The sequence below is a fragment of the Diabrotica undecimpunctata genome, chromosome 2 (assembly GCF_040954645.1).
Source record: "Diabrotica undecimpunctata isolate CICGRU chromosome 2, icDiaUnde3, whole genome shotgun sequence".
NCBI lineage: Eukaryota > Metazoa > Arthropoda > Insecta > Coleoptera > Chrysomelidae > Diabrotica > Diabrotica undecimpunctata.
The window spans coordinates 119,472,765-119,578,610 of NC_092804.1; the positions used below are offsets into that span (position 1 = coordinate 119,472,765).

General features: G+C 32.4%; 2 protein-coding genes across 4 annotated transcripts; one reads left to right on the plus strand and one right to left on the minus strand.

Annotated features, from left to right (window-relative positions):
* Positions 1 to 20,182: 20,182 nt before the first annotated feature.
* LOC140433884 (uncharacterized) lies at positions 20,183 to 20,542 on the minus strand. The gene has a single exon (XM_072521858.1). The coding sequence runs from the start codon at positions 20,540 to 20,542 to the stop codon at positions 20,183 to 20,185; it is 360 nt and encodes a 119-aa protein (XP_072377959.1).
* Positions 20,543 to 34,557: 14,015 nt separating this feature from the next.
* LOC140434824 (antichymotrypsin-2-like) lies at positions 34,558 to 96,918 on the plus strand. Of its 3 annotated transcripts, XM_072523387.1 has the most exons (5): positions 34,559 to 34,753; positions 48,570 to 49,364; positions 55,804 to 55,942; positions 85,246 to 85,400; positions 96,709 to 96,918. In XM_072523387.1, exons 1-4 carry the CDS (start codon positions 34,643 to 34,645, stop codon positions 85,371 to 85,373), a joined length of 1,173 nt encoding a protein of 390 aa, XP_072379488.1. In that variant the 5' UTR covers positions 34,559 to 34,642; the 3' UTR covers positions 85,374 to 85,400; positions 96,709 to 96,918. The 3 variants fall into 3 exon arrangements, with proteins under 3 accessions (XP_072379486.1, XP_072379487.1, XP_072379488.1); XM_072523385.1 differs by lacking the exon at positions 85,246 to 85,400 and having other exon boundaries at positions 34,558 to 34,753; XM_072523386.1 differs by lacking the exons at positions 85,246 to 85,400; positions 96,709 to 96,918 and adding an exon at positions 76,431 to 76,610 and having other exon boundaries at positions 34,558 to 34,753.
* The last annotated feature ends 8,928 nt before the right edge of the window (positions 96,919 to 105,846 follow it).

Here is a 105,846-nt window from a genome sequence, read left to right on the forward strand (position 1 = left end):
TTGAGAACGATAAAAGTACGCAAGACTGCATACCTTGGACACATACTAAGAAATAATAAATATAGTCTTCTGCAGGTAATCATTTAGGGTAGAGTCGATGGCAAAAAGGGAATAGGTAGAAAGAGGAAGTCATGGCTGCGAAATATTCGAGACTGGACAAACATGACTGTAGACGAATTATTCCACGTTGCAAAAGACAGAGAAGCTTTTAAAAATGTGGTCTCCAACCTAAGTTAATGGGGACGGCATAGGAAGAAGAAGAATATGGAGAAGAAGAACAAGAGAACAGAGAAAGAATTATTTGATATTGGTACTCACGATAGAGTACCAATATCAAAAGAAGAGCTACAAGAATGAATAAAAAAATTAAAAACAGAAAAGCACCTGGTCCTGATATGATAAACAATGAACTGCTAAAATATGGAGGAACAACACTCCGCAAATGGCTTCTAAAATTATTCACCGATATAATAAATATCGGAGTAGTACCAGCGGGATGGAAGGAAAGTCTCTACTACCGATACTAAAAAGAAAGACTCGAGAAATCCTGAAAATTATAGAGGCATTAGTCTGATGAATAGTACATTAACATTGTTAACGGCAGCCATAAAAGATAAAATCGAGGAAAAAGCAAACATGGCAGATGAACAACAAGGCTCCCAAAAGAACCGCAGCACAATAAACGCAATTTTTATTATAAGACAAATAATAAAGAAGACTAGAAGATATGAAAAACCAGCATATATGTGCATTGTAGATTTAAAAAGTGCTTTTGACAGGGTGAAGAGAAATGACATCTTAAATTTATTACAAGCTAAACAAATAGACCATCAGATAATAAAGACAATAACCGAAATTAACAAGAATAACAAGACCAGAGTTGTAATGCCAACAGAGGAAACATAATATATAGAACTAAAAGGAGGAATCCGTCAAGGAAACTCGCTCAGCCCATTGTTATCCAATATGGTGACGAATCAAATAATTTACGAAGTAAGAAAATGACACGGATACTACATGAGAGCGCATAAAATCACAATACTATGCTATGCCGATGATGCAGTACTAATTGCTGGTAACGAAGATGGCCTACAATGGTAGCTTCACACCTTCAATATCCCAGCAAACAAACTTAATAAAAATATCAGTAGAAAAAACTAAATGTATAGTGATCAGTAAAGAGCCACGTAGATGCAAACTAGAAATAGACGGCAAAATTGTAGAACAATAAATGAAATTCAACTACCTATGAGTAGAGACTACTAGTGAGAAGGATATAAGAGCAGAGACCATAAGGCAAGCATCAAAACCGGCAAGACTAAGTGGTTGCCTCCGAAAAACCATATGGAGAAACAAATATCTAACCTCGGACTCTAGAGGCAAGGACCGATACAAGAAAGACGAAACCAACAGAAGTATACGCGAACAATGCAAAATTCAAAATATTAACAGGTAGATAAAAACAAGAAATAAACTGGAACGAACATGTAAACCGAATGGAACCAGATAGATTAGCAAACATCTGTAAAAACAACAATCCGTATAGCAGAAGACCCGTTGGAAGGCCGCCAAAAGAAAAGATCATGTACAGTCAACAACGACTGAAACAGAATAAGAGGCAGGTAAACAGTTTCTAAGAAGAAGAAGAAGAATTTTACAATACCATTATCAACATCGTTCAAACATCGAGTTAGAATCTATGGGGGAGAATCTAAGGGAATATATGAGCATATTAACATATGAGTATATTGAAAATGGCATCAGAAGGTGTGGTTAACGATCATACCAATATGGTAGCGGGATCGAGGCCGGATCCAATACATACGGAACATAATCTAAGACAGTGAAATACACTTTTAATAATTTAATAAGCAATGATTTATTCAATTAAAATTAGTTGTCATTGGGTAGCTATAAAAAAATCTTGTAATCTACATAAAAAATGTAGAAAATAAATTGATTAAAATGTAGGAATATAAGATGCACATTTATCAAAATTATAGCATATTAAATGCCAATGTTAGGTTGTGGAGAAGTGTGGTTAATCGAAGATGGAAAATCCTCTGATCATTGGCAGCACGGTTACACAAATAAGGGTACTACGGTATGGGCTTTATTCTGGTAGAGGTGTCTTGGTCGGTGAGTAGAGAAGAGTAATTATATCCCACTGTAAACACTAAAAATACGACATACATACATAGTATATAAAGAATAATTATTAAGACAATCAAATAACAATTTGTACCTGAAAAAGATAATAATATAAATAATATTTTATAGGGTAAACTAAATATACGGTCACGACTAAGAATTACGAAATTAACATCGTATTAGGAGACTTTAATGCAAAAATTGGGGAAGGAGCCGTAGATCACGTAATTGGAAAATATGGTTTTGGTCAGAGAAATGACAAAAGGGACCGATTGATACAGTACTGCCCAGACAAAGATCTAGTCATAACGAATACTTGGTATAAGTTACCACCCAGGAGGCTTTACACATGGAAGTCGCCTTTAGATGGACATCAGGACATTATAAGGAACCAAATAGATTATATGACAATAAATAGAAGGTACAGGAATGATATTACTAAGGTATCTGCATTATCTGGAGCAGACATAGGATCGGACCACAATCCCTTAGTAGCAAATATTAAACTGAGGCTCGCTATAGCTAAAAGAAAACACCAGAAGGCATCAGTAAACATTAGAAAACTCAAAAACAATGAAACAAGTGAAGCGTACACGGAGGAAGTAAACAATAGGTTCTCTAATATGGCAAATGAGGATGATGTTGAAAAGTCATGGATCACCATAAAAGAATCATTTGGTGAGGTGAACAACACTTTTCTACTCGAGAGTAAAACAACTACCAAGAATGAGTGGATGACAGAAGAAATATTAGAGATGATGGAACAACGCAGACAGTGTAAGATTAGGAGGACCAAGTAGGCTACCGAAATATACACAGTCAAATTCGTAAAAAAATTATCGCGGCGAAGGAGATCTGGATGACTACACTTTGCACCGAGGCTGAAAACCTATATAAACTCGGCGACAGCTTCAATCTTCACAAGAAAATTAAGGAAATTGCTAGTGTCTTTAAGAAAAAACAAGTCACTGGTATACATAATGACCAAAATAAAATAATAACGGACTCTAGCGACATACTTAATACTTGGAAATTGTACACAGCTAATTTGTTCAATGAGGACAGAACACAAAAACCACCACAACTGGGAGACCAGTTGTATAGCCCAAGTATTTTGAAAGCTGAAATTGTACATGCTATTTAACTATTAAAAAGTAACAAAACCCCAGGATCAGATGATATGTACGCAGAAAGAATCAAGTTACTTAATGAAGAAAACCTAGATATTATTTTCAAGCTCTTTAACGATATTTACGATACGGGCCAGATTCCAAAAGATTTATCGCTCTACCAAAAACACCACGTGCGAACTTCTGCAAGGACCATCGACTAATAAGCCTAATGAGTCACTTTTTAAAATTTTTCTGAGAATACTGCAAACTAGATTGTTTAAGAAATGTGAAAAGGTCAGTGGATAGAGTCAGTTTGGTTTTAAAAATTGACTTGGCACGAGAGAAGCGATCTTTAGTATGCAAACATAAATACAGAATTGTTTAGATTAAAGAAAGGATGTTTTTGTCTGTTTCATCCATTATGAAAAAGCGTTCGATAATGTAAAACACGAATTGATGATAAAATACCTACAAGAGTTGGGATTGAACGACAAGGATATACAAATTATCGCCAATCTGCAGCAACAGTACGTCTTAAAAATTTCAACGAAACAGAAGATTTCTCCATTTATAAATGAGTAATGCAAGGTTGTATACTGTCTCCAATGCTGTTCAATTTATACGTAGAAAAAGCCTCCGCAGAAGCAGTGGCAGACTCTAATAAGGGTATTAAAGTTAACGGCATATTTATTAACCTTTCAGTGCTAACGCATGGTCTCACAGACGGAGCTAACCTATTCATACCGATAATTAACGATCCGTTCCGATATTCGCGCTAGGTCATTCAATAGCTTCATATTTTGCCTAACCGTTTGTAAGTATTAAAATATTGTTGAATGTAGATACACGGTTCGTTCGTTACACACGATTTCGGTCTCAGAGACGGATGTTAGCTTTTGCGGCTGTACTAAAGGTAAGGATTGTAACTTTTAGCGTTGTATTTTTAGTGAATAAGATATTATTTTTTTACTTTTTAGAAATAGAAATGAACTACGAGGAGGAGCAAAAATATTTGCAGAGACTTCTAGAGGACGTTGATAGTAATGATGAATTGGAATGCAACGATTCTTCGGATAGTTCTGAAGAAGACGAAGTTGAAATACAAAATCTCGATACAGAGAGTGAACAGGATATATCAGAAGCAGAAAATGATATATTTCATGAGGCAGAAGCAGAAAATATTTGCCGGCGAATTCCTATTTTTTTTGGTAAGGATAAAAAAACTAAATGGCGAAAGCATGTTGGTAATAAGCGAGTGCGTACAAGAGCAGACAATTTACTGAGACATTTACCAGGAGTAAAGGGGGATGCTAAGGAGAAATTAATCTTTAGTGATATTTGGGGATCTTTTATAACAGACCAGATGTTGGAACTTATTGTAATAAATACAAATATAAATATTGAACTACATGCTGATCCTTTGAATAGAACCTACAGAAAGACGGATATACTAGAAATAAAAGCACTTATAGGCCTGTTGTACATAGCAGGAAAGTTCAAGAATAACCATCTCAATGCTCGCGACTTGTTTAGAAAAAACGGTACTTCCTTAGAAATATTTCGCCTTACAATGTCATACGAGCGATTCAAATTTTTATTGGCATTTATTCGCTTTGATAATAAACAAACTCGTGCAGAGAGACAAAAAATAGATAAATTAGCTCCTATTCGAAACTTTTTTGAAGACTTCAACACCAATTTGCCAAAACACTACACCATGTCACACTATTGTACAGTTGATGAAAAATTAGAAGCTTTTAGAGGACGCTGTGGGTTCAAAGTTTATATGCCAAAAAAACCAAATAGGTACGGTATAAAAATATACGCCTTGACTGATGCTAAATTAGCTTATACCTCAAATTTAGAAATTTATGTTGGTCAGCAACCACAGGGACCCTACCAGCAAACCACAAGGACTTTGGATTTAGTAGTACGTTTGTGCAGACCTATCTGGGGTACAAATAGAAATGTTACACTTGATAATTTTTTTACCAGTAAGCAGCTAGCTGATACATTATTGGCCAATCATCAGCTCACTATAATTGGAACTCTTCAAAGAAATAGACCAGAACTGCCTTTGGAATTTACGGCGCCTATAAATAGGCCTACTTCTACAAGTATGTTTGCATTTCAAGATAAATGCACTATTGTTTCGGATATTCCAAAACCGAAAAAAGTTGTGCTCCTGATGTCAACAATGCATTATGAAGATGATACGTTGGATACCCAGACTGGTAAGCCTAACATAATAATTGATTACAACGCAACCAAGGGAGGAGTGGACACTATTGACAAGATGTGTGAAAGCTACAATTGTGCAAGATCGACTAATCGCTGGCCCATGGTGATATTTTATGCACTACTGAATATCGCCGGCATAAATTCATATACAATATACAAGTGTAATTCTGCTCGGAGAGCCCAACGCATACCACTTAGAAGAACATTTTTAGAGACAATGGGTATTCAATTGCTTGAACCACATGCCAGACGTAGAGCAATTGCACCAAATATGCCAAGGATGATAAGTATGCGACTCAGAGAAATGTTTGATATTACGTTGAATGTGCAAAATATTGCAAAATCTCATGGTCGTTGTTTTTACTGTGGAAGCCAGAAAAGTCGAAAAACAAAGTACAGTTGTTACTCGTGTAATAAATTTATGTGCTTAGAACACATAAAGGGTATATGTGTGGAATGTTCAGAAAAAGATTGACTTTTTTTAAGTTTAAAGTTACCTCGTATTATTAGAATTTTTTAAGTGTGGTTATTATAAGTGGATAATGTAAGCTTTATTTTAGAAGCAACTAAGCAAATTTTTTGTTTGTAGTAAGATTTTAGGGTTTTTTTTCCCACATTTTAGAATAGTAGCTTGTTTTTGTTAAGTAATTATTTTTGTCAAAATAAATGTTTATAAACATAATTTTTAAATAAAACTGTATCTATTTTAAATAAAAAAGTATTTAATAAGACCCTTAAAGTAATTAAATTTTAAAAATTGGTAAAATTTACAGTACTAGGGCATGTATAAATATACGGTCCCAGAGACGGACGTTAGCACTTACGTCAAAATATTTCACGTTAGCACTGAAAGGTTAATAACATCAGATATACCGATGATACAGCCATCTAAATACAGGCAATTTAAATACTTGGGTTGTTTGCTAAACGAGGGTTGGGACGCCGAGAATAAAATAAAGAGCAGAGTTGAACAAGCCAGAAATGATTTTTTTGAGGCTTCGTAAGTTTCTGACTGATCGCAAATTGGACCCCAACAACCGATACAAGATGCTTAAGTGTTACGTGTGGCCTGTTCTCTTGTACGGAATGGAAGCATGGACGTTAAAGGCCAGTTCCATTAACAAACTTGAAGTGTTTAAAATGTGGTGCCTGCGTCGAATGCTTAGAATATCATGGATGGATAGGGTCAGAAATAAAGAAGTACTCAGAATAGCGGGCTTACAGGATAGGGAAGTTTTTAGTTATGTAAAAAGTAAGAAGACTGCTTACTTGGGACACATATTACGAGGAGAAAGATATACTTTTCAGCACCTGATACTCGAAGGGAAGATAAAGGGTAGGAGGGGTCTGACTGTAACGAAATATTTTGCCTACCACACGGGGCATTAATACAAGAAGTAGAAAATTGGGGGAAGAAACTACAAAAATACGAAACACACGGTCACGAATCTCTTGGGACAAAATAAAAAGAAACAGGAAACATCTCTAGTAATTTATAAAGAGCGCTACTTCAAGGTGCCTAATTATAACTATTACAACAACTAGTTGCAACTTGAGATTTAATTATTAAACATAAAAAACATATCTTTTTCAAATGGAAACTCAAAAAAAGGGTTAGTTAAAAAAAGAATAAACAAAATGTTAAGAAACAAAATTTAACATTTATTTTTGTGTCACCACAAACAGTTACATAATAGACAGTGAAAAAATAATACAACAATAGTCGCAAAATACAAAAATACAAAAAAGACTTACATGTTTCATCTGTTTACAAATTCCAGGAGTTGGAGATACTATTACAAACTTACAAAATTTACCGCACAGAGATTAACCTTTTTTTAAAAATAAAACAAACTAAAATCAAAAGTAATAAAACGAGCTGTCGTGAGTTAACATTAAATAAAAAAAAACTGAACAAATAAATTGACAGCTAAAGTCAAACCCTAAAATTTTACAATTTATTAATTATTACAACGGGTAGCGGGTAGGAACTCCTTTGGACAGTCCTACCAGGGAAAATGAATCAATCCCTGCCCTCCGCAGATTCCAGGAGTTTCCTGACCCGGGAAACTAGTACCTGATTAGGGTCCCTTATCCAGGGTCACGGATGAAGACCACAACGGTATCCACGGCGGAGAAGAACATCTTCAGTACGGTGTGTATGGCAGAAGTGGCGACCCCCGATTTCAGGGTTCGTATAAAATTAAAAAGGGTGGACGAAACCCGTTAGCGGTAGTTCCCGCAATTCGTCTAGGAGAGGGAGACTCTGAACCCAAACCCCCGGTCCTCCAGGTTGGGGGTTAAGGCATTGGGCTAACTCCCCAGTACTTGTAAAAAAACATAAAAATGTTAAAAAACCCAATCACATGCCTCGGAATAGGACGGCACAACAAAGACGACATAAGCTTCGAAAAAGGACACGATTTTTTGGTACATGGAACGTTCAAGGTATATCAAAAAAACTCAATGAAGTCTTACATGAACTAACAGAACTAAAAATAGACATAGCAGTCATTACTGAAACAAAAAAGAAGGGAACCGGCTCTGAAAATCTAGGAAAATATGACCATTTCTATAGTGGAGTACCAAAAGAATGTAGAGCTCAACAGGGAATTTCTTTAATGATTTACAGAAGACTAAGAAAGTTCATAACAACCTGGGAAGCCATAAGTGAAAGATTGATTAAAGTAAATATGTGTCTTCACGGATATAAACTAACAATTATGGGCGTATACGCAATAAATAACGACGCACTAGCCAACGTAAAAGACGCATTTTTTGAACAGCTTCACGAAGAAATATCGAAAATAAGTCAATCGCGGGAAATAATATTAATGGGGGATATTAACAGTAGAGTAGGAAGAAAAGATGCGGATGAAATAGTAGGAAAATACGGAGAAGACACCATGAACAACAATGGTGAAAGATTCATAGATTTATGCAACCAGAATCAACTCAGAATATTAAATGGGTACTTTCCACATAAACTGATACACAGCTATACATGGACTCAGGAAACACGAAACATAAAATCAATAATCGATTATATTGTAACAAAACAAAAAACCCGACTAAGAGTACAAGATGTAAGAGTTCAGAGAAGCTCAACATGCGGTAGCGATCACTATTTATTACGTTCAAAAATACACTTCCCAATCCGAAGACCACAGAGAGAAACACGCATAGACATAAACACAACAGAAAAGATACAGGAACGAAGATACAACATCAGAAGCCTAGATGAAGAAAGTACCCAAGACTTATTTAAAAATAGATTGGATAAGAAGCTACAAATTCCCGTCCCCAAGAATATCGACCAGCTATATAAACATATAAAAAACTGTTTACACGAAGCAGCATTTGAAGCAATGGGATACTACATAAAACCCAAGGTAAACAAACCATACTGGTGGGATAACGAAATAGAGGAAGAAATAAAATGTAAAAGACAACTATACCAACAATATTTAAGTTCTAAATCATTACAAGACAAAATAAAATATAAGGAAAAACAAGCAGAAGTACCAAGGAAAATCTCTAAGAAGAAGAACGAGTCTTGGGAAAGAAACTGCCAACGAATAAATACTTATCTAGGAGGAACCAGAAGCACAGAAAGCTGGAAACTGATAAAAAAATTGAGAAAAGAAAAGAATAAAGAAGTAATACAGAGCATAAAACCTGAAGACTGGGAAGAGTATTTCAAAGGACTTTTGGTAGAGAATAGAGTCGAATTTCAGGAACGTAGAAATCAAAACCAAGATAGAATTTCAATAGTTGGCTCGCCAATAAGATTAACAACAGAGGAAATTAAAAATGTATGTAAACAGCTGAAGAGGAACAAAGCACCCGGACCAGGAGATATACCCGGAGAATTGTTTAAGTACGGAACGAACAAATTGTACGAATGTCTTCGACAACTTTTTCAAGAATGCATAAACACAAGCGAAATCCCTACGGAATGGAAGATATCACACCTTAGCACTATACATAAAAAGGGTGATAAAAATAATTGTGAAAATTACCGAGGAATAGCTGTAACCGGATCTATGAGTCGAATATATGGAAAGGTGTTAAAGAACCGAATCGAGAGAGAATACTTGTATTATGAAGCAGAAGAACAAGCAGGATTTCGTACGGGTCGATCCACTATTGACCACATTTTCTCCTTAACCCAGATAATAGAAAAAAAGATGGCAAGGAATCAAGAGATTAATATGTTGTTCGTCGACCTACGGAAAGCCTACGACAGCGTTCCACTGAAGAAGCTGTGGCAATCAATGGAAAGCACGAATATTAATATAGAATTAATAAAAGCCGTCAAAGTGCTATACAACCAACCAATAATAAAGATAAAAGCGGGGACACAAATAACAACAGGATTTATAACATCAAAAGGATTAAAGCAAGGATGTTGCTTGTCTCCCACTTTATTTAAAATATACCTCGAAAGTGCTTTAAAAAGATGGAAACAAAAATGCAGGACAATGGGGATACCGCTCACCAATACTATGGTATATACGCTTAACTTTGCAGACGATCAAGTAATAATGGCTCAAGATTATGACGATTTAAACTATATGGCACGAAAATTAATTGAAGAGTATGATATATGGGGTCTAGAAGTAAATAAAAAGAAAACCGAATACCTGTGCATTGGAGCAGAACAAAAAGATCTCATATTAGACGAAAACACTACGATAAAGCACTGCTGTGACTACAAATACCTAGGTATCACTATTTCACAAGATGGAACATTAGACAAAGCCATAAGAGAGAGAAATACGTCAGGGAGAAAAGCCATCACAATGTTAAACACCATTTTATGGGACCAATCCATCAGCAAAGAAAATAAAAAGAGGATATATGAGACTATAGTAAAAAGTATCACTTTATACAGCTGTGAGGTATGGCCACTGAAAGAAAGAACACTGTCAACGCTGAAAGCGACGGAAATGGATTTTTGGAGAAGAGCCGCAGGAAGATCTAGAAGAGAAAGGATTACCAACGAACGCATTAGAGAAATAATGGGAATCAAACGAACAATCACAGATGACCTAACAACAAAACAACTTATCTGGTTCGGACACTTACAAAGAATGGACGAACAACGAATGCCAAAAGAAATACTAAAGTGGCAACCAGAAGGAAAGAGAAAACGAGGTAGACCGAGAAAAAGTTGGAGCGAAGGAATAAATAAAGAACTGAGAGAGAGGGCCATAGAAGAAGATCTATGGAACAACCGGTCTAAGTGGCGATTGGAAGTCGGAAAACGGCGGAGAACGTTATAAACCGACAAGTAGTAGTAGTATTAATTATTACAAATCTTTTTTGTTATGAAAGCAAATTCTTATTAAAAAAATGTCTATCTTTACTTTAAAATTTGAAAGTTACGTGGATTTTACAAAAATTACACTTGCGCTGTAAACTGGACTTCTTAAAAACTCAACAATGGCTGGGAATCTCTGACACACGAACAAAAAGGAAAATGGGTCACTGGAACACAAACCTTGAAAACTAAACTGGACTTGGCTTCTTAAAAACAGGAAAAGGTACAACTGGATACAATGGCAACATTTCAAAACTCACTTAAAACTGTAACTGAACCATTAAACTGCTAATATATTTTACATATTTTTCATAAAAAAAGACGAACAACGAGGAACATTTCAAATTTAACGTAAAATTTGGACATAACGCTGAAGATCACCGCTCTTCACCGCGGCTCCAACGAAAGTGACGAAATTATATTAAAAAATTGATTGCATAAGTTGGAATAAACAAAACACTTTGGGTTTAAGACACATAAACAAGACACAACGGAAATTAAGACGAAAATTCTTAATTTGAAAACGCAATATCGGACGGCTTAAACAAAGAAATATCAAAGAAATTTGCGCCTGTGACATAAACAAACAATAAAATGATTTATTATCGATGGCGGCGACCTAAAAAGAACGAAAGAATATTTGGGTTTTAAATTGAAGGATACGAACTAAGAAATATTAAAAAAATTCTTCATTATTATAATGCATATATAAGGGGATTTCAATTAACACATATACGAGGGGGTTCCAATAAATTTCAAATGCTACAATATCCCCACGTAAGAGCGAAAACTGGACAAACAGGAAAAGTTTTCGTTTAGGGCAAACAACAATCAGGTTAGAACAACAGTAGCATTTTCCAACTATTGCAACAATACATTATGACTTCAGGGAATCAAACAAAACAAAAAAACAAAAATCATAACCAAAAACTATTCATCATAACTGTCTATGGTACTAACATAATAACACTGAAAATAAAACTGGATGCTCGATTTGATGAATCGGCACCAGGTACAGTTCGTTGGCTCTTAAGCACAACGACCAATGGCAGATTTCTACAAACATGGCTCTAGCCTAACCAAAAAAGTGGAACAGACCAGTGCTGAAGTTTCTGGGAGCGAAAAGAGCGGTGCTTCCAGCTCAGCAAAGGTGGGTGGCCAACAACACAGCTTAAGCAAGCTTCGCTATGGTTATCCACTAGGTAGATAACCAAAATAGCATTAAAGAATAATAACAATGTTGACTCTGACAGTCAACCACTGATTTTTCAACACCTTGGTGAAAATCAAACTACAGAAACAAAAGAAAACAGGATGGCCAATAGTTCCATAGGATATCCTCTGGGATCAACACAGCGAAAAATTTCCGAGTCAGGAAACTCCCAAAAGGACAAAAGAAGAAATTAAATCCAAAACGCTAATACACAATCTTGGAAAAGAAGAAGAAAAGGGGCACATGGCATACAAACCATAATCGATACACAAATAGTTCAGTCTCAAACTAATATTTCCAAAAGAACAAAAAAATCGTAATAGTTTTCCAAAGAAAACAAAAAAAGTTACGACAACACTTCAAAAGAACTGAATCATCACTAACATCTCCAAGGGGACCGAAAAATCACTTTAATCTTCCAAAGGGGCAAACTAATATGGTCAAAGACATAGTTTGGGAAGGGAATAAAGGGGCAACATCAAGAAATAAACGTCATCATTTCACGGATAATAATTAAATACAAATCATCATACAAATCACGAAGAAATGTTCATCATTCTTTAACAAAATTCAAACAGGGTCATAACATAAGACTGGGGAATTCTTAGTGGCTCATTCGATGGTAGTACTAGAAATACTTCAGATCTTTCACGAACATGGTCTCACAATCGACATGCAAAATACTTTCACCATAAGCGGCCAGGTACTTTCACCTTAACAATCAAAACGTCTCAATGGACAATGCAAGTATTTGTACCTCCGCTTCTGCCAAATCATCTCACTCATCCCAAACTCTACAACAAGAAGGAATGCTATTGGGACTAGGCCAATAGTCTTACTTAAACACATAGAAAGGCTCCTTTCTAATAATTCACGGAAAGGCGATGCTGCTACGCAGTCTTACACAACAACAGAAATATCCAAGGATACACAAATCGAGGTCACGCCTGTACGTCCTATATGCCATTTCAAAAACATAAAACTTAAATCACAAACTAATACATTTCTGACCACTAACATACCTCCACTACAACATCTGACCACACAAAGACACGGAAAGACACAAATCTAACTGACAGAAGAAAACATAACAATACTTTCGCTATATATTCTCAACAAATCGGCCTTAGTCAGGAATACACGAAGTCGTATCATTACTTCCTCCTACTTATAAGACAGAAAAGAAACAGGGAAAAACACGGGACTAACAGACAGAAGGAAAATAAAAATACTCCGCTTTGTCACTAACAAATCGGCCTTAGCCATGGACAAAACGAAGTCGTATCATCATTTTCTCCTACTTATACACAAAAAAGAACCAGAGAAAAACACGTGGACAGCACCCGTGCTATGAAATCTTTCTCGAAAATATTTGACCTTTTTCTTTCGTACGGAATTGGTTCATCAAAGTATCTCAGTTGATTTTAAAAACGCAGGAAAATATCTACACACTTAAAAGAAGGACGAAATAAATGACTAATGACTTATAATCACTTCAAAGAAAGCCAGCGTTTAGATAACAAATCAATTATTTCATGAACGTAAACAAAATTTCTCTAACGAATGTTAGAGAATGTTTATTTTAGACGAATTGGAAATAAACAAACTAATATCTCTCACATTTAGAATACCGACAAAAAGAAATTCGCATGTAAGCAGTGAATGATTATATCATTCCAAATACGTATTAAGTATTTGATTCAGAAAACATAGACGAGAATATTACTACGCAATTTTTCAAAGACAACATAAAAAATCGAATATTTATAATAGCAGTGGACTTGATTTAACTAAAATTGAATAAAAGCAAATACACAGTTTAACTAGAAAAATGGTTCAAAACAAACCGACTCAATCAATTACACATACAGGGGGATACAAAAATACTAAAACAATGTTTGGATGAAAGCAAATACACAATGTAACTAAAAGAATGGTTTAAAACAAACAAACTCAATTAACTACATATACAGGGGGGTGCAAAACAACAAACTCGATAAACTACACATACAGGGGGGACAAAACAACTAATAATATTGAAAACTTGACTTTTGAGTGAGCTACACAAAATAACACAAAATAAAACAGCTTGCTCTTGTTCCGAAAACTAAATGAGACTGCTCCTAGGCGAAACTAAACAGCATTTTCGATCACGAGTATTACACTTGTAATTATTCCGATACAAGACAGGAAACACAAAAGGGGGCACAGGGGACCACAATCTCCTATTAACCCGTGGCATCCAAAAACGCCGTCAAAAATGGTTAATTAGGAAAACAACAGGGGACTCAGGAGACTACTTCTCGTTCACAATCTCCTTTTAGCCCGTGGCATAACACAAACACCGTCAGAGAGGGCCTAGAAGGAAACAATGAAAAACAAGGGGCAAAGGGCATAACTCAACTATACACAGCTCAAACAAAAGTCACTCGAACAATACATACATTTACTCAAAATGACCGAACAAACGAAATTACAAAAAACAATTATTCTGTAAAGAATGTCAAATCAATTTAAAAATAAATGCAACAATAACGGTATTATTTGTTACTGTTAATAAACTTTTAAAAATCAAATCAATATCAATACTTCATTTGAAATTCATATATAAATATTCAATCTCAAAATATTTGCTTTCATTTACCAATACACATAAAATACATATAGAAACATTTCCAGTACATTACATAGAAAAAACAACAATACATATGTCGATACAAAATACATATCTTAATACAAATACATGAACAAACTGTTTGTGGGACATACGGGGGCACTATCTGAAAGACGGGGTTTCATATACATGGCAGAAAAACTCGGGAAGAATTGAAAAAGATATCTGGCTTCGGGAAAAGGAACTCAAATCTAAAAAATGCCACACCTTGGGGGCGCCATTTTTGTAACGAAATATTTTGCCTACCACACGGGGCATTAATACAAGGGGTAGAAAATTGGGGGAAGAAAATACTGGGGGTGGAGACGGCCAAGCAAAATAATCGAAACATATGCGAACGGCACTCAGGTTTTGGTAGGAGAGCTGGGGTCGTGGATAAGTAAAAGGCAAGGGGGTTTGGATTGGGGCAACTACAAAAATATGAAACAAACGGTCATGAATCTCTTGGGACAAAATAAAAAGAAACAGGAAACACCTCTAGTAATTTATAAAGAGCGCCACTTCAAAGTGCCTAATTATAACTATTACAACAACTAGTTGTATCTTGAGATATAATTATTAAACATAAAAAACATATCTTTGCCAAATGGAAACTCAAAAAAAGGGTTAGTTAAAAAAAGAATAAACAAAATGTTAAGAAACAAAATTTAACATTTATTTTTGTGTCACCACAAACAGTTACATAATAGACAGTGAAAAAATAATAAAACAATGGTCGCAAAATACAAAAATACAAAAAAGATTTACATGTTTCATCTGTTTACAAATTCCAGGAGTTGGAGATACTATTATTCGCTCCGTGCGTGACTGACTCGACACCTACCGCCTTCATCTGACTGTTTTGGACCTACCAGTTTGCAGGTTAAACATATGACATATGTTTGACATTCTTAAATACAGGCGAAATTGACAATTATTAATAATTAACTTTTTAATTATATTTTTTCAGTTTATGTACAAAATAAATATAGTATTAAAAACTGGGTTTCTCAAAATTCATCATAATATATCTTTTTAACCCCAAACGGAAAAGAAAAGGAAAAATCTAGTACTGGCAAATCAAGTTTTTCACGTGAAAGAGCATATAATTAAAAACAGTAATAGTAAAAGGTATGATATAAAAGCTAAAGTCATCAGGCACTCTGCAGTTAGATTGAAGCCTTATAAAATATCATTTAAGGTAAATTATTTAAATATTTCGTATTTCAATTGTATAAAAATGCGGTTATGTGATATTTACTTTTTCATATTAATAGCACGGATCCATCTTTTTCTTTTCTCTAATTTATATGTAATCTTTGGGAACCTATAAAAACTACACTTACTATTTTTGCTATTATTAGCACAATTAAATACACAACATGTATTTGCACACATTTTTGATAAAATTTATGCGTAAAAAGATTCCAATTTTGTCATATTTCGCCGCTACGCACGCTGGCATCGTTTCAAGGTACCCCTACCATGGTCACGCACGGAGCGAATAAACTTACAAAATTTACCGCACAGAGATTAACCTTTTTTTTAAAATAAAACAAAATAAAATCAAAAATATTAAAACGAGCTGTAGTGAGTTAACATTAAATAAAAAAAAACTGAACAAATAAATTGACAGCTAAAGTCAAACCCTAAAATTTTACAATTTATTAATTATTACAAATCTTTTTTGTTATGAAAGCAAATTCTTATTATTAAAAAAATGTCTGTCTTTACTTTAAAATTTGAAAGTTACGTGGATTTTACAAAAATTACACTTGCGCTGTAAACTGGACTTCTTAAAAACTCAACAATGGCTGGGAATCTCTGACACACGAACAAACAGGAAAATGGGTCACTGGAACACAAACCTTGAAAACTAAACTGGACTTGGCTTCTTAAAAACAGGAAAAGGTACAACTGGATACAATGGCAACATTTCAAAACTCACTTAAAACTGTAACTGAACCATTAAACTGCTAATATATTTTACATGTTTTTCATAAAAAAAGACGAACAACGAGGAACATTTCAAATTTGACGTAAAATTTGGACATAACGCTGGAGACCACCGCTCTTCACCGCGGCTCCAACGAAAGTGACGAAATTATCTTACAAAATTTATCGCATAAGTTGTAATAAACAAAACACTTTGGGTTTAAGATACATAAACAAGACACAACGGAAATTAAGACGTAAATTCTTAATTTGAAAACGCAATATCGGGCGGTTTGAACAAAGAGATATCGAAGAAATTTGCGCCTGTGACATAAACAAACAATAAAATGATTTATTATCGACGGCGGCGACCTAAAAAGAACGAAAGATTATTTGGGTTTTAAATTGAAGGATACGAACTAAGAAACATTGAAAAATTCTTAGTTATTATAATGCATATATAAGGGGATTTCATTTAACACATATAAGAGGGGATTCCAATAAATTTCAAATGCTACATGGCTAGGGTGGGGGGGAGGGTAGGAGGGAATCCTGGCTATTCAACATCTCACCTGACAAGACGATGTACGCCTACGCAGAAATGCATGGCACCTTAAGAAGAAGAAATATACGGTATGAAATAAAAGAAATACCTTAGCTTTACAACTTATGCATTTCATAACTTTAAATTAACTGAACGCCGTGCAAAGTTCGTTACGAACTTGACCAAAAATTAGTTCAATTAACAAAGTTATTATTAAACAAACAACAATGAGTATCTGTCAAATATCACAATTGAAATACTGTGTAGAAATAAAAAAATTATGTTACTGTATTTATTATTAAAATTTTATGATATTTAGATTTAAGATAATATTTGAGTACTCTCAAGAATAGCACGCAAAAAATATCTCGAAATTTGATTCTGTTAAGGTTTAATTATACACAATTACTAATAAATAGGACAAAAATACATATTATATATACGAGTATATGCTAGTTCCCCCATCATAATTTGCAGTTCCTCGAATGTGCTCGCTATAATCACTATGTCGTCAGCGAATCTGAGGTGGTTTAACTTGTTGCCATTAACGTTAATGCCATCATTTAAAGTAATTAGTTCAAAAAATCTAAAGCTTCTGTTAAAACCATTTAAAAAATGGTGTACAAAAATTTCACGAGAGATCAAACTGTTTCAATAATTTTAACCAATCTTTTTTTGTGGCTGCTATGTCTGAAGGATCGTATACTGAAACAAAAATCGTTTAAAATTAGGGATTTGAATATCATCTGCGCACAAAATATTGTAGAAAATCTTATAAGTAATATTTTGTTCGATAGAAGTATGAGTAAATATAATTATGAAATGCCACAATCAACTAACACATACGAGTCAATTTTATCAATGTAACCTTTAACGAGACCACAATCACATTCATCGTATTGCAGCACACCAGCTACATCAACAGCGGAGACATACATATAAAACTCTTTAGACTCCTTTACTGCTTTTGGTTCTTCAAACATTATCGCAGAGGCATTTCAATTAAGTAACATGTAAAACTTCTAAATTTATCAATAAAATAAGAACAATAAACTTTACTTACCTTAACTATGGTCTTTAATTACGTTTACTAGAGCAGCACATACTTCTGGTACTATCTTTGAGATAGCTTGTTTCGAAATCTTAAATAAATACATCAAGCTGCTGTAGGAATCTCCAGTTGCCAGACAGTGCCATGTTACAGCTAATCGTTCTTGTGAAGGTATAGCCTTTCTATAGTTAGTATCTGCTTTTCTTATTACTGGTGCATTTTTTTGCAGCAAAAACTCCATATCTGAACTATTCACGTGCAAAAATTTTATAAAGCACCCATCGGTTCGAAGTTCTAATAAAACGTCATCTTTCTTTAAATACGATAATAATTTTTTTTCACCATATTTTTTCTTTATCTACAAATTTGAACGAACCCGACATTTACGTTTCACAAAATTAGAAAGCACTCGGTAGTAGTTAATAAGTCTTCCTCTATCATGTTTCAAAACTACAGAAGTGTGGGCAGAATGTTGTACTCAACTGAATTTGTAATTAGACAAGTTCAAACATTTATTAACATTGTTGCACCAATGAGGACAGTTTGTTTTATGTCAAAAGTTTAATGAATTAAACATTTAGCAACTTGTTGCAAGATAAAATTGCTATAATTTGCCAAACGTTGCTCCAGTGTGGACGCGCCTTAAATAACCCTGTTCTTTTTTTGTTGCAATCCTAACAACTTACTTTTTTTACCATCCTTATTTTCAATATATATATCAAAAATATTTGTACGTTTGGAAAATATCTTAATAGTCTCAGTACAATGGAGTTTTTATCGTACCTTGTCGATCGGATAGCCAAGCGGGCTGGGCGGCTGGCTTCTCCTTCGCTTCACTGCGAGAGATGTCAGTTCAATCCCCAGCTCGGTGTACAGAAAGCAAAAAGGCTAACGCAGCAGTTTAAAATTCTAAATGAATCTGCGGCTTAGTCTAGAATATGCTGGTATCTGATCGGCCTATGGTGGAGCAGTACGGCAAGAGATAAGGGCTTGCGGCTCGGTGATACTCCTCCATAGATCCCTACCGGAAGGGCGTGTGCCGCCTAAATACCGGGATATATATATAAAATCGAAAGCTTTTAAACAATTAACTACTTAATTAAAAATTACAACTAAAACCTCTTTGTTTATTATGATTTTAATTATTAACGGTAACAGCTGTTAGTATATGCGTTTTTAGTTTTCCCAACCAATCACAACTACTGTTTTAATTGCTTTTTACTAGATTAACTGCATTTATATGTATTCTACTCATATATAAAGTATAACAAGTTTTGACAATCAGTTTTAAATAGTTTTTACACTGCATCGTAAATGTTATTACAGCTTTTTATTCTTCAAATTCCGCTCCTATTGGAGATTGGAAATCATTCTAGCAATTATAATTTTGTTGGTTACGCGCACGAATAGTTCAATTGAAATGCATTCAAACCATTCACGGAGATTGCGTAGCCACGAAATTTTACGTTTTTCTACGCTTCTTGTGCCTTTGATTTTGCCCTGCATTATATTCCTTCATATTTCATATTTTTCACCTCTCATAAGGTGCCCGAAGTATTTCAACTTCCTGATTTTTATGGAATTTAAAACTTTGAATTGTTTTTCTAATTGTTATTAGATGATATTTTTACAATACTCCGGTAACACTACATTGCGAATTCTTCTAGGTTTTTAATCTTCGATTGTTTTAGTATCCAGGCCTCAACCCTATACAAAAGGGTGGAGAAAATATAACATCGAAGCATTTTTATCCGTAGCGTTATTTATACTTATTCATATTGCGATTAAATCTTTTATGATCCATACTCCAAGTTATCTGTATGAATATATTTGTTCAATGTTTGTGTTGTCTATTACTAGCCTAACTTTGATGTATTGTGCTTTTTTAAATACTATGAACTTAGTTTTCTTCAAATTTATTTTTAGTCTATAGTCGTTGTAATATATATTTAGTTGTTAAGCAAGGTGTTGCAGTTTTTCTAGTGTACCCTTCAGAAGGACGGTATCGGCAGCATATCTCATAATATTAAGTGACTCAGCCTTTATTATTAGACCCCTATTGACTTCGGCCAAAGCTATTGCTAAGATGGCTTCACTGTATAAATTAAACAACGATGGTGATATAATACATACTTGGCGCACACCACGGCGAATCTGGATATCCTCAGTCAGTTCATTTTGTCTTGACATCATGTCATTCATAACGTCTTTACTGTCCATGTTGTTATTTAACCAAATTTCTTTAAGCCAACTATGCTGCATTCTGTCAAATGCCTTCTCAAAATCAATTAAACAGGCATATTTTTCCTGATTCATATTAAACCATCTCTGCGAAAGAACACTCACTGCTAACAATGCATCCCGTGTTTCCAGACCTTTCCTAAATTCCATTTGTATATTACTTATATCTTCATCTAATTTTTTAAGTATTCTATTGTGAATTACTTATAAGAACAGTTTCAAGACATGACTCAATAAGACTTTTTTGGGAAGCGGTATAAATGTTGAATGTTGATTCTTTCCACTTATCGTCGGCGATCTGACAATTCCTGCTAACTGACATTTTTTTTTAAAACTACGTTTGTTATATCTAGAGCTTCGTACACATTGTATGAATCTTTTATTGTAACAAAATCTGCTGTCTTTTAAATACAAGCCAGGTGACTTATTACGGTCTAGCAATACCTACTCCTAACAAACTATCAATTGAGTGGCGGCAATACCTGCTATCTGTCAGTTTGTCTATTGTCTTCAATTTACACAGACACATACTTAGGTTAACATTATATTCGTTAGAAAATCCTCGCGTATTCTATTAGTTAACTACTGGAAATTATACATACTAACTTAGTATACATTTAAAAACACTGTGTGGTAAGTAGGTTTGATTAACTATAAATATAATTTTAACTAAAATGTTTTATCTAGTGCGATGTAGATAGCAGATATTGCAAATAAAATTTTACTATTTTAATTGCATTTAGCAGCTTCTGCCTTTATTATATTAAGTTAGGCTTAGGAAATTAATTTTTTTAAACAGTTTAGATACATAATTAGAGTAGGAATTACAGTGTTATTTATTTTAGGATAATACCTACCAGGATGTCAAGAGCACAAAAAATATACAACGCTGATATCAAAGGCTAATTATTAGAGTGTTGTGAGGAACCACAAAATATTACCCCGACTAACTGCAACGTGTTATCAAAACCTATCTGCAGTCAAACCACGGTACAAGTCAATAAAAAAATTATTTCTTGGCACCGTAATAATGAAATAGTTGAAAATGGGAATACTCAAAACTTAACACAACTTACCAATGTAGACAGAAAATATTCTATTATCTATATTCTATTCTAATATAGATAGAATAGAAAATATTCTATTCTAATATAATATTAACGAAGTGATAAACTATGTAGTTCCAATAAGGACGGTGATTTGATAATTCAACAGGATAATTCTGTTTTAAAAACAAAAAAAAAATCGCAGATCCTGGTACTAGTTTAGAGAGTAGAAATCTAGTTGAAACATCAGTTTCTAATTTAAAAAAACCCGAGTGGGGCGATATGACTAAAGGTCAAAAAAGAAAATATAAAGGCGACCCAGATGAGTGGAAAAGAGTAAAAACCACAAACGATCCCTGTCCAGCTCGAGTTAAAGGAGAAAGGTGTGCATCAAAAATGTTCTTAAAATCCACGAAGAGATTTTGTAATACTTTTAGTGAAGACATTAGAAACAAAATATTTACCGGGTTTTGGAAGAATATGACGTGGGACCAAGGGAAAGTGTTTGTCAGGACAAGATGACAAAGGCAGAAGAAAGCAAATGCGGAAACACAATAATATATAGGCTACATATTGTTAATAGTTTAGTGCAAGTTTGTAGAAATATGTTTTTAAGGACCACTGGTTTAGGACTTTCACAGTAGAGTATTAGTTGAAAAATAGTGTAGTCGGAACTACTGAATTACAATCTCAAAGGAATACAAACAGAAAACACAAACACTACAGAGTAAATACTTTTGAAGAGAGTAACAGAAACTTAAAAATATTTTTCGAGAATCTACGAAAACAACCTTCACACTATGTTAGAAAAGATGCAAACAAACTATATTTGGAACAAGAATTTACAACAATAAAAGAGTTGCATAATCTTCATGTTACGGTTTGCAAAGAAAAACATGTATAATTCGTGGTTATCAAAAAATTTAAACAAGTATTTACGGATATAAATCTTGCGTTATTTTTCCCCAAAAAAGATCGTTGCGACTTATGCATTGAACACGAAAACAATAATATCGACGTAGCGGTATGGAATAAACATGTTGAACAGAAAACAGTGCTCAAAATGAACAACGTGAATATAACGATTAATCATCATGATCATCAATGGCGCTACAACTCTTCCTGAGTCTTTGCCGCGTTTACTATTGCCTTCGGTGTTTGTCGGTCCCTTGCCAGTTATTCCCATTGTCGCACTCCCATTTTCTCTAGATCTTGTTTGACTGCATCTTTCCACCTTTTTCTAGGCCGCCCTAGAGACCTTCTTCCCTCTGGTCTTTCCCAGAACACATTATTTATACGGCGTTTGTCGTTACTGCATATCACATGCCCTCCCCATCTGAGTCTATTGGCCTTTATATATCTGACTTGATTTTCTTTTCCGAATAGAGACTCCAACTCGTTATTGTATCTGCCCCTCCATTCGTTTGTCACGTTGTCTCTGCAAGGGCCATATATCATTCGAAGAATTTTACGTTCCCACACCGTTTACGTATAAATATAAGGATAAAGCTCATAAGAAAGAATGTATTATGCTCTGTATGGACTTGCAAGCTGAAAAAGTAGCTTCTTCACTAAATGCCACTAAAATATAATTCAAAACAAAGTTGGGATGCCACAACTTTACCATATATAATACTATGACCCATTAAGCTACTTGTTACTGGTTTACAGAAGTAAAATGCGGTTTGCAGGCTTTCCCTTTTTTTCTTGTTTAATGGATTATTTAGAGAGGCACTGCTTGAGAAAAAATCTACCTATCGTAATTTACTCCGACGACGGTTGCACATTTCAAAACCGAAACAATGTTATTGCAAACGCACTTCTTAATTTTGCCGTTAAGTATAGAGTCTCAGTTACGCAAAAATATCTTACCAAAGGTCACACACAAATGAAATGTGACTCTGTACATAGCTGTATTGAAATAAACCTAAAAAATAGGGCTATTGAGTTACGTGATTATGTTAAACCGTCGAAAGAGGCTAGAATATACCCTAATCCACATGAAGTTATTCAACTTTTTTAAAGATTATGCCAGATCAGAACTGGAGCAGTACTCCACTATCAAACCTAGTAGAATAATTCAATTTAAACTTAATTTTAACGAAGAATTTCAGCATCTTTCTGTTAGACCCAAAAACATTGAAACCAATATAGATTACCCAAAGCTATACAACAATCGTTTGGCAATCACTCAAAAAAAAAATGGCGTCGCTTACCAAGATTTGAAGAGTGTCATATCAAAAGAATGTCATATGTTTTACGATCGTCTCCCATATACAAAGGAAAATTCTCCAAAAAGTCAAAAGGAAGAAATACAAACCCCACATCGAGCTTCTAAAAAAAAACAGTTCAAGATAGAAATAGTACATAAACGCTATTTAAATTTTATTTTTGTAACTAGATAGTTAACTTTGACAAATCATTCAATAAACATTTGTAAACACCATTTAACAGTTAATAATAAAAAATATAAGCACCATGCAGTATCTCCTACCTCTAACAAAATCTGTGACAAAACCTGCTATCTGACATTATTTTTAATATTTTAAAAAAATTAAACTAAACATATGTAGAATATCTGTATAATAATAAAATCCTTAAACTGTGTTAATTATAAGGTCAGGTGAAAACGATTTTAAAATTGGCAACGTTTTTTTTACTTCCTGTAAAAACTAACTTTTCACATATAGCAGGTATTTTCAGATCGCCGACGATATGGTATTAAATAGATCCAGATGAAGGTCAAGCGTAAGGAAACAATGGATATAGAAAAGATAGGGATAGCAGCACCAGCAGTACTAGGTGTGGAAAAATCAAGAAAGAAAAGTGCTAGAGTGGGCAGCAAGAAGAAAGAAGGTAACGGCAAAGATATACGGCAAAACGTTTAAGGAAAGGCATTAGTAGCGACAGAAAAGAAAAGGATGGTATTCATCACAAAACTGAAGGACAAACCCTATGCTGAACTTGTAAAAGAGTTAAGGAAAAAACTAGGAGAAAGAGAAGATGTCGTCATAAATAAGGTTTGACAAACCAGACAAAAAATTGTGGTCCTGGAATTAGATGGAGGTAGGAAAATGGCGAAGCAAGTCAAGAATTTGGTAGCATTAAGATAAGGATGTGCAACAAGAGTAGAGGCAAAAGGTGGAAGAGTGAAGAGAGGTTTGATATTGGCGGACATGGATGACCTAATCACAGAAAAAGACATCGTCGAATCGGTGGAGAAATTTGCTTGTATGGAGGAAGCATGTGAAGTAGTTGGAAAAATAAGGACAAACAGGGGGAAAAGTAGAATTTGTTAGGTGGAGGTAGATGAGGACATAGCCAGAAGACTTTTAGTGGCAGAAAAAATAAAGATCAGGATGGTACACGTCACAGTAAAGGAGATGGTGAAGTTGACACGATGTTATAGATGTCAAGCACACAGCAAGAGACTGTGAGGGAGAAGCGAAAGATTGGTGTCGGAAGTGCGGAATGGAGGGCCATGTGCAATCCCAGTGTCAAAGTGACGCAGTAAAGTGCTTCAATTGTAACGAGTAAGGTCAGGAAGAATATCTACGTCAACTTGGTGTCCCAAATTCAGGGTAATTGTCAGAAGAGCGAGAGGTGAAGGTGGAAGAGGAGTATGAGGTTACTCACTGAGAGACAAAATGGTGAATAAGCGTAAAAGATAACGTGTGTTAAGAGTGCTGCAAACAAATGTAGGAACGGCTAGGCTAGCTGATGACCTCGCTGTGGTCTCCGCAACCAAAAAAGAAATTGACATCCTGATAGAGGCGGAGCCAAACCCCAAGTTAGTCCGCAGTAGGGAATGGTTCGTGGATACGCCGGGCATGGTAGGAGTGCAAATACTTAATAGAAGACTTAGGGTATATGTAATTGATACACATGAGGGATTTGTGACGGTACGTGTGAAGGGTGTAAATGTGGTATGCTGCTATATTTCACCGAATTATATAGCGGAGAATTATGAAAGTGGACTGGATGAGATTATGAATGAGGTAAGATTATTAGGAAGAGCCGAAGAGAGTGTGTAGTGCTGGAGAACTTCAACGCCGAAGCAGCGGAGTGAGATTCTCCCAGAACGGACGCTCGTGGACAAATGCTTATTTAATGGATACGAACTCTGAACTGAGTTGTCTTAAATAATGGTCAGGAACCAACGTTCGTTAGGAGAAATTCTCGTTCATATATCGTTGTTACATGTGCCACACAAAATGCGGCGAGAGAAATTGGAGACTGGACCGTGCTGCCGGATGACGCTGCTAGAGAACACACCCTTTTCGATGGTCTACCAACGTGGAGTCATCAGTGAACCAAACATTAAGCAGATGTGGAGATAGAATGGACTAGCTAGCGTTTGATGAGTATCCTAGATGGATAATAGAGAAAAGAAGATGCCAATGGCCATTGGCAGAAGGACTTGAACCAATGATAAGAGAGACTATGAGAAATTGCATAAACGGGGCAGATGAAAAAAGAAAGATACATTATTAGTGGTGCGAAGAGATCGCCAATAAGAGGAAGGAATGCATTGTAATTAAAAGACAGCCTGTCTTCTAATGATAATGCATCTACAGGCCAATAGGTAGAGGAGAAGTAACCGAAGCTATCAGAATGGATATAGTATACAACGCGCGAAAGAGGCAACTCAACAGGAAGATCCGAACCGAGAAGAAGAGGCACTAAAGAAAACTGTGTGACAAGTTAGATGAAGACGTTTGCGGTCAGGGGATCAAGTCGTAATGAACCAGTTCAAGCTGAACTGGAACAAGCATCTTTGTATACGATGCCACCGAACAGGAAGTTTGATGTTACCCGAGAGCTGTTTCAATCCCGCCATTGGCATGGAGTGCAGTGTGACGCCGAAGCTGAGCAAGCTGTATCTTTTATCGTAAACGAACCTAATGAAACGTTAAGTGCCTAAGGATACGAAAGGCTCCGAGACTCGATTGAATACCACCAGAAGCAGGGAAACGCATTGGCAGTATGGAACCGACGTGGCTTTTGGAACACATGAACGCACTGCTTAAAACTCAGCGATTTACGGCAAATTAAAAGATCTCGAGGCTCGTGCTAGTCCCAAAGGGGAAAGACAAGTATCGAATTGACCTTTGCTCTTTGCTCTTTTTCATGCATAGGTAAATTATACGAGAGGCTTTTAAGAGGGCAAATATACACAGTGATTGAAGAGTTTGGCGGACCGTCACCCATGCACTATGATTTCAGAAAGAACAGGAGCACGGTGGATGCGCTGATGGAAGCCTTCCGAGAGTTGCACGGGGTGGAGGTTAATCAGAGGTGGGCAATCTACTAAGTCCGGAGTGCTCTCAACACACTTAAATGGAAAGAGGTAATTAAGGCTTCACGAGAGAGAAGTGTCCTCCCTTCTAGGAGCGAGGTATGTTTCGAACATTTGGACCACCCCCCTCATAAAAGACGAAAAAAAATAAAGGTCAATAAAAGATATATCCACAATTTTGACTAATTCGACGGGAACTTCAGCACTTGCTTCATTCTATATTCGATTTCTTTTCGTATAATGTCAGGTCCGATATCATCTTTAAATTGTTATGGTGCTTCTGTTCTTCCTTTGTCTAAAAAACTGTGCTATATATTGTGTCCATCTTTGCATTTTTTGTTTTAAATCTGTTATAACTGCACCACTTTCATTTCTTAGTTGTCGAGTTTGAAGTGTTTTTCTCATTCTTGTTAGTTTTTTAGTTCTTTTATGCATGTAAAAAAGTTATATTTCTTCTTAGTTCCTTCCAGTTCTTGACATTGCTCATGTAACATGAGCATTTTTTATTTAGCTTTATTTAGCTTCTATTATTTTATTGACGTGACAACGTCTTAAATTAGGTTGTGGCTCGGAGTCATTTAAGAAAAAGTGTAACGCCCGCTCACGTCTGTTACAGTGAGTCGCCGAACGAGAGAGAGGCCCGCCGGACCGGCGAATGCCTTGCGTCTCTCTCCCACTCAAACATGATCGGTCCGCTGCGCGCGGCACTAGAGAATTAGGCGCGTTGAATCGCTAAAGTTGAAAATCGTTGAAAGTATCGTCAGCTGTGTCTGTAGTGAAAATGTGGAGTGCTTAGATTCGTCATTTACAACAACTACAACAATAAAGGTAAATAATTGTACACTAATATTTCATTATCGTAAACTATGATTGATTGATTAATTGTTAGATTGACACAAAAGTTGAGAAACTGAGTTTATAGGTTATGTCATACTATTGACTTTAAATCACTCTGCAATCAATCGTAATTCAGTCGATTGAGAAGAAATAGCGCGTATTGCTAGTCAAACATTTAAAATAACAAATTATAACTTCTAACCTGTCAAAACAGGGCGACCAAACAAACGAACTAAACCGACCAATCACCACGCGCGGAGTTAGAATTTAACTGTGTTTAGCAAGAATTTCAAGTTCCAATTTTAGTAAATGTTTTAATTTTCAACTTTACCATTTACATTTACAAATTTTAATTAATTTCAAATTTATTTAGCAAAAATTTGAACCTTCTATCTGAATAAGTGTTTTGATTTTCAAATTGATTCTTTAAAATTAAAAATATTAAAATATATATAATCAGAAGTGAACGTCACATAACATTATCTGTACTTATTATTATTTAATATGTAGGCAAATACATGTGACCATACTTGGTAGACACAATTGGAAATAGTAATTTTTTATAACTGAAAAAAATAAATATATAAAATACTGGTAGCAAACAATAACTTCAATGATCGATATCTCCGCAACTAATTGATATATCGAAAAAATTTTCAAATAAATTTTGTAGAAAATAATAAGATCAATAATATAATATAAAATAAATAATATATAAAATAATATATAAAAATATAAAATATAAAATATAAATAATATATAAAATAATAATATAATAATATATAATATATAAAATAATATATAAAAAAGACGTTGTCACGTAAAATCTTCGCCCGTAAAACCGACTTTACAGGCAACCGATTTTTTTTTTAATTAATTGATTGGTTTGATTATATTTAATTGTATTTTTTATTCCAAATGATTTTTAATCTGATCTTTAAAATATTATAATAATATATATAATAATTTAATAATTATTAAAAATGGAGCGAATTGAGATTAAAGCAAATTTGTTCTTTATGAAAACACAATACATTATTTTTAATTATTGGAGTTAATAAGTTTGATTCAATAAAAAAGCCTGGATAATTGGTTTCACCAAGGTCAACTACCAATAAAGATAATAAATTTTTATTTTGAAACAGATATTTTATTTAATAACGGATTAATAAATTATAATAAATTATAATATATGGAATAAATCTTCCATATAAAACACACCCACTTTTACACTAAATTATGATTAAACTTATAATGTGCCATTGTTATTATTAAAAATGAAAAGTGCCATAAAAAATAAACATTAATCAGACTTAATCAAAAATGATATGATATTAAATAAATCTCATTTATAAATTTTTATTTTCCTTCAAGTAGAAGTAATTGTGTAATAAAGTACGTCTTAGTCTATTTCAGGATCACTTTCGGTTCTATCTTATTATTTGTTTTGATTTTCCAGTTTCTCACTTTGTGTTCTCACGTTTTCAAAATTTTTTCTGATTTTACCATCCACTCTTTTAACATCTGGGCTAACATCTTTTGATCTATATTTATTGACACTTTAGACAAAAATCTACTTAGAACCTTGTAGCACTTTACATAGATCCATCTGGTTCTGTATGAATAAAGTAGTTAAAAAATTTAATCATAAAAAGATATTTTAACAACACTAGTTGGCTTAAAACTTTATTAATAAAAAAACCAAACAAACGTCAATCTACTTGTCTATAAGAACTTAAAATTATTAATAAGATGCACATGCAACCTTCTGGTTCTCAACATTTACAAATACTTTCAAAAATTTAACAAAAAAGAAAATTAAACCTTAATCTTATAACTTTAAGAAGAAACGATAACACACTTTGATTCACTTTTCCTTGTTAAACTCTGAAATCAATGCTGTCATATATTTTCGGTCTTCAAGAGCAATATAGGAAAAAGAAAAATGAATACTTTTAATTTTCTTATCTGTGAAGGAGTTATTTTGATTTTTATTACAAGGACGTATTGTAGGTACCTCTTAAAATTTCGTTCTCTTTTCTTCATAATTTTGTCTTTTACCGGTGATTGAAATAATATAGGGAATATATAGAAAAATTATATATATATATATATATATATATATATATATATATATATATATATATATATATATATATATATATATATATATCATCATCATCATCATGTGCAGCTTTATCAACCGTTTCCAATTACGGTGCAGCCTCCCTTATTTCAATGTTATTTTATGTTCTTATTATTATTCGACGATGTCTTAGTTATACGTTGTTCTAATAATTTGCGCTCATTTGCGCCCATATTTTTCTATCTTGTGCTATTCGAGACCACGTTGTTCCTGTTAATTTTCTAATATCATAATCCCATCTGAGATTTGGGCGCCCCTTTGGTCTCTTAGCGTTCCTGGGGTACCACATAGTTGTTCTAGTGGTCCATCTGTTATCTGTTCTTCTTGCCATATGTCCTGCCCATTGCCATTTCAGGGATTTTATTCTTTGGATTACATCAGTCACCTGGGTTTGCCTCCGTATCCATTCAATTCTTTTACGATCCCTCTTTGTTATTATATATATATATATATATATATATATATATATATATATATATATATATATATATATATATATATATATATATATATATATATATATATATATATATATATATATATATATATATATATTGAATTTGAAATTTCCGCGGGAGCTATATGTGGTTTCAGTTGTTTTCCGGGTTTGACTCCGCGATAAATATTTTTGGTTTTTAGAAAAATCATTGTTTTGGCGACGTTTCGGCAAGGTCACACTTGCCATTGTCAAGTCAGGTTAGTTCTGCTTCGTCTTGATGTTCCAGGCGACTGATCAGTTCGCCTGGAACATCAAGACGAAGCAGAACTAAGAACTAATCTGACTTGACAATGACAAAGTGTGACCTTGCCGAAACGTCGCCAAAACAATGGTTTTTCTAAAAACCAAAAATATTTAACGCGGAGTCAAACCCGGAAAACAACTGAAACCATTATTATATATATATATATATATATATATATATATATATATATATATATATATATATATATATATATATATATATATATATATATATATATATATATATATATGAAATATTAAATATTTCAATCAACGCTTTTACAAACTCGGAATTGTGTGCATTTATTTTATATTCCACCAGTAGTGGTTCAACCTGGGTGAATCTTAGCTGACAAAGTTTTGAATATGGAACTTTACTGTAGTGGTACAGCTCTGCGATTTTTTAAAGATGCTTAAAATATTTTGACCACATATTTATAAGAATAAATGGATGCCTCCTATCTACTTTTTTTAATAACCACAATAAGGAAATGGGCGACCATACGACAAAGTTTACAAAAGTCAGAAAATAACAATAATAATTACAATTGGATAAAATTACATAAATCCTCAATATCACAAAATAAAAGATAATAAAATAAATAATGGGCCCTGCGTAGCGCAAGCGATAGGATGCTTGCCTCGCACGCCGGTGGTCCGGAGTTGGAATCCTACCGCCGGCAAGAAAAACTAGACATTTTTTAAAATGTCTATAGGCCCCAGGTCTACTCAGGCTGAATAAAATGATTACCTTGGGTAAAACCAGGGGTAATAATAGGCGGTTGAAGCGTAGCACTGGCCATGTTACCTTCCTTGTATACCGTAGGCCCTAGATATAGCAGACTACCCTGCTATACTCCCAAAGCCGTGAGGCGGTATAAAACGGGAGACTATTATTATTATAAAATAAATAATACAGAAAAATTTAATTAAATTGCAATTTGATTATTACAATCTTACGAACTATAAGTTGAAGTTGCTGCATATGATACTCAAATATAGATAAAAATACTTTAGATACTTGTACATAAAGGTACTGTAATTTCTTAGATATTCATTAATAAACTTTTCTACTAAATAATATCTTCTTTTAGATAGATAGGCTTTTGTCATTGTACGGAACTTGAGAAAAGGTGATGCAGAGTTAAGTTGTAAAGGTAGATGGTTGAATATATTTTTTGGAGAATATAATATCGATTTATTTACTAACTCAGTAGACGGTATCGATAAATAAACATCAAAGTTAAATTTCTGATGGAGTAGTCATGATTAGGTCTTCCTGAAAAAACATGTAGGTGTTTACGAATTAAGCAAACAGCTTCTAAAATATATAAGAGAAAAGCGTTAAAATCCCCTGAGGCCAAACAGACACCGTAGTTCTTTTTTTGTAAATTATAAAATTAATATTTTTGTAAAAAATAACATTAGATTGGCAGCTGTACTAGAACCCCAAAAAGGAAGATGCTAAACTGATTCTCTTAGAAACAGATCTTATTCCATAGCAGGCTGAGGCTAGTTTTTACTTAACAAATCGATATATAGGGGCTATTTAAGTTTGCTGTCTATAAAAATACCAGGAAATTTTACTGCATCATTAATACTGATTTGGCTGTTGTTAAAAAGCAAAGGTGGTTGAAGATCTCTTTTATTGGATAATGCTACTGTCTTTTCCACGTTAAACGATAGTAAGTTAAAGTCGGACCAGGTTTTTATTATAAGTAAATCAGAAGTTATAGTTGTTGTAGTATAGTAGTTGTGTAGTTATAGAAGTAAGAGTTGCAATATTAGAGTTACTTCAGATGATACTGGTATCATCAGCAAAAAGAAAAATGTTTCCCTCGATTTTTAAATTAGTAATCTCATTTATAGATAAGGAAAAGTGGATGACCAATCCTGAACATTGTGGTACTCCACATACAATGCTTTTGGGACTAGAGTCAGTATCATTTGATCCTATCAGTTGTTTTGCATTCAACAAGTAAGTTTGGAATCACTTTAAAGAAATACCTTAAATTCCGCAAAAATTTAGTTTTTTTTATCAAAATGTGATTTACACAATCAAAGGCTTTGACATAGTCACAAAAGTTTTTTTTATAATTTATTTAAAAATTGTTAATTAAACAAATTAGATGATTTAATTAACAATTTAATTATATAACAATTACAAATTTGTAATTATTGCAAAAAAAAATAGAAAAAACGTCGAAATCCATAAACAAGAACCATAGATACGATTAACAGCTCCTTTCCCTCCCACTGCTCCCGCGAGTTTTAAAGCTGACCGATTTTGAGGACCGCATTTTAAAGCTTTGTGAACGATTCTGTTAAGAGGAATTTTGTTTTAAATTTTGCCTATTAAACCTTTATGTATGTTTTTTTAAATGACGGTAATGAGATCTGTAAATTATTATAAACAAATCTGCTATCAATTTAAAAAAAAGGGACTTACTTCGTCTCAAATTGTCCTAGGGAAACTTTTTTTTCTTTTAAATTTGTAAAACTAAGTGGGCTTTTATAAAAAGGAAAATATAATTTTCTTGTTTAATTAATTTAAAAAGTTATTCTAATCGTTTATAAGCCAAAAATCGACATTTCTTGCAAAATTTTTCTGCATTATTTAATATTATTTTTCTTTATCTTTTTGAAGTGATTTTATTACAGTAAATTTTCTTCTCTCAGATTCTGTCCGTAAATATGATATTACTATATAATTTTCTGACTTATATTCTTGCAAAAAAATTTTGTTTGAAATAAACCAATTAAATAACTTTTGACCTATTGATGTGCAATTCTGACTATATTTTAAGTAATACAAGCGCCAACATTCCATCTTATACGAAGGTTAAAGAATTTGTTTTTAAAGTTATGAATATTTATAAAAAAACAAAGTTTTTTACTTATTTTGTAACTTTATACTCCACAAATAAGGATTAATTAATGTACATATTTCCAGTAGAAATCCTACATACTATGCTAATGAAAGATTGATGACATCGAAATTATTGGACAAAAGAACCAAAATGACTATCTACATAACTTTGATTAGATCCGTAGTAACCTATGGTTGTAAAAGCTGGATAGTGACGAAAAAAGAGGAAGCCCAACTCAGGACATTCGAGAGAAAGATACTGAGAAAAGTATATGGCCCGGTGCAAAAGGAAGACCGCACATGGAAAATCAGGAGAAACCACGAGGTTAATGAACTGAATGAAGGGTATGACACTGTAAGATTTGTGAAAAGCCAAAGATTGTCATGGTTGGAACATGTTCAGCGATAAGAAGTCATCAAAACGACAAAGAAGATGTTACAGTGGAAGCCGGTAGGAAGATAGGCCCAGGACGAGATGGTTGGATAACGTGGAAGACGACCTGAAAACCATAAATATAAGACAATGAAGAAGAAGGGCCCCAGAGAGATATGAATGGAAGGACATAGGCAGACAGGCAAGGACCCATCCAGTGTTATAATGCCAAAAGAAGAAAAAGACATTTATGTCGTAAAGTTATTAAGATAATTAAATAATTATTCTTCCCCGAGTTCTTTGTATTGTAGAAAATCACATTTGTAACAATTTTAGTCCGTAAAGCTATTTAAAAGTTCAAAATGCCTGAGATATTGAGCAAAACCGGTTCTGCTTTAAAATCAAGATGGCGGCTAAAGCAATATTGGAATTCAGAAGCGATTTTAAATTTACACTACTCTAAATCCCCTTTAAGGTTAGAGTAATAAAATTTGAGGCAGCTCGCCATGCAAGATCAAATGTTATAATGTTATCCCGGCTGGACTAATAGGAAAGTTATTGTTTGAAATAGGTACTATCCCAAAGTCCGTTATGTAAAAAAAAATTGTGTTTTTTTAAATTTTGTGTGTATTAATACCTATTAACAAATACATGGCAACGTTGTTTTTAATATTATTTAATGTTTGTATTTAAAAACCATTTTTAATATCAATAATAAAGAAATTACCTATTTTCCTGATAACAAAAATTGATATAAAAAAGTTTATAGCCAGGTTGAGAAGGAACCGCTTGTTTGATTTAAATTTTAACGCCAGTGCTAACAACCCATTTTGTAGATATACTGTAACTACCAAATTGGAAAGATGCGTTTGGCTGTAGTCTTTTTAGTGCTTATATCAATTTTCGGATGTTATGCTAATACCTTGAAGAGTATTGTTCAAGGCAATGATAAGTTTACAGAATATACATATAAGGTAAAATAATTTTATTAATAAAAAATATAGTATAACATAAATTTTAAATTTTTCTTTATTAGACATTAAAAAACTGTTAAAAAGGAAAAATAGTTTACATTTAATGCTTATGGTTACGGTAGACGGGTCAGACATTTAATGCTAAATCCCATAAATTGTAAAAAAAATACTGGCCGTAATAGAAATAGTTTATATGTAGTAACATGGTATTTAAGTATCTGATATTAATACGACCAACGATTTTGTCCTTGTATATTATATTTAAGCTATAGAGAATTCAGGATATAAACCATGCTGGGTATTTGCATTGACTGGTTCTTCATCTAATTTTGGCGAGATATACTTTAAAACAAAGCAAATCAATAATAATACTCCTTTTTCTCCAAATGCCGTTTAGATCAGTAGAGGTTTGCAACAAGTCCGTTAAACTGTGTGGAATTTTGTGTCGTTAACATAAATATATATGAATTGAATACTATTTAATGATGGATATTTTTTAGCTAGGAGTACCGCCTATGACGAGGTCCTCTGCAGGCTTCTATTACTTCTGATACGATTAGTTTTGGAAGCTCATATTTCTGGTTTCGAGATTCATTGTTATACGGTGCATCTCTTCTTGACTTATGTTAACAACTCTATTCTAATGTGAGTTTGGTCCTTGGTATCGCAAACTATCCAGGATATTCTCACCATACTTTCATACACGCCATAACAATTATATGTTGGGACAAATTAAAATACATGCATAATTCAAGTAGTTTATACTTTACTAGTGATTTTGTCCATCACCATGCGACGCGGGATCCAATCTATTGTCATTTATAGTTACTCCACTCAATTTTTTCTGGCTTTATTCTATTTAAGGCTAGGACGAAAAAAAATTATATTTTAATCTGTTGAGTAGCTTTCATAACAAGTAATTCACTTTTGGAGAATTACAAATAACAAAATATTGTAAGGATAGTTATCTCCTATATACTAGTTTACCAATATTCTCATATTTATTTCAGAAACTAGATTTGGATGACCCGGGATTTTATCCTTTTTATCCAAGATACTTTCTGTTTCCCCATAATGCCTAATTATATTCTACACTTTAGTTTTAGGAATATTAAGTGCATTCGCAACCTCAGGGATTTTTTTATTGCGGCAATAGTTTTTAATCATCATCTCACGAATGTCACGCATTAAATTATTGAAATAATACAGCATTTTACAAAAATTTGACAAAAAATAACTGTAGAAAATATTAATGTTATTTTTTGAATGTCCAGCTGCATTCTTTTAAGATCCTAATGATTTGTCTTTTGGCAGTTACTTGATACTGTCTCAGAGTTAGACAGTTAACAACAGCTAAATTGATTAAAATATAGAAAGACCGAACAATACTAAGAAATACGAACCTAAGGTTGGTCAATGCCCCTTATTTTTTCGATTGCTACATACGCAGCTAAAACATGGACTCTCAAAACAATCAATAGGATTAAGATCCAAGCCTTCGAAATGTTGGTCTAGTGAAAAATTCAACGTGTGTACTGGACAGAACATAAAACCAACCTGTCAATTCTGGAAGAGCTTTATATAAAAAACAGGCTGTTAAAAATGTAAACTACCTAATTTAATTCGGCTACTTAGCTAGAACAAAAGGTGCCATAAAACTATTAATACTAGAAGGAAAGGTAAAAGGCCGAAGACTAGGAGGAAGATCTTCAACACGATGAGAAGACCAAATGAAGACTTTGGTAAGAAAGCCCTACATGAAGCCGTTTATATCGCACTGGATCGCAGCCAATGGAGACAGCAAGCTTATAATATTTAAAGTGTCACCACGCTTATCTATTTATACATCATTTGTTTGTAATATTCTAATTGTTTTACAGTTTACTCCTGATGAAGCTATAAAATAAATAATGAAATATTGAGTCTTAGAGAAAAACAAAGATTTTTATTATAGACCACTATACCTGATATTTCCTACAAATATATATATATATATATATATATATATATATATATATATATATAAATATATATATATATATTTATATATATATATATATATATATATATATATATATATATATATATATATATATATATATATATATTTATATATACGGAATATGGCGAAGACTGAACTATACAAAATATACCAGGATCCGGATATTATAACATTCATTAAAATAGGACGGCTGCGTTGGATAGGACATGTAGAAGGAATGGAAAAAGGCGAAATATATATATATATATATATATATATATATATATATATATATATATATATATATACGGTTTTAAGGAAATACTAGTCATTAATTTTTATGAAAAAACAAATTTATTCAGTAAAAAATTCTGACAACAGGTGAACGACACAAATTTTAAACACAACATTTATTTTTTTTACGATTATTTTGAAGTACATTCTGTGCACATTTTCTTACTACAGGCTTTTTACAATCATAGCATAAGTAAAATGTATTTCTATAAAGCTTAGATGGGCACAAATAACAATATTTACGAATCTCTAATTTTTTTTCGGGTGGAAATTTCACTGGTTCTTTAAGTGCAACTATTCTTCTTATCTAGTTTCTTATATCTAGCTATTTTTCAAATCGTTTCCTTATAAAAAGTTCTATCAGCCTTTTCGCTACGGCCTTCATGAATTTGATTAGGGATGTATTTTCATTATTTTTGAGATAATTCGTCATGACAAATGCATTGACAAAACTTATGCGTAAGATTTTATAAAAAATAGCCATTGTCCAGCCAAAGTTGATTTCTCCTTGATGATATGTAAATGATGCATTTTTCATCTAGTGTATTTTTATCATTTGAAAAAGATTGTTCATTATTATCATTGGAGAGCGGAATATATACGTTTTTTTGAAAAAATATGCGCATATATATATATGCATATTTTTTCATAAAAATATGCAAAAATGTTGACTTTTATAACAAAATAGGCAATCCAATATGTAATAAAATTTAATGAAGTAATAGAACATAATAGGTTGCAGAAACTCCTATGTTCAAAAATTGGTTTTTATTTGAAAAAATACACATAGTAAGTAAGAAAATCATAGTCAGATACAATTATTTATTATTTTAAAATGGTACAAAAAAGTATTACAATAATATACAATTTCTCGTTTGATAATACTATAACAGGCATTTCCACGATACTTTTCGAAGTTTTTCAGTAAAAATAATTGTCTTCTATCAGTAAAAATGTATTTAGACATAAAAAAAGGTTCTTTCAACGTCTACTGACGTAATTGGACAATATTGTAGTTTTGGCAGAACACTATAAGGCCATAAGTACGTTCGTCACGTCGGACGTTCGTCAGAAGACTTATTTTCGTAGATATTTTTGACTACTTTTAAAAATTTAAAACCTTCATTCTTTGTTAAAGTCATTGCTCCTTATTTGATCTCCAACTTTATCCAGAACGTTGCCACACTTAGCCACAAAAGTTTCAATGGTACTAATGGAATCTCTTAAACTTAATTGTCCACTCTCTAACGATGTGATCATATTTGGTATAAAGCCAAAATTAACTTTAATAAAAAGTAAATCTCTAGCTACACTTTCACTTTGTAATAAATCCTTACTTTGAACTACACTATGAGCGTTGTCCTCCATGTCCAAAATTAAGTCTTTAACGGCATCAAAATGTTCAGCGTAGAATATAGCCGCGTTAATCCACATTCCCCATCTGGTAATTACAGGTTTTGGTGGTAATCTAATTTATGGTAGTTAATTAATATATATATATATATATATATATATATATATATATATATATATATATATATATATATATATATATATATATATATATTTATATATATATATATATATATATATATATATATATACAGGGTGGACCTTAAGTAATTGTACAAAAAGAAACATTAGATTCTACACTTTAAAATATTACGATTTAAGTCAAATTGCTTTAATAAAATATTGGTGCAAAATTAAAATTTTATTTTTCGCTATAACTTTCATGTTTGTAAACATTTATGTATAAAAATTTACAACTGGCTACTTTTTAATATGAAAAATTATAATTTGATGCACACTTTAATGTAACTGATAGAGGGCGCCACTTATGCCATGTATGTGGTATAAATTAGCACTTAACTTTTTTGCTTTTTAAGTTACCTGTATTTGGGATAAAAAATATTAAAGATACATTATTTTAACAAAAAAAAGGTATACTTGTTAATAACTTTAAAACTCAACAGTTTTTGAGATAATCGCATTTTAAAAATCAGCTGCATAATTCTGATCTAAGGCAATTACTCCAGGCAACGAAGAAAAAATAGACAAAAACATTAATACTTCTGAATGAATTTTGGTATAAAATACCTTTAACTAAAGTTAAAAGTTAACGAAATATTAAATAAAATAAATATATCAGCAGGATAATTAATAATAGAATTTGACAAAATAACAGAATAATAGGATTTTACATCAAACATTTTACGTTTTATGTTAAATTAGAGTCATAATCAAAACATTTTGTTTACAAACCAAATTAAGAAATAGTTAAACTAAATAACATAACTTTTTGCCAAAGTAAGTGTTCGATATGTCCTCCATTTTCTTTAATTCATTTGTCAATATATTCCATAAAAGATCGTCTCATATTAAATAGCATCATTGGTTCTAAAGAAATTGCTGCAGTATTTATTTCTTCCCATAGTTGGTTGCGAATGTTAAATAATGTATTAAACTGTGATGTATTTCGTTCATTGGTTATTTATATACACACGAAATAACCTATCGATGGCATTAGGTACTTATTTATATGATTACGTTACAGCATACGAGTAACTATAATTACATCTCGAACAAATGGACTATTATGATTTACTAACGAACTAATATTATGCTGAACTAAATTGCCTCTGTGTTTACTATATTTATAACAATATTAGTTGTTAGGACAACGATGATGTTTTTGTAAAAATGCTGGGTCTTTCAGGTTAGATTTGTAGCAAAAGTATTATGAAACAGGACACATATGTTTTATTCAATACCTGTGCTCTAGTTTCTATTTGTCCTAATGAAAATGGGTGAACAATTTACGTAGTGAATAATAAGTATTCTTTTCGGATTTTTTATGAATTAAATAATTATATCAATATCTCACCACAGTGTCAAGAAATATGACTAGCACGACCAATCCAACGTTCAGATAAGTTGTATTTAAGTATGTTTTAACTGCCTTCTTTCTAGAATGTGGTGATGTACCATCTTACATAAACCACATATTTTGGGTTTTTAGCATTTTACAATATAGAAAAAGTAATACAACGCCATTATAGAAACTTAAGAAGCGATAGCAAAGGGAAATTGTAAACATGATGGCGGCCAACGTCTGAATACGGCACCTAAAGAAGATGATGAAATATGTTTTCTCCAATAAGACATTTACCACCCATAACAAAGCAGTTTGTGATGTTACATTATCATCTTTGAGTTGTTTTAATAAGAATAAACTATAAATTGTGCATATCTACAGGTATTCAGTGCTTTACCGCACAAATATCAAACTAAGAATTATTGTGCAGCTGACTTACAAAATGCATTTATCTCAAAAACGGTTGAATTTTCAGGTTACTAACAAATATACCTTTTACTCATGTGGCATATGTGGCGCCCTCTATTAGTTACAGTAAAGTAAGTATAAAATTTTAATTTATCCTACTTAAAAGCATTCAACTGTAAATATTTGTTCAAAACATTTACAAACGTAAAAGCTATAGCGAAAATAAAATTTTAAATTTCCCCTTTAACACCCTGTATCTTTCTTAATATCAACATTTTATTAAAGCAAGTTGGCTTAAATCGTAATATTTGAAAGTGCTGAATCTACGGTTTCTGTTTGTACAATTACTTAAGGACCACCCTGTATATATATATATTGGTTTCAAAACGTCTTGCGTCGTTGTCCACTAATTTCCACGAATTTCTATCATTCCATTGTTCTTCGGTCAAGTCTCGGGAGCTCATTGCCTTTGTTATTCCCTCTTTCCATGTTCTTTTTGGTCTTCCTCGTTTCTTACGATTTGGTGGTATCCATTTCATGACGATTTTTGGTAGTCTTGTTTCTGGCATTCTTTGAACATGGCCATACCATATAAGTTGTTTCCTTTCTATGTCTGTTGCCAGTGATCCATCTACCCCCATACGATTCCTCATTTCATCGTTTCTAATTCTGTCTGCCCTAGATATTCGAAGTGATCGTCTAAATACATCCATTTCTGTTGCTTCGAGTTTTCTTTTATTGCTTTCTGTTAGTGTCCATGTCTCTGTACCATAGGTTAAGCTGGTTTTTTATGAGAGATTCATATATATTGTATTTTCGTCTTTTACCAATTTGTGAGATCCAAAGAACTCCGTTAAGGCATAACAACTTCTTCGAAGTTATCAAGTATGCGTTTGTAGAATTATTTTCTTCAAGTGCTGCAATTATCAGATGTGCTATATATCTGTCACAAGCATCGGTACTTTTATATACAACGATGTAGAAGTTTTTCTCGCTAATTAAAGATTTTATTTCCTGAAGAACTGTCTCATAGACCGAATGAACATTTTTCTTTCTGATGGTCGATTTATCAGGAATGGTTTGGTTGCAATGCCTTTGTAAAAAACTTCTAAATTGGGGATGCTGAAGTTTTCTTAGTGGTATGTGAGCTGCCATCATAGCTTTACACAAGTCTTCTTGAAAAAGTTCCTTATCCGACTTAGATTTTGCACCCACATTTTGAAATGACCTGAGTACTAACCTGAGTATAGTTATGCCTGCCCAATATTTATAGTGCAAACCAACAAGCATATTATAAGATTTTAAAAACCTCCTTCAAATGGTATGAGATTGTCCATTTTCTAACAACAGTAGACTTATTCACAAATACAGTGTCTCATTCATTATTATAAGTCATTTATATAACAGTAATAAAAATAAATAGTCCCTTGTAAATATTCTATTGTTGTCTAATAACCACAGTGAGACCGGGTTAGAAAAAAATTACACGACCATTCAACTTGAAAATTTCTTAAACTCTTCGACATTATCAGAGATAACTGTTGTTTTGTGTAAAACTTAAGAGGTCGCTGGTTAAATGATATTAGAATAATAATGGAGAAAAACTGCAATTTTTTGACGGTAAATAATAGTAGCCAGTGGAATATCGTTGGTACCACGTCGCAACGCCTGGGAGTATCGAGGCTCTATAGGACGAGAACCGATAAAACTGGGTGCTTTTCCTTCGCTGTCTGGTGATAAAGTGTTTCTTGAGATGGTCAGAACAAACCCTCTCGCCATTCTTACGTAGTCTATATGACAAATGCTCCCCCATAAATCAGCACTACTGTATGGCGCTTTTGAATGGCGATCTATCTTACTAGTCACTGAAATATGATACCTTCCGATGGTTTGTGTGCTGGCTACCTAATTATTTCCAAAACAACAAAAGAAGTCAAATTCTCGGTACCTAAAACCAGACATGTGTTTAAGCCTGTTTAACAATGAGATTGTAAGAAATAACAGAAAATAATATCTTTTACAGCAAAGTCGTTAGAATATACCATTAAAATAGATCACATTATAGTACAGTAAAAGAAAAATATTAAATATAAAATATGAAAATAAATACTACATACTTTCCCAAACATTCTCCCGCTCCAAAAACAAATGTTTCAAGAACAGCTGAAAGTATAAGTGTAAAAAATAGACATGAAAATGCGTACAATGTTATCAATTAGAAAAGAATAGCGTCGAATCAGTAGAATGTTTCGACCTACTTAACTATAAGGACTGTGTCAAACACAATACCGTTCGCTCTTTTTCCTATAAGAATTCTGTGGGGAGCGAAAAAACAAGAAGAAGAACAACGTCGAAATCTCGGCGTGGTGTTGTATTTTAGAAGAAAGTCTTCAATTACAGCCGGGAAGTGATGATATTTCGACGAGCTCCATGGTAGGAAAATGCCAGTTTGGTGAAAATTGTAACAATTGTGCCGGTGACAAAGGTTTTGATTAGAAGGCATTTAATGCCGAGTAGAGTGTGGTACATTCTTGTATGTGTTTAATATGATTGACAATTTATGGGTAGAAAAATTAGCTCAAGTTAGTACAATCGTCGAGTCAGATCAAATATCGGAAGATCGGAAGGAAAACCCTTTGACAAAGATGTCTAGATCAGCTATACAGCGTTCCACGTTAAGAAAATAACATTAGGCTTATGGAGATCAGTGTTGCCAAAACTCTTAGGTATGCGGTTTATTAGATTGTCGATATATGATTCATTCTAATCAGAGCCGTATTCAGCACTGTGTACTTGTAGTTAATTAATTTCACTAATAAAAGGATATGTATAGTTGAATACAAAATAATGCATTATCAATACCTGTTTCTTTAATAGACAGATATAGGTATGCATTTATTATAGGTCTAATAAAAATAGTTATATTTTACTATTGTTTAACATTACATATTGATTAACGCTTTAAATAAGATATAACTAAAAAAACAAGTGCAGCTTTAATTTTATTTTCATGTAAGTAATAACAACAATTACATACATAAAAATTTTTCCTTGTATACAGGGTGAATCACCGCTAATGGAACGGCGAAAGATTACAGCGAAAGAGTAAAAAAATTAAATTATCAGTTTGTAAGTTAATAAAAGCTACATTTTAAAATTATTTTAAAATATACAGGGTATCCCAATTACAGGGTTGTTACTCCATCTTTTGCGCGGCCGGCCGATACTTTTTTTACCGATTAATGATTTATCTCTTGCTATTTTGACCACACGTGCCTCCCCCATTCGGCTTATGTGGTTATTCCAGTCTTTTTTCTATTTAGTGTCCATTCATTTATACACTATACGTTATATATATATATATATATATATATATATATATATATATATATATATATATATATATATATATATCTAAAGTAAAGTATTCAACTAGTGAATTCAGAGGTTTAATCGTTCATTCAGGTTGGCAAATAAAAAAAGAAGTCAACTACTTCATAAGTTTATCGAAGACGTTTCGCTTTATATATCTAAAGCTTCATCAGTTCTCTAAAATATAAACAGATGACATAGAATTTATAAGAAATACAGATGTTAATAGTTCATAACTTACAACTAATATGTAGTATATTATCGATGTTATTATATATCTACTGTAAACTTTACTCATTATTTAAAACTAACTTAACAAAAAAAAAAAACAAAAAACACAAACTCTGCAAAAAATGATGTTGATATTCATAGATACGAAGATTAAAAAAAATTTAAACGAACATTTGGCTTCATTTAGAGATGGTTCTCCAATGAAAATAAACAAAGCACTGATTTATTTCAATCGACGCGATACCGAAATTTATATATATATATATATATATATATATATATATATATATATATATATATATATATATATATATATATATATATATATATATATATATATATATATATATATATATATATATATATATATATATATATATATATATATTAAACCTAGAGCTAAGATTAATCCTATTATAAAAATTAATATTAAACTCACCAGTCTAGAGCTTTCGACATCCTCTCTGATGTCTTCTTCAGGGCTTCCGAGGTTTCAGTCTCCTGAGTCCCCAGACACTACTACACTTATCACTAGTCACTTCACTATAAGACTTTTCGGATTTGGCACTTTGTGTCCGTCGATTTGCACACTATCACATAATTCACTCAATACATATTAACATCATCCTCATCTTCTCTATCATCGCTATCACTTTCATTACTGTCACTGTCAACCGTCACATTTATTACCACAGGATCAATATCGTCCATCAACCCATCAATAACCCAAAATTTTTGCTCTTCCTTAATAGCAAGTTTACAATAGTTTTTCCAGTTTTCCACTGTAACTACACCAAATGCATTTCTTATTAATTGTTCCATAGCGGCGGCCTTAAACTCTGTGTTGTGTGAGGCAATTTGTCTTTTGACTTGACTCCATACCATTTCAATTGGATTTAACTCACAATGGTATGGAGGTAGTCTCAGAATGGCAACATTTTTCTCTTTGCACGTCTCGTCGATTTAATATTTTATGTATTTTTCTTTGTATGTGTTTACGACTTCCATGAGCTCTGATTTTAAATAATCTTCTTCAAAAAAGACATCTTTCTCCAGCAACCACGTCTTAATTTGATCTTTATTGAAGGCTTGTGTCGGAATCGCTTCTTCTCTCCTCGAATGGTACGAAGCGTTGTCCATCACCACAACACTTTTCTCTGGAAGATTAGGAAGCAGCTTTTCCTTAAACCATTGTTCAAATATAGGACCATCCATCTCATCATGATAGTCCGCTGAGTTTTTTTTAGCTAAAAACCAAAAAGCAGCATCTTCTACAAAGCCCAATTCGCTACCTGCATGCACTATAACAAATCGGGAGCCTCGTTGTGTCGGCTGTTTTAGGCCTGTTGACAACCCCTTAACAAACGCATCCCTGGTTGAAGTCACTGAGAGGTCCTTCCATTCTTTGAATACGCTATGTCCAACATTCACCCAAGTTTCGTCCAAATAAACGACGGTGTATCCTTGAGAACGAAATTGTTTTATTTCACGCAAATACTGATGCCTCCATTTTAGAATATCGGGCCGTTCAATCATGCTTGACTTTACTCCTCGTTTGCAAAAAACAAAGTTCATGTCATGGAGTATTCTCCACATTGTTGTGCGTGACATGTTTGCTAAATCTTTGTCTTTTTTAACTAGTGCAAAAACGTTGTTCAATGTCGGCGGTAAATTTTTAAAGAAAAAACCATGCACGATGGCACGTAGTCGCGTATGAACTACTGCATCCTAAGTGAACTTTCTGTTGTTCACTCTACTTTTGGTACGTTTTCTTGTTTTTTTTATGGGCATTAGTCCTCCCTCCGCAGCTTCTTTGCGGATTTTAAAAATAGTACTAAAACTTACTCCTGTCATAGCACTTACTTTATGGGTTAAACTTCTAACACTTTCACCACTTCTTAAGTTTAGATGATAATTAAATACATTTAAAACAATTCGTTTTGCACGGATGTCCAAGATATTCCCTTGGCTTAATTTTTGAATTACCATTTTCAATTAACATTTAACTGTAAAGTCAGAATAACAACTGAAGAACCACAAAGCCTTATTATTATTATTTAGTCTCAGAGAACGACATAAAATCGCTGACATACGCACACCGTATTATTTTAAGTTGCAATTAGTAATTAGATATATGCGTTCCAAGCGGTCCGTTTATTTGCTTTTAATTCTTTAATAGCCGACAAAGTGTAACATTTAACTGTAAAGTCAGAATAACAACTGAAGAACCACAAAGCCTTATTATCATTATTTAGTCTCAGAGAACGACATAAAATCGCTGACATACGCACACCGTATTATTTTAAGTTGCAATTAGTAATTAGATATATGCGTTCCAAGCGGTTCGTTTATTGCTTTAAAATCTTTAATAGCCGACAAAGTGCATGATTTATCTAAGCAATATTTTCTAATGATTTCTATGATTCATGGTATATGGTATTTTTACCGAAAAACAAATAAACTGTCGTTACTATAATTAAAATAAGATAAAATAAAATTATCTTTTGTAAATACTATTTATTTAATTAAAATCATTTTCCCTACTTTTCATCTCTTGTTTCGAATGGGCACTTTTGGCCAATTACGTTAAAAAACATTAATTTAATTCATGTCTGTGGAAACTAAAATACAAATTATACAGCCCTGACTCGTGCTTGTGTTCATCGTGGCATCGTCGCGCTTCTATTGTCCATAAGAAATACATGGCCCTATCTCCGCAATGTTATTTTCTTAACGTGAAACGCTCTATAGCAGTATGGCTGCCAAATGCTTCAATCTTGTCGAGTTAGAGCGAGCATGAAAATTGGACGAGACTCGTTGACAAAAGTGATTAGATCAGTCAGCAATATAGCTGTCATAAGCTCCGATCTTGCGATAGATGTTCTTGTATAGAAATAACACCCGAAATGTAACATATACAAGTACAGAGGTCAGATGTATCTGTTCAGATGTTACATCATCCCAGAATACATTGAAGTACGACAACGGTTATAGAAGACGTTTGACTAGCAAAAGGACATGGAAAAAGAATAAAAACAAGAGAAAAGAATCAAAAATACGACTGATTTAAGAACGAATAGCCCGTTTTGTACAAGATTTGTAATAGGGACGAGAAGAATAAGATAAAAAGTCAGTCGTAGGATTCCATTTTAGGCCCAGTATCGTGAAAATGGAAGGTTCCCCTTTGTCAGCGAACAACATGTCAAAATATCTGAGCCAAAGCCTTGAAAATAAACGAAGATGGTTGCTGACGTTGTTGATTAGTCTAGCGAAAAACCATCGAGCTTTAAAAGCTAAGCGTGTACTCACTGCAGGGGGTGACTAGATAAAAGAGAATCACTTAAAGCGTGATTCTGACGGAAGGCCGTCGAGATGGTTTCTGGTTCATTACCTAGTGAAAAACCATCGAGCTTTAGAAGCTGAATAAATGCCCACTGCAGAAGGTTAGTAGATAAAAGAGTTACTTTTGTAGAGTTTTTTAAGCGAAATAAAACGAAGAAGAAGTGCCGTTAGTAACGGTACGTAGTAAAAACTCTTGGAAAAGTTTCGAAAAATCCGATCTTCAGACCCAGAACACCTTTATAGTTCCTAAATTCAATATTTACTTTAATTTGTATATACGTTTGCTTTACATCGCAAATGAAACAAGAGCGAAAATATCGAACATAAAGTAAAGAAGGAGATGCCCTTTTAAGACCGGTATAAAGAGCGTCAATTAGTGACACACCTAGAACGTCATATAGATTGGCGTCGAAGCTAGTACGAATTTTGGAAAAAAGAAGCGAAATTAAAATTTGTTTTTTGAAAACTGTTATAACTAAGTTATAAGAAATAGTCTATTTAAAATCGAATTCAGCAACCGGCATCATACGTTCAGAAGTAAAAAAATCTTCCATGAATGCAACATATGTCTCTTTGAGATTAGGGATTTACCTGAAACGATTCTCTACCATACAAATCGAATATATGCTAAAAATAACGAATAAGTAGCAAAGATAAACAAGAGAAAAAAGATAAATAAAGAGAATTGGGTTGTAAAAACGGTGGAATAACAGAAAATCGGCCTTGGAGATTGTACGAAATAACAGAAAATAATATCTTTTAAGACAAAGTGTTAGAATATACCATTAAATTTGATCACATTATAGTACAGTAAAAGAAAAATATTAAATGAAAAATATGAAAATAAATACTAGATACTTTCCCAAACAACTGTTAAATATAATTTTTGGATGTAAAGGTCACCATAATATGCAGGTAAATTAAAATGTTTTCAAAATATGCATTGTTTTAAAACTGATATCCATCTTCTATATCAGATAAGCCAGATTTATCCTCATTATACCATCTTAAAAGAGTAGTTTTAAAATTATTGTCTAACATATTAATAACAGGTTTTACACAAAAATCTTTAATTTTATAACAATTAAAAAACTTACCTTAACGGTGAGGTGGAGTCACTGAGCCTCTGATTTCTAACTTAAACATGTTCAAGATTCAAGGTCACCGGAAAGTTACAACAACTTCTAAAGTACTAGGAGTCTGCGTGACTCCAGCTCGTCCATTAGGGGATATTATGATTTTTTAATACCTTATTATCATTGTATTTTTGCTTGCTCATATTTAGTTACAACTCACTTTTTATGTTATAGAAACTGATGAAAATATCAGGCAAGGAGGAAAACATTATTTTTAGTGGATTATCTGCCGAAGTCATATTGTCCTTGCTTGCAAATGGAGCTAGAGGAACTACAAGAAAACAGTTGCTAAAAGGTTTAAGCTTACCCCAGAAAATAAAAAGTATAAATGAAGCTTATAGAAAACTAATAACTGGCCTAGAAGTAAATGAAGATGAGTATAATGTAAAGTTAGCAAACAAAATTTATTTGGCTCAAAACTTCTTAATAAAGAAACAATTTAACGATATTGCTGTTAATAATTATGCCGCTGAAGTCGAGAACATAGACTTTTCTCAAACCAGCAAGGCCGCTAACTTGATGAACAGCTGGGTCGAAGAAAAAACTAACAATAGAATCACAAATCTCATTGATCCACAAAATTTAAATCCTAGCACAGTAATAGTTTTAATCAATGCTTTATACTTCTCAGGAAAATGGAAAAATCCTTTCTCCCCAATGAATACTGCTAAAAGAACATTCTACAATTCACCCGCTGAATCCAAAAAAATAACCACCATGTATACCGAATCAATTGCCAAATATGCTTACAACGAAAAACTTAAGGCTAAATTTTTGGAGCTTAGTTTTAACAATGGAAATACTAGTATCACATTTGTTTTACCCGACAAAATCGATGGACTCTCAGCTGTTGAACAAAACTTAAAACTATATTTGGCTCCCCAAACAATGGAATCTGCTAGAGTTGCCATCACCTTGCCCAAATTCACTATCGAGACTGAAATTGATTTTAAACCCATCTTGCAGTCGGTAAGTTGTCGACATTATTTCTTTTTTATACAATTTTATCTTTTATCTGTAACCATTACTATTATAAGTTTCTCCATAACCTTATACCAATAACAAATTAATAATTTAATAAAAGTTTTTGGGCAATAGGTACTATCGGTTCTAACTTAAGGGTTAAACTTTTACAGAACACAATGCCAAAACTAAAGTATAAGATAACTTAAAAAAAATAATTTCCCATCTGGATATTTTAGCGTTCGATTATCTATGCCTAGTAAAAATGACTCTTGCGGTTCTTTCAGGAATCGTCTTGCTCATATTATGCTGTCTCGATATACGGTATAGGTAAAAGTAAAAGTATATGGTCGGTACGTACCTTACGTGAGATGGAGTGGGAAACACCTGTTTAAATAGAGAGAGGTATATTAGGTCCGCCCTTTATATCGTCGAAAATGCATTAGTGGAAATTATAAAAAAGGGAAAGTTCAACGTTGCCAAACTTATTGTTTTTATTTGACCTGTTGTCTTTTTAGCATTTCAACAATGTTCTAAGATAATCAAATTTGGGCTAATTGATTTAAATGGCAGCTTACTGTTTTTTATTTGAAATATGCCACAATTTTCCTTTACAATAAGTTTAATTGAACATTTTGATTTCTACTTCGGAAATCGTTTTATATAAATAAAACTTATTAATTTTTCGCATTTTAATTACGATTTCCGAATTGGTAATCTAAACATCAAAATAAGCTTATTTTAAAGTCACATTGTGCCTTATTCTCAATAAAAATAATAAACTGCTTTATGATGCCACTATAAAAAAGCTTCTTACAAAATTATTTGGCAACGTCGAGTTGTCAAAGTAAGGATACTGTAGTAGTAGTAACGAGAAAAACAGTAGAGGTGAGTCATTGACGTTTTCATCGTTAACGAAACTGAACAGTTTTTCCTAAACAAGTAACTAGTTCAAAAACTAATTAAATTATTCAACTAGTTGATTGTTTAACAGTAGTTTTAAATAAGGGAGTACAAACAACAAACATGCTTTCTTGAATCAAAGAAAAAAATACTGAAATACTTTAAATGGCTTTTGCTTTTAGTTGTGAGACACAACTTTGCTGTGTCTCAGCTTAATTTAAATCTTTAATTATATTCGTGAACTGAATCTTTAATGTTATTTTTAATTAAAACGGCAACTTTGCTGTGTCTCAGCTAAATTTAAATCTTATTATTAGCTTTTTAGTTATTTTCACTATCTTACCTGTTTGTAGTAGACCTCTTCTTTTCCAAGTGGCTACGCTGGTAACATATCATACTTATTATCTATCGATTCTTTAAAAATATCCAATAATATCCAGTTAACAGTATTTAACGCGTTTTAAACTTATAATGATTTAGTCATGCTGGGTCTGTTCAATTTTTACTGTTAATACTTAATTTAGATTCAGATGAAAATTAAAACCAAAATATCAGAGAGAAGTCCAAAACAGAAAATGAAAAGTTTTTTAAAAATGACGCCAATATGTACTAGTTACATAGAGATGTGAGTTTATCATATGACACAGAAGAAGACTGGTTGAAACGATAATGGAAAATAGATAAAAAATAATAAGGATATTACAAAAAGAATAACAGAACGAAGCAGAAACATATATATCAGAGAAAGTGATAAAGCCACATCAAAATGGACTAAAAGTATGTCCAGTATCTTAGGCTCAGCTAAGAAAGTTCTTAGTAAAACAGACATAAATAAAAATAAATTGTTTTCAAAGTTAAGAACTCCATGGTTTTGTACAGAAGTGAAACATGTAAAGAAAAGAAAAAGGCTTACCTAAAATACATACTACTAAGGTATAAGAGGCATCCGATAATTATAAGACAATAAGAATTGAAACACACGCATTTGTAGGAAAGATAAAAAATGATCATTGAAAATGTTTTTTGAAAGAAATGGAAACTTATATTTATGGTCTGCAAAAGGATATATGGCGCTTTATAAGAGATCAGAGAAATGGGTAAAGGAACTAATAAAACTAAAACACATAGAAAAAAGTACAAGGATTAACAATCTAAAAAAGTTTCATGCAGAGAAAGAACAAATAACGCTAGAACCAGAAACGCCAGAAATTACTAGAAATAAATATTGTATAGCAGCAATGACGGAACAATTAACAACTCTAATTAACAATATTATAAAAACGCAATAAAAATACCGAAAGAATGAAGAACGGGCGAACTAATTCTACCATTCAAAAAAGGAGTTAAAAACAGCCAGAGAACTACAGAGATATACACTTGTTAAATACTACCCTAAAACTTACAACTGCAATTTTACAGGAATCCTAAAAACAAGATAAATTTAGCAGATAAACAACAGGGTTTTCGTACTAAAATATAGTACACAAATGCAATATTCGTCATAAAGCAAATAAGAGAGGATTCACTAGAGTATAGTAGACCAGAATTTCTGTGTTTGACTGACTTAAAGAAAACAATTGACAGAGTAACACTCAAAGATATAATTCATCTTATGTATAATAGACAAACTCGCCTTAATATTATAAAAACTATGAAAAATATCTTCTAAAACAAAAATTGGAAGTTAGAATAGACGAACAACTTACAGAACCTTTAGAAATAGGCAACGGAAAAGACAAACGAACTCATTGAGTCCTATGCTCTTCAATTTAAACGTGGATAAAATTATCATGAGTGTCAACAAAAAAAAAGATACAAAATGAGATAGAAAGAAGTAAAAACAGTAGTCTGTAAAGACTAGTCCGCAGATTTAACATAAGAGCAAAAGAATTTATTGTCACAATGTTAAGTCAAAACAATAGTGATCAGAAAAAACCAATCAGATTTAAAATAAAAATCGATAATATCAGTAATAAACAAGTAATGAAAATAAAATATCTTGGAATTACACTGTCGAGTTATGGAGGCCTCGACAAAAAAGTAAAAGATCAAATACAAAAAGCAAATAGACTTGCAGGACCTTACCACCGTGTCAAATGTGGAGGCAACCATATGTTAGCCGATTGTAAAAAACCTAGGCACACACCTGCCACGTGCGCTCTCTGCAATGGAGCACACACCGCAAATTACAAAGGATGCATGGTATGTAAAGAGTTAATTAGCAGTAGAAACAGAGCAAGAATAGTATCATCACACACTCCAGCGAACAATCAACTGCAATATAACAGAAATACAGGACTGAATGATCCGAACTTAAGCAATCAAAATCACGCAAATTACACACAAGCAACAGGTGGAACAAATGTAAATAATGTCCATAATAATACGAACTCACACAAACAAAATCATGCAACTTCCGCTCAAATAACAAGTGGTAAGTAATACAAACAGTGAGATTGGAGAGATGATGAAGAGTTTCCTTAACGAATTCAAAGGTATGTTTTCACAACTAATAAAATAAAATAGCGTGATCTTAAATATGCTTTTCACAGTAATAAATAAATTTAGTAATGGAAAAAGGTAAAAGAAATAATAAATTAGACTTACTCACAGTCAATTTAATTTAACTATCCAGACGACCAATTTCGCTTTCTACAATATGCAAAGCATCTTCAGGTCACGATACAAAGTTAAATAAATGCTGAAATAATAAACCCATATTAGGGTGTTGCCTAATAAAGATAAACAAAGATAGATGATATAAATAATATAAATTACAGTAATTATGCCAATATTACATGTCTGTGGTTATTCAAAATGAATAAAATGTTTAAGCAGACAAGGTAAGACCCACAAATTGGTAAAATAGTCTATTAAACTGTAATGAATTAGTAAATGAACAAATAAATAAAACATTACTTACATGCCGGTACTCTATTAATTGATGGTTGAAAGAACATGGTTCAAACTATCTTGTATTGTTGATTGGAGAACTCAAGTCTGCTATTGTAATTGTTTGACAGTAAACGGGGAAGTTTTTGAGGAGACAGATTTTATCCAAGGAAGTAGAGATAGGTGTAATGTAACTGTTTGTTTGATGAAAGTAATGTTCTATACCATTAAGTTATTTAAAAGTTATTTTTATTTATTCTAGAGATATATTTATTATAGCGTGTGATAGCGTATATCATCTATCTTTGTTTATCTTTATTAGACAACACCCTAATATGGGTTTATTATTTCAGCATTTATTTAACTTTTTATCGTGACCTGAAGATGCTTTGCATATTGTAGAAAGCGAAACCGGTCGTCTGGATAGTTAAATTAAACTGATTGTGAGTAAGTCTAATTTATTATTTCTTTTACCTTTTGAAATGGACTCACACAAGCAACACATTCATGATTTTAGTAATGGAACTTAAGTCACTACGAATTGCACAATGAAATGCCAACGGCCTAGGCAACCATAACACAGAAGTTACTAACTTTCTTGAACATAACAAAATTGATCTTCTACTCATATCGGAAACCCATTTTACTGACAGAACGATGTTCAAGATCCCTCATTATTCTATTTACAACACCAACCATCCTGGTGGAAGAACACACGGTGGCGCTGCTATTATTGAACGGAAAACCATACCACACTATGAGGAAACAATGTATCAGACGAAAAAAATACAAGCTGCAGTAATCTGTATCAGTTCTCAAACATGGTCTTTTGACATTGCAGCAATGTACAGCCCTCCAAGGCATAATATTACCCCAGCAGAATATAAGGACTTCTTCAAACATCTACCAAACAAATTCTTAATTGAAGGTGACTGGCTGGGGGTCGAGACTATGCACGACAAAGGGAGAAAATCTCAGACTAGCACATAGTTAACACAAACAGTTCCTACTTATCTACAGGGCAACTCACCTACTGGCCATCAGATCCAAAAAAAGCCCAGATCTACTCGACTGATTTATCCTCCATAGCATGGCCTTAAATTATTTTGACATACAAGCATCCTGGGATCTGTCCACCGACCATACTTACATAATTGTCACACTATCAAAGCCAGTGTAAGACTAATAATGGCATATGCATCAAAAATAAGACGCAACACAGCCACAACATAAAGACTAATAAAAACGGCAGAGATGAGAGTTCTGACTAAATTAAAGGAAATACGCTGATATATTGAAAGGACAGTGAAGACAGTATAAGAAAATGTAACTTACAGTGTATAAACAAATGGACACTAAAATAGAATAGAAAAAAGAACGAAATAACCACATAAGCAGAATGGAAGAAACCCGTGTGGTCAAAATAGCAAGAAATAAATCAACAATCGACAGAATTCCGACGAATCGGGGGACCGCGCAAAAGATTAAGTGACAACATTTCAAAAGGTATCAATCCGCCAATAAACAAGCAGACCTGCTTATAAAAAAATAAGCCTGTTAAAAATGTCAATAGACGTTATCATAAGTATTGTCTTATAAAAGTAGGTAGCAGAATGCCAGAACAACTTTTAATGAAGACTGGAAAGGGAAGATTTCAGTTACTTCTGATATAATACTTTTCAAGCCTGAACTGAAACAAGTGATGGGACAAGTTCTAAAAAACAAATATCTTAAAAACTATTGTAACAGAAAACATGTACAGGAAGTTTACAAAAATATACACTGAACGGTCACCGAGTCAACAGCGGTCCAGTTTTACATACTTATAACAAATTATGGTACAAACTTAAGCAAGAAAAGTTTAATAATAAAAAATAAAGACAAAGCTAGGGCTGCCAGTAAGTGTTTTATAAAGGCTGCCAGACTTTAAACAAAATACGAAGTGTTTCAAAAAAGTATGTCATAAATTAAATCACGCATTCCTGGGACAAAAATAAATTGATTGAATCCAACTTACCTTTGTACAAAAGTGTACACAAAAAAAGTTACAGCCCTTTGAAGTTATAAAATAAAAATAGTTTTTTTTGCATTATCTCCTAAACTACTTGACATTTTGTAATAAAAATAAACACGTTACTTTCTTGTTCCGAAAGCATTTTCATAAAAAAGAAACAACAAAATCTAAGCGCACAGAATAATTTTAAGCCCTAAATCCTCCCAAATAAGAATTTGTATGAAAAATGCTTTCAGAACAAGAAAGTAACGTGTCCATTTTTATAACAAAATGTCAAGTAGTTTAGGACATAATGCAAAAAAACAATTTTTATTTTGTAACTCCAAAGGGCTGTAACTTTTTTTGTGTACACTTTTGTACTAAGGTATGCGTGATTTAATTTATGACATACCTTTTTGAAACACCCTGTATAAAAACAAATGGCAGAATCTACCTAGAAATAAAGTTTAGCAGAATCATGTTTACAAAGTTACAGTTTCCATTTTTTATATTTACAAACTATGATGGTGATAAACAATAGAAAAAGTCGAGTTTACAAGTTATATAAGCTTACACAATAATATTTTATTTAATGTATTTTTTTTTCTTATGTGATTTTGTTCTATATTCGATATTTATAAAATTGCTTCTTTTTAGTTGGGAGTTAGAAAAATGTTCAAACCCGGAAATGAACTTTCTAATATCTCCAATGGTACACTTCAAGTCGACTTTGTTTTACAAAAGGCATTTATTGACGTTAACGAAAATGGTGTTGAAGCGGCAGCAGCTACAGCAGGTCAGTAGATATTTATTAATAGTAAAAATTGATGGGGTAAAAAATCGATGTATTCATTCGAATATTATTGCGATTGCTCTTATGTCCTAACTTATCAATCTACGATGTGAAAAATTGGAAGTCGTAGACTACAATTTCATTGGTAGCTAATAAATAAGTATACACTAAATGCAACCTCTAAACAATGACTTGAGTTCTCAATGTTGTGAATATTTTAATTAGACTACATGCTCAAAAGTGTTCAAACTCGATTTATAATCTTACAAATAAAACATCAATTCATCAAAAAGTCAATTGCACCGCGCAATGTAACTTATACCTTTGAACCTAGACGATTACATAAATATAATTTAAACTAGAAAGTTATTGCAATAGAATTTAGCTATTGATACAGTACTATTAGAAAGTAAATAATCTCGTTATGAAAGTATATTTTGGATATCTATTACAAAAGTATGTTCTCGATATCTATCACAATTATATGCAATGAAACTAGGAGGTTAAAATTAATGTGACATTACAAATTAAGGGTTTAATTTATGCCTGAATAGTAAATGTTTAATATATCTGGTCGTAAGATCTTAGGCAAGCATCAATTCATAAAAAAGTCCATTGCGCCGCGCTTTGTAATTATCTTTGAACCTAGACGCTTACGCAAATATAATTTCAACTAGGAAGTTATTGCAATAGAATTTAGCAATTGATCTAATGCTAACGAAAGGTAAATAACCTCGTAATAGAGGTTTTTAAAGTAACCTTTGAACCTAGACACTTACACAAATATAATTTTTTTTTTTTATTGAAAATTAACGTGCTCGGCAACAAAGGCCACTTACACGAAAACGGTTACAAATGTAAAACTGTTACAATAAATTACAAGAATATGTTATAGAGTACATACTGTTATAATACAATCAAAAGTATATTTTATAATATAACTGAACGTCTCTGAGAAATTTTAGACTTGAGGTTATTTGATCCAAGTTATTGAGTATGTCTTTTAAATCACTTTTAAGGCAATAAAATAGTCTTTTTGCTGAATATTGATGACATTCGGTGAGAATATGGTTAACTGTTAGATGTGATTGACAGGTCTCACAAGTGGGTCGGTTGCTGGATGACATCAGGTATCCGTGTGTTAATCTTGTATGTCCTATTCGAAGTCTTCGTGTTACAATAGCATCTCGTCTGGACATACTGGTTAAGATCAAATCAAGGGGGCTATCGACTAACTGTTGGATATGATGTAATGCTGAGTTATTGGTGTCCCAGTGTTGTTGCCATCGGGTTCTTGCTCGTTTCTTAATGTGAGATTTTAAATCTTTACTAATTTGTATATTAACCGTATTATCAGATGATGTTGAGGCAAGTTTTGCATGGCTGTCTGCAAGTTCGTTGCCTGTGATACCAATATGGGATGGTAGCCAGATTAATGTAACTGTTATTTTTTGGGAAGCGATTAGTTGGTAACAATCAAGGATCTTTTGGACAATAGGATGATCAGTGAATATATTTTGGATAGATTGTATTGAGGCTAGTGAGTCTGTGCATATTGCAACTTGTTTATCAGGTGAAGAAATGGATTTGAAAGCCTGAAATATGCTAAATAGTTCGCCAGTGAAAACGCTACAAAACGAGGGGATACAAGATGATGTGATAAGGTTATCTGACGTGGTAACAGAACAGCCTACTCCTGTATCATTCTTTGAGGCATCAGTGTAAAGTACTATGTCGTATTTATTTGTAAATATAATTTCTTAAAAGACTTTTTAATGAGTTCCCTGGGTGTTGTAAGTTTATCGAATCTTGTAAGAGATGTGTTAAACTGAGGGGTGATTATAGACCAAGGAGGATATGGAGGTAGGGATCGTGGGATTGTTTGTGATAGAGAGATGTTATTAAGTAATTGTGTTAAAATTAGTGGAATGGGTTTTATTGATGGTGATTTAGAATAGTAATGCTGGTTGTTAGTTGATGAAGTAAGAAGAAGATAAACTGGATTGGAGGTATTGGATGAAACGGAGGCAGCATAGGTAAGTAATAATTGTTCACGTCTAATCCAAAGTGGGGGCTCATTGGCTTCGCAATATAGACTTTCTACGGGGCTAGATCGAAAGGCTCCTAAACAAATTCGTAAGGCTGTGTGATGTATCGAATTTAAAAGGTTAAGGTGTGTTTTAGAGGCAGAGATATATATGTAACAACCGTAATCCAGTTTTGAACGAATGATAGACCTATATATCTTAAGCAGGGAGTTCTCATCTGCGCCCCAATGATAGTTTGAAAGAGTTTTGATAATGTTAAGCCTCTTGTTTGCTTCACCTTTTATTTCTAGAATATGTTGTTTCCAGGTGAGTCGTGAATCAAACGTTACACCGAGAATTTTGCATTCCTTGACTACTGGAAGATTCGCTCTCTCAATCATAATATTAGGAGATTGGAAGGGTGATAGTCTTCTTCTTAAAGTGCCTATCCGTTCCAGATGTTGGCGATCATCACGGCTATCTTTACTTTATTTATTGCAGCGCGGAACAGTTCAGTGGTAGTCGTGTTATACCACTTTCGCAAATTTTGAAGCCAGGAAATGCGTCTTCTTCCCGGTCCTCTCTTACCATTCACTTTCCCTTGGAGAATCAGCTGGAGAAGGCCGTAACGTTCTGGATTTCTCGTTACATGTCCTAGATATTCCAACTTTTTAGTTTTGACGGTCATGAGAATTTCACATTCTTTCCCCATTCTACGCAGGACCTCCACATTAGTAACTCTGTCAACCCAGGATATACGTAAGATGCGCCTATAACACCACATCTCGAAAGCTTCGAGCCGATTCATAGATGCAACAGTCAGTGTCCATGCTTCCATTCCGTAGAGCAGAACTGTGAATATGTAGCAGTTCAATAGACGGCATTTTGTTTTTAATGATATGTCTCGACTGTTGAAAATGGTTCTCATTCTAACGAATGCTGCTTTTGCTTTTATTATTCGCTGTTTAATTTCTGTTGAGTGGCCCCATTGGCTATTTAAATTGGTGCCTAGATATGTATATTGCTCGACTCTTTCGATATTCTGTTGGTTGATTGTAAGTTGAGCGTTTAGTATTGGTTTTTTACTAATTGTCATAAATTTGGTTTTCTTTATGTTAAGAGGTAGTCCGTATCTGTTGCTGATTTCTGTTATGCGATTTGTTAATATCTGTAAGTCATTCAGATTATCGGCAAAAACTATAGTGTCATCTGCATATCTAATGTTATTCAACCATTCACCATTTATTAGTATTCCTTTCGCACAACCGTCTAAAGCTTCCTTAAATACCCATTCAGAATAAATGTTGAACAACAATGGAGACAAAATACAGCCCTGTCGTACTCCACGTTCTATTGCAATTTTATCAGTTAACTGGTCTTCTATTTTGATTTTGGCCGTTTGATTGTAGTAAATGTTTCTGATAATTCTAAGATCTTTGTTGTCAATTCCAATTTCTTGCATTAGAGTCATTAATTTGTCATGTTTTACTTTGTCAAATGCCTTCTGGTAATCTATAAAGCATACGTATATGTCACAATTCACATCCCTGCATCTCTGAAATAGCACCTGTACAGCAAAAAGGGCCTCGCGTGTTCCCAGAGCATCACGAAATCCGAATTGTGTTCTTGTTAGTTGTTCCTCACATTTTGTATATATTCTTTTGTGAATGACCTTTAGAAATGTTTTAAGTAAATGGCTCATAAGGCTTATAATTCTATAGTCTTCGCACTTTCTCGAATTGGGTTTTTTTGGAAGATTTATAAAAGTTGACACTAACCACTCTTGGGGAACCACGCCCGTATCATATATACTGTTAAATATATTTGTCAACCATTTTATGCCATCATAGTCCATAAGTTTTAAGAATTCTGAGTGAAAATTATCAGGGCCTACTGCTTTACCATCTTTGGTGCTTTTGATGGCATATTTTACTTCTTCGACTGTTTGGTGATAGTCTACTAAATTTTATTATTTTTGATTATGTATATGATAAAGACAGGCCTATGGAGCTTGTTTTTTTAACTAGTGTATCTACTGCGGATTGAATAAGCTTGGAAGTTGTAGAGATAGATCGTCCGTGGCAGTAAATTATCAGGTCATCTGCGTATAGGACATGCCTAATAGGGGATATTATATCAGAGCACAAGTCGCTTATTGCTAGGTTAAACAGAGTGGGGCTTAATATTGAACCTTGTGGTACGCCGTCAGTTTGATGGTGTAGTGATGAAAAAATGCCATTGACAGAGACTCTAAATGTTCGTGAACTTAAGAAATTTTGTATAAAATTAAATATGTTACCCTTAATGTTATAATGAGAAAGTTTCTTCAGTATAGATTGCCTGCTAATTGTATCAAATGCACCTTCAATATCAAACACTGCTGCAATGACTTCTTGTCTCCTGTTGAAGGCATCGGAAATATGACTTTGGAGAAGTATTAGATTGTCTTGAGTAGAGCGATTACGTCGAAACCCTGACTGTTCTTTTGGAATTATATTATATTTGTTAAAAAACCACGTAAGACGTTTATTGATCATTTTTTCAAAGATTTTGCAGATGGTACATGTTAGAGATATTGGTCGATAAGCGCTGAGTGATGATCGTGATATGTTAGGCTTTTTAATGGGTATTACAATTGAGGTTTGCCACTGATTAGGAAACTTGTTAGATGACCAGATAAAGTTAAACATTTCAAGAAGTTTAAGATGACCTAAACTAGATAGTCTTTTTTATAAAAATGTAAGGAATATCGTCGGGACCGGAAGCAGTGTTCTTAAGAGTTTTAATAACCGAAGTAAGTTCTATGTAAGAGAATTGAGAATTTAAGTAATCGATATCTTTGACAGTTGCTGAAGAACTTGGAAAGGAAGCTTCGACTACTGGCTCGATTTGAGAGCAATTTATTTTGCTTTTAAATTTTTTGTCGAAGTGACTGGCTAGGCTCTCACCAATTTCTTGATTGTCACTAATTACATTATCATTTAAAATTAGACTAGATATTTTAGTATTTGTATTGATTCCTTGAATTTGTCGTATTTTTTTCCAAAGATTAGTAGGACTGGTATTTTCATTGATAGAAGATATATAGTTTCTCCATGACGATTTTTTACTTTGTTTTATAATAAACCGCGACCTGGCTCTAGCTTTTTTTAATTCTGTGAGATTTTCTGGTGTTTTATTTTTCCGATAATCTCTAAGTGCCTCCTTATGTTGTTCTACGGAGATTTTGCAAGAATTATTCTCCACCACGGAACCCTTTTATGTTTGTGTGAAACAGAATTTTTGCCAATATGCAAATTGGCAGCTGGGAGTATCGTGTTTGTGATTAATGATAAATTGTAGTCAATATTATTGGATAGTGTGAGAAAAGGTAAGGTGGTATCTGTTTTGGTAGTGTAGCTTAGCCAGTCGGCATTTTTGAGTTGCCAGTAGCTTCTGGATATAGTTTGTTTAGAGTTGGGGATATTAGTGGATATAAATATGGGGTAATGATTGCTATCGTAAAGATCATCAGCGACTTTCCAATTTAGTAAAGGTGCGGATTTTGGATCACTAAAGCTAAGATCTATAGAATAAAATGTGCCTGATGAGAAATTCAAGTGTGTACTAGAGCCTGTATTTAGTAGACAGGAATCTGTACAATTAATTACGTTTTCAACAGTTTTACCTTTGTTTGACGTGCTACTGGAACCCCACATAGGGTTGTGAGCGTTGAAATCGCCTACAAGAATGTAGGGAGAAGGGAGCTGATAAATGAGGTCAAGAAGTTCTATTTCCTTTAGAGAGTGATTGGGTGGAATGTATACGCTACAAATAGTAATCTTATTAGGACACCAAGTGGTTATGGCGATAGCCTCAAGTTCGGTGGTGAGAGGAAGGTGCGAAGAAAATGGTTCATTGGAAATAAAAATTTAAGTTCCACCACTGGCTCTATTGCAGTCAGCTCGAATATAATGATATCCTTCAAAATTGTTTAGTTTAGGAAATTTAGTAATTTTTGAGTTAGTTTCTTGTAAGCATATGATTTCAGGTTGTTCTTTGGTAGCTAATTGCTGGATTCTTTCTATGCGAGGAAAGAAACCATCGCAATTTCATTGAATTATTTTAAATGTAATGTTTAAATGTGATAAGTGTGGGACTACTGTAAGGATTGTTGAGAGCATTGAGAAATAAAAGCGTTAGTTTCATCATCAGATAGGTAATAGGATGATGCACTTAAATTGTCGGAGTCTTCAGGATTAAGCTGTCTTTTAATTTTTTTTTGCAATCTTGTTATTCGGTTTTTAAAGGATCTCTCTTTTGATTGCAAATAAAGAAGAGATAAATCATTAAGCAATCCCTGGATATTGGAAGTGAAATTGAGAGCTTCTCTAAGTGGGTCCGGTATGCCGTAGGTAATTTCTAGGAAAGCTATAAATTGGTTTTCAGTAAGAGTTAGTTCGGATAAATTATTTTTATAAATGGCTTGGACTGCATTATAAGAAATGGGTGTCAATTTGTGTTCTTTTGTTTCAATTGTTTTACTTGTTTTCTTTTGCGGCTGGCTAAAAGAATTAGTGGTAGATTTTACAGATAAGGGGGGAGGCATTTGATTGATAGTTGGTTCTGGAGTAGGAACTGGAGAAAGTTGAGAAGGGGTGCCAGCATTACTGTCACTGGATATAGCCCGTTTCTGTCTCTGTACGGGAGGTGATGCTAACTGTGTAACTAAGGGGATGCTTTTTGCCACATTAGTTGTAGTTTCGGGGTAAGATGTGGATGGTGCATTGATTTGATTGGGAGTGCATTCGGATATCGTTGTATTTGTGGGTATGGATACGGAGGTAGTGGGAGAGGGAAGTTCGGATTGGGTTACGGAAATTGGTTCATTGGTACAAGTTTCAGCAGTATGACCATCTTGTTTACATAAAAAACATTGTAATTTGTCAGTAGACACAAATATTCGATATGATGTGTAGTCATGAGTTATTAAAAGAGAGGTCTGGACTGAGAAGTTTTCTTTATCCGGAATAACGTACGCCACTCTTCGGAAGCTCATTATATGTGCATATTCATCACCTAACGAGCCACATTTCACGAATGATACAGGAGAGACTATCTGTAAACCGATATCTTTTAAAGCTTCTTCGATAGTGCTGTGAGGTATCGTGGGAGATACATTTGATATAAGAATACGCTTAGCAGGTGTTATAAGTCTTCGGATAGGAACAACTGTTGAGTTAATAATGATACTTTGGTGGGCACTGAGAAGATCGTCGATTAGTTTAACAGAGTTTAAATAAATACAAATGCGGTTATTTGAGATTCGAGACGCAAAGATGATATTTTTTGGGGTAACGATGTCTCCTATAGCTTTTATGTACTCAAATAGAACGACATTAGGAAGGGCATGTAAGATAATGGCTTGATTTTTATAAGGAAACGTAGGAGGTGGAGGTTTAGATAAAGTGGCAGCAACATAAGACTTGGTATTATTGATCGTGTTATTTTGTGAGGTCATTTGAGTAGTAGTTGAGGTCATTTTAGTGAGCGGTTCTGGATACCAAAACCACTACACATAAATTTTTATTATCAGTGCAACAGATGTCCTAGTGGGACTCTGTGGATAAAAGGATTAAAAATAACAGTTACCTTAATTTTTTTTTACGCCACTGGAAAGTCAAATTTACCAATGCACTTTTGAACCATTAAAGTTAAAATGTTTCGGTGAAATTGTCACATATCGGTCTTTACTCGTCGGCTGCTTAAATTGGAATGGAATAGGATTTTGATTTTACCACTATTCACTATTTACACGTTCAGACTTTAAGAATAATCATTTAAATATTTAAATTTTAAGGAGAAACTTTGAAATGCGTCTATACACTTTGACAGTTGTTTAACGTTTTTTTTGCAAATATAATTTAAATTAGAAAGTTATTGTAATAGAATTTAGCAATTGATCAAATACTACCAGAAGGTAAATAACCTCGTTATTAAAGTCTATTATAGATATCTATTACAAAAGTATATTCTAGATAAGTTTTAATAAGCACTGTAACTGTTTTCACTAAAAGCTTTACATAAATTTAAAAAAATTAACATTTATTGTTAATAACTTATTTTACCGTGTCCTACATTCACTGTTTTATTATAGTATAACTTCTGTTATTGGTATAACCAGAGAGTTTTCACCTAGTGGCATCGCACAAACCCAGAAAAATATAGTAGCCATGTGACAAAAGTATATTACAAATTTTCTGTCAAACTGTCTGTTTATCCAGATCAGATATATCCATCTAGTTTGATAATTACCCTATAAAGTTCTTTATTTCATTTAATTTCTTAGACATTTCTTCTGTTAATATTGTATAATCAAAATGCTTTTTTTTTCACAAAAATGTTTTACAACAATAATGTTTTTTCATGTTTTTTATTGACCCTATAAGGTCCTTGTCTATTATTGTAGAAATATAAAATAAATGAATAAACTTATTACCACCCTAGTAATTTTTCACATTTACATATTTATAACCGAAATAAGAAAGTATTCTGGTAAGTTTTCTTGTTCTCCTATTCCTACAAGTTTTCACCAAACCTTGGATCCCCCTGGTAATTTTTACCCCTAAACCAATCTTATTTTGGATACGTTTCTGCTATCTTAATATTCAAACCAGCAGAATTTTTAAAAATAATTTTTGAAATACCGCATTATTCTGATAGGTTTTTACTAATTTATTACCACCTTTTAATAAAAATTTTTCACCCCTTAGCTACCCTTGTGAGAAGGTAATAATTTTGCTTCTTTGAAATTTATGGTGAAAGAATATTAAAAAAAAACGTTTTGGAAATACCACAATATTGTGCTAGATTTGCACTTTTATTTTATTACCGCCCTAGTAATATTTACCCTTCAACTAACCTTTATTGGAAGTCAATAATTTTACTGAGGGAAAACTAAGGTGATTACTTTTACAATTTTGTTGTACTCTACTTGTGAAAATAAGTGAAATATTTAAAAGTGAAATAACAAGGAGGTACTCTGCCAAGTGTTTACTGAATTTAAACTACCCTCATAAATTTTTACTCCCTAAGCCACACTGAATGGGAAACATTCACCCAGCTTTTTGTGCAACACTAGATGACTGCAAAGTCTTTTTGAAAATAATAAATTAATTTGCTAGATTTTTACTATATTTTTACCGGAATATTTTTATTTCTCAACAGTCCAGACGAGATCTGTTAAAAGGCAGACCATAATGCACATTTTTGGTAGAAGTTTATTTTTTTGTTGGAATCGCTTCACAATGTACCTTGTATTAATAACAACGATATGATACAGTCGCAAACTTTGTGCTTAATTCTTTATATAACAAAATCTGAAAAAAAGGAAAATATTGCTTTTTTTGCCATATTTTTGCCTATAATTCGAGAAATATTGCTCGTACAAAAAAATTGGAATTATAAGTGTGTTCACAGTTTAGTAAAAACTTACCAACAACAGTTATATACTTACCAATCACCAGAGTACAGTGAAATTGTACACAAATATTTTTTTAGCTTAAATTTTAATCTAACTTAATTATTGGCTTCCCACAAGGGGTAGCTCAGTTGTGCAAAATTCCTAGGTAGGTAATAAATTCGTAAAAATCGTGAACATTGTAGTATTTCGAAAAAAAATTTTTTTTTTTTAATTCTGTCATTGTCGTTCCCAAGTAAGTATATCTCAATCTGCTGGCCGCCTACCGTTAATATTTCGTTTGTATTGTTGTTCTTGCTAATTTTCATGAATGTTTTTTATGTTAAGAGAGATTCCGTATTGTTCACTATATCTTAATATTTTGTTCATTATTCTTTCTAAGTCTTTCAAGTTGTCGGCTATTATGACTGTATCGTCGGCATACCTAATGTTGTTAATTAAACTTCCGTTCACTTTCATGCCGTCTGTCTCGTTTACCAAAGCTTCTTGTATGATTTCTTCAGAATAAGCATTAAACAATAACGGCGACAGTATGCAACCTTGCCTCACCCCTCTCCTTATCTCCTTATCTCCACTTCTTCTGACACTTCTCTTTCAATTTTCACATTTTATCGTTGGCTGTAGTATAAATTTGATATTAATGTTACAGCCCTCACATCCAGATTCTTGTTTTTGAGTACTTTTATAAGTCGCTCATGTTTTACCTTATCGAATGCCTTGTTGTAGTCTATAAAGCATACATAAATATCTTTGAGTCAGCACGTTAAAAGAAAATAGTGCCTCTCTTGTGTCCACTCCATTCTGAAATCCAAACTGAGAATCACTAATATCCATCTGCAGCTTAGCGTCTATTCTATTATGGATGATTTTAAGTAGGGTTTACCAATATTAATCCCAAAACATAGAAGTAAAGCTTTCTCTTCTCAAATTCGTACGAGAAAATAACATAGTTGATTTTTAACATTGAATTCACTAAGCTGTTTTAAACCAAAACCATCAATAACAGATATAATTATTATTGGGTAAACCAAAAGAGAAAATTACTTTTTTATATGACGTCCTATAATCCATCGCAAAAAAACACAAACACGAATCGATTACTTATAGTAGGTACTGGAGATAGCATTGTGTTTTGAATAGAAATTGTATAACGAATATGGTTGAGTTTTGTAAATTTTGTCTTAATAGACCAGTTGAGACGGCATCTAATCTTGCATGGAGAGCTACCCAAAATTTTATTATTCTAACCTTTAGGGGAGTCAAGAGTATGGCAAATTTAAAATCACGACTATATTCATCATCCGTCATCTTGAATTTAAATGAGAAGTGTTTTTGCTCAATACCTTCGCCATTTTCAACTTTTCAACCAAAATGGTAACGACTGAAATTGTTACAAACGCAATTTAATAAAATTTCTTTTTGACAAATTTTTTTGTGAGGTCGATATTTTCCGAGTTAAGGGGAAAATAGTGGAAGGAGACAGATAAATAATTATTAAATTATCTCGTTTATTATAAACTTTACGACGTAATTGTATATAATCAAAAATTGAAAGCATTATATTTTATACAATTTTCATGTCCTTCATTTTTTTGTTAAAATCAATATTTAAGGTCTTGGCTTGGTTCCTGTGAATGGATTGCTACTGATGGCGTTAGCGTCTACGGTTGGTTAATCGCTTGTGTATTTGTGAACTTTTCATAGACGTGTTGATTATAGCACAAAAAATTTAAAAAATCAAAAATTAAAATTGTACAAAATATAATTCTCTCTATTTTTTTATGGACATTTATTTTGTTAATAATAAACGAGATAATCTAATAAATTGACTTGGTCACTATTTTCCCACTTAAGTCGGAAAATGTCGATTGCGCGAAAAAAAATTGTAAAGAAGAAATTGTAGGAAATTGAAATTGTAACAATTGAAGTCTTTAATATTTTGTCGAAGTTAAAAGTGGTCGAGATATTAAAAAAAAAACAATTTCCATAAAACCAATACCTACAAAACATTACGCATTTACCTCATATGTACTACCTAAAATATTGATTTCAGCAAAAAAATAAAAGAGATTAAAATTGTATACAATATAATTCATACGTATTATATACGTACAAATATAACGCCAAGTTAATATTACGAGATAATTTAATAAATATGTTATGTCACTAATTTACCGCTAACTCTTAAATTACTAACCACACGAAAAAATTTGCAAAGAAAAAATATTAGGAAAACTCAATTGCAACAATTTAAATCCTACCGTTTTGTCGAAGAGTATAGCAAAGTTTAAAATAGCCGAGATATTCCACACAAATCCAATTCCTATATAACTAATTCCCGCAAGGTCTTAAGCTCGCAGCTTTACTGCATACATACTACTGATTTTTTGCTAAAATCAAATATTGGATTTGATCTGTACCATCTGAGTTGTGTCGTTTTGATGTCATCAACAATATTATGTGTAACCCCCATGATTTCTCGGACTCTCTCGTTTGTTATTCTGTCGCGTCTGGAAATTCCCGCTGAGCGGCGCCAGAAGTGTCCATTTCTGTTGCTCTAAGCATTTTCTGTGTTCTGTCTTTTAGGGGCCTTTTTGACATGCTGCTATATTTGATTTTTCTGTCCTATTGTATGATGAGATATATATATATATATATATATATATATATATATATATATATATATATATACATATTCTTAAATTTACTATTTCGTTGTGGGTAATATTATATTACCCAGTATTATAACAGGTGAAATATTATATTCAACAGTAAAACCCTGAACTGAATATATATAATATTTTCACTGTACCATCATTTTAGACTCAAACATTTTCTGGAATAAACTTATATAACTCAGTAAGGGATGAAAAGAGAAAGCGGATATTTTAAAATACCAACACGGTATCAAAACTCTAATCAATGAGATGGTTAAATGGTCAATATTTCGTAAAACAGATTCAACAGATGCTATAAGAATTCTCCGGAGGACCTATTCAAATTATTATCTTTCTTATCACCAGACTCCTCGTCTGTAAGCACATTAAATTCTGGACGTTCAGTATATAGCATCAACGTCTGACGTTACAGCGACATTAGTAATATCCAGCGCTTCTTGAAGAGAAAACTATTTTCTGGAACAAAAAATACATTAATATTCTAAAAGTTCCGATTTTTGCGATATGTTTCTAGCGTTATCTATATGTAACACCAAAAATAAAAGGCATAATTTACAAAACCAGGATAAAATTTTGAAAAATTTATTTTATCAATAAGAAAAATTATTTTAGGCTCAATGGAAAACACTTAAAACAAAATATGATAACAAAAAATAGTAAAATATACTTACATAATACACTCAAATAATAAACACCGTCACATCAAACACTAAACTAAATAAACAGGTTAAATCAAATCCACGATTCAAACGCTAATGGTTATTTAACCAACAAGTGTATTTATAAGGGCGATTAACAATTGAGATATTTTAACGTTAATGTTCGAGATTGTTAATCGCCATTTTATTTCACGAGTTCGTTATAAAACTTTTCCGTCGACCGTACTTTTCAGAAATAAAGATATCTTAGTTTAAATTTTTATTTACTTAACGAGAAACAACAATTTTTTCAGCTTTCATTAACTTTATTTAAAGCTTAATTTTCCTTAATGGTAGTTTTATTATTGTAAACATTAATATTCGAATTAGTACTATTACTGAAATTAAACGAAGGTATTGATAAATAATTATCTGCTGTATAGCATTTTGACAAATTTATATTTAAGTCTTCTTGGACCTCTGTAAATTCTGTGATAGAAGAAGAAGCAGTGGTACTGAAGGAAGTACTTTGACAAGGTTTAGTGATATTTTGTCCCAAGAGTTTTTCAGTTGTCACAAGTTTATTCTGCATAGAATTATCTATATAACCTTCTGCTACAGCATTCGATTTCCAGCCACCTAGTATTTTAATAACTGAAAAGTCTGCACCACTGTCACACAGTATTGAGGCAGAGGAACGTCTAAAACAATGCCCAGTGTAGAGATGCGAGTGCTCTAATTTTAAGAATTTAGCAATAACGGAAGGAATTGGAATTGCATTGAGAATGGTATTTGCTTCGTTATCTACTATGGTAAATATTCTACTTGTGTGTGTTTTTAATACTTTTATTGTGACAAGAAACTTTGACCCCCAAGTCTTGAACGTTTTACTACTACTACTAAGGATTTCCACAGTTTTCACTGTCTTCCTTCACTCAACCGTTTTCTCCAATTTTCCCTGTCATTCCAGTCTCCATCTCGCAGGGTTCTTTTCTCCATAGCCTCGTCGATTTCATCTCTGAATGACCTTCGGATTCTTCCTCTCTTTCTTCTTCCAATCGGACTCCATTCTGTGATTTTGTTTATCCAGCATCCTTTGTCCGCTCTTCTGACGTGGCCGTACCAGGATAGTCTCTTCTCCTCTATATAGTCGATTATGTCTGATTGCACTCCCATTCTCCGCTTAATCTCTGCGTTTTCAATTCTGTCTCTTTTTGTAAGTCTACAGCTTCTCCTCAGGAACTCCATTTCTACTGCTCTTATTCTACCTCTATTTCTCTTGTTTATTGTCCAGTTTTCGGACCCATATGTCAGAATACTTCTTGTCAGGGTGTTATATATTCTCTTTTTTGTCTTTATCGTAATGTTCTTATCCCACAACACTGAGTTTCGTTGTCTTATACAGTTTCTTATTTGTCTCAGTCTGTTGTTTATATCTTCTTCTGTTGTTCCCTGGTTCGATATTATGGTTCCTAAATACTTGAATTTATCTGTTCCATTTATTTGTCTTCCCTCGTCTATCTCTAGGTTTTTCATATCCTTGTTTTCTGTTGTTTTGAGTGTGTGAACGTTTTTTGTTTCTAATTTAAATAGTTCGTCCTTTCTTAATGCACCAGCCACTCCGAAAATCAATGCAACCGACAAAATGAAATGTTATGAAATACGTGTATTAAATTAATAGATGTGCATCAGAATAGTTAGTAAGTGAGGAATTTTTAAAATGTCATGTTTAAACTATTTGTCAAACTACTATATTAATAGTAAATACACTTAGTTTTAAGATTACTGCAACACACTAAAATACATAAGAAAACATTTTATTACAAAATTATATATTCTAAATTGTAAACTTACCTCTTTTACAGCATTAATATTAAAAATGTCCCGCCCTTATTTCTTGTTCAAAATAATCTATCTTATATGAAAGCTTATCAGCTTTCTACAGACTATTTATTTGTTTTGGCATAGCACAATCACAATACACAACATTAGTTAGTTTTTAAAGCTATTAATCTAAATTTAATATGTATTTATAAATACAATTTATTAAAATATAATATATGATGATCAAATTGTGTAAGAAATCAAAACATAACCAAAATCATACTCTAAAAAACCGGCAACACTTTAAACAATTTTACACCACGCTGAACTGTCAAAAAATTTAAAGTACTCCCCTATCAGTTACGTACAATTGTCTAATATATTTAATTAAAATTATTATTTTGTGGAATATTAGACTTGAAGAGTTATTTCATAAAAATTATATTATTAATAATAACAAATGTTTTGGTTCTTTAATCAATATAATTCTAAAATTCACAATATAATGATGATTACATTTTTCTGATTACTATACCATGTTTACGCCTATGAAAGATCGAGCAGTTCCGTATTGGTTTCGTATTATAAGCTGTGTTAGGAAAATTTGAACTCTAAGGTTGACGTTCTGGAAATTTTAAATATAAGTGACTTTATATAAATTGTGACGTGCACGCATTTTTATATGAAAAATACTATATAAACTTAATTTACTGGTTTACCTTTATCATTAGAAACACGACGTTAGAATCATCAGAGATGAATTTCTGGACTCGTTCTTTTTCAAGTGTTTTTAAATTCTTTGGTATATAACCTGTTCTTTTTTTCTTGATAAACATAATAAACTTATTATATTTATATATACCAATGTTTGATTTTGAACTTAAGGTTGATTTTAGCATCGAATATTTGGGCCACAAACTTGCTATTAGGCCTTTTTCGGCAATGTTTGAAAAATATCAACAACAATGTCAACAATACAAATTCTGAATATCGTATTATTTTTCTCTCGTCACATCATGCAATAAATTCAGCGTATGTTTTTTCGTACAACACTCTGCTTTTTTCAGCCAGTAAACTTAAAGATATTTTATTTGCAGTTTCTGCCACTTCTGGTGGAGTTAGATTAAACTCTTCGTCAATATCCATCTTTTGATTTTTCACATACACAGAATTTTAAACAATAAAGTAAACAATGACATATAATGACAGATAGTACTAACAGCAGCTTCTTCATTTTAAATTTTTTAGTAGGTATATAAATTGGTATATATTTGGTTGCCTACGCCACAGGTCACTGCCAATCACAGATCATTTAATTAATTTATGCAAGCAATATGTTGGGTTGCCTTTAATGAAATCGATCATTAATAAAAAATCATTCATTAATAGAAGTCATTAATCAATGATTTTGAGGGTGTTAAAATTGATTATAAATGGACGGTCGACGAAAAAAAAAACTAGTAAACAAGTGTTTCTTTAAAATCATGTGTTGCCATGTAGTTATAAGTAGAATCGATGCCCGAATTTCAGGCTGAATAGTTGAGCGGTTTCTGCGTTACATATATATGTAACGCTAGGAGCTTAAGGGTTAAATATCATTCTACTATGTGAATTTTTGTTTTTATTAGTTTAAGTACTTCTTCTAAACTAACGTCTTTAAACGCTCTCGTTAATTCTACAAAGAATACATAAAAAGAGATCTTCTATATTCTAAGGCTTTCTTAATATTTTTTCTGTCATTAATATGTTATTATTACTGCGTTTTTCGGGTTTATTTGGCCAAAACATTGTTAATAGGTATATAATTATGTAATTTTCATTCGTCTTATTTTTCATATTTGCCTTTTAGTAACTTGTGTTGAGCGAGATGATTTTAGGGCTAATAATAACGTTCCACTAGTCTGTTATACGCCTACTTTTTAAAATTTTCTAAAAAAAATTAAAATTCGTTTATTTTCTTATTTGCTACTTCCTCCCAGTATATCAAGAATTTATTTATTATTCTATCATATTCGTGAACTTTTCTCTTTTTTTATTTTTTATAAAGCCATTCTGGATTTATTATTCACTTTTTTCTTCTTCTACTTCTACAGTCATTAAAAAGTTCTTTTATATTGACTCTCGATTTCGTTACTACTGTACTATCACTCTCCTTGCTCTTTTCCATCACCTTGATGATGAATCGCATCGAATATTATCTTTCTTTACTACTTATTTTATTATTTATATAGAGGTATTTTTATTAGTTTTGTCTTTATATTGTTGCGTAAAGGTAATTTTTCTTACTTCTATACTTTTTTTAGGTTTGTGTCATGTAATTTCTATTTTGCTTACATCTCATTCACATTTTTTTTCTAGTTGGGAAGGTTATCTTAAACATTTATTATAAACGTTTTTTAAACATCCAATTTGTAGTTTGACGTTCCAAAGCAACTAAGATTACTTTTTCAGGTTAGGTGGGTAGCTCGTTCTTACTTAAAAAATTACTTTTGAATATTTGTGCGTCGTTTTTAAGTTTCTACTTTAGCATTATAATTCGAGACATTTAAAGTTAAGATGCACTTTATCTAAGATGCTTATTTCACTTAGAAGGTATTTTCATTTTAGAAGATGCTTATTTCATTGTTTTTCTTCTTCGCGTGCCATATTAGAATGATTCGACGTTGGTGATCACCATTGCGAAGGTTTCTCGGTCTTCTGCCACATGAAATAATTGTCTCACATTTGATATCTGAATCCGTTCACGAATGTATTAAGTAAGAAACCTGTATTCTTTTTACACATCCATAGCTTTCTACTTTACCATTAAGGATCAGTTGCAGTATTCTTGATTTCCCTCACTATATATACTATACAGGGTGTTTCAAAAAAGGTAACCCCGTCTCTAGGGTAGGTAAAAAACTGAAAAATAATTGGCGTTTGCTTAGTAAAAATTTACGCATTTTTTACTATTTTGCCGAAACTACTGGCAACATTGTAATGAAATTTTATAAGAATATGTTTTGGAAGCTGATACATCCCATGAATTTGTTTTTATATCTGATTCTCATAGAGGGCGCTAGTTACACGGATCGTACCAAGTATTAGAATATATATCTTTTTTAAGAGTATAATTATTAATCAAAATTTCAAGTAAACTTAAACATCATTAAATTTTACACGAAAAAGGTACTCTTAGTAAAACTCGATACTGTGTACCGTTTTCAGAATATTTTGATTTGAAAATTATGAAGTAATAATTGATGCTGGTATGAAATAGTTAGTAATTAAACAAAACTCACAAGAAGAAAATTAAATTAATGTCTAAGAACATAAAATAAAATTCAATTACAGTAAGTGTTAAAAATATATTCCGTTTTCGCGAATACACAAGTCTATTCTTTTTTCTAAAGATTCCATTAACCTTCTTAACTAACCGTAGGGGATCAGCTATGATGTCATTAAATTAATGTTGAATTCTTTCTTCCAATTCTTGGCGTGAATTTACCTCTGTAGCATAGACTTTTTCGTTAATATACGAGCAAACTGCGTAGTCCAAAGGGTTAAAATCGCATGACCGAGGAGACCAATGAATCGGAGCTTCTGCACCTCTACCATTCCGCCGATTCGGAAAATGATTACCCAACCAATTACGACACCTTCTATCAAAGTGTGGTGGAGCTCCATCGTGCAAAAAAATAAAGATCTTCGCTCGTTTAGCGTTAAATCTTCTAATATCTCGAATAAGGAATTATTTAAAAAATCAAGATACATATCACCATTTAAATTTCCAGGTAGAATATGATAACCTATTAATTTGTTACCTAAAGTTGCTGCCCAAACATTAACTTTAAATGAGTGTTGGTAATGTGATACCCTTTTGACTCGTGGATTCTCATCATACCAGTAGTGTGCATTATGGAAGTTAAACATACCTTGTCGCGTAAAGGTGGCCTCGTCCGTAAAAAAAATTCATTTTAAAAAATTTGGATTGTGGGCTGTCCTTTGTTGCAATATTTCACAAAAATCCACCCTAACCGGTAGATCATCTGGCAAGAGCTCTTGGACTTGTCTGTAATGATAAGGATGTAATTGCTGTTCTTTCAGTATCCGCTAAGTACTTGAACAAGAAGAATTTGTTTGTCTTGATATATTCCTTACGCTAACTGTTAGATCTTGATCAAGTAAATTTAAAATATTATTTTCTTTATTAATTGTTCTTGTTGCTCTTGGTCTACCAGAATTTATTTTATTTGGTCTCACTTCCCAGTTTCTCGACAACGTCGTTCAACGGCTCTAAATGTTTTTTTACTTGGTAAGTTTCTTCTAGGAAACTTTTCTGCATAACGTGTCTCAGCTGCACTAGAACATCCTAAACATTCGCCTAAGGTTAATAACATGTCAGTGTATTCAACATTTGAGTACATTTTGATTTGATTTTACAAATAACAAAGTTTCAAAACTCTCATTATTGTTGATTTATCGTCATAACAATCAATAAATGTTAGATTTCCATGGCACACTTGGACAAAATAGAGGTATACCTATTAGAACTTTATCATTACTACCAGCATCAATTATTACTTCTCTCTCTCTCTCTCTCTCTCTCTCTATCTCTCTCTCTCTCTCTCTCTCTCTCTCTTTCTACGGCGCTACAACCCAAATCGGGCCTTGGCCTCCTCCAAACTATGCCTCCAACCTTGTAGGTCCCGCGCCGATCTTCTCCAAGTTCTCACGTCTAGCAAATTTTGCACGTCCGCTGCCACTTCATCCTCCCATCTTTTCCGTGGCCTTCCTTTTGGTCTTGCACCTTGCATTTTACTATCAAGGGCTCTTTTCGGCAATCTTTCTGTCTCCATTCTTACTACATGACCAGCCAAGCGAAGTCTCTGAAGTTTAACGAATTCTGAGATCGGTGTCTCTTTAAACAGTTGGTAGATTTCATGCTTATACCTCGATCTCCATATTCCGTTTTCGTTAATAGGTCCAAATATCTTTCTTAGGACTTTTCTTTCGAAGACTTTCAGTTTTCTTTTTGTCTCTTCTGTCATCACCCATATCTCGCATCCATAACATACTATTGGTCTGATAATAGTTTTTTAATAATTTTTAATAATAATTAGTTAATTATTACTTCATAATTTTCAAATCAAAATATTCCGAAAACGGTACACAGTATCGAGTTTTACCAAAAGTACCTTTTTCGTGTAAAATTGAATGATGTTTAAGTTTACCTGAAATTTTGATTAATAATTATACTCTTAAAAAAGTTATATTGACTAATACTTAGTACGATCCGTGTAACTAGCGCCCCCTATGAAAATCAGATATAAAAACAAATTCATGGGATGTATCAGCTTTCAAAACATATTCGTATAAAATTTTATTACAATGTTGCCAGTAGTTTCGGCAAAATCGTAAAAAATACGTAAAATTTTTTTTCTTCAACGCCCTGTATCTTGAAAACGGATGGCGTTACAAAAATTTTTTACTTAACAAACCCCAATTATTTTTCAGTTTTTTACCTACCCTAGAGACGGGGTTACCTTTTTTTGAAACATCCTGTATATCTCTTACTATCTGTCCCAAATAAAACATTTTCTGCTGTTTACCAGTCTTTAGCAATTCTCTATCTTTGTTGTCCTTAGTAACTAGTTTATTGTAACTTATCCCAATATGACTATGTATGTACCTATAATATAAATAAGCTAAGTAAATCACTGCTTACTAAAAAAACTTGCTTTTAAAAAGGTATATATAAGTTTCTGTAATGAACAGGAGAGATAGATTTTTATCAATTCTAATATTTGGCGCTTTATTTTGTAGTATTTTTCTACTTATTCTTATCTGTTTGTATTTTATTTGATTTGTTTTATTTGATTTTAGTTAATTTAATGCCTGTGTCTCTCTACGAACCTCCAGTTAAATTCATCTTTGATGCCAACCATCCTTTCTACTTTTATATAAGGGACCTGAATACTGATCTAACACTTTTTAGTGGACGTTTTTTAAACTAAAATAATTTATTTATAGACCTTACTAATAAAATTTGTATTTGATGTCGTTTTTTAAATTTTTTATTATTACATTTCTTTTGATAACTTAATTCACAAAATATTTATTTCAAATGAAAAACTAGACGTGGGAGCTCGACGTTGCATAGGATTAACCTGGGCAGCGTTTGGTAAATTAAACTATGCATTTAAATCGGATCTACCCATATGCCTCAAAAGGCAAATCTTTGTGAAGGTAGTGAATAAATTTCGCGTCAATAAGAGGGATATGGAGTGCCAGATGTTAAGTGTCTCTGTGAGAGACCCAATCCTAAGCGAAGAAATACGTCTTAGAATAAAAACAACAGACGCCATTGAAAAAATCGCGTCGCTAAAACGGAATTTGGCAGAACAGGTCGCCAGATTATCAGAAAACCGATGGACAAAACGTATTGTCGAGTGAAGATTAAGACAAAAAGCAATACGGAGGAGAGGACGACCCACTAACTAGATGGACTGACGACCTGAAGGGTCTTAGCAATAGCTAGATGCCAGTTGCACAAGGCAAAGACAGATGGAAAGAGCTGAGAAAGACCTATATCCAGCAGTGCACGCATACAGATTGATGATGATTATGATAAACTAGGATGCTTTTCTTATACTTAATTAAGTTGAACGTACTGCAGAGTCATATCCCAATATTCAAAAACAGTGTTGCTTTTCGTAACTTCCCTCCTATTTCAGTTAACTTATCGTATATGGAACAACCATTTCATCTTATTTAAACCACTTATAATACTATTCCAGATATTTCTAACTTATCCTTCGAAAAAACACCTACACCCTCTTCCTATCCCGAGCTTAGCCATCAAAAAATTAAACAAAGGCTACGTTCTAATAACTTAGCTCCTTCTTCTTCTTCTTAACATGCCATACGCCAAAGTGCGTAGGCCACTATCTCATTACTAGAATTCTGTCCATTCTTTAATATTTCTTAACCAGGATAATTGTTTGCGGCCGGCTCCTCTCCTACCTTCGATCTTCCCTTGTAGGATTAATTGTGGTATTTCATATTTTGCTCCTCTCAATATGTGCTCAAGGTAACCAATCTTGCGTTTTTTAATTAATTCAAAGAAACTTAGCTCCGCTCATCTCCTATCACCCTCTCCTAATTTACCTCCAATTTCAATTTTATAGCCTCCGCCTGAGTTCTTATCATCTATCATAAAAAAACCTAAATAGAAATCAAGAAAATCAAAATTAACTGATTATGACTGTCACAATATGAATCAAGAGTCGCTCGCCATTATTAATAAACTCTAAAAAGATGTCCAATGATCTTTTTCACTTGTAACGTGTAATCAAACCTACTACATTCTTTGAAAACTTCTTTGGCACTGACGACTCTATATGTAAATCTAGTAAATTTATCACTGACGTACTCTCCTTAATGAAACTTATTGCCTAAATCTATACCAGAACTAAAGGAAGATTTTAAAAAGTCGTATAACACGTCTGTTAAATAAAATTAAACTATAGCTCTATTCCAATCAAAAAGATTTTACTGAACAACTGCTCACTGACAATGGAAACAAGTGACTCCCCGTTCTTTCTAAATGATTTTTCTTTCTCTTCCTTTGTTTCTTTTCCAAACATTCAGTCTATGATACGCTGGAGTTGCGATGGATTTTATTTTTGTCTAGAGAGGATTTAAAAGGTTGTAAGCTTTATTAAAAGAACCCGTACTCTAATTATGTAATTGACGGGTCATCTGACCTCATTATGTGGCTAGTTCCAAGTACTTTGTGGACGTTTTTTACTAATGATGATCTGGTAGGAATGAAAACGTTGTGTCCAAAAAAATTACCATTTGCAGCATATACATTGCTTCTGACCACACCCTTAATGAAAAAGAGTTAGCCGATTTAATATTTTAACTTCCCCTCCCATACATTCTGGTTAGTATTTAATACTCATAACAGAATTTGGGGCACATCTCATACTTTTGGTAAAGACAAAGGTATAGAAAACGTTTCAAAATGTGCCGACAACTATCTGTTAAAAACTGGATCCAAAACCCATTTTAATATTTTTTAAGGTTCATTTTTAGCCAATGATCTTAGCGTTTGTGACTCTAGAATGACATCTTCTTTCTCATGGAAGGCTTTGGATGATCTATATAATAGTAACAACTTTCTTATTAACATATCCAGTTCTTTCAATAAAAAAACATTGTGGCAGTTATTTTGCCTACCACATAGGGTATTACTGTAGGGGGTTAAAAATTGGGGACAGAAATTGCTAGGTTGGGTATACAGTAAGCAAAAGAAACCGGAATGTTTGCGAACGGCTGCTCTTGGTTTGTTTTGGAGAGCTGTATCGTGAGAAAGTAAATGAAACAAGGGGACTGGAATGGGGTAACTACAAAAAGTGAATAAAAAGGGGTACTTACATGGATCTCCTGGACAAAACAACACAAGAAGGTTCCTAAGCTAAAATGGACGCCGCTTACAGGAATTTTCCTGCCGGATGGAAAGATAGGCTTTTCTTTCCTAAAAAATGCAAAAAGGGGTTGAATTCTTTTTAAAAGAAATATTAATCTTAGCTTAGAAAAAAAATAATACATTTTTATTATTGTCTTACCATAAATAGTTACAAATATAAATAATAAATTTAAAATAAAAACAAACTTACAATGTTGCTATCGGTTAACAACTCTAGATGTTGGAGACACTATAAGAATTTAAATTGTTAATAGGCGACATTTTGTAGCGGAAATAAATCATTACAAATGAAAAATATCTTTTTAAATTGAACTATGTATAGAGGTTAACCTTTTTTTAAAAACAAAGCAAAACGAATTCTAAATTTATGATTAGGTATTTACCGAATGTCAAGAAAAGAATGCTAACTGTCATATGTCAATACTAAATTTTAAAACTTTATAAGAATAATTAATATGACAGTTAGCCACTCCCCAATATTTATAATTTTACTTATTACAATTTCTTAACTTGTCTTAAAAGTAATTATCGATGGATACTGTCTATTTTTACTTAAAAAAATTAACAAAAAAAGGTACCTGATTTTCACTGAATATTATATCTCCTTTAAAAGTTCTGGGGTTAGAAATGGACTTAAAACTCACTGCAAAACAAACAAATGCGTCTCACAAACTGCAAAAATAGTCTAGAATGACCGCGGACAACAAAATGTGGATGGAAGCTTAACACTGACTCAACGGAATTCTATACATAGCCCAGAGGTGTACCAAATAAATTTTATACATTGAATATTCGATGGTTCTAAGGAATTTATACATGCTGCAACATAACTCTAAATAAGTTTACCAGATGCAGACTCACTGCAAAAATCATCTCCTCTACACACACAATTAAACCTTGGTAGAAATTAGATTGTAGTACTGTCATTCATTTATCCAAGAATGCTTTAAATAAATATCGGAGAAATAGAAGCAAGCAAAATCTTCTTCTATACAAACAACTTAAAGGTGAAGCCAAATTCATTATGAATCAAACCAAAAATCTTCGTGGTAAAATTATACTTCTTCTTTAACACTAAATTAAAACCCACTTAACTATGAAAAAAAATTCATAAACCCAAGACAATAGAACTAATCTTAAGATAGATACCTCTTCTAATTTTTAACAATATTCTAACAGCCAAGTAATTATCAACACACTCGCATATTATTTCGAAGATATATTTAATAAAATTAATACTGATTCCTTTTTTAGTTATTTACACACTTAATCTTTCTCCACCATTTTATCAAATACACATAATGTCATGTTTATAAACGTCTCCTTTACCCTACATAAACTGAAATTTGCCTTGTTTTCATATAAAAAATATGATGCTGGTCCCTATGACATCCCGATGACATATATATTTTTGAAAAATATCTATTTCCGCCATTCTACAATCGTTCCAATTAAAAACCTTGATCCATTCACACGCGTAGCTCCTAAATCATTTCATTGGATTTGTTATTTGTACCTCCTGCAAAGTTTTTAAAAAATGATAAATAAATGAGTCACATAACATCTTGGTTCCTTGAAGAGCATCATATTCTTCTTTAAGATCAATCCAGCTTCCTACGTAACCGGTCTTACTTTGATAACCTTGTTCTTTTTCAATCACACATTTCTCAAGCAATCAATAATCAACAATATGTCGTAGCAACTATATTTGTCATTGAAGAAGCTTTTAATTTAATCTCCAGAAATATAATAAATGACAAACTATCCTGAATAAATATAATTTAAATGGTAACATTGTTAATAATCTTTTTTTTATAATCAGGATGCCCTTCAAGGATCTGTATTAAGTTCAACTGTATTCATTTTTCTAATTAACGAACTATGTAAGTCCTTTTCTGTTTCCATAAAATATGTTAAATACGCTGATGACCCTAATCGTTTAGTGCCATGGTAAATTTGTTCCCATTACATGTTAACTTTTTTAAAGCACTGTAAATCTTTTACAAGATATATCTAACAAACTAGGATTATTACTTTATCAGAGTAAAACCATATTACTAAAAATTTTTAGAAAGACCTCCACATCTTTGCCCCAATTTACGACCTCAAATACTGATTTTAGCAAAAAATTAAAGAGATCAAAATTGTATTCAATATAATTCCCTATATTTTTGTTTATGTACATCTGTTACTAATTTCGCCGTTAACTCGAAAAATATCAACCGCACGAAAAAATTTGCAAAATAGAAATTTTAGGAAATCACAATTGCAACAATGTTAGTCCTTACCATTTTGTCGAAGAGATATTAAACAAAACTACTATTTCTATATAACCAATTACCGCAAGATCTAACGCTTGGGTCTTTACTGCATACTTACTACCTCAAATATTGATTTTAGCAAAAAAAAAGGAAACCAAGATTGTATGAAATAAAATTCTTTTAATTTTTGTTTATGTAAAATTATGTAGCAAAGTTAATAATAAACAGGATAATTCAATAATTTCAGACAAATTCAGAGTTAAAAAAGGTCAATTTTTTAGAATCTTTCCCACTGATTCTTTTCTTTGTTTGTATTTTATTTGATTTATTTTATTTCATTTTAGTTAATATTGTGCCTATATCTCTTCCACCTCCAACAAAATTCATCTTTAATGCCGATCATCCATTCTACTTTTTATAAGGGACCTGAATACTGGCCTAACCCTTTTTAGTGGACGTTTTTTGAACTAAAACCAAAATAATTTTCTAAAAAAGGCAGAAAACAAGTTATAAAAAATTTAAATAAAAGGGACAAGGAAAACTCAAAAACAAAATACATCATATACAGATTGAACGAATTTAAAACGGAACATACAATTTAATATATGTCTGTTTGAACTGCATTTGAAATACTGGACCAATATAAAACTTGGACAAAAATAAATCCATACCCGGTGATAGACATTGTATAAAATATCGTTCAACTATCTGTCTCCTTTTAGGAAGCACCATAGTCTATAGCGCCCGATCTTTTTATCTCCGGATAAATAGTTATCGGGAAGTTTACCTGACAGATTACAAGTAGTACATGCAAATCTATCAGTTTACCCTCCCGATAAATACTTCGGAGGGGAAAAGACCGGGCCTAAGTCAAAAACTAAAGTATCCTATAAAACTATTAACGTATTTGTATATAATTTAGGATTCTTGTATAATAAAAACAACAGCTAACTTAACTAGAAGTTAATCAAATTTTTGGCACACCTATGGGCTCAAGTATATCGTGTATATTATGTAATTATGTACTAGGCGATTTAATAAGAGATTCTTTAAATAAGTTGTCTTTTCATATCCCATTTATCAAACGATTTGTGGATGACTTAATACTTGCTTTACCTGCAGACAAAATAAATGAAACTTTACAAACTTTTAATAATTATAGTGAACATTTACAATTTACATGTGAAAAAGAGATAGAAAATAGCATCCCATACCTTGACATAAAAATCAAACGTAATGCACAAAATGTATTAAGCACTGAATGGTACAGAAAACCTATATTTAGTAACAGATTTATTAATTATTATTCACAACATCCACCTCATATGAAAATAAATTTGATATTGGCTTTAAAAAACAGAATAGTCAAATTATCACATATCAATAACATCAACAAATGGTTATTAGAACTGAAAGACATTTTATTAGAGAATTCATACCCAATTAAAATAATTAACAAATTTTTATTTAACAATCCTAATAATAGAATGATTGACATGAATCAAACAAGAGAACCAAATCAACAAATCGTGCAATCTCAATTTACTTTCACATCACTACCTTACATACCAACATTAACACCCAAACTAACTAAAGTCTTTGCTAACTATTCTCATATTAAAATTGCAACTAAAAATGTTAAAACGTTAGCATCATTGTATACAAAAACTAAATCACCTATTAGCATTATGGAAAGCTCAAATGTAGTTTATAGAATACCATGCGAAAATTGTGATAAGTCATACATCGGACACACATCTAGAAATCTAATAGGCAGACTAACATCACATAAAAGTGACCTTAGAAATAATAAAAATACGTGTGCATTAATAGATTATGCAATTAATAAAAATCATTCATTTAATTTCAATGAAACTAATATATTAAGACGTGAAAACCAATTAAATAAAAGCGAATTCTTAGAAATGGTATGCATAAATAAATATCAATGTGTTAATAAAAAAACTGATATTGATAAACTAAGCAATATCTATAATTACATTCTTTCTTACGAAAATTAATACTATAATTTTCTAATATTAGATTTTCTGACTATAAATACTATAATTTCAAAAAATTTAAATATTCATATTTGGCGCACTTTGTATGTAACCATAATAACAATCAAGAGCTAGTTATCAACAACAAAAAATATAATAAACAGAAACGAGTGTCTTTCTGACATAAATCAAACATCAATATAATAATCAATGTCATAATGGATTGATACAAAATTAAATAAAATTAAAATATTGTACTTACATAACTATATAATTTTAATAAGTTAATTTTTAATGTTTTGCCAATTTAAAAATTTAATGGAATAAGCTTATGTTGTAAGTTTTTATACTCGTTTTATACAATGTTATTTAATTCTAATTTCATTGTATTTACTGATACCATATTTTAGCATATCCTGAAGAAGCAAATAAATTTTGCGAAAGCTTGATTAAAGAACAAAGAGTTTCACTTTCCTGCCCTATTAATGACTGCAGCCTCAAAATAAAACTTTATTTTACATAACGTGTCAGTCAATAATACCTAACTACTTTATTTATATATATATATATATATATTTATATATATATATATATATATATATATATATATATATATATATTTATATATATATATATATATATATATATATATATATATATATATGTATATATATATATATATATATATATAAATATGTATATATATATATGTATATATATACAGTAGACTCCCTCTATAACGAGAACTGAAATGACAGACTAATTACTTCGTTATAAGCCGATTTCGTTATAACAGACAATCATAATACTGTGCATACATATGAATCTGTAGTTTTCTTAACCATTAACTTCCTATAGTGAAGCCATTCGGAGCAATATAAGATGCTAATAAATATTGTTTGAATGGCGTTTTTGAAAAAAAGTTATTTACTTTTATTGTCAATGAAATATATTAAAACATAAAAGAGTTGTTTACTATTATTATCAATGATATACGTTAAAACAAAAAAGCTGTACTTATATTTTTTTCCAACTACATAATGTATAAATCATATTTTCAAGGATAACATAAACTATTGCTTCTGCAATTTTAAGAACTCTGTTATTTTTAACTGTTTTAAATGGTCCAGTATCATTCTATCATATATTTCTAAAGATGTGAAACAGTTGTATTTATTCATTGTAAAGAAGTTTATTGCGGGCTGCAATTAAGTTTATTGAGGGGCTGTTTGAAAAGGTATTTATTTATAGCCACGACCGGACTAAAAACGTAAAAAACACGTTTTTGGATCTTATTTTCTCTCGTTATAACCAAATTTGCCTCGCTATAGACGGTTATAGTTCAATAGAAATTTCACGGGACATCTAATGTACCTCGTTATAAGCGAAACCTCGTAATAACCGTGTTCGTTATAGAGGGAGTATACTGTATATATATATATATATATATATATATATATATATATATATATATATATGTATATATATATATATATATATATATATATATGTATATATATATATATATATATATATATATATATTCCCTATATAAGGTTTTACTGTATCAAACCTATACTTGATACAGAAACAGAACTTATAGTGCAAAAATATGTATTTTTGTTCATTTACAACGGATGATCGTAATTTCGTTGCATCTCTTCTAAAATATGCCAACTGAAATTGATAATTCGGGATACCTTTACTAAGCACATCAGTTAAGTGTTCATTTGGTTATTGCTTTTCAAATAAAACTTTGGATATCTGAAAATTGAAATACGATTTATTTCGAAAATTCTTGTTTTAATACAGTGATTTATAGAAAGAAGCATGAGAGAAAGATTTTAATAAATTTTATTATTTGTTGCTTTGTTTAGTAGTATTTTTTCTACATATCCTTTTGTATATTTGTATTTTATTTAATTTATTTTATTTTATTTTAGTTGGTGGCGTGCTTGTGTCCATGCCTCCTCCAGTCAAATTTGTTTTTGATGCCGATCATCCATTTTTCTTTTACATAAGAGACCAAAATACTGGCATAACCCTTTTCAGTGGACGTTTTGTAAACTAAGACAAGTCAGCTCTCGAAAATACTACAGTACATTCATAATTTACATGTTACGTTTGTAAATTATTATATACATATATATATATATATATATATATATATATATATATATATATGTATATATATATATATATATATATATATATATATATATATATATATATATATATATGTAATATTAATTTTATATGCTTTGCTTCGCTTCCTTTCCTCCTCAGTGCCTCAGTGCTTTTCTTTTATATTTCCTGTATATCTGTATATATATATATATATATATATATATATATATATATATATATATATATATATATAGAAAAAAGGAGTACGACCGTCAATCCAAAATAAACTAAGGTACACTCGAAGAGTGGTGGGTTTTTCGGTCAAAGTGGAGAAATAAAAGACAAAGAAGGTGGCTACTTCATCTATTTATTGAAGACGTTTCGCTTTCTGCTCAGAAAGCATCATCAGTTCATCTAAAAAGAACAATATGAAACCAAACATCCATAGAGAAGTTACAACTAAAGTGTGTTACCTTACAAAGACATGTAGCAGTCAATGATGTTAAAAATATGAAAAAACTTACGAAACTGGACATTCAGAGTTAACGTTGTATAAAATAATTAATTGAAACTAGGTATAGTTTGCAATTTAACAAAATTAGCACAGCAAAAGAACATGTGATAAAAATACATGTATAAAAAAGTTATTATAAAATCTTAAGTAAAAAACATTAAGGTTTATTTTAAAGTGTAAAGAACTAAAAAGATCATACGAATGCACTTCCAACAAATTTATTTAATAAATTAGATTTTAATTTTAACTTTAGGTAACATTATAAGTTATTTAGATTAATAGTAATAAGATAAAATGAAGTTACCAGTCTTTAGCTTACTGAGTCTCGCCGATAAATGAATTTACAGGTTTAACACCAACGAAAACACGTGAAAATAGGTGGCCTTGAGGTCAAAGTGACATAAACAGCAAGGCAACCTACCAACCTCTATATATAAGGCGGTATGTTCAAAAATTGTGATAAATTTGGTTGACAGCTTGTCGTTAAAAAACCAAACAATTAAAGGAAAAGGTGGTTAAAATCACCACTCACCCCAACAGTGATTGATCTGTCAACAAAGAACAAAGCATGCGAAGTTAATCCAAAATATCATATATTATAATATTATGACGTCACTAGTTAGCCAGCTAACAGGTGAAGATTAATACAACTTCCACAGTCCAAAGGTTCAAACATTTAGGACCGTAATGAGAAAGATTCTATGAATCAATTTCAGTTTAATTTTATCAAACAAGTTTATCAAAAAGAACAATTACTTAATTATGTAAAAGTGATATTGATAAATATTAATAAAATATAAGTTGATAAATCTAAGTTAAGGAAGGAATAATTTATTTTATTTTATTTTTATTTAAATTTATTATATGAAAATGTAATAACAAAACCCCAATGTGGGACAAAATTTAAGTAAACAACATATCAAGCCTAATTCTGTAAAATTAATGCATGATAAATTTGACTCAAATTACTAATGTCGGTTCTCTTATTAAGGGTATTAGGATGTTTTAATATTGAACACATTTCTAAAAACTGTCTTTTTACGAGATTGCGTTCAGTGTCAAGAATTTTAACTTCATTAAAGTTTACTTCGTGCTTAGTGTTGATAGCATGTTGGGCAAGAGCACAAGTATGATAAATTAATATCACTGCGGTGAGTCGTAAGACGCCCTCTCAGTGATCTCCCTGTCTGACCGATGTAACATGAGTCACACTCAGCACAAGGTATATGATATACTACATTAACTTGTTCCAGAAGGGACAGAGGTGTTTTAGTTTTAGAAAACAAATTCCTGACAGTCTTAGCATTCTTAATAGCAATTTTAACCGGTACGTTGTTATGTTTGTACAGTTTAACGAGTTTCTCAGTAACTTGAGGAAAATAAGGTAAAGATGAGTAATGGGTAGTTGGATTCCCAAGTACAGTATTAGGCAGAACAGTGTTATTAATTGAATTATTTGATATTGTTCTGAGTTGGTCACCATTGGGTATGTCATTTAAAGAAGAACCATAACTTTGAGTATAAAGGTATTTATTAATAAGGGAGGATGGATAGGAATTCTCAATCAGAATATTTTTAAGTAATTGAAAGGATTCCCTTCGATTAATCGGATGTATCAGTCTATTTAGCCTGCAGCTTAAAGCTTTAATAAGGTTTAATTTATATTTAAAGGGATGACAAGAGTGGTAGTTGAGAAACCTATTAGAGGCCATTGGTTTCCTGTACCAACTTGTAGTAAGGGTGTTATCTCCCATTCTAATGACACGCATGTCGAAGACGGGAATACTATTTGTGTTGGAGTCCTCAAGTTCAACAGTGAACTGTAAATGAGGATCAAACTCATTGAATAAAGACAAGGTGGCCTGAATCTTGTCTGGAGGTAAGGCTAGTAATAAGTCATCAACATACCGTTTAATAAAAGGGATTTAGAAATCTAAACGACCAAGCCGGTCAGATACTAAATCATCCAGTACATAATTAACCAGGATGGGAGAGATTGAGGAACCCATAGGTGTCCCAAAAATTTGAAGGTAATATTTGTCATTGAAGACCAAAAAATTAGTGTCGAATATTAATTGTAAAAGTTCTGCAAATACATCCCAGGATACAGGACAGTTAGGTTGGATGGAGTTCCAGTGATTTCTTAAGGAGGTAATAACGCTAGAAAGAACCGAGTGTACCTTAGTTTATATATATTATTGTGATATTTTAAGTCTTGGTGCGCCAAGCAATAATTAGCTTATTAATTTTTTTGATTAATTAAAATTATTTAAATGATATGATTATGACTCTATCACAATTTTTAATTCTTTTATCTCAGGGTTAAATTCGTGCTTCAATATCTATGCTATTACATGTGAAAGGTAAGGTCCAAAGAATACCGGAATAATAAAAAACACATATGATCTAACACTATATATTGAAATAAAAATAATGAAATAATTCACACTCAAAAGTTTTCAATAAACAAATCTCATATAATGATTCTCAAAATTTTGTTCTACGTACGTGAACAATCAAAATTAATGGTACAAACAATATTAATTGAAATCTCAAAATCCCAAACTATTCTAACTCTCCTAATCAAAACATTTATATCCTTTCTAAATTAAGTGTAAAATTTGTGTTATCAATAAAAGAAAAAACTGCAGAAAACAAAAATATCTCTCTCTGATGATGAGTGGTCCAAATCCTTGTTCCTTGTAGACTATATTATCTCCTCTCAACCGCTCCCTATGTAATCAGCAATCGTACAACAGATTGTTGCAAGTATATCGTCCTTAATGATCTCCTTCAAAAGCACAAATCATTAAAATTATGATAGCCTTTCTCCTCTCGATAAACTAAATCTCTCGTTGGCCCGAGTGAAAAATGACTTTTGGAATATCTTCTCTTTACGATAAACTGAATCTCTCGTTGGCCTGAACAGTGACTCTTGGAATATAAGTAGAAAAATATGACTTACAATATTTGCTGCTTCAGCTTCTGTCAGATACACTAACTCCACAAAAACTCACTAACATTCAACACTACTGCTTGCTACATCTCGGGAACCGCCAGAGAACAATCACTGTTCGTCTTACAGACTTGGAAAACCAACTGATTATCATTTCTCTCTCCTAAATCTAGCTAAACTTTCATTCCTACATACCTATCCCACCTTTTTCAATCTCCGCCAATCAAAACTCGTCACAATTCCCCCATTTTTTATTTCGATAACAAACAAATTTTTACCTATAATTATAAAATTTCCTAAAACTTATTTACAAATAATATTTTTCTATAATTCTTAAAAACTAACAAAAACCTCCTTCTAAAATCTCTTCTATTGTCTCTAATCACTGCATTAATGTATTTGGAAAACCCGGTTCAATTGTTTTTGGATTTCACTTAAAATTATGCGGGTCACTCAAGTATAACAAAGAAATAATTTATGTATAGCTTACATTTTGTTTAGTACAGGTAATCCAAGAATTTAATAACTTTTCTTCTTCGAAATGTTTGTTGGATATTATCCTACTTATCTGAATTATTTTAATGTTTTTGAACTTTAAAATATTTTAATCAACCCAATATTTTTCTCGATTTTGCATATCATAACAATATATATATATATATATATATATATATATATATATATATATATATATATATATATATATATATATATATATATATATATATATATATATATATATATATATATATATATATATATATATATATATATATATATATATATGTTCCGAAAGATTTCCGCAGATACCTAGAGCTAATATTAATATTCTTACAAGAATTAATATTAAACCTAGCTAAGTTTCTTTTATACAGATCACGACATTTGTTTTATTGACCATTGAACACTATGGCAATCGCTGTGACATGTTACACGTTTCCACCTCTATATTCATTTCACAGTAGGTATGAATTGTCGTAATTGTCACATTAACATTAAAAATTGCAAACAAAGTTCTGAGAGAATAAACAAATAATTAATAAAATGCCTATTACGTTGTATACCGTCCAAGAAAAAGTTCAACTTGTAACATGGTACTTTCAGGGTCATATGATACACGAAGTAATTGATTTATTTATTGTTGCCTTCGAAAATAGACCCCCACCAAATGTTACAACAGTCAAAAATACCATTAAACATTTTCAAACTTCGGTATGTGTAAACAGTTGTAAAAAGTGTCGTGAAGGTAATAAACCACGTGTTAGACCTGTCGATGAGGAGCGTGAAAACGGGGATATTGATATTTGTACTTTTGTGGAAGCTAGTGAACCCTGAAATAGTGTACAAATTGCTAGGGAAGTTAACGTAAATACTCGAACTGTTCAGCGAGTTGTCAAAAGGAATGGGTATCACTGTTTACAGAACAACAGAAGATACAACCAACAGAAGAAGTTTCTGGAAGATAATTTTAGGCGGATTGAGTTTTGTGAATTTATGTTAGATAAACACAATGGAAATGTACACTTTTTAAAAAACATTTTATTTTATGATGAATTTTTATTATATAAAAAACACAGTCCATCCATTTCAAGGTATTATTCTCGGAAAAATAAGCAGCTCAATGTTGGAGTGCAAACGCAGCATCCGCAAAAGTTAAATGTTTGGACTGGGATGTTAGGCCACCATACTGTCGGTGCATTTTTTATCAATGGAAACCTAAACGGGCCCAAATATTTACAACTTTTACAGAATGAGATCATTCCGGCAGTTTGATGACTTCCCGTTAATTTTCAGGAGGTTTATTTCCAACAGGATGGGTGTTCGGCTCACAACTACAGAGCAACTATTGACTTCCTCACCCAAACGTTTCCTGATCAACTAATAAGTACACGTTGTACAATTAAACGGCCCGCTACTAGATTCTGTGACAGCGCCTAAAAATTTCTTTTTTTGGGGTTTTCTCAAAGAAAACATTTATAGGCATCAGTTTGAAAGGGCCACAAACCTAGTCGAATTAAGTGCAAAACTACTTCATTTCTCTGCAAGCATTACACCAGCCCTACTCCAAAATATGAGGAGAAATCTGTATGACAGATTTGGTTATTGTTTAGCACAAGGAGGTGGAATATTTGAGCCCTTAATCCATTAATCTTCTTTCCTAATTTTTATTTTTTGTAAGGTACATTTTAAGAATTTTATAGGTTGTTAATTAGGTAGTATTTTTTATGTTTAAGTTTGGAAGAAAGGTATGGTTATTTTTATTTAAAACTACAAACGATTCTTATTCTAATTTTTTTTCTTCTTTCTTGTCTTATTGTTATAAGCTTTGTCCATAAAATTTGTACAATTTTCAGTGACAATAAAGCATATTACTTATTTATTACTTATTTATTTGTATTGCCATTAAGGCTAAGAAATAACCAAAAAATTAGTTTTAGAGCATTATAATAAATATACGCTAGAGATGGGATTGCAATCAATCTTTATTCCTATGGTCAACAAAACAATGTCGTTATCTGTGTTTTGTCTGTGTAAAAGTCAGATCTACCCTACTAAAAAGTGTAAACATAAGGTGTGCTGTTTTCAATTGTGATGACGATAATTAAATTAAAGGTTTTGGTGGTGAAACTAGATTTTTTTCGGTTTCCCAAAGATAATGTCTGTTAATGGTTTAACTAGGAAAGGGGTAAGTTTTTCTCAAAGGTCTGACAAATAAATTCAATGTGCTTACTGTAAGTATGTGTTCTGTATATTTTACTAGTGATGATTTTGAAATTGATTCCATGGCAGAATTATTAGTATATGCCAGTGATAATAGAAGAATTTTAAAAAAGTATTTAGTAGGTACCTTCCATTTTAAGAAACAGATGTACAGTGAAACCCTGTAAAAAATTATGTAATGCTAGATTAGTGGAGAGACATGTTAAAAACAGTGAAACAACGGAAGTATTTTGTGTAACAATTTTGTGTTTCTTAATGTTGTCTAAATGTTTTTAGGTGAACTCTGGAAGGTGAAATATCGAGAAATAATTCCCGAACTTGCTGAAAATGTCAACATGAATAAAAGTGTTAAACAGCTGTTTTCCTAAAAGTCACGGAAACACAGAAGATAGAAACAAAACCACTTAGATAAGGAACTTAAATATATAGAAAACCTCAACAGAGAGAAAGACTTCGGAGCATTCCATAAAATTACTAACATCAACAAAAAAGAATAAAAGGTAATCACAAGACAATGCAGAAGTTTGAATAGCTACCTATGCCCACAAGGAAAGTTGTATTGAATAGACGGTTTAAATACTTTAACCAGGTGCTTAATATAGAGGAAGAAGAAGAAAACCTAGACGACGAAAGAGATGAGGTAAGGGGAACAGACGAGAGGAAAGAGGAATTACCAACGATTCTTGAAATTAAAGATGGAGTTAAAAAACTAGCCAGAAACAAAACACCCGGAATAGATAATCTCCCAGCTGAACTACATAAAGAAGGTGGCCATGATACCATAATAGCATTACAGCAGCTTACAAAAAAAATATCGACAAAGAAATTCCTCCCCAATGATTGAAATTTTGGAATACTTTGCACCATACACAAAAATGGAGATATCTTTGAATTCAGCTTATTAACTATTTTCCACAGTACTATGCAGGGCCGCCGCTACCATGTGTGCCAAGTGTGCATCGCACACGGGCGGCCAACAATAGGGGCGGCCAAAAGCAGTCCAATGATGATAATACTTTTTTATAACAAAAATAAATTCAAATAATTAAATAGTAATGATTTACATAATTCTGTGAACTCTAATATTCCAAACAACAATAATTATTTAAATTTAGGACCTATTCAACTTCAAGCGAAGTCCAAACCATAGAAAAAAGTACCAAACAATTGAATATTCCTGCGGATAGAGACAGAGGATTTGATGACAATAGTGCGAGTGCTGATGCTGAAACGCCTGAACCCGAAACCACCAACATGCAGTAAAAATAAGTTTTGAGTCAGTGGAATTTTTTAATACTGTACAGGAACTATATGTATTTTTTTCTTCTTCCAATATTAGATGGAACATTTTATTAAAGCACCTTCCAAAGTTGATATTAAAAGCATTGCCGGACACGCGACAGGAGAGTCAGATCGATGCAATCGCACCATTAAAAACCCAGATTAGTGAAATATATGATGCTTTAGAAGAATTGCAAAATGATAACACAAGGGATATAAATACTAGGACTTTAGCAAAATCCATTAAAAATAAAATTTGGAAATTCAAATTCATGTGTTCTGTTGTAGTGTGGCAAGATATTATAAGTAAAATAAACGTGATTAGCAAAATCCTTCCTAGCAAAAAAGTCCAAAGTTTGATATAAAATCTTCACTTGATGCACTTGATAATTTAAATATTTAATTTCATAACCAAACGTTCTGAAGAACATTCGTTCAAAATTTTGTAACCGAATCCAGAGAGATATCTACAAAAGATAACATAGAAGAAGATTTCCTAGCTCATCTACCGAACGAATTAGAAGAAGAAAAGTGCATTTTGAGTATGAAGGAGCTGATGAACCTATGTTATCTCCGGAATTGTCATTTAAAATAAATTTTTTTTTGAGATTTTGGATGCTGCCATAACAGCAATTAAAGAACGGTTCCAATTACTTCAAAAGCACACAGACATTTTTAGTGTAATATATGGCATAACCAAAGTTAAAAACGATGATGAAGTTAAAACCAATTGTGAGAAAGTGAATCAAGCCCTTACAGACATAAACAGCTCAGAGACTGACATTAGTGCAACCGATTTATATGAAGAAATTAGAGCTATTCAACCATTTTTTTTCGCAGAAAAAAATCCTAGTGATATTCTTGAATATATTTACGAAAATAATCTTGTAATAACATTTTCCAACTTAACTTTTTTTTCCGCAGAAAAAAATCCTAGTGATATTCTTAAATATATTTACGAAAATAATCTTGTATCAACATTTTCCAACTTAATTTTCCAACTGAACTATAAGAGTACGTATATTCCTAACTCTAAATGTTACTGTAGCTACGGGTGAGCGGTAGTTTTCAAAACTTCAGATTATTAAAAACTATTTGCGACCCTCAATGAAGCAAGATAGACTTTCTGCTTTAGCAATGTTATCTATAGAACATGAAGTGTGTGCGACATTGGACATTAAAGATATTGTCAAAAAGTTTTCCGAGACGAAAGCCAGAAAAGTGCGTTTTTAGTTTTTTTATGTGTTTATGTTTCTATTCACGATTTATTTCAATTAAATGGACGTTTAAATTAGGATATTAGGATATACATATTCTGGACGTTGGATCCTGGTTATTAAATTAGGATGAGGGACGTTTAAATTAGGATATTAGGATGGAATATTAGGATATTAGGATATACATTAGGATAATATATGGACGTTGGATCATGGAGATTAGTCTAAATGTTTTTATCTATGTACAAATTGTTATTGTTATATTATGCATCTTCTGCACATTTCTTTAAATAATAGTATGTATGTCTAAAGTGTTGGAAGGGGGACGGCAAATATTAAGTTGCACACGGGCGGCCAATACCTTAGCGGCGGCCCTGGTACTATGTTACCGTATGACACCATATGCAGAACGAATAGTAGGAAAATACCAGGCTGGTTTCAGAAGTAAAAAATTGACAATTCATCAGATTGCAACACTAAAACAAATTTTAGAAAAAACACTGAAATATGAAATTGATACCCATCACATATTTATAGACAACAAAGCAGCTTACTACTCTGTGAATAGAAAAGCAATATTCAAAGCAATGGAAGAGCTAGGAATTAGGGATGGGAAAAACCTACCGGTTTTAACCGAAAACCGGTTTTTTTACTCCGCAATAACCGGTTTTATCGGTTGTTTTTTTGTCCCGGTTATAACCGGTTTTTTATTTTTAAAGTAAAAACCGGTTATTAGGTTTTTAGGGGTGATTAGGATTAGGTTCGGTATTATTTTGGATCCCAATCATAATTATTATTCTCAAGTAATTATTCCAAACAAAACTATAATTCACATTTTATTTTATTTTATAAATACACAAGCAAACTTGTAACCTATTGGATTAAAAAAACCGAAAACCGGTTTTTGTAAAAACCGGTTTTTTTGGCCGGTTATAACCGCCAGGTTAAACCGTAAGCAAAAAAAACCGGTATAACCGAAAACCGGTGTTTTGTCAAAAACCGCCATCCCTACTAGGAATACGAAATCAGTTGGTAAATTTAACAAAACTAACTCTTGAAAAAGTTGAATGTAGATGTAGAGTACGAATTCAGGGGGAACTGTCTTAACCTTTCCTATATACTGTTCACTCTGGCTTTAAAAAAAGTAATACGTATGTCACAAATGACAACCATTGGTTTAATATATAATAAATTAGTGCAAATCCTTTCCTATGCTGATGATATCAATATTATTGGGAGAACGGAAAACGCTGTACGAGAGGCGTATGTCGCGTTAAGAAATTACCAAAAAAAATGGGTTTAATAATAGATACCAACAAAACGAAATATATAAAAATTAGCACGCAACCACAAATTCTACGACCACTTGTTATAGAAACCGACGTCATCGAAGAATTGGACGAGTTTGTATACCTGGGAGCGCTCTTTATTACTGAAAATAATAGTAGCGCAGAGATAAACCGCAGAATTTGCACGGCCAGCAGATGCTATTTTAGGCTCAATTTTCTTCTTAAATCCACAAATATATCGAGAAATACAAAAATAAAACTCTACAAAACAATAATACGCCCAGTGTTTAAATATGGTTCAGAGACCCAGACTCAAACAATACAACAACGGCGATACAACTAAAATATACCAGGAACCCTATATCTTAAAACATATTAAGATAGGACGTCTGAGGTGGATAGGGCATCTAATGCGTATGGAACAAAATGAACCAACTAGAAAAACGCTCCTTGATAGACCCATTGGTCGAAGAAGAAGAGGAAGGCCCAGAACAAGGTTCCTTGATAACATTGATAAAGACATGAGAAATATAGGAATACGTGCTTTGCGAAGGAAGGCGATGGACAGGGAGGGAAGACTGAAGAAAAATTCTTGAGAAGGCTAGGACCCACGCAGGGTTGTAACGCCAGAATGATGGTAATGATATTTTCGAATTTCTCTTTCAGTAGTATGCATCATTATTTTTCAAGAAATTTGTTATTAGACTTGGAGACGCATCTTTTGTAGTTATTTTCCTCAAATATTCTTTTTTCCTCTTGTTGATAGTTTTTTTTTTTTAATATGGGCAAGCATTGAATAAATAAAGTTTTAGAATTAGTTTTTAATATTTTATTACTAAATTTAACAAACAATTAAAAAATCAATAAAAAATAAATAGTTTACTTAACCTTACATACATTTTTACTATATAAGGTTTTACTGTATCAAACTTATACTAGATATAGAAACTTATATCCCAAAAATATGTTTTTTTGTTCATTTACAACGGATGATCGTAATTTCTTTGCATCTCTTCTAAAATATGCCTAATAATCTAAAAAATTGATAATTCGGGATACCAGGACTAAGCACTACAGTTAAGTGTTCATTTGGTTATTACTTTTAAAATAAAACTTTAGAGGTGTGCAAATTGAAATACGATTTATTACAAAAATTCTTGTTTTTATACAGTGATTTATAGGATGGAGCAGGAGAGAAATATTTTAATAAATTTTATTATTTGTTGCTTTGTTTTGTAGTATTTTTTTACATATCGTTTTGTATATTTGTGTTTTATTTGATTTATTTTATTTTATTTCAGTTGGTATCTCGGCTCTGTCCATGCCGCTTCCAGTCAAATTCGTTTTTGAAGCCGATCATCCATTTTTCTTTTACATAAGAGACCAAAATACTGGCATGACCCTGTTTAGTGGACGTTTTGTAAACTACGACAATTCAGCTTTCGAAAAATAGTACATTCATTATTTACATAAAAATTTTGTTATTGTTATAATATAGGTATTGATATATATGCTTTTCTTCGCTTCCTTTCCTCCTCATCGCTTTTCTTTTCTTTTATATCCGTCATATATATATATATATATATATATATATATATATATATATATATATATATATATATATGACGGATATAAAACACCAGCTCGGTGTACAGAAAAACAAAAAGTCTAACGCATCAGTTTAAAATTCTAGATGAATCTGCGGCTTAGACTAGAATATGCTGGTGTCTGATCTGCCTATGGTGGAGCAGTACGGCAAGAGATAAGGGCTTGCGGCTCGGCGTGACGCCTAAAATACCGGGTATATATATAGATATATAGATATATATATATATATATATATATATATATATATATATATATATATATATATATATATATATATATATATATACATTTATGATCCGACAGATTTCCGCGGTTAGTGTAATTAAACCTATGTAGAGCAAACATTAATACTATTACAAGAATTAATATTAAACTCAACAGTCTTTCGGGTTGAACCGTGCGATTATTATAGAGCCGAGCTTTCGACATCCTCTTTGATGTCTTCTTCAGAGCTTCCGAGGTCTTAGTCTACCGAGCCATGATACTGTGACTAACAAGATACGATATTGCGAATACTGAAGAGAGGGGAGATTGAAGTTTATTTTATATTTTATTTGTGTAAAAGTGAGATCTACCTTACTAAAAAGTGTAAACATTGGGTGTGCTGGTTTCAATTGTGATGATGATAATCAAATTAATGGTTTTGCTGGTGAAACCAGATTTTTCTTGGATTCCCAACGATAATAGATGTAAGAATATGTTCTGTACATTTTACTAGTGATGATTTTGAAAGAGGAATCATGGCAGAAATATCAGAATATACATATAGAGGATGTGCCAACAAAACCAACATAGCGATCCAATATTTTGCGAAATTTACATGGGATCAAAAAACGAAACAAAAACCTCAAAAAAACTCAAGTCAAAACGGGAAAGGGCAAGGGTCAACTTTAAAAACTTAAATGAGGAACCCCATTTTTTGCAAGCTTTATTAAAAAATTAGTAACTTTTATTTAAAACATTTTACTCAATTTTTTTCGATTGATGACGCTATTTTCAAAAAAAGATTTATCTTGATAGTCTAGGAAAATTATTGAAATGGTTTAATATTTCGAGAAACAAACTTCTAAATGTTTAAATATAAAACACGAATTTATTATTTTTTTAAAATCTATCAATTGACACCAAACACTATCTTCCAACTCCACCCATTGGAAGAATTGGCAAGGGGCAACTTTGATCTCTTAATGGAAAACCGCATTTTTTAATGTAGAGTCGGATTTTACGTGAAAAAGTGACCAAGTTTACCTGAATTTTTTTCTATTCCTAATAGATGGAGCCGTTTTTACGTAGAATTCAAATTTGTACTAAAAAATAAGGGGTTTAAATTTAATATTTCAAAGTTGACCCTCCTCCCACTCACAGATGGTAGTATTGAGGATATAATTGGCTCTCAATATCGATAGAAGACTGCGAATTTGGCGTAGAAGTAGGATTCGGTATAGTTGAATTTTGGGCCTGAGTGGTTGATGATATACTGTTAATGTTTGGAAAATTGTTTGAAATATGGCCTAATTGCTTACATGTAAAACAAGTCAGATTATCTTGAGATATGAAGATTCTGTAAGAGGTGTTCTCATAATTTATTTCAATAGAATCTGGGATGGTGATAGTATGTGGACCGACAAATACCTGTCTTCTAAAGCTTAATATGTGGTTATACTCTGGTAGTGTAGCACCGATTTTTAAAAACGTTACAGGGGAAACGAGGTTTAAGCCCATTTCTTTTAATTCTCGGGTAAGTACATCATGGGGAATTGTTGGACTGACGTTAGATAATACTAGCCTTTCAGCAGGCGTTATAAGCCTTGCATTTCTCCTTGCACTTTAATATACCATATTTCTCCATAAATTCATCTACGCTGGATTTACTATTTAGATACATACATGTTTTATTATTAGATAACCGAGAAGAGAATAAAATATTTTTTAAATTAATTAAAGTGCCTAGCAGGATTAAATAATCCTGAAGACGGGCGTTATTTATAGCACTAAAAATAATTGCTTAATCTTTAGTAGGAAATTTCTACTGTGATGCTGTCAAGAAATAGGATTTGCTCTTTGAAGAGATGTTCTGTATAATTACATCCGAGGATATACTAATTTCTTATTCGTCACAGTAGAAAAATATAGTACCTCTCTGCCCCAGCAAAAAACAACACTGGCTGTTGTTTATTATTTATCAAATTATAATTATTTGCGATCGATAACCATCCAAAAAACTAATAAATCCAGTTTATAATGCGTTTTTAAGTTTAACTAATAAGAAATATTTAAACTTACAGTTTTACTTTAACTGTAACTTATTTTATAACTTTAACTGTAATTTATAACGGTTAATATTCACAGTTTAACACTAAAATATCAATCGCTGAGACAAACGTCTTGTTTACAACTTTTGTCAGAGCAGAACTCCTAATGGAGATATTGATTATCACTTTAAACTTAATATTCGTAAGTTTAAATATATTTAAAATCATGTTTTTTTGGTGTTCTACATTGCAGTGCTAGCCCAACTGTGTCATTCTTTGGTTTATTAAAGGTATAGGTATTTAGCATATTAAAGTTTACTTTTCATAACCTATTTCATACGATTACAATTTTTAAAAAATATTACTTTTTAATAAATAAGCCTCTCTGATTCAGTTTTTTTTTTAATATAACTGATAACTTTTGTCTGTAAAACCTAATTTAGGGTGTATTAGCATATTTTTGTTTTTTGTGTAAATAAAATAAATCTATAAAAAAGCAAATTGTGGTTTAAATTGCAATGATCAATTTCGCCCCAGTTTACATTTATCAGAATGCTTACATTTTTTGAAAAATATTTTTAACGTGGAGTGAACATGATCGGCCGGCATTACATATTATGCCATTTTCATTCACTTAAAAGTTCGCCCCATTTAGGGTATGAAATTGTTCATCCAGTTGTTTGCATTTTGTAGTCAAAATCTTAATCAAAAAAATATTTTTTATGAAAAAATATTTAATAAAGATCTCGTTGAATCATATTAGTAACAAATATGTAGTGAATTTTACGGTAAAGTAGGAGGTCAAGTAAGGAACAAATTGGATGCTACTTTAAGAAAGAATAAGTAATTTAAATACTTAACTGCAGTAAAAACACATTTATGAAGGTAAAGCATTCAACGAAGTTATATCTTGGCCTATTATTTCACTACCTCAGTTGCAGTATTTTCCTATTACATCAGTAGACGTTGAAAGAAGCTTCTCTTTGTACATATTTTTACTGATAAAGGACAATCCTTCTTGGTAGAAAATTTTGAAAAATATTTAATAATAAATGCCTTTCGTACCATTTCTTATTAAATGTTGTTTACTTTTATTTCTCTTTGTTTTTTTTAAATTATTTTTGAATTAAACATTTTTTTAGAACTCTGTGTGTTTTTTACCCCATTTTGTTATAATTAATAAATTAAAAAATATTGCATACCAGAATGCATATTTTGTCAAAAAAGGCATATAAGTGTATATTTTAAAGGCAAACAAGACATATATGCTCATATTTTGACTGCATTTAAATGAATATATTCCGGCCTTTATTGATCAGCAATAACAGTTGCTAACAAAATGAGTCAAAATTCATACAAAAAATTGATTTTTAAATTTGGGAATACCATAAAATAAACATAAACATAAAAATACGGGTGTGGCAGTCCAGTGGGACTGCCGGTAGAAGTTATACTTCCATACACGCGTTCGCCGTCAGAATTTTATATGGGAGTCAATCTGCACAATCATTACATATGTAATGCTATAGGTAAGAGAGAGCAGAAAACATAATTAGGTATATAGGTATATGGTGCATCGTTTGCTGTATATAAACAACATTTGACCTGTAATGATGAAAATAATGGAAATAAAATACCATTTCTACTAATGTGCAGCTATATTGTGCAACTATGGAGTCTTGGACAAAGAAGTGAGAAATCAAGAACAAAAAGTAAATGACTGACAGGATGAATTAATAACACTATATGGCGAAACAGACACATTAACACTGAAATGAAGTCAAAAATTTATATATTTACTTTTATTAATTTTTAATAATCAAGAATTTATAAAGTCTGAGAGTACTGAGAAGAGTTACAGAAAATACGCTTAGAGATCGAAAGAGAAGCGAAGACATTAGAAGAAAATGTACCGTATAGTGTATAAGCGAATAGACAATAAATAGAAAAAATTAAAATGGAATATCCCCATAAGCAGAATGGGGGGAGACCCGTGTCGTCAAAATAGCAAGAGGTAAGTCACCAGAAGTATCGGACGGCCGGGCAAAAGACGGATTGACAACCTTCCATAGATGTAATAATTCGCCAATGAACAAGCATAATTGCTTATAAAGACTAAGAATAAGAAGAAGAAATTCAATAGGGTTCGACCTTGGACCAAGCTATGTATCAAGTATCAAGTTTTTAGGATTTTTTTATAGTTATAGCACATAAAGGCAGAAAAACAGAAAGACAATAACTATTAAGTCCTTAATAATAAATATTAAAAGGGCCAAAAATTTTAGTATATAGTTTGTTCTCACAGATTGTGGAGATAATTACAACATATGCAACATATATTCTAGCGAAAATGAATAAATTTATTTAATATACTAACGTGAAAAAAAAAACGAAATAAGTCCCACCCAAACAACTCTTTTCTGAACCTTAAAACTTGAATTACTAAATTTTTAGGTAACGGAACTAAGCCTCAGTTTTATTAATAGCGTCTTGGCGCCATTTTGTAAGATGCTTTTATGGGACCATGGAGAAATTAATATATTATTTGAAAGCACTTGTATAAATCATTAGGTCCCTGGATTTTTTTGATTCTTTGTTGCACCGTTTCAAAATCCCCAATAATATGTGAAAATCTTATTAAATTAATTCTCGGTGAAAGAATAACTCTTTCTTCTCAGATGGATAACATCACTAGTATCATATATATGCCAAAAAATCTTAATTTAAAAATAAAAGCGACCTTTTTTGAGATTTATCTTCATACATATAAACATATACATAAAATAAATTTAAAATAACAATCATTATATTTGTCCCTTTCATCCCTACGCCCATGACTACTATATGTACTAAATATTCAATGATTAATAAAATAGTTTGGAAAATTAAATAATGTATAAAATTATCGAAACAATATTAAAAAAAAAATATTTTTCCATTCTTTGATTTTTAAAACCAAAGTGACAAAAATCAGAACATAATAATTAAAAAAATATATTCCCTTATTGGGATCTCGAACTTGCGACTTCTGGTTCTAAATACCGCGCTTCAACTTATTCGACCAGTAACCTTAAATAATAAGGTGGATAATCAATGTAATTTGACAAGAAAATTATTAAGATGTCAGTTTTTTGGTTGTATTTTGTATTTGTGCTTATTTATTTATTGTATTTCAAAAATGGAGAGGTTATTACGAATCATAGAAGAATATTTATTTGTAAAAGACTTCGTCCAAATGTATATATCTACCGAATTAATATAAAATAATAATAATAATAATAAATATTAAATATATATAATATATATTATAATATATAATATGATATAATATATAATATATATATTATAATATATAATATCCTGTGGGAGTTTTTGTCAGTTCTTCTATCAGGCGCGGCCCCCTGCGAATGGGGGATGCTCTCTGGGTATTCTTAGAACCGATACCCAGAGGGTAGCAGGGATACCTGCCGTGGAACAAAAAGTGACACCTGGCAGTAGGTATAAAATGCACACCCATGAAAATGGAGATTAATGATTTATGTTTGGGGTCGCTGCCTGGGGATCGCCAGGGCACGTCTGGAGCCGGCGCTGGACGTGACAGCATGCGGGACGTCGGTGGCAGGGTGTTGAGGAGGCGGGCCCCTGTCATACAATCAGCTACAGCCCAACAACAACAACCACAAGGGAGCCAAACAACAACAAAAGCTCCACTCGCTGAAGGTGCTGCGCTGGAACACCAGCCGGCGCTCACTCAAACGGGACGACCGAGGCAGCGCATGAAATGGACTGTGTCTATAAATGAAAACATTTTGCGTTTCTATTACAAGGTGACGAACCTCGGTCGAGAAACGATCGGCTATCGACAACATTTGTATGCCGAATTTTGCAGGGAGTACCCCGAGATTCAAGTCTCTGAACAGCGAATAGCAGATCAATACCGGGTAATTATAAGAAATAATCTTATCCCAGAGACTAGACGCGATACCATCAAAAGCGAAGTCGAACGGGAGATACATAACCAAGAGTTAGTTGTGGATCAAGTCAATAATAAAATCCCTAATGAGCAGATTCCTGAGCCTCTCATGCAAGAAACTCAACCTGTAAATACGCAGCAGGACAACAGCGAGTTGCACGATAGCCTGGTAAGAGAAATGGCACGTGCCGTACAAGAGTTTAATGGAACAAATCCACTTAGCAGACCACAGCTACCAAAAATAAACTCTTGTAAGAAACTAGGTGCGCTGTTACAATTTATGAACACTGAAGTCCTACCCAATTATATCGTGGAAGCTCATACATTAGAATATTTGCATATGCTGATTTACTGTGCAGCAACAGCAATTGCTAATGTTATGGGCATTAAGATCAGAACACGACGGGGTACTAATATCGAAAGGACATATAACAGAGTTGCACGTTAGGAAAAACGGCTGCTTATTAAAATTGAAGCATTACGTAGGGACATTGATCAAATCACGGAATATGTCCGAGGGACAACAAGTAGAAGAGTAATCAGAAGAGCTAAAGAAATAATGATAACCACCGCAAGACACTCACAGTATAATCCAGCAAACAACACAGCACAACAGTGCCTGGATACATTAAAACAAAAACTTTCCGTTTACCCAGGCCGACTAAGGAGATACAAAATTAGTAACAAACGAAAATCCGACAATATGCTTTTTGAGAATGCCGAGAAGGCGTTCTATCGGAAACTCAATTCTACTGCAGATAGTGCCAATAAATCGTACCCAAGCCAAGAAGAAATCCATGAGTTTTGGGGAAATCAACTTTCCACACCAGCTGCTCTTAACACCAATTTTGGATGGATTGAAGATACGGCACACAACTGCCAACACTACGTTACTGCTCCCTACGAACCCTTTACTACTGAAGAAGTTTTAAATATTATTAAAGAGCTTCATAACTGGAAATCTCCTGGACCAGACGGCATTCAAAACTTCTGGCTTAAGAAGTTTTGGAGTATTCATGAGTGCTTATCAGCATTAATTAATCACAGTATTTCTAATCCGCAGGAAATACCATCTTTTCTAACCCAGGGAACAACTTATTTAATACCAAAAGATCAAAATAACACCCAAGATCCAACCAAATATCGCCCAATTACTTGTCTTCCAACTCGGTATAAATTGCTCACATCCTGTGTAGTCAGGCGTATCTACCAACACTGTGCTCTAAACAATATCATAGAGCCTCAACAGAAAGGGTGCGCTAAGGGTTCCATGAGCTGCAAAGAACAACGTATCATCGACTTTGTCATTTCTAACCAAGCATATAGCAAAAAAAGGAATCTCTTTACTGCTTTCATCGACTACAAGAAATCGTTTGATTCAATGCCGCATAAATGGCTTGTAGATATATTAAAAATATATAAAGTCGATCATAACATAGTGACCTTTTTAAAATATATAATGTCAGATTGGAAGACAAAAATTCACCTCCAAATACCTGGTGAAAACAATATCGAAACTGAAAATATTGCAATCAACCGGGGCCTATTTCAAGGAGACTCGTTGAGCCCACTGTGGTTTTGTCTAGCGATGAACCCCCTATCCCAGCTACTGAACTTAACACAGGTTTTAGCATTAAAAATAACACTATTGTTGTGGCAAAGCTTAATCATCTATTGTATATGGATGATTTAAAACTATTGGCTTCTACTCGATGCCACCTGAATCAGATACTGAAAACAGTGGAAAATGTCTCTAATGACATTAGTATGCACTTCGGCCTTGATAAGTGCCGTGTCTTAAATATAATTAAAGGAAAGGTTCAGCCTGGAGGATTCGATATGCAAAACGGCCAGAACATCGAGGCCATGGGTGAAAATGATGTATATAAATACCTCGGAATAAAGCAAGCGCGGAAGATTGACCATAAGCAAATGAAAACTGAGATAACAACTGAGTTTATACGAAGAGTAAAACAGCTGCTTCGTTCACACCTTAATAGTAAAAATTTCTTTAAGGCACTAAACACCTATGCATGTTCCGCGCTTAGCTACTCGTTTGTTATTGTTAAGTGGACAAAAACGGATATAGAAAATCTTCAGCGAAAAGTACGAACACACCTAACAAAGGCGCAAAAACACCATCCTCGAAGTGCAGTAGAAAGAACGACATTACCGCGGTATTTAGGAGGACGAGGACTTATGGATATAAGTAAGCAACTAGAAAAACACATTACTAATATAAGAACTTATTTTCAGGTGCAGGCTGAGACATCTACTCTACATCGCGCGATTTGTGCAGTAGATGATACAACACCGATCAAACTGAGGGAACCAGAAATGCGCATAAACCATCTTACTAAGGACGGAAAAATGCGCACCTGGATGGGTAAACCTCTTCACGGGCGACATCCTAATGAGGTCAGTCAAGACCACGTCGACAATAAAGCGTCGAACTATTGGCTGACATCAGGAAAGTTGTTCCCTGAAACAGAAGGTTCATTACTCGCCATTCAGGATCAGGTTATACCAACAAAAAATTACCTGAAATATATTGTCAAAGACCCTCAGGTCCAAAATGACAAATGCCGATATGGATGTCAAGCTCA

Coding starts and splice junctions, on each gene's coding strand:
- LOC140433884 (XM_072521858.1), bottom strand. CDS start 20,542: ATGAATCAGGAAAAATATGCCTGTTTAATTGATTTTGAGAAGGCATTT.
- LOC140434824 (XM_072523385.1), top strand. CDS start 34,643: ATGCGTTTGGCTGTAGTCTTTTTAGTGCTTATATCAATTTTCGGATGT. Junction 34,754..48,569: donor TTACAGAATATACATATAAG/GTAAAATAATTT, acceptor TTTATGTTATAG/AAACTGATGAAAATATCAGG. Junction 49,365..55,803: donor TTAAACCCATCTTGCAGTCG/GTAAGTTGTCGA, acceptor GCTTCTTTTTAG/TTGGGAGTTAGAAAAATGTT.